Source organism: Lemur catta, chromosome 7 (genome assembly GCF_020740605.2).
Source record: "Lemur catta isolate mLemCat1 chromosome 7, mLemCat1.pri, whole genome shotgun sequence".
Lineage (NCBI taxonomy): Eukaryota > Metazoa > Chordata > Mammalia > Primates > Lemuridae > Lemur > Lemur catta.
Window position 1 is genome coordinate 41245196 of NC_059134.1, and position 113866 is coordinate 41359061.

General features: G+C 38.8%; 4 protein-coding genes, 1 non-coding gene and 1 pseudogene across 10 annotated transcripts; 4 read left to right on the plus strand and 2 right to left on the minus strand.

The window, feature by feature from the left end:
• Positions 1-3636: 3636 nt before the first annotated feature.
• ANKRD49 (ankyrin repeat domain 49) lies at positions 3637-9693 on the minus strand. 3 transcript variants are annotated; one of them, XM_045557102.1, is made up of 3 exons: positions 9627-9693; positions 6352-6706; positions 3637-5147 (listed from the first exon to the last, which is right to left on the minus strand). In XM_045557102.1, exons 2-3 carry the CDS (start codon positions 6607-6609, stop codon positions 4686-4688), a joined length of 720 nt encoding a protein of 239 aa, XP_045413058.1. In that variant the 5' UTR covers positions 6610-6706; positions 9627-9693; the 3' UTR covers positions 3637-4685. The 3 variants fall into 3 exon arrangements, with proteins under 3 accessions (XP_045413058.1, XP_045413059.1, XP_045413060.1); XM_045557103.1 differs by having other exon boundaries at positions 9589-9667; XM_045557104.1 differs by lacking the exon at positions 9627-9693 and adding an exon at positions 8097-9484.
• A 102-nt stretch (positions 9694-9795) lies between these two features.
• On the plus strand, positions 9796-67082 carry MRE11 (MRE11 homolog, double strand break repair nuclease). Of its 3 annotated transcripts, none has more exons than XM_045557105.1 (20): positions 9796-9874; positions 10772-10899; positions 12477-12609; positions 16648-16808; positions 17394-17481; positions 18266-18407; positions 20340-20454; positions 22196-22381; positions 23324-23495; positions 26524-26604; positions 30428-30554; positions 33082-33185; positions 34379-34552; positions 38344-38406; positions 45077-45296; positions 46593-46673; positions 53607-53665; positions 59263-59333; positions 63990-64065; positions 66116-67082. In XM_045557105.1, exons 2-20 carry the CDS (start codon positions 10880-10882, stop codon positions 66170-66172), a joined length of 2130 nt encoding a protein of 709 aa, XP_045413061.1. In that variant the 5' UTR covers positions 9796-9874; positions 10772-10879; the 3' UTR covers positions 66173-67082. The 3 variants fall into 3 exon arrangements, with proteins under 3 accessions (XP_045413061.1, XP_045413062.1, XP_045413063.1); XM_045557106.1 differs by having other exon boundaries at positions 9820-9860; XM_045557107.1 differs by lacking the exons at positions 9796-9874; positions 10772-10899 and having other exon boundaries at positions 12543-12609; positions 16667-16808.
• LOC123643144 lies at positions 28812-28948 on the minus strand. Its single transcript, XR_006736701.1, has one exon. It is a non-coding gene; the product is annotated as a small nucleolar RNA SNORA48 (small nucleolar RNA).
• Positions 48987-49097, plus strand: LOC123643139 (annotated as a pseudogene).
• LOC123642205 (U2 small nuclear ribonucleoprotein auxiliary factor 35 kDa subunit-related protein 2-like) lies at positions 54614-56156 on the plus strand. The gene is given in 2 exon segments (XM_045557108.1): positions 54614-56048; positions 56051-56156. Coding segments are annotated over 2 exon segments (1365 nt in total). The 5' UTR covers positions 54614-54769; the 3' UTR covers positions 56137-56156.
• Positions 67083-81449: 14367 nt separating the features above from the next.
• GPR83 (G protein-coupled receptor 83) lies at positions 81450-91640 on the plus strand. 2 transcript variants are annotated; one of them, XM_045557109.1, is made up of 4 exons: positions 81450-81836; positions 86121-86246; positions 88607-88740; positions 90576-91640. In XM_045557109.1, exons 1-4 carry the CDS (start codon positions 81450-81452, stop codon positions 91201-91203), a joined length of 1275 nt encoding a protein of 424 aa, XP_045413065.1. In that variant the 3' UTR covers positions 91204-91640. The 2 variants fall into 2 exon arrangements, with proteins under 2 accessions (XP_045413065.1, XP_045413066.1); XM_045557110.1 differs by lacking the exon at positions 86121-86246 and having other exon boundaries at positions 90576-91203.
• The last annotated feature ends 22226 nt before the right edge of the window (positions 91641-113866 follow it).

A 113866-nucleotide genomic window follows, 5' to 3' on the forward strand; every position in this document is an offset into this window, starting at 1 on the left:
AAAGCACATAAAAGCTATTATAATCTGAATTCTAGTGCTTTTTTTCTGGTACATACACTGAAGCATCTGATTGTTGTATCAGGTCTTCATATGATTCTCACAGCAGAGCTACGTCTTACTCCTAGAGTTGATCCCTGCAATCGGTATACATTTTCTTCATGAGTTATTAAATTGGAGTTTGGAAAAACCTAATAGACGCCTGTTTTTTTTTGTGTGTTTTTTTTTTGTTTTTTTTTTTAATGATGGCAGGCTCACTTTCTGGCCTCTCTCTCTTTCTCTCTTTTTTGATTGCTAAAACTTGACTGTTTAAGGCAGCTGTATCTGAAAACAGAACTCTAATGACTGCTCAGGAGACAGTGCCCTTTCTGAACTCACATTATTTATTTCTCTAATCATGTTTTCCTAATTGTCAAGTACTGTATATCTAGTAGAGATGAAATGCTGAACATATTGCAATAGAAAGGGAAGGAAAAAAACAAAGTGTGGAGCAGTTTGTGTTTAGATTTTACAAGCTATTTCTTTCATTAAGCTGATTTTCTGGCCTACAAATTCTGCTACCGTGAGATCCACTGGAGGATGTGGCCATGTCATTAAATTCATAGTGAGGACTATTAGATGTACCTGAGTTTTGAATTGACCCGATGAACCAAAAATGAATATTTTTATGTTTTTATTCCTTTTTCTCAGCATTAACAAAAACCTGGTGTTGAGAAGATGCACAGAGCATAAGAAATAAGCTATTCTTAGTTTCAAGGCCCTGGATCCACTGTGGAAATACATTTTCTCTCTGAATCTCATTTCCTTCTAGTCCTTGTAATTAGTAATATTTGCTGCATTTTTTTGCTTTATTTATTTATTCCTTGAGTTTTTCTTCTGTTGGAGCAAGACCTTTGATTCGTGGCAGGAACCTTTGGAAATGGGGTAGGCATTTTTTCTAGGAGTGGAGTTGCTCAGATTCTTGAAAGAAGTTCTATATTGCATATTTTACTGGAAGGTCATGAGACACTTATAGGCATATAAAGGAAAAGCTACATATGGGATCTTTAAGGACCCAAATACCTAAAGCAGGAGGGCATTTCTGCTTGAAATGCCAGGGAACAGAACCACTCAATACCATTTTTTGATTACCTTCATGTAATAGGTTCTTTACCTATGCCATTTAGTCCTTACAACACTACAAGATAGATATTATGCCCATTTTACATATGAGAAAACCAAAGCTATTTGCCCAAAGTCACACTTACATGGCACTCAAGATTTGAACCCAGATTTGTCTGACTTAAAGTTTAATGATCCTCATAACCATCGTTCTGTCTCCAGGGAATGATCAGGCATCTAGACCTACACTGTTTGATGGAGTAGCCACTAGTCAAATGTGGCTATTGAGAACTTAAGATGTAGTTACTCTGAACTGAGATGTGCTATAAAATACACACTATATTTTGAAGACTTACTACAAAAATAGAACATATAGTATCTCAATAATTTTGTAATATATATCCCATGTTGAAATCTATTTTGGATGTTTAGACTAATATATATTAATTTCATCCATTTTTGTTTCAATATGGCTATTAGAAAAAACTTAAAATTACATATGTAGCTCACATTATGATTCTATGTGATAGCTCCAGTTTAGATTGTCTCCACTGAGGTCCCCAGAAGTGAAATTTTGGGGTTTCAAAGGGAAAATTTCAGGAATTTTAAATATCAATCAGCTATACTCAATCTTTATTAGTTTACTGTCTTCTGAATTTAATAAACATAGATCCTAAATTCCCTTTAGAGAAAGCACTTCATATTGAACAAGTAGAATGGTCATCTATTAATAGTAATCTTATAGAAGAACTGGAGCATCCTATGATAAACCACCATGGAAAAGGCATAATCAATGATTTGATGATCTTATTTTGTAGGCAGCTGCATAGATTCCTAGAGCCATTGCAGGTAGGTAGGGTGAAGAGGGTATATGTGTTGATCAGGAATTGAGAATTGATCCAGGGATTTCACTTTGGTATGGGATGTGTCTCAGAGTAGTCTCTGGGCTTCTTTTGATCATGATCTTCTAGAATAGTGATGGATACCACAACAGATGTTAAAGAATAGAAATAAATGCATGTCTTCATTGTAGAATAAAGACTCTAAATCCCATCGCTGTGGAAAGTTGTGGGCCAGAAGGCTCCCTGAAAAAGTATATTTAAGATTCATAAAAGCACAGCTAACTGGTTTTACCGTGGGCCTAAGAATTATGTGTCCCTTGAACAATGACAAAAGTCACCTTTTCCTCAAGCATTTAAGTTAATCAAAATTAAGCCCTTAGTTAGGAAAAACTTAGTTTTTATTTTTATTTTTTTAGTGACAGCATCTTACTCTGTCGCCTAGGTTGGTGTGTAGTGGTGGAGTCACAGCTCACTGTAACTTCAAACTCTTGGGCTCAAGTGATCCTCCTGCCTCAGCCTCCCTAGTAGCTGGGACTACAGGTCCATGCTACCATGCCTGGCTATTTTTTCTTCTTTTTTTTGTAGAGACAGGGTCTCATTATGTTGCCCAGGCTGGTGTCAAACTTCTGGCCTCAAGCAATCCTTCTGCCTCAGCCTCCCAAAGTACTGGGATTACAGGTGTGAGCCACTGTGTCTGGCCTAGATTTTATTTTTTAAGAAGTCTTTGTATAAATTTCCAAGATTCGAGAAGATTGTTTGCAAACTTGGCTACTTAGCCTGCTTAAACTGGAAAGTACAGGTAAGTGATACCATCAAAAGCATGATTAGTGAATGCCTTGTGCGGACAGAGCAGTCTAATAAATACTAAGGAAAGTATATAAAGGAAGCAAACAATACATATTCTGCCCTCAGGGATGGGATTTCTCTTCTATCTAGAGTTTGCTGTCTAGCACTGGTGAGTTAAGGCCTGAAAACAAATTTAGGCCCACACTTAGATGGAAAGTTTACCTAGAATCAGGGATGCAACCCAATCTCAAGTGAGAAAGAAGCCATGGGCTCTGTGACTTTAAGACTAGGCAGCCTTGCTCAGCTGGCTACTTGGACAGATGGGGTCCTATTCTACCACTGTCAGTTGCACCTGTTAGTATCATTAACTTAGGCCAGATTACACAGAAAGCAACCTCTTACTTTCTACCACAACCCCTGTTAGAGATACTAATACTGTGAAATCAAGGTATCTCCTAGCCATACACTACAAAATAAATGAAACTCTCCGAACTCTTGGGATCCCATTTGTTGCAATGATTCAGTTCATATCTTATCTTTAACTTTTTGAGATGATCTAATTTGTTCTAACTACATATATTTGATTAAATAACATTATTACTTAGTCTAGGGTGATTGAGTCACATGGGCTAGCTTAAAAGAGGTAAGCCTTGATGAACATTTAAAATATATAATCGAAGAAAAGGGCAATTGTTTTAGTTCCCTTCCCCTTGGGTGTTAGTTCTGGTGTTGAGAAGTTGAGAGAAAACTCTTCGGGATTAGTCACAGGGCGCTAGATGGTCAATGGGAAATTGCTGCTGGAGAGATTGAGAGAGTAGATATTAAATAAATATATGCATGCTGGATGAATAATTATGTTCTGGATCCAAGATAGAGATAAACAGGTAAAAAAAAAAAAAGATAATTCATGTTTTTGTTGTTCAAAACTTACACTTTATTTTTCTGAAATATTTATATTTATGCTTTTTGTCACTATCCAGTTTTTTTTTTTTAAAGCCTGAGCCACTTTGTGATTTTAGCCCCATTATAATAATCATCCCTTCAGTCTTAGAATTCCTTTGCCCTTGTGACTTTGCCTTTGTATGGTTTGTATAAAATGAAGATTTTGGAAAATCACTATTTCCTGTCAACTTGAGTCTATATGAGCAATACTCAAACCAGCAGGTTTAGGCAGGTAAAGCCAGTTGGATAGCAGATACATTATGATCTCTTGGACCAAGGTACAGTTGTGTGCATATCTAAAAGGTCATACTGATTCACCATTAGAATGAGTATCACGTAGGCTGAACAGGGTGAGGTAGGACTGTCCACAGGATCGTGTCAATTGTGATAGGGGAGGCAGTATACAACATTCATGGATTAAACACTTAGCTAACTGCTTCCTGAAAATGGTCTATGTTCTAAAGGACAAAGATCTAGGTTTTTTGATGTTTTTTTCTTTAACTTATTAAGATTCAAGTCACTAACATGTTAGTTCTTCTGGTTTAAAATGAAAACAACTGGCTATGGTAATATAGAGAACACAGCTGAACTGCACCAGAATATTTAAGACCTTAAAGTTAATTCTGAGTTATCTCACCTTATAAAAATATACATCAATATACTAAATACTCAACAAACATCTGGGTTGTGGGATATTTAAAAATACATTTCTCTTGGATCAGCACCAAAAATATCATTAGTTTCTGTACAACACTTTTCATGTTTCTAAGTATAGGCAGGTTAAAATTATTTCTGATAAAAATCACAAACTTCACAGAAATCATTAAAGATATATCTCAACAACTTTCAAATACATTTTGACATCAAGGTCAGGCAATTCACTTAGAAGAGCATTATAATTAGTGCCACTGAGTTTCCGAAGTAAGACATTTGATGTCAACTTTGCATTATGGGAATATTTTACGTCTTACACAAGAGGCACTGATACTTAGAAACTTAAGAAAATTACTAGAACCATTAAGACTGAGGTGAAGAATTTGTACAGCCTTCCACAATTTCAAAGAGGTAGTGATAGATACTGGTCTTCCTGGCAATATCAAATGCAGTTTCTTCCAAGTTGTTTTTCAGACCTGGTTTGATGTAACGGTTCATCAGGAGGAGTTCGAGGGTATCTTTGCTGTCTCTGTTCCCAGCGGCAAGATGCAAGGGGGTCAAGAGGCCTTTTGTTTGGGCATTGATGTCTGCGTCATGCTGAAGTAAGAAAGAAGCCACTCTGGTTTTATTCCACCTACAAGCACTGTGCAGGGGGGTCCAGCCATCTACAGTCACTGCGTGAACATCTGCTCCTTGTGCAATCAGCTCACGGACAATATCTAAGTGTCCACTGTAGGCTGCTCGATGAAGAGGGGTATACTCATCTTCATCCCTAGTGTTCACATCAGTGGCCTTTTCAGAAAGTAATCTCCGCACTGTAGTAAGCTGAGAAGAAAAAAAAAGAAATTTTTTAAAAACTGAAACCAAAACAAAAAAGAAAATTTAACTGTCTTGTGGTGTTAGATTTAACTAAGTTAAATAAAAACTTGTTAGCAAATGATTTTAAAACGAAAATAATTTAAGATTTCTTTTTTGGAAAGAGAGGACAACTGATGTACAAATGAACAAATTAGTGTTAACTGTACTCCGTGGCTTCTAAGAATGGGATTCTCTGAATATCAAACCATACGTTTACTCTTGGTCCAATTAAGGTTTATTGCACAAAAGCTACAGTCCTAGATGAATATAGGTTGTAACTGTATTTGATATTTTATATTTTATCTGTGAAAAAAACATAACTGATTTTTCTTGTAGTAGGATTATCACACCAATATGCATAGTGTGTAAAACCTTTAAAAATAAAACTTTTAGCAGAAGAATAAAGTAGTGACAAGGAAATCTAGGGATTCAAGAGTTCAATCCTTCTAAATACAACCTTAGAAACATGCCCTCAGGTCATGATTTTCAGTTTGTTCTATGGACCTTCGGTGGGCTGCAGCATGCTCTTGGGTTAAAAAGTGATCTAAAATGCAAGACCCTTTTAGTTATTAGTTTACTAACACAGACATGGGGAAACTGAGTGGAATTGGCTGAGCATAAAGAACAGGCTTTGATGTTAATTCTACTTGGATGATCCTAAGCAAATTAATATTCCTCAATCTCAATTTCTTACTCTGTAAAAGAGAAGAATATTACCTTTCTTGTGGGGATATGTGGGGATTAAATGTAGTAAGGCACCTAGTATAGTTGGTATTCAGTAAGTGTTAATTCCCATATTCTCTTTCCTAAATAATACATATCTCTCTAGGATGATCCCAAGGACTTAATACAAATGATTTCAAAATATAGATGACTGCTTGCAATCTTTGTAGAGTTAATTACCGTTAAACCTCCAAACAGTACCTAATATGACACTTTGTAGCTTAATATGTACTTTCATGTAATATTTCCTCATTTGATCCCCACAATCCTGTATAGAAAACATAGGTATTATCATGGCCATTCTTATACATGAGAAAATAGAGGTTCAACAGCAGTAGGGTTTGCCCAAAGTTACAAACCAAGTAGAGATTCAGGGACAGGTCTGATGGCTCCAACCCAATGCTTTTCTTACTGTTATGGTTCCCTCTGGTTTTTGTTTTTTTTTTACCCGATTTTTTTCAGCAGCCCAAAGAAGCAATTTGCCTGGATCTTTTTCCATTTTTTTTTCTTGCAATTGATACCATTCTTCATTATTTTCATCTTGTTCCTCATCTTCATCAGAATTGCCTACCCAGAGACTTTGAGTACCAGTGGGAATAAGGTGTCCATGTGTCTCCAACAATTCAAGTTGGTTAAACTGTTCATAAAACTCCAAACAATTCTCTGAGTCTCGTTTTCCATCATCATTTACTTTTTCTTTTTCCATTCTTACTATTATTCTAAATAAAAAGCATTTCAAATTCCAGGGTATGAATAATCTTTCTCGAGATGAATTATGTCTATCTTATTTTGTTCATCAAGATCTGAAATCATAAACACAAAAAGTTATTAGCAAAATAGTAATTGAGGCTTCATCAACAGCATAGGCAACAGTCTTGCAAACATACACAAATAAACCCCATCTAAACTCTTTGGTGTTTTCTCATGATACCCATTGCATATACTAAATACTGGAGCTGACAGATTTCAGTTAACCTTTAATGGTCTAACTCTTCTTTTTGTTTTCTTCTAAGTCAACCATATTATCATAACTGTTTTATTATTATAACTATTGTTTCAAATCTATTGATTTAGGTATTATCCTAAGAATGATGAATGCTTGAAATTTTTAAAGTTTAATATAATAAAGACAAGTACATTTAAGATTTTTATAAACTAGACACACAGATAATATTCAGTATAAAACAAAAACTTCTAGCTCCTAAAAAAACACTTCAAAGAATCATGGATTCGTAAAGATAGACTTGGCCAGGCGTGTGGCTCACTCCTGTAATCCTAGCACTCTGGGATGCCGAGGCAGGTGGATCACTCGAGGTCGGGAGTTCGAGACAAGCCTGAGCAAGAGCGAGACCCCGTCTCTACTAAAAAGAAAAATAGAAAGAAATTAGCTGGAAAACTAAAAATATATAGAAAAAATTAGCCGGGCATGGTGGCGCATGCCTGTAGTCCCAGCTACTCGGGAGGCTGAGGCAGAGGGATTGCTTGAGCCCAGGAGTTTGAGGTTGCTGTGAGCTAGGTTGATGCCACAGCACTCTAGCCCGGGCAACAGAGTGTCTCTGTCTCAAAAAAAAAAAAAAAAAAAGACAGACTAGCCCCCAAAAGAAAGGACATCTGTCCCGATCTCTCATCAATGCAGACATCTTCATGAAAACATCTGTAATAATGATCAATTTCTACTTTAATAATTTCAGGCCTAGGAAAATTCACTGCTTTAAAGAGTAGTCTTATTCATTGATAGACAACTATTTCTTAGTTGGCTCCTTGTTTTGAACTGAATTTGGCTGTCAATTCACTCCTTCATTCAACAAATATGAAAAGAATGTCTGGTATGTGCCAGTCTCTGGGTACTAGGATTCAATAATGAACCAGATCCATGTGTTGACCTCGAGAAGCTTGCTGTTTAATGGAAGTGATTTGCAAAAACAACACACTAAGTTCTAGGATGGGATCATGTCCTGATACCATGAGTATACAGGAGGGTTAAAATTCATCTAATCCTAAGGAATCAAAGAAGGCTTCCTGGAGGAAGTGATATTTATTCCACTAGCCTGCCATATTAATTTATAAACCAATATCAGCTTAAAGAGTTACATAGCATATAAGCCTTCATCAGTTAAAGAAAATGATAATAACTAATAGATAATTTAAAAATACCACTTGTCACCCTCCCAACTATATTTTTTGAAATCTTACCAGTCTTTCAAGGTTCTTCTCAGATATTATCTCTTTCATTCTTTCTTGATCCTCCCAATTAGATCTCTGCTTTCTACCTTTTTTGGTGCTACATTTTGTCTTATTTCACTGTTAACTTTGTTTTTATTTTAGCCCCTTAAAAGATTATAAACTTAGGGATAGGGACCACCTTTAACTTACATTTATGTCCCAATTGTATATAGCAAACATTAAGAAATATTTGTAGCATTAAATTAAAGTCCCCTCACTTGATTTTGCCTGGAATGGATTGTGAGAAGTTCCAGAATTAGGTATATCCCTAAGATACTGATTCTTTCTACCTAATTTCATAAGTTTAATAGCATACAATCATAATGTGGTATTACATTTTATTACAAAGGGCAGAAGGACTAAACTCAAGTTTAAATCTATCAATCATGACCAGTAACTTCGCTGGGCCTGTTACTTCATTATAAAATGTAAGGATTGTGCTAAAGGATTTCTGAAACCCATTTAGCTTTTCGGTCTACTGAGAGACCTCATCAGAATTGCTTTGTGTTTTATTAGTCCTCTTAGAGTTACCACTTTTTCCTTTATTCTCAAACTAGTCCCTGAACCTTGCAACACAAAAGTGATCATGCATCAGTTCATTAAACACTTAATCGATGCCAATAAATAATGTAAATTTCATGTGTAATTATATCAAATATAGTAACATTATAGGCCAGATTTTATTCCCCTCCCCCAACATAACTTTCCTTTTTGTAAAAACTCCCCTCTCTTTATACAAATTCTGAATTTATAGATCCAGATACAATAAATTATATATAAAATTTTCTTGGCATATTTAATTTAAAAAGTCAAACCCAGGTGTAACTACCTGATTCAGAATTAAAAAAAAAATTGATCAAGGTTCTTACGTGATGATATTCCTGATATTCCACAGGAAATGATAGGGTATGTTTCCTAACTTAAAGGGCACATTCCATTTTGAAAGAGATCCTAACTATATGTCAACTCCTCAAAAACAACTCAGTGACAGGCGGAGCTACAACCCCCTTTTACAAGTAAAGGTCCTGAGGTTCACATCTATTAAAACAACTTGCCTTAGATCAAAGGCTCTTCAGGGGAACTGAAAGGCCAGATAATCTAATTCAAAAGTTCCACATTATTTTTCACTGCCCTACATTTTACCGTTCTCAGCACAAAGCAATACAGATGTGCTCGAGGACACAGGGGCGACAATAAGGGGAAGCAGAGAATAAAGGCCCGTGAACCAGAGGGTCTAGAGAGTGAGGGTAAGGTAGAGGGCTGCCAGTTCTGGCCCTCTGGCAGCCGCTGGTCACTCACAGGCCCAGGAGTTCCGCCTGCGGCCTTCCAACAGCCAAGAGCGGAGAAGCAGCTTTCGGCCTACCCGTGGGACCCAAGACGCGGCCTGACCTGCGGGGCTCGGCTGGGTTGACTGATCCCCCACCCGTACGAGCCCAAGAGTTCTCAGATGGCGCGAGTTTACCAGGAAGCGAGGTCCGGGACTAGGCTGGAGAGACCCACCTTAAAGCACAGAAAATCGCCGCCGCCGATCTCGCTTCCGGGTTCCTCCTCTCGGCTGCTTCGGATTGGCTCCTGTGCGAGGGCGGGGCCTCGCTGCCACTTTCCCCGCCCCTCATTGCATTCGGCAGCCAATGAAAGCCAAACTGGGCTTGAAGCGTGTACGACATCCAGAAAGCATCGCGAGAGAAACAGATCCCGCCTAATTCGGCTTTATGGCCCCGTGGGCTCTTAGAGGCAAGTTTCGGCAGGTTAGTTTGGTTTTCTTCGCAAGAATTCCGCCGTTTCTTGCTGGGTAGAAGACAGCCTTGGGTCCCGACGGTGGGGTTTTGAAGAGTCCTGGTGTGGGGTAATTTAGGAATCATATACGTCTCCTATTGTTGCAGGTTCCCGGGCGGGAGGCCAGAGTGAATTGGCCTCTCTGGGAAGAATGGGCGAGTCAGCTGGGGAGGGCTTCTAGAGGGCTCCTCGTTCTGACTTCAGAGGCCCGTGTCGAGGGCCTGGGGAGGCTGCTTAGCCCGACAGAGTCTGGAACTCAGGACGTGGAAGGGGTTGTTCCGCGGTGGCGGCCCTTTCTCTCCAAGTCTGTTGGCCATTTTCGGTTGTCTTGCTCGAGTCTAAAGATGTTTTTCCGCAGACCACGTGTTTGTTTATTTACACTGGCTTTAAACACTAGCTTTTTGTTTATTTATACTACCTTCTCTTCAAAAACAAGCCCAGTCCTTTGAAAAAATATTGTGTCTGAGCACGAAATACAGGATTGCCTCCATGCTCCAGAGTAAACCATGCATGCAACTTAAACATTTCTGCACATACGGAGTTGTTTGTGTGCTAAACGAGAACTATATGTGACCCTTTTTGCCCATTCATTTAACATACATTAATTTTCCATAAGAGTGTGGAAAGGGAAAATAGGAGATAAGTTTAATCCTAATGGTGAAACTAGAATGGCACTGGAGATGGGTTATGTTCTATTCTTAGCACATTAAAACAATAAAGGTATAGTGAGTGCTTAGATGAAAATGAGACTTCCAAAATTGCCAACTACCTATGTAAGACATCTGTATCGTGTGCGGTTTCTATTATGTTGGTTAAATACATGTACCCTTTTTAAAAAATTGTGTTTTATGATGTAATTTTGTTTTCAGAATTTGCTAGAATTTGGAATCGAGTGTACTTTCTGACATATTTGAACACAGGACCCAGGGGCTCTTGGAGAGGAACCTGGTCCCAGAGGATCTGGACTGCCTGTAAAAATGAGTCCTGCAGATGCACTGTAAGCATGTGACTTCTAGAATCCTCTGTTACTTTGGGTTTCTCAAGCCCAGCAACTAGGATCACCATAAAAGAAAACTTTTAAAATAAATTAGCAGTTTAAAAAATTAGCAGTAAAGAACCTGCCTATGAAAAGGAATGTGAATCATCAAAAAAGATATTTGTAATGTTTAAAAATCCATACCATGTGTTTATTAAGTAAAAGATACTATTCAGCTATAGATTGGAGTCTTGCAGTAATTTGGTATAGTGCTATAGTATGTAAGTTTTGTTCTTAGGCTTTATCTTAAATTATCGAAGCTATAACTTGAATTTTCGTGATGAAATCTTAGTGTAGTTCTCTTTAAGCAGATTTTTAGAATACGTTGCTCTAGTATTGAATAAACTGTAAATGAATTTGAGTAAAATTGAAATAAACGAATTGTGAATGTTATGTGGAAAAACTTCTCTGAGCCTTACCTCAGTTTCTCCATTTGTATAATTGGAATAATAATGCCTTTCTCAAATTAATTTTGAGGTTTAAGTGAGAGAATTCATGTGAAAACACATTATAAATTGCTGTGGAAGCATGTAATCAGGTGATCTCAAAAATTTTCTGACCTACCTGCTTGTATATGGCAATTAGAACTGTGTACATATCATTTTTGAAGTTTTTGAAGAGAGATCTTTTCTGGAAATATCTTTTGTGTATTAAAGTTTGAATTTTGCAGATATATACAATATATTTTTAAAAGTTTATTATGGTTTAGAGAAAATAGCCTGAGTTTTCATTGTGGGTTTTAGTCTTGTTTCTGCCACTAATTGTGTGATAAATCAATTAATTTCTCTGTGTTTAGACTTATTATTTTTCAGGGATAATAATGCCTGCCTCTTTACTTGTGGGAGTTGAGATGAGCTCAGATATACAAATATTTTAAAGAATTAAAAGTTATATTAAGTTTAAAAGAATATTAATAACTATTACATTGTTGCTTCACATGAAAATACCTTTGAATACTAGCACATTTAATTTAGATTGAAACAATTCTGTTTTGTTACTTGGCAAATTTATTAATGAAAAACTAACTTTCTATAGACAGTAATGTCAAGGAAGTATCTTCAGGGACCTGAATGTAAGTTACTAGCATATTGGTATAAAATCTACTTATAAACTTAGAAGAAGGCTTTTTAAATTAATTCTGATTTTCCTGGAAAAGTACAAAATTAGATAAATAGCAATTTTAGATATACAGGTCAAAACCTCTTGGGTTTTTGCTGTGAAACAAAAGGGGAAAACAAGCAAACTTTTGGGCCCACGTTACATGTGAGTGTATAAAACTGGATATAACAAGGTTATAAATTTTTAAAGCAGTTAGAGAACTTTATAAAATTCACATACATTTGTTTTATATTGAATTAGTGGTTAGGAAAACAATGTGATGTTAATTAGCTGTTGAATATTTCAAATTTTCAGACAAAGTCTAAGACTAGCAAAATGACTTTACTCTAACTGCTATTATTTATTTTATAAGTTTAGGTCTCAATTTGTTTGAATATCCTTTCAGTGAATTATATTGAAATGTTTCTTCTTTAATACAGTGATGATGAAAATACATTTAAAATCTTAGTTGCAACGGATATTCATCTTGGCTTTATGGAGAAAGATGCAGTCAGAGGAAATGATACATTTGTAACACTTGATGAAATTTTAAGACTTGCCCAGGAAAATGAAGTGAGTTTGGTTTATATTTGTGCAATTTCTACTGTATTTCCTTAGTCAACAGGTTCTTTTCCTTTCTGAAGTCAGAGATTTGTGTGATGAGCTCAGGTGCACACATTGCCTACTTGAATAGCACACATTGCCTACTTGAATATCAATGTACTGAAAGCCTGAAGCAGACTTCGTATGCTTTGTGTCCTTAATTCAAGTAGGAGCTACTTTTGTAAGTAGTAAAATTTACAAATGTCTGTTAAAATTTATAAATGTCTATGGGGTGTTCAGTGAGTGCACGATCCTGTGGCAGTTTTTATTTGAAATGTAAAGATGACTGTCATAAGTTTCTGCTTTCAGAGAACATACATGCAAACCAGTATGTTTGTGGATAAGACAAATATCCACAATCCTCAGATGCAAGGCGTGTGGTAAGAGCCATAAGAAAATTATAAACAGCATTTCCTGAGAGTGTAGAGGTGGAAGAGACCACATTTAAATGAGGATAACAAGGTGAACTTAAGGAGGTGGCATTTAATGTGGACTTTTGAGGAGGGGTAGACTTATGACAGGTGATGAGCATAGAGAGTGTACATCCATTTGAAGCAGGAGTGAGGGCACAGAAGTGAGACAACATGAGGTATGTTGGAGGACCGGCAGGTCAGTTTGGCTTACCAGCAGGCCATGTGTTAGCAAGCATGCTGAAAGACTAGAAATGAGGGTTCGAGATGCATTAAGGAGGGCTTCAAATGCCAGATTGAGGAGTTTGTACCCAATTTGATCAAAAGTCTTTTGGCAGCAGGGTATTATGACATGAATTAGACATCAGTTTGATGTTTTTTTAAAAGTGCTGGCATTAGGGGTGGAAAAGGAAGTGAATGCAGGAGATATTACAAAGATAGAATTTGTGTACCTTGGTTGTAGGAGGTGGGGATGAGGGAAAAGGGGGTGATGTTGACTCTGAAGTGTGTTGAGTCTGAGTAAGTGGCGGTACCAGTAATAGAAATAAGTAAATAAGGAAGAGGTACTTTATGTGGGAAGGTGATGAATTCCGATTTAGGTAAATTTAGAGTTAGAGATTCCAATAGGACATTCAGGGCAGTTCTAGCAGGCAGTTGAAATGTCAGTCTAGAGCCCAGGAGAGAGTTGGAGAATAAACATAAATGCCGGTGACTTGCAAATTAACGTTTCCAACCTTGACTTTTCTGCAGTTTATCTGCAAGGCCTTTAGTTCTTCTTCTTAAATATATATGGAACCTCTCTACTACTCTCCATCTTGCCAATAACCTTAGTCCAAAACTTTCATCATATTTTGCTTGGACTGCAGTAGCTCCCCATTGGTCTTTCTACTTCCATTCTTTTCCCCTACATCTATTTAGTGTAGCAGCCAAAGTGAACTTTTAAAATAATAAATCAGATCTTGTCACTGTGCTGCTTAAAATTTTCCAAATGGCCTTCCATTGACTCTAGAATAAAATGCACGCTACAAGGTTCAACTTGATCTGGGCCCCTACCGGGAGACTTCATTTCCTACAGCTCTCTGCCTGATTTACAGTCTGCATCCACATTGGCTTGTTCTACTTTGGGGACTTTGCATGTTTGATTCTCTCTGCTTGGAGCACCTTGATCTTAGCAGGGTTGACTTCTCAGTTCAAGTTTTACCTTTTTGAAGAGGTCTTCCTTGATACCTCCAGGTACTCTTTTTCATGTTACTCTGCTTTATTTTTTTCTCATGGCAACATCTGAAATAATTCATTGAATTGTTTATTTATTATCTGTCTTCTTCACTAGAAGTGAAAAATCACCACCAGAGTGAAAAATCATGTTATATCCTAGTACCTAGAAAGGATCTAGAGAGCAGTAGGTACTCTTTTACATTTTTTAATTGAATGGAGGGAATGGCTAGTATTGTCTCCTTTTAAGATGGATTCTTCTTACCTGAGGGCAGAGAAACTTATGGCCAAAGGAGGTCTGTTTCCTGCCAGAGAATCCTGCATGTACTCTTTATTTTTTAATTCTTAGGCCCTAAAACATTTTTTTTCCCTGAGTGTAAGCTTTCCTCTACTTTGTCCTTTCCTTCCCTTCTGTTTTCTCTGTTTCCCTCTCCTGCATCCCTTAATCTTAACTGCTCCACCCCTAACAGTTGACTGACTTACTACTTTCATTCTTTCCCTTTATTTGTATTTTGTGTTTTTTATTATCGAATTCTAAATTCTTCCTGACTTTTAAGTCTCATGTTATATGGGCCCAGTGCCCTCTAACCAGTCTTATTTCTGTTGCCTAGTTCCTTGGACTCTTTTTGAAAACTTTTAATTTGAAATAATATCAGTCTTAGAGAAAAGTTGCAAGAGTAGCACAAAGACTTCCTTACCCTTCACCCAGATTTTCTAACATTTTATCACATTTGCTTTATCTTCTCTTTCTTTACACACACACAATTGTTTTTTCCTAAACCATTTGGAAGTAATTTGCATGTATAACAACAGTACACATATCAAAACTAGGAAATTCATATTGATTCATTACTATTATAGAATCTTAAGATGTTGCCAGTTGTTCCAGTATTGTCTGATATAGCAATTTGGGGGCAAGTTGGTAATGTCCAGGTTCTAATCCAGTATTACATGTTGCATTTAGTTGTCATGTCTCTTTCGTCTCCTTTAATCTGGTACATTTCCTGAATCTGCCTTTGTCTTTCATGACCCTGATGTTTTGAAGAGTACACAGGCCAGTTATTTTGTAGAATGTTCCTCAAACTGTATGTATAAGGTATTTCCTCATGATTAGATTCAAGTTTTGCACTTTTGGCAGGAATACCGCAGAAGCAAGTTGAGTTCTTCTCAATGTTTCCTGGAGTTGCTAAAGGCCAGTTTTTAATAATATTTTTTTAAAATGGTTTAATAGTGGCAAAATATATATAACATAAAATTTACCATCTTAACCATTTTTAAATGTGCAGTTCAGTAGTATTAGGTACATTCATATTGCTGTGCAACCAATCTCCGGAACTCTTTTCGTCTTGTAAAAGTGATAACCTATTAAGCAACAACTCCTCATTCCCCCAATATATTTTTTGTTTGTTTTGTTGATTACATGCCTTTGATTATGATCATTTTCTTTCTTAAATCATGTTTGTTCTTGAAGTCCTATCTTAAATTCCACATTTTTATTAAAGTTCCCCTAGCTATTAATACTATAGCCACAGTGATCTGTATTTCAGTGTTCCTTTGTATAATTAAGAACTTAAGTTTCTTTAGGTAGATTGTGTACTTCTTAAAAGCGTGTGTTAGACTTTTTTCCCCTGTGATTTCCCTCCTTCACTGTTCCTCAAAATCTCATTTATCTTTCATAGTACAACTCATATGCCCCATGTTAGCACATCCCTCCTGGACTCTATCCTTAGATGAATTGTGCTCCCCTGAGTTGGAATTCACTGTAATGTCATGTCTATTGCTGGTTGTTTATATACCCATGCCAGTTTATGTCAGAGACTGACTTACGTTTAGGTGCATAACAGTTTGTCTCTTCCTTTAGAGTGTGAACATATTTAGGATAGGGATCATATTTTATTCATCATTGTATCCTCAGGGCCCAGTACAGGGTCTTGCACCTTGTCAATGCTTAATGAGACAGGGACATCATCTATTTTGTAGATTGTTATTTCTTTACCTACCAGTACCTGTAGGAACTCTATGAATAATTGTTGAATGAATTGAGTAAATAATTTGAATTGAATTTGGTATCTCTTTCCTATACTTTCTATTAAAGTGCTAAATTTATGTTTGATTTGAATAACAAAAAAAGAAATATGATCACCTTGGGTGGCCTGAGGCAGGTACTAATTTGAAGATGGCTTTTTTGAAGATGGCTTGGTAAAATAAATTGGAGTGCGATTAATCGCCAGATTGGAAGGCCCTTTGGATAAATAAAATGTAAAATTTTAAATCATCTTACTTAATAGTGTCTTTTGTGAGATTTTTTTCTACCTCTCTCATTTATAGTTTACAAAAATTTTACCTGTAAAACCTACTAATTTTAACACCATTTTCTGTTGATTAGGTGGATTTTATTTTGTTAGGTGGTGATCTTTTTCATGAAAATAAGCCTTCAAGGAAAACATTACATACCTGCCTTGAGCTATTAAGAAAATACTGTATGGGTGATCGTCCTGTCCAGTTTGAAATTATCAGTGATCAGTCGGTCAACTTCGGTTTTAGTAAGTAAGTATATTTATGTGCTCGAGTGAATGATTACTTGTGTATAATACTTTCCATATAAGACACACAAACACATAAACTTACATAAGTATAAGATCTTTTTGAAAGATGCGCTAGAAATTGCTAACATTCTTTGGCTCTGAGAAGAGGAGCTGGGGGCAGGAGCTGGCAGGAGACTTGAAGTTCCGCAAGTAGAGTAGTAAGTGATAGAGCTGAGGGTTTTAATCTAGGTCTTTGGATTCTAAAGTACATGGGTTTTCTCCTCTCCTTGCACTACAAATAAAAACTTTACACAAAGGTTTTCATTAATCACATGTACCATTCTTTCATACAATTCACAAGCACCATTTATTGTTGTTGGGTTTTCTTTAAAATGTAGTATGTCAAGATATTTTCAAACTTTAGTTGAAATGTATTGTTGACTATGTTTTCTTTTTTTCTCTTTTTCTTTTTTAACTCTCTGAACTAGTGGTTGTTTGCCAATTTAGAGCATACAGTTTGCCTATGATTGCATTAATATTTTGGAGGAGAATCTTAGGGAAAACAGCTTTTGTCCCTTATAGAAACTTTAATTTTTATTTTTTTAAGGTTTCCATGGGTGAACTACCAAGATGGCAATCTCAACATTTCAATTCCAGTGTTTAGTATTCATGGCAATCATGATGATCCCACGGGGGTAATTATTGTTTTCTTATGGTTTGTTCAAATTTTAGAAATATTTAGTTTAGTCCGTGGAAAGTATTCCTCCCCCTTTTCCCAGCAATTTATAGTCAAATTAAATCAAAAAGTCAAACTGACTTTTTAATCATTCTTATAAGCTTTTATACTGCTTTTTAGATTTTTTTTTTTAAGCTGTAGGAGCTGTTTTTACTTCATGAGTGCTAAGGTTAACAATAAGTAGCCAGGAGTAGGAATAAATACCTAATATTTGTAAAGTGCTTTACAGTTTACTATTGCTTTTTTGTTTATCTTATAAAATCTCACTTATAGGAAATGATTGTTTCACTAATATCTTTAAATCTAAATTAGATTATTTTATTACCTATTTGATGTGGCAGTAAAATTAGAGATCCTAAACTCACAGTATCTTTTTGTTTTATCTGGTTATTAATATTATGAATCACTAATTATTTATAGTCTTCCTTCCCTGGGATTTAAGAGGTCTGCTTAATATTGCAAAGCATTTATTTCATGGCTGATGTTTATTTTTTAGTGGCCAAGGCATCATGATAAGCTTTGATGAGATGTTAACTTTGTATTTAGTATGCAATTCCAGTTGCTGATTTGAAATAGAAAAAAGGTAGCAAATACTTTTACTTTGGTAATTTTGTTTTGAGAAGACATTATCCTCCTCTGTGTTTTTGTAACTAGAATATGAAGTATGCTTTTAACAGGTGATATCCATACAGATCACTTATTTTTATATACACATTAATATTCTTTGAAATTATTTTGCATAGGCAGATGCACTCTGTGCCCTGGATATTTTAAGTTGTGCTGGATTTGTAAATCACTTTGGACGTTCAATGTCTGTGGAGAAGATAGACATTAGTCCAGTTTTGCTTCAAAAAGGAAGCACAAAAATTGCACTATATGGTTTAGGTAAGATGGTTTTACTTTATTATTTATGTCAATAAGTGATTGTTTAAACAATTAGGAAATAAAATTTTGGAGATAACTTCAGAAAAAGTGGGGCAAATCTGATTATTCCTTATTGGTGAGTGTAAAAAATGATGAAAGGTTTTGGTAAAAATATTTTTGTATATAATAAGGACCAATAGCTGTTAAAACTTGTTTTTAATAGCAGTTTGGGTGAAAAATATTTTTCCTTTACTATCTGTTTGTTCTTTTTTTTTTCCCCTTTTAGACACAGATACAGAATCCTGAATGTTAGAATTATAGCATAATTAGCAAAAGTGCATTTTGATTTCTTGAAAGTCTTTGACAGGTCTAAAGCTTCACTTTCCAATACAGTAACCACTAGTTTGTAGCCTTTGTCCAGCTTTCATAATCTCTGGCAAGTAGAAAAGCATCATGGGTATTTATATTTTAGAGATATGGAAAGTGAGATCTGGGTATTATGTCTGATTTTGCAACTGATAGAGCAGGAAGTGAAATATACTTTTTTAAAAGAAAGTTTATAACAGTTGTTTTAATCACTGCAATGTTAGGGATCAAGTCTCCAGAAAAAGGTTTCTCCTACATTCAGACTAAGGACAGATCCCTTATGCCTCAGTCAGCACCAGAAACACATCTCTTCAGTCATCCATTTTCTGCAAACACTTATCTCATCCTGTTCTTTCCTTAAGTGAACTCTGTCTCCACCCTCCACCCCTACCCTCACCCCAACCCTTCCCTGTAAACTCTAGAAGTCTTTCTGTAATTGGCATAGTCCTCGGTGTTGTCATTCTCTTCTCTGAATGTTGCCTCCACTTTCTGACCTTCGGTGAAGCCCGGCTGGGCCCTGAGGTTCCTGTGTCTCATGCAGTTTTCTACCCCTGGTTTTGGGGCAGAGGAGGGGATCACTGTTCTCCTTGCTACCCACCACCACTTCCCTTGCTGCCTGCAAACAGCCTGCTCCCTTGAAGCTTATGCCATCTGGCTAAACTGCCTTCCCCTTTCCCTCAGACTTTTTACCTACCTTTGATTTAGTCGGTGTTTTCAGTGCTTCGACACCTAAGTGGATTAACTTCCTAATGTCCTGGGCTTCGAATGCCTTGATTTTTTTGTCTCAGTTATATGTTCTGCGTTCTACCTCAGCCATCAATCCATTGGCCACACCTGAGGAATCCTCTTTGGGAGCTGGGCCACTTCTAGTTCCTATACTTCAACATTATTGGCTTTTCCTCTAAGACCTTTTCTAATCAGTGTACAAAGTAGCAACTTTGTCCCGTCCACCCCTGCCCTGTGTTGTTATTCTCCATCTTAGTACCCTGGCTTTTCCCCCTTTTATAATATTTACAATTTATAATTATTTTGTTGACTTGTTTTTGTTGGTCTCCTTCCTTAGACCAAGATGAGCCTATTGAGTATGGAAAGAATTATTTGAAAGTCATTGAATTATTAAAAGGCACAATATTTCTATTTATTTTTTTATTTTTATGATATAAATAAGAATACTGTGTTTTTAAATACTTTCTTAATCTCATCCCTTTCAATATCTATTTCTGTGCATATTATGTATATGTCACATCAAAAGTATGTATACTTACAATTTATAATAAAAGGATAGTGGAAAACAGTATTACTGGAAGTTTTAATAAGAATTTAAGCATAGGCAACTCACATTTTTATTCCACATTTTGCTGATTTTAAAGGTATATACTCCTGAAATGGAAAACATTTTTTGAATGCAATTAACTGCTGTTGAGAACCTGGAACATATTCATTAATGAATGATTCTGGGATTCAAATATATCTCTAAACAGTAAAATGAAATACTTTCAGACAACACATAAGTTAGAAGCAAAATATATTCATTTTTTTAAACCAAAGTAAGAAAACAATTTAAAAATAATGTAATGTCCATTTCAGGCTCCATTCCAGATGAAAGGCTCTATCGAATGTTTGTCAATAAAAAAGTAACAATGTTGAGACCAAAAGAAGATGAGAACTCTTGGTTTAACTTATTTGTGATTCATCAGAACAGGTAAAAGTATTCTCTGAAAATTTTTGAGCCAAGTACTGAGATTTCCCAAATCTCTGTTTCTGAACTCATCAATTTAAATCAGTTAAATGCCCTTAATCTTTCAAGGTTGTTAGTGCAGGATCCAGCAAAACTTAGCTTTGTGTGAATTCATTTTGAAAATTTTCTTAGTGTATGTTAATACCTATAAAAGAATATTTGTACCATATGGATAAGCCATAATAATACCCATAGAATTAATATTCCTAAATTCAGCAAAAATGTAGAATCTTATCAGTATTATCCCATCCCCTTCCTTGATCCTATCTGCCTCCTCATTATTCTTAATTTTGGATTAATCATTCCGTTACTTTTCTTTATTGTTTAATCACATATATATCCATAATTTATCATACTGTATATTTAACAGTTAACTTAATGCTCAACATTACATTACTGAGATTCATCCATTTTGCTGCTTAGAAATGTAATTCATTTTTACTGATGTGAAGTTAATGAACATCTCATTCCCAAATTTTTGCTTTTATACACTTTGCTGTTATAAACATTCTTATACACATCTCTCAGTGCATATGTGCAGGTGTTTTTCCAGAATATGTAAATATATAACTAGATTAGCTTTCTTTTGTTAGTATTAAGAAATCTAATCTGTTGTTAAGGTACATGATTGATTGAAAGGAAGAGAGACTTAAAGAAGCAAGAGTTATTATGTAATCACTGCAGTAAAAAATGTGAGATTGGGACAGTGATGGCAATGATATGGGAAGGACAAACCTGAGAAGTTGTAGAGAATGAATCTGAGGGATTTGAGGCCTGATTATATAATGTATTATAGTCATCCCTCTGTATCCAAGGGGGGATTGGTTCCAGGATGCTGTGTGGATTTCAAAATCCTCAGATGCTCAAATCCCTTATGTAAAATGGAGTAGTATTTGCATATAACCTATACACATCCTCCTGTATACTTTAACTCTAGATTACTTATGCTACCTAGTACAATGTAAATGCTATGCAAATATTTGTCATACTGTATTATTTTTAAAGTTTGTGTTATTTTTTATTGTTGTATTGGTATTTTGGGTTTTTTTTTTTTAATATCTTTGATTCATGATTCATTGAATCCAAGAAATGGTGGCTATAGAGGGCCAGCTGTATTTTTTGAACACATTTATTGGATGCTGACTATCTGTGCATTGCTTGAATGCAAACTTATGCTAAGTGTTGGGTCAAAGGAAGGGTTTAGGAGGCCGACTTGTACTGCCCTATGTGTTGAGTTCACGAATGAACAGTGTGAGTTACAAAGAAGAATCAGGCCAGAGTTTTGACATGTGTGGTCTCCATGTACCTTTTCACCACTGGGAGTTTTTCCTTCTCTTGCTTAGGGCTTCCCAGTTCTATCACACTTCGTACTATGCTAAAGTAGGGATAAGTTGGAAGGGAAAATCATAAGAAATTCCAAGAATTTAAGCCAGGATGAAAGGTAGAATGGCAGCATTGGTAAGGGGAAGGGGCAGTCAACATAGGTTCCTACTTCTCTGTGTTCTGCAAGTTCGTAAACCTGGTAAGGTCAAGAATTAGATATTAGTTATCTTTGCATTTCTAATCCCTTGCACAATTTCTGGCACATAGAATGATGTAATAAATCTTTAATGAATAGATAAAAAGACCTTTATAGACTTACTTAATATGAAATTTTTCTATATGACTGAATTTACATTATTTATTTTTCAAAATCTTGGTATAGGAGTAAACATGGAAGCACTAACTTTATTCCAGAACAATTTTTGGATGACTTCATTGATCTTGTTATTTGGGGCCATGAGCATGAGTGTAAAATAGCTCCAACCAAAAATGAACAACAACTATTTTATATATCACAACCTGGAAGTTCAGTGGTTACTTCTCTTTCCCCAGGAGAAGCTGTAAAGAAGTGAGTAATTGTTACATATTTCAAATCAATTTTTAAGAAATCGTTGCTATAATAATCTAATCATCGCATAAGTTCAGGGTACTGGCAGTATTATTTCTGTGACAGATTTATTTATAAAGATTGATCATTCTATACAGTCTTAATTGTTTTCCCAGATTTTAAGCCATTTTCAATAACAGGGCATGCAGTTGGTGTTAATGATTTTGCTACTCATTAGGCATGCTGAAGACTAAAATTTTTATTTATTACATTTAAGTTAGATGCTATAGGTGATGACTATTAATTTCACAAAGTCCATAGATAAACTCCCTTAAATTGAGATTTAAGGGAATTTAATTGAGATGTTTTTCTGGTTACAAATGCAGTGTCATAGCATATTTCATTTCTTTTAATTCTTTGGGAGGAATGATGTGATAAAAAAAGAGTACTTAATAGTGATTGAACTTAATATTTATAATGGGTTTTACCCTTTGAATCTACTCAAGCTCTGATTGCTGTGATGATAATAATAGGTTTAAAGAATATGGTAATAAGATATATATTGGGTTTTTTTCCATGATTCTGCTAAATCATTTTATGTATCTATGTACATATATACATAATACATCTATACATAATGTAGTCTATATATACTGCTTTCATGGCCTTGGTAGCATTTTACTGTACTTATTGTTATGTCTGTCTTTCCGTATGAGACTGTGTATTTGTTCAAGCAGGAAGAATAATGGATGAGTAGATTTTATTCTGGGGAAGGAGAATGTTTACCATTTTTTCCTTTGATGATAACATTAAGATTAAATTGCCAAAAACATTTATTTTTAAGGGTATGATTTTATCGAAAAATATTTTTAGAAAATAAGTGGGAAATATGATAGCTTTTATGTGCACATTTTCCTGAGGAAATTTACATGGTGACTAGATTTTCATTTCTCTCCATTTTAGACATGTTGGTTTGTTGCGTATTAAAGGGAGGAAGATGAATATGCAGAAAATTCCTCTTCAGACAGTGCGGCAGTTTTTTATGGAAGATGTTGTTCTGGCTGATCATCTGGACATTTTTAACCCAGATAATCCTAAAGTAACCCAAGCCATACAAAGCTTCTGTTCGGAGAAGGTAATTCTTTTAAAGAAAGTTGTTGAGACCTACTTTAGTTGAGGAATTATTTACCTTCTAGCAAATAATTTAATAGAGGAGAGGGAGGCCTTTATATTGGTTGCATTCTCATGAAGCCTGTAAGGAACCACTCACTGTTCAGTAAATGAGTTTAGTTGTGTCAAAGATCTTTTTTTTTTTTTTTTTAAGTCATTGAGATGGAGGAATGCTGGGTATAGAAAAAACTTTAATTAAATCCTTCTCCCAGGTCCTTTCCTTCTTTTCAGAAACATACGCATAATCTTTTCTCCTTTTTAATCCTGATTTGATAATTTGTTGATTTTATTTATGAAAGCAGGCAGTGGCTTTGATTGGGGTAAGAGAATACTGTAGTGCATGGGGAAGGCTTTAGCCTCTCTAATAATCTCTATTAAATGTCCCTTTCGCCCTGAAAGATGCTTCAAATAAAATCTTAAGATGTGTTTGCTCTTTACCCTGTAGCTTGAGCAGAATTCCCATACCTCCCTTTCCATGCAGATTGCCACCCCTAAACCTCTGTAGAAATTCCAGAGGCACTACTGAAATCAAGTGAATGCATTTAGTAATATGTAGGTGGACAGCTTAATAACACTAATAACTCACACTCAGTTCTTACTCTGTGCCAGTTTTTCTGCTTTATATTTTATTCTCATAAATTTCATATAAAGTAGTAAGAATGATAATAATTATGATCAATATTTACTGACTATATGTGCTGTGCACTGTTGACAGCATTTAATCCAGTCAACAATGCTGTTAGTAGGTATGTTCTACCATCTGCATTTTACGTACAAGGAACTGAACCTTAGGTAAAGTAAGTCATCATAGTCACACAGCTTTACAAGCAACGTGTAGCTCACATAACTAGAAAGTTTAAGAATATGCTGGTTTCAAGGTGACTGACTCCAGAAACTCAATTTAGGATTGCTGTTTTCTCTCTTTCTGTTATGTCCAGCCCCTTACTCTGATGATTTCTGTGTTAAGCTTCTCTGTAAGGAAGACATTTTCACATGGTGGTCCACAGACTTGTATTACCTTTACAGCTGAATTATTTTTCTTAGTGTTTCCAGACAAACCCCTAGCATTGAGTTTCACTGAGGGCTGAGGTCATGTGTGCATCCCCAAGCTCAATCTCTGAAGCCAGAAAGGTGCTATATGATTGATTGATTTTGCATTGATTGCATCCAGGCATGAGTCATATGCCCTTCCCTGGATTCAGCCCAAGGTTTCTCAGCCTTGGCTCAATTGACATTTTGGACTAGATAATTCTTTGTTGTGGGAGGTTGTTCTGTGCGTTGTAGGATGTTTAGCAGCATCCTCCCTGGCCTGTACCTACTAGATGCCAGTAGTACCCTTTATTCCCAATTATGACAACCAAAACTGTTTCCACTTTCCCAAATGTCCCCTGGAGGGCAAAATTCCTCTGGTTGAGATCCGCTGGATCAACTCCCTAAATCCTTTGGACTTTGAGTGGTGGCATGAATCCAGAGAGGAGAGTAGATGCCGGTGACACAAAAGCAGTAAAGGTCCATTTTGAACACCTAGGTGTTTGACCTAGTACCTGGCAAAAAGGTGCTCTGTCAATTCTTGTTGCATTTAAAGAATTGACCTACAAGATCCTATTAGAGATCTGTGCTGTCCAATATGATAATCACTAGAATGTGTGGCTGTATACATGTAATTAATTAAAATTAAATAAATTCAGCTCCTCACTTGTACTAGCCATATTTCAAGTGCTCTGAATCCACAGGTGGCTCAAGGCAACTCTACTGAATACTGCAGATTCAAAACATCATCACAGAAAGTTCTGTTAGACTGCTTTGTTAAGTTTAAAGGAAGGACAATCTAAGATCTAAAAACCTTATACTTGGAAGAGATCCGAGGACAAAAACACTTGTTCTATGTTGTTCCTAAGGCAAGAACCAAGTTATAAGGAGGAAGATTTTAATTCCAGCTCAGGAACTTTCTGACAACTAGAGTTGTTCAACTGTGAAATTGATGATCTGAAGATACCTCATCACTGTGCACACAACCACTTGTGAAAAGGCTTCTATTATTGCCTCCTTGTAACTTGGTTTTCTTCATAAGAACCAGTGTTTTTGTTCTCAGATCTCTTCAAGTCTAAAATTTTATAATCTTGTCCTCTTATGGTATAAGATAACTTAGTTGAAAACATTGGTCTTATTTTCTTTTAACTTGAACTCTTCCAAGATAATATAACCCAAGATCCTTTGTTTATAGGTAGATTTCTAAATATTCTGGTCAGTCTCCTATGGATGATATGATGGAGAAAGCTAGACTTATTTGGTTTTAAGTTGGTGAGATGAGAGAAGCTTTATTGAAACATGAGTAGAAAATTAGAGCAGGAGAAATGTTTTAAATTTTCTTTTAAAAGAATTACTTTAGAGATTGAAAAATTATCTTATTTAGAATTTCCATAAAGAAAAACTTTAAGGAATGGTATTAGTGGGAGCATTACAAGAAAGTATATTTTATTTATTTATTTATTTTTTTTTTTTATTTTTTTTGAGACAGAGTGTCGCTTTATTGCCCTGGCTAGAGTGAGTGCTGTGGCGTCAGCCTAGCTCACAGCAACCTCACACTCCTGGGCTTAAGCAATCCTACTGCCTCAGCCTCCCGAGTAGCTGGGACTACAGGCATGTGCCACCATGCCCGGCTATTTTTTTTTTTTATATATATATTTTAGTTGGCCAGATAATTTCTTTCTATTTTTAGTAGAGACGGGGGTCTCACTCTTGCTCAGGCTGGTCTCGAACTCCTGACCTCGAGCGATCCACCCGCCTCGGCCTCCCAAAGTGCTAGGATTACAGGTGTGAGCCACTGCACCCGGCCAAGAAAGTATATTTTAAAAAGGTGTTATAAATGACCGAGGAAATAAAGATGATTATGTAGTTCGGAGAGATTCCTATGGTAGGAATATAAGCTGCTATTCAGCTTATATTTAAATCTAATTTAATATGTTGATTTTAATCTTTATTTTTATTTTAAGATTACAGTAATGCTTGAAAATGCAGAACGGGAACGTCTGGGGAATTCGCGACAGCCAGAGAAGCCTCTTATACGACTGCGAGTAAGTCCTATTTATATAAGTTAAACTATTAATTTTCAAAGTATAGTAGTGTACAATTTATACGGATTTTTTGAAAAGTAGTAAGAAGAGCACTTATTGTAATAAAGAGCAATCACCACTGGAGACAAAAACAATAAAGCTGTAAGGATTTGACAGTGCAATTGATAGGTTTGATATTTTCTTCTTTTTCTCATTTTCTGAATAATTTGTTGTTCTGTTTAATAGAGTAGCTGTGATCTCTGACTTCACCTTTAACTACTCTCCTTCTCTCACTCCGTTCCCTGTACCTTGGCCTTACTGAGGTTTCTCAGGCATGTCAGATGCGCTCTTACCTCCCTCAGTCTGCTCACGTGTCTCACTGGGGCCCCACGTCATTAACATTACCCTCCCCAAACCTTCTCTACAAACCTCCCGATTTCACTTACCTTCTTCTCCTTCCTCTTTTCCTTTTTTTCTCCATAACACATGCAGTTTATTTGTTTTTGTTATTGTTTGAATTATTTTCTGTGCCTTAATAAACCTGCTTATCTTTTCCATAGTGATATAAACAAAGATATGACCACAGAGCTCTTCTTAGCCACTGTGCTTCTCCCTTCTCCTAGCTCCTACCCTGTCTTTCTTATTCTCTTCCAAGCCCCTAAAAATATATAACCTCTTCCAAGCCCCTAAAAATATATAACCTATACTCCTCATCTAACATTCTCTCCCCCAGTTCACTAAAATCAAGGCTGTGACCTTACCATATCAAGTAGAAAAGGTTACCCTCAGTTGTCGAATGCAATAGATGTTTTTTTTCATCTTGCTGAATCACTCTTTGGCATTCTCTGAGTTATCTGTATCCCTTCTTAACCCTTAGTTAGCCCTTTTTTCAGTCTAGGCATATGGCTTTAACAACCACCTACAGAGTGATGACTCCCAAATTTTTACTTAGACCTTCTTGTTTTTGTTTCTGGTTTTTTTTTTCCTTTCTTTTTTTGTTTTTTTGAGACAGAGTCTCACTCTGTTGCCTAGGCTAGAGTGCTGTGGTGTCATCACCCTAGCTCACAGCAACTTCAAACTCCTCGGCTCAGGTGATCCTCCTGCTTCAGCCTCCTGAGTAGCTGGGACTACAGGCATGTGCCATGGCACCTGGCTAATTTTTCTATTTTTAGTAGGGACGGGGTCTTGCCCTTCCTCAGGCTGGTCTCGAACTCCTGAGCTCAAGCAATCCTCCCGCCTTGGCCTCCCAGAGCACTAGGGTTACAGGTGTGAGCCACCACGCCTGGCCAGACTTTCTTGTGATCTGTACATTTGGGGGGCCCCTAAAGCCTGGTACTCAAGAAGTGTGGTCCTTATACCAGCAGCATTGACATCACCTCAGAAATCATTAAAAATGCAGAATCTCAGGCACTTCAGACTCAACTGCATTTTAACAAAATCCCCAGGAAATTTGTGTGCATATTATAATTCAAGAAGTCCTGGGATTCTGGTGGTAAAGGGGATAAAGAGTCCAGTCTAGAGCCAGACTGCTTGAGTTTGCTTCTGGCCGTACCACTAGGTGTATGACCTTGAGCAACTGGATTGCTTGTCCCTGGGTTTGTACATCGTAGATTTATGAGATCCAAATGAATTAAATTATGCACGGTAAGTGGTGTGGTCCATTTTCTGTATCCCACTGTCATTGCTGTAGTCGAGCGCTTATTATTGCTTACTGTCCTACCAGGACTCTGCCTCGTTTCCTTGTCTCCCCACCACTAGCTTTTTCTCTACACTAATGTCAAAATCATCTTTGTAAAACACAATCTTGCATGTCTTACCAGCTGAAAACATCTTAATGATCCCATAGCACTAATAGGAAAAAGTCTAAACTTTTTAGAATAGTACTCAGGGGTCTGTATGATTTGGTCTAAACCAAACTCTTTGATTTCTTCCTCCTCGTCCTGCAAGCACATCCTAAGCTCCACTCTTATTGAACCACAAGTTGTTTCCTTGACCCAGTGGAGTTTATTTCACTGGAACCTTTGCTCATGTTGATCCTGCTGCAGGGAACACACTTCCCTCTTCTTTTCTGTACACCTCCTTTAGCACCCACCTAAGCCTGCAAGCCTCCCTCTTTCTTGACCTCCCATCAAAGTTGATGCCGCTTCCTCTGTGTCCTCATTCTACTCTGTAGATATCTCTTACAGCACCAATCCCATTCTTTTTTTTTTTAATTGTTTTTTTTAAACTAATGTTTCCAAGGCACGGACCAGATATGGGCACAGACTAAAAGCCAAGCTGGGACAAACAAGGGGTTGCTTTGTCCCTTGCTGATAGGCTATGGGCACCGCCAACCTGATGCCACTCTGCTCAGCTCGGGCGAGCACCTGTCGCGTTCTGCGTACTGTTATCTGTGTATTTGCCTTCCCAGTCAGCTTGTGTCTTTCTGGACCGTCAAGATTGGTTTTCTTTATGGTTATGTCCCTAGCCCTTAGCAGAGTGCCTAGAACATTGAGGACACCCAATAAAGTTTGTTTAATGAATGAGTTTTATAACTCTTAGGAGCAGAAAATTACAAATAAAAAGCTAGGCTAGAGTGTAGTTGTTAAAATGTCTGAGGAGTTTTGGGGAGACCCAACAGCTTTTGCATTTAGCAGTTTCTCTTTATAACATGGCAGCCGTAGAGATGGTCTGGGACTGTGGGTGATACAAAAACAGCTACTTTAAGGGAACCACATAGTCTTCATCAGAGCAAAAGATCCCATTTTTCTCACCTATGTATGTTTGACACCATTAGAACTAACCAGACCTAAATAGAAAACTGGCATTTCTTTCCCTAAACATAGTAAATTATTAATTCATTCATGAAACAGAAGAGCAGCTATTGTCATGTAAGTATTAATAATATTACAAAACTACATTGTGTTGAGTAAAGGACCCTCATTAATTCATTATTTCATTGAACAAATTTTATTGAGTACCTTTTGTTATGGATGCTGGGGGACACAGTGATGCCAAAACAGATGATGTTTTAAATTTATTGAGCTTACAGGAGGTAGAGGTGTGAGGAGAGGCATAATAAACAAATATCAGGTAAATGAACAGAAAATGTAGCAGAAAGCGCTGTATGTAATGAAGAGTGTACGTGGGTGGTAGCTGGGCTGGGAGCATTCTGGATAAGCTGGCGATGGGGGGCATGCTGCTTCCCAGAGCATACTTTGAGAACATCTGGTGTAGGAAAATGAGCATATCTCTTAGAAGGAAAGGTGGAATTTCTCTTTGTAAGGCCTATTTACCATTATAGACTTCTTTAGAAAGAACCTGCCTTGAAAGAAATTGTTAGTTACAGCAGGATAGCATGTTTTGAAGGTAATCATTCTCTAAGCTCACAGATTTGATGCTTTGCTATCTGGATTTCCCCAGCGTTCATCTTTGTCTAGTGTGAAGGCACATCCCTAAAATGATAGACCAATTAACTAATGCATCTAGGGCTGGTGTTTCATTTTGACGGTTTTTGTTGTTTTGATGTGACAGTTCAGAAATTTGTTTAGAAGTTTCACCTTTTCAGATGGTGTACCTGGTATGTACTTAGACTATTAGTGTTGTCACAGGGAGATGTAATCATTACAACACTGAAAATTATTGTTATATCTTGATTCCATTGAACAAAGTGTTTTGCTTATGCTTATAAATCTTCCTCAATAGGATAAATGGTACACCATCATGATCTTTAAAATGTAGAAAATTAATTTATAGATTTAAAAGTATTGAGCATAAACCCTATAAATACTGAAGGATGAATATGTTTCTTGAAAATTGGGAAATTGTTAAACCGAGCCTTCATGCAGTTATTCTGTATTTCCAGGTGGACTATAGTGGAGGTTTTGAACCTTTCAGTGTTCTTCGCTTTAGCCAGAAATTTGTGGATCGGGTAGCCAATCCAAAAGACATTATCCATTTTTTCAGGCATAGAGAACAAAAGGAAAAAACAGGTAAGGTAGTTATTTTTACAAGTTAAAAAATGCTCTTAAAGGGTTGTATAATCAATCTTTAGTAAAAGAAATATAAAATAATGATGAAAGATGTTTGAGTATGATTATAATATCTTAGACAAATAAACTGACTGATATTTGGAATAATTAAACCTCTTATCATCTAAAAATTAGATAGCAATCATTTTTAAACCTATTGATACCAGTAAAGAAATGGAAGGCTTTCTCTGCAAACATTATTTTTTTAAGCAGTCCTGCTAAGTAATAACACACACAGACTTTAGAGATTTATTGCTCAAAATGAATATTATTACATATTATTAATTTTCAGAGAATATACTCTCAATTTTTACATTATTATATATTTTTAAAGTGTGTAGTGATCTAGGAAGACTTCGGACTTTTGAAATAAGGTGTTCCATAGTTTGATATTTCTGATGATCCAGGTAATTAATTTTCAGTTAAATTTCATAAAAAACTAATTGCCCTTTTTTTGCATTTATAAAATAAAGTCATCTGACTGAAATAGTGCTTTTTCATAGGACATATTGATCATGTAAAATATAGAGACTCTTCCTTAGTGCTGTTGAGTCAGAGAATTTTCATAGACATCGACGGCCCTTGTTTATAAGTAAGCTACCTGAGTTTTTATTAACCTACATTTAATGGGCTTCTATTTTCATTGTCAAATTGTGATCAGAAATTGGGTATGCTGTGAATTCAACCTGAAACAATCATTTGTATATTTAAGTAGAGCTCACATAATACTGTTTTAGGGGGAAAAACCCATGTCAGAGAATTGTATTTTTATGTTATGAATTTTAATTAGTTGTTTCTTGATAATGGTTTACTTTAATTGCATGTCTTTATCAATTCCTTTAAATGTTATTGGTGTAGCATTCGTAAGAAAACAGAATATACAATTAATGCTTTATCTTACTTGAGTTTCATTCATACTGAGTTTTGTTCTAGTGATTTTTTTGTTTGTTTACACATAAATTGCTCAGTGGAAACAATGACACTTTTATATGTTTTATTGAAAGAACTTTCTGTTTTGGCCAGCTCTGCCACTTAACTGTATGCATGATACTGTACAAATTACCAAACTTCTGCTTTTTCTCATCTATAAAAAACAAGATATTAACTGTGCTTGGCCTTACAACATTATTGTGAGGATTAGATGATAATACACTGTGTAAATGGTCTTAACATAGTGTCTGGCATATTAAAATGTGGTAATATTTATGAAGTAATAATAATATTAACCCTCCTGCCTTGAAATTCAAAAAAGATTTTTGTTCACTTGTCCCTACCACCTGCCAAGAGAAACATTGAACTTGTGTCTCTTTCGTTTCCAGGCCTTTTTCTCTGCCTGAAATGTTTTTTCCCCCTTTTTTCCCCCTTTTTTGCTCAGTGAATCTTATTTGTTCTGGAACTTTTGATTCAAATGATAGCTGCCTTTGATACCTGCACATGATTTTCAGCCTTCTTTGAGAAGAATAATTGCTTTCTTCTCTACGTGTCATATTCTCTGTACCACTTACCACCTTGGATTGTAATAATTTATTGTTAAGGGCAAGGATCCTGTCTTTTTCATGTTTGTATTTTGGGTTTTCCTTTTTTTCTTTTTTCTTTTTAGAGACTGAGTCTCATTATGTTGCCCAGGCTGGTCTCGAACTCCTGGGCTCAAGTGATCCTCCTGTCCCTGCCTCCTGAGTAGCTGGGACTATAGGTGTACACCTTTGTGCCCGGCTTCCTTGTTGTGTTTTTAACACCAGGTCCCATACCTGCTAGACATTTAACATCCATTTACGCGGTAAAGGTTACTGGTAAAGCCAATACCGTACCTGATGTTTCTTGACTTCCTGCCTAGCACTCTTTCCAGTCTGTACCCATAGTTTTTGAGACAATTATCTTGCTTAGAATGCAGCAAAAGTGCTTTCAGCATTCTTCCCATTTGTCTTACAGAATGTTAAAAAGATGTGCTCAAGGGCCAAGATTTAATTAAATTAATAATTTTAGCTGTTAGGGACATTCTTAAGTGAAACTGGCTTATTGTGTTTTGAATTGTGAGAATGTCATGGTGACTGCTGGTGGAATTTTATGCCACTACCTTGACTCATCTCAAGGCACTAGCAATTTTACCCACGATTGCTTTTGTATCATCAGTGCAAATGTCCAGACAGTGAAAAGGCAAATAACATCTTAGTATTATTATGAAAGTATTCTGACCATGTGTACCCTCTGAAAGGGTCTTAGGGACCTCCAGAGGTTTGTGATCTACCTGGTGAGTACACAGCTGCAAGAGACACATCACTTGGAGATATGGAAAAGGAATACTGACTACGGGGAAAAGACTGTGGCTAGTAGCAAAAGTGGCTTGTTTTGCCTCAAATTTTACCATGTTGAGCAAGCTGGCAGTTGATAAAGTTTAGTGTTACCTTCCCCACTGACAACAACCTATAATGAGTTTGACCACTTATCATCGTCATAAAAGCTTATTTTTTTGATGGCTTTCTTTTTCTAGAAGAAGAGATCAACTTTGGGAAGCTTATCACAAAACCTTCTTCAGAAGGAACAACTCTAAGGGTAGAAGACCTTGTAAAACAGTATTTTCAAACTGCAGAGAAGGTAATTTCTTACAGTTCACATTTTGAACAATGGCTGTCTTATAATAGCAGATTTTAATTTAGGATATGTTTAATTGATAGTTTAAACAAAATGAATCCTCAGAATATTTCTGTGAAGTAAGTAGACTAACAGTTACATTTATTTGTAGTTGCTGCACATCAAGAAAAATTAGTGTTTAATGTTATTAATATCATTAACATGGCTATTGTTGATGTTGTTATTCTCTATCTTTTTATCTCTACTGCAAAAGCCTTAATCCATTATCTAATTTTCTCACATTTGGTTGCAATTTCAGAATTACGTTACAAAGACAGCCACATGGTGGTGAAAACACTCAAACTTATTATCATGTGTATTTGCCACTCTAAGATCCTCTGGTTGTATTAGTTTCCTATTGTTGCTGAAACAAATTTCTACAAACTTAGTGGTTTAAAAGAACACAAAGGTGTTACCTTAAAGTTCTGTGGGTCAGAAATCTTACACAGGTCTCACTGTACTGAAATCAAGGAGTTGGCATTGCTGTGTTCCTTTTTGGAGTCTCTAAGGGGAAATCCATTTCCTCCCCTTTTTCAGCTTGTAGAGGTGCCTACATTTCTTGGCTCTTGGTTCCCTTCTTTTATCTTCAAACCTAGCAATGTTTTGTCTCTCTGACCATTTTCTCACAGGTATTTCTCCCTCAGACTCCCTTCTGTCTCTCTCTTCTACTTTTCAGGACCCTGTGATTACACCAGCTTCACCTGGGTAGTCAGTCTCTGCTGATCTCTCTATTTTACAGACAGCTAATTAGCGCCTGAATTCTCTTTTGCTGTGTGGTCACAGGTCCCAAAGATTAAGATGGAGACATCTTTAGGGCGCCATTATTCTGCGTTACACACTGGTTAACCTAATCTCTCGTAATCATCAGCTGCCATTTTGGGACTGTCTATCCTAGCCACTCAGGCCCTTTGCATTGTCACCTGTCCTGCACTTCCCTCCCTTTCCTGGTTTTGACTTTGCTTTTTCTGGCCCTTAATATTTACCAGTAGGCTTAACTACTGTTCACTGTTTTGGGTTTTTTTCCCTTCAATAACTAGGTAGCTTTTTTGTATTTTTCCCTGGTAACATTATTCTGTAATTTTTCTTGCTCATATATAACTGTTTTGTAAGGAATAGATACCATTTCTGTATCGAGTGATTTGTTATCTGTCTTACAGAATGTCCAGCTCTCACTGCTCACAGAAAGAGGGATGGGTGAAGCAGTACAAGAATTCGTGGACAAGGAGGAGAAAGATGCCATCGAAGAATTAGTGAAATACCAGTTGGAAAAAACACAGCAATTTCTTAAAAAACGTCATATTGATGCCCTAGAAGATAAAATTGATGAAGAAGTGAGTAATTAATTTGGGTGTCTAGATCTGTTTAGACAGTCTCTCTTTAAGAGTAGCTCTGAGTTTTTTTCTCATAAATTACTGTTTAACCTGTCTGATTAGTTTCCTTATCTATAAAATTGAGATAATAAAATGAGGATTAAATTAGAAAATGTCTAGAAAGTGCCTAGAATAGAGTCTTACGTATAATTGTACTGAATAAATGTTAGTTGTGTTCCCCATAGATAGTAACCTTCTCTAGAAGATCCTGAAAGGACTTTCAGATGAACCTTGTAGGATGAAAATTTCTGCTCATTTCAGTTTTTTAGTAAGCTTTGATTGAGATTTTGAATCTTATCTATAAAATTTATTCTCTCTAAGCATAAAAGCAGTGGAAGAACTACACAGGAAAAGCTCTTTAGATTTGACTACATAGAAATTTTAAATATTTGCACATCAAATTGTTAGAAAACTAAATTAAAAGTGTTGACATGGGAAAATATTTTTATGTGGACAGAACTCTTATAAATCTTTAAAAAAAAACAAACATTTTAATAGAATAATGAACAAAGGACACGAATAGGTGGTTTATGAAAGAAATATAAATGGCTAATAAGCATATGAAAATTTTGTTTAGCCTATGATAACCAAAGAAACTCATATTTTTTATTTCTCAAATTGGCAGTGATTTGATAAAAGTAGTATGTAATACACTGTTGAGTATAGTATTAATATTATGTTTGAACAGTGATTTGAGAAAATAATGTCTGGTACACTATTGTTATAGTATTATGTTTGAACACCTTTACTAAAAAGCAGTTTGGCAATGTATATCAGGAGATTTAAGAAGATTTACCCTTTAACTCAGCCCCAGAAATTTTCCTACAAAAATAATGAGAGATTTATATATGGAATTATTTACCTTTGTTTTATCTGTGGCAGGGAATAATTGCAAATGTTTTGGTACAATAAATGTTGGCACACCTACTATATAGAATTCTGTACAGCCCTTAAAAATTACATTTTTAAAGAAGAACATGGAAAAATATTTCCAACATAATGTTAAGTGGGAAAAGAATTCCAAAGACGCAAAACTATGCACAATATAATTCATTTGTTTTTTTTTATATGTGTGTATGTACACCACCTGTGTTCAAAATCAGAACGCTGATTGCCATCAGTGAGTTATCTAACCTCTCTGTGCCTCTAAAAAGTGGGGATAACAATGGGACCTCCTTCAAGGTTGTCATGAGGATTAAAAGAATGAAGCCATGTAAAGTCCTTAGAATACTGCCTGACACATAGTGCTTGCCTGGTATTTTACTCTGACTCTGTTTCCTCTGTGAGTGACTTAGCACTTTTAGTATGCTGCTTACCACCTAGAGCACTATTGCATATGATGCCATCTTTTTAAAAAGTATTATTCCTGTATTTCCCTCCTCTACTGAATCATAAACATGTTGTTATGTCTTTGAGCTTAAAAAACAAGCAAAACTCTGGATCCCATTTCCGTTTAGCTACTACTCTGTTTCTTTATTCCTCTTTGATGGCAGAATTGCTTCAAAGAGTTTCTGTATTTTCTGCCCTAATTCTTCTCCCTCCTTTTTCTCTTTGACCCATCCATTCAGGCTTTTGGCTCCATCATTCCAGTGAAGCTGATCTTGTCAAGGTCACCTGTGACTTCCATTGCTAAATGTGCTGTTTTTGCTATCTTAAATCTCACTTGACCTCTTCTGGAACCATTTTTTTCATTGACTTTCAGGACTATATGCTCTTCTGGTTTTCTTCCTACATCACTGCTTGCATATTCTTAGTCTCTATTCTTGATTCTCCTCAGTCCTTGGATACCTTTTCATCGACACATGCCCTTTATGATTTCATCCAGCTTCCTGGGTTTAAATGCCATCTGTTTGGTGGTAACTTTTAAAGGTCTAGCCCTAATTCCTCCTATAACTCAGGACTTCCATAGCCAACAGCCTGCTAGACATTTCCATTTGAGTGCTTAATAGACATTTCAGAGTTTTAACAGTTCTACTCTGAGTTGCTGTTCCTCATCCCCTGCTCTCAAACCTGCTCTCCTGTAGATTTCTAGTGGAAGCACCCTTCTTCCACTTGCTCAGGCAAAAACCTTGACGTTATCCTTGGCTCCTTTCTTTCTGTCACCTGTATGCTGTCTAGAATTTCTTTTATTTCTACCATTAGAATGTATATGCTATCTGACTGCTTCTTACCACCTTCATCATTACCATTGGTGCAGGGCATCGTCATTTCTCACCTGGATTACTCTTCTTCCACACCTAATTCTATCTTCAATTCAGCTGACTGAATCCTCACATATTTGGGACCTAGTTACTCCTGCCTACAAAAAAGGTCTCACAAGGCTTTCTTCAGGCTGGACTTGTGTCTTTACCTTCATATCTGCTGCAGCTACAGCAACCTCCTTGCTGTTTCCTAAACATACCAAGCATACTTTTGTCCCACTGCCTTTGGATGTGTTCTTTCCTTTGATTGGAATGATTTCTCCTAGTTTTCTCCATGATTTATTCTCTACCTCTCAAAATCTTTGCTCGTATATTACCTTTTCAAAGATCCTTTTGTGGTCATCTTATTGAGATGACCTCTCCTCAGCACTTCCTGTCCGTCTTCCTGATTTATTTTATTTTTCTCTGAGTACTTACCTTTTTGCAAAGATTTCAGAGGTTCAGATATTTGAATGGACTTGCAAAACTCTTCTGAGCATACTCACTTAAGATTTTTATTTATAGGCAGTGGATATAGTGCAGTGAGAAAAAGAGTACAGGCAGGCATTAAGGATCTGAGAGACACCCAGGCATAAGCTCCTGATGTCCTTATTTGTACAGCTGGATTGTCACTGAATTGAACACCAAGATTTTGCAGTATTCCCAAGGATTATGCTCTCGGGTAACGTAGCAAGGTTGTGCAGGTTGAAAACCATCAATGAAAAACCATCCCAGAGGTTCCCCGGGGATAAATTTTCTGAGTCTAGCTGTAAATTAACTTGATCCTTGATGCCTTCTGAAATATAATATAACTTCTTATTTGCTACCCCTCTCCAACATATACACTAGATTGTAAACTCTATGAGGGCAGAATTTTTGACTTCTGTTAATTGCTGTATTCTCAGTTCCTACAATAGTGCCTGGCACATAGTAGGTGCTCAGTAAATATGTGCTATAGATTATTAAATAAATGGGGCTTTTTCTCTAACTACATAACTGTATTATAAGAGCCTTGTGAGCAGGAACTATTACAAAAGAAAGCTATAGTATCCTTCTCGGTACCAGGACCACAGTCAGCAAACATTCATTCACTAGTTGACTGTTGATAAAAGTGGATCTTTCAGGGTCCCACCCACCTAAGATACATTTTAGAGAGCCTCCTGGATGTCTTGCAGCCAGATGTGTTAGATTTGAGTGATGTAATAAATATTCAAGCCTCATCAAGGAGAGATTTTTGTTTTTATATGTTGTACTGATAACACCCATAGGATATTAGGATTTTTTTCCTCTGCAGTCTGACAGACTGTTTTTCAGTGACATGTAACATTTTGGCAGCAGGTAATGCAATTTTGCTTTGGGGCAATATATTTCTTTAGAGTACATTTCTGAAATTTTAATGTATAAGTAACTGGAAAAATAATGATTTCTTTAGTCAGTCCTCTGTGAGACAAATTGTAGTTAAATTTCCAAGTTTTATGTTATAATGTAAAGCATTTCTTAATCAATTGTAGCCCATTACTTTATTTTTATATAACTGGAATAAACATGTTTGTGATAACTCTTATGATCTAGGTACGTCGTTTCAGAGAAAGCAGACAAAAAAATACTAATGAAGAAGATGATGAAGTTCGAGAGGTAACTTTTCTGCCCTAAATTCCTATGCTTATATATCAGTTTATTAAACTAGAATAACTAATAAGTTTATTTAGAATAGTAGGTCCGTTGGTATGGTGGGTAGGAGTGAGCAGGGGTTGGCTGAGGATAGCTGCCTTTGATTGATTTCAGTTCAGCCTGCAAATATTCTGCCTGTTGACATTGTTTTTTTTTTTTTTTATTTTCCTTTTGCTCTTGTCTAAAACTTATTTAATTGTATGTGGGGGGGGCATATGCAACAAGAGCCCTTATTAATCAAAATAATATCTAATTGCTAACAAAGCATCTTACAGATACAAGATAAAATCTTACCCTACGGAGCTGATACTGTTTTGGACCAAAAAGAAACTTAGTATTTTGGTTAGCAATGTTACCATGGATAAATAGTTTCTATCATCTGTTCTAAGCTATTAAAATTGGTTTGAGGACCATCATCACTGTCTTCTCAGTCTCTTTGCAGGTTAGGAACTATAAATTAGAGATCATTTACTTGAAAGTTGGGCCTTTGTCTGGTACTTGGTGAATTCATGACTTAAATGTATTTTCTTATTTTCTAATTGACCCAACTAAGTGTTTTATGATTGCTATCTAGTATTTAAAAGTTATTTTGTAAATTATTTACTGTTGGTTTTGATTTGATTGCTTTCATTCAGCAGACATTTTGCACAGTATCTGTTATATTAGGAATACAAGTATGAAAAAGGTATGGTCTATGTCCGTAAGATTTTTTCAGTTTAGTAGGTAAGAGACATTCATGAAGAAAATATTTATTGAATCCTTTTTGCTAGGCACCTTACACTATCTTGGTTCCCATTTTATAAATGAGAAGACTGACACCAAACTCAAGGTCTAGGAAGAAATGATTCTTGGTTCTTAGATCATCTGGCTTCAACTTGATTAACTCTTTCAATTTATTAGTAACACTTTACAGAAATATTTATGTTTGAATGGGTCCTTTGTGTTTGAAGCCACTAATTTGAGTTTTTCATTAATCTTTTAAAAGAGAAAGAGTAAACATTTTATATAAGGAAAGAATTACGAGTTTAGAGTCCCAGCTATGTTTTAAGACTTTTGCAGGTAATTGAGGTTTCCTAGGTAATTTTTCAGCAAGCCATAGGATGTTATAAATTTTTTCATCCTCTGTATACTATTTAGAGCTTAGGTAATGGAGTTTGACACTTTGCCAAATATAATATAATTCACAGCTTTGCAGAATCATTTAGCTCAGAATATGAATCTCAGTACCATGCTTAAATTATTGAAATAAACAGACAAAATTATTAGCCCTTTCATTTAGAGAAAGAACATTATGCTTTAAAGTCTCTTGTTCACATGGAAAAACTCTCAAGTCTCTTCCTTAAGTTCACATTTAAATAAAGGACCAAACCATAAATATTAGGCTTTGCAGGCATATATGGTTTCTATCACATATTCTTGGGTTTTTTTAATAGCCCTTTAAAAACTATTCTTAGTCTGACCCATAGTCCTTAGTTTACCTGGCCTCTGATTTCTTATATTCTATCTGAATTTGAGGCAGGGTCGATATCCTCTTTCAAAATGTATTGTAATACCATGCACAGTCAGCAGAGTGAAAAGGTTACCCACAGAATGGGAGATAATATTTATAAATTGTATATCCAATAACAAATTAATATCCAGGATATATTTTTAAAACTTCTAAAACTCAACAGTAGCCAAAAAAAACCCAATTTAAAAAATGAGTAAAGGACTTAAACAGACATTTCTCCAAAGAAGATTTACAAATGATCAATAAGTGCATGAAAAGATACTCAACATCACTAATCATTAGAGAAATGCAAGTCACAATGATATATCACTTCATACCCATTAGGATGGCTATTACTTTTAAAAAAAGGAAAATAAGTTTTGGCAAGAATGGAGAAATTGGAACCCTTGAATATTGATGGTAGGAATGACAAATGGGACAGCTTCTGTGGAAAACAGTATGATGGTTCCTCAAAAAATTAAACATAATATTACCTATAATCTAGCAATTGTCCTTCTAGGTATATAACCAAAAGAATTGAAAGCAGGGACTTACAGATATTTATATACCAGTGTTTATAGCAGCATGATACACAACAGCCAAAAGATAGAAACAACCCAAATGCCTATCAGCACATGAATGGATAAACAAAAATGTGCTATATACATGCAATGGAATGTTATTCAGTCTTAAAAAGGAATGAAATTCTGATATATGCCACAATGTGAATGAAACTTGAAAATGTTACGTTCAGTGAAAAAAGCCAGATGCAAAAGGACAAATGTTGTATAATCCTACTTATATGAGATACCTGGAGTAGTCAAATTTATAGAGACAAAGTAGAGTAGTGGTTACCAGGGACTGGGGGAGGGAAGAACGGGAAGTTACTGTTGATATGGTGTTTCAGTTTGGGATGATAAAAAAGTTCTAGAGGTGGGTGATGGTGATGGTTGCATAACAGTGTGAATGTTCTCAATGCCGCCCGCTGTATTACATTTAAAAATGGTTAAAAGAATAAATTTATGTATTTCACCACAGTAAAAAAAAAAAAAAAGCATAATACTAAGATAGTATGATTTCAGATCTCCCAAAAAGTGTATGGAAACATCCTTGTGATTGGCTCTAGATCTGCACTCATGAGGTGAATGAAATCTTAGAAGTAATATACTTCAAAGATAGCAATGAACTCCAAAGTCTTTCATGTGGAAAAAAGTAGAGTTAAAATATTTGAAATGTAGTGTTTGAGATGATAAAAATGAAGATACAGTATTTAGACAAAGGGAAAAATACAAAATTTAGAGATGATGGTTGGTAATTCATTTCAAGAAAAAGTCATAATAGAGCATATGCATTTTAAATTTTGCTAGATACTGCCAAATTGCTCCAAAGATGTATAGTTTACATTCCAACCCAGTGGTATTTGGGGTTGTTTATTTCCCCACATCCTTGCCTTCATGATGTATTAGTATATCTTTTGATCTTTACAAATTTAAGGGAGAAGAATTATTTCCTACTGTTGTTTTTAACTCATACATCATTTTTTACTAGTGAGTCTGAGTAATTTTTATGTTTATAAATTATTTATATAGTTATATAAAACACATGGTCATTCTCTTTGCCCAAATTTTCTTTTTTGGGTAGGGCTTTCTTTCTCTACTTGGTTTGTAAAAGTGCTCCTTTGAACACACTAGTGTGTTCTCTGTGTACACATACATATGATAGTATAGCATATATAGGGTTTTTGCCATGTAAAGAAAGTATGCACTTATTCCTGAGGCTTGTTTAAATCAGGAATGGTTGGTGAATTACATGCCTTTTTGTGGAGATAAGTATTTGGGTTTTTTCTTCCTTCTGTTAATATAGTGAATTATATTAACATATATCCTATTATTGACCCATCCTTGTATCACTTTCTAAACCCTTGGTAATGGATATTCTGATCTTTCCATATGCTCCTGTATTCTCTTTGTTTACTTTCATATTTGTAAATAAGATACTGTAATTTTCTTTTTGGGCATGCAGTCCTTTGTTAGTATCATGTCATTATGGATTTGTAACAATATTAATAGCTTTTTTCTTTATGCTCTGGCACTATTGAAATAGCAATAAGATTATCTGTTCTTTGCAGATTTGGTAGAATTTACCAAAGAAACTTTCTGGTGGTGGTCCTTTTTGGGAATATATTTCTTTTAAAAATTTTCTCAAAATTTTCTTTGATAATTGGTCTGTTGAGACCATCTGGGTTTTTTTTTTTTTTTCTTGTTTCAGTTTAGGTTATTCATTTTCCAAATTATAGAATTGAGCATTCTGTCATAAGTCTTAATTTTCTTTGGATCTCACCCCCATTCTTATTTCTAATTATGTATATTTGTATTTTCTTCCTTTCTGTTAAGCTGTCTAGTGATTTTTATCAATATTGTTTTGTCCCAAAGGGCCAGTTCTTGCATTTATTAATTCTAATATGTTTTTGTTTGAAATTTATTAATATATGGTTTTATCTTTATTCTTTCTAAAACTTTCCTTGGATAGGCATTATTTTATTTTTCCTGACTTTTTGAATACAGAATTATCTTATTTACATTCATCCTTATTTAGCAGGCTATATTCTTTTTTATAAGCACTGCTTTAGCTCTCTCATGTGATATGCAACATTTTTGTTATTTTCTAGATATTCTATAATTTTAGTCTTGTTTTATAGTTTGCAGAGTTTTTGCTTTATTATTATTAGTATCTTATTTTATTGCATGATGATTAGACAGTATGATAATTCTGTTTCTACTGTCTAGCATTTATTGAGATTTTCCTTTGTACCCTATTATACATCTATTAAGTTTCATAGGATCTTAAAAAGGAGTATATTACTTAATTTCAGAGTACAGAATTCAATATGTATCAATTAGATCTATCTTATCAATTATGTAATTTAGGTCACCTTTTTAAAGTCTGCTTTAAAAAATGTATAGCTGCTTCTTGTTATTTGTGGTAGTTATGTTGTATAAAGTTACTTCTAGCACTGAATTAGCAAATACTGAACCATTGCTCATTGGGGAAGTACAGGGTTAGGTTCCTATGAGCCACTGGTGACACCATTTTTGTCAACCAATCAATACATAATCTTTTTTATGTGTTTCTATTTAAAGACACTATTTAAGATATGTTGTTCATTCATTAACATTGAACTAACAGCAAACAGCGCTATAATTCATACCTGAATGAAGCTTATCTAACATATTTTCTCTATAAGGCACATCATGGTCTTGACTAAACAGCATTCTAGCACTATGCTGGAAGACCATTTTAAACACCAAATTACCAAGCAAAAGCACACAAATGCAAAAAATGGCAATAAATATATAGTCATGTGCAGTGGTCCTATAAGATAATAATATTTTTACTGTATCTTTTCTATGTTTAGGTATACAAATACCATTGTGTTGCAGTTGCCTGCAGTATTCAGTACAGTGACATGTTGTACGGGTTCGTAGCCTATGAGCAATAGGCTATACCATATAGCCTTGGTATGTAGTAGGCTATACCATCTAAGTTTGCTTAAGTACATGCTATCTTGTTTGTACAAAGATGAAATCACCTAACACATTTCCCAGAATGTATCTCTGTTGTTAGGCGACACATGACTATACCATAGAAAGAACACTTGTCTAAAGGACAAAAGCTAAAACCAAAAGGCAGAATGACTCATTGTTTGACCTCAGCTGGGAATTGTGTGTCAGGCAACCCAAAATTTTCACCACTCTGCACATGTCCGCAGATGACCACAGAAGTACCACAAGTATTGATTTTTGTGATCACAGATAAATATTGGCAAGTAGGTGAATTTGTAAATATGGAATTTATGAATAATTAGGATTGATGGTACTTCATTTGGGACAGGAAAGTTGAACCGAAATCTTTCTACCATTGTTTCTTTTTATTTTTTGTTGTATTCCTTAAAGTCTTTTTTCTTTGCATTGTAAGGCCATTGAGCTCTTAGTGCAGTGATTTAGCTGTTATTTCACCTCAGCTAAGATCGTCATCATAGGTTATATCACCTCTTACCTTCAACCCCACTTCACTCCTACTTCTATCCTGCCTGGCTTCTTGACATCTGCTCATTTATCACTGTTTTTCCTTACTTTATGGTATCACAGAGCTTAAAAATTACGTGGTCATCTATTCTTAGACCCAGAACTTGCCATTGCAACCAAGAGAGACTGTTGTCATGGCCTCTTGTGTTATATACATCAATTTTGGAGAGCTCTACAATGCCTGAAACTCAGCTTTCTCCCTTAGCCAGGTCAAATATTCATTATACTCATTAATTCTTCTTCATAGCTTGTGTGTTTGTGATAGGAGCTATTTTCTAATTTTTTTGAGAATGTTTTATTTTTGTTCTTGTTACATTTTGATTGGTTGAAGGGAAAATCAGGGCAGAATTGCTTTTATTCTATTTTTAATCCAAAAATCTGTGTTCATTTTAGAGTTAGTCAGAATATGTGGCTAATTCTCAAACTTGTCTTTCTAGATGGTTTCTTATAAAAAATGTATGACGTATTGGTTTTTATCCTTTCTTGCTGTCAGTTGATATATTCTACTTAATTCTTATATATTTATAAGATTATTATTCATATTTTTGTGATTACAAAAGTAATATTTTAGGAAAAGTACTAATATATTATAGAAAACTTGTAATATTCGGGAATAAAAAAACAAAAGTACCCATTTTATCACTCAGAGATAACAGCTATTTATTTTTTTTTTCTTGTTATTTATTAAGAGCTATTCTAAAAAGTAGCTCAAATGATGACAATCTCTTATAAATGATATGCAAAATTAGGGATGATTGCCAATATTTCTTCTAGTTCTGAAAGTTTTGAATCTGAAATTTTTATTTTTCTTGGTAAACCTTTTCAAAAGGTCTCATTTTACAGGTATTATAGTATTATAAATTGATCTGACAGATAATAAGCATTAAAAAACATTAAATTTGATTGGTGGGGAAGTTCTTTATATTTTTATAGCATAATTAGTGAAAAATAATATAGACAATTTGACAATGTTAAATGTTTATCTGTACGACTACATTAACGACTTTGAGGATGCTGCATTGTCTCCATATGTGTACTTTCTCCTTGTTATCCCTCTCAGGCCATGAATAGGGCCAGAGCTCTCAGATCTCAGTCAGAGGACTCTGCTTCTGCCTTCAGTGCTGATGACCTTATGAGTATAGACTTAGCAGAACAGATGGCCAATGACTCTGATGATAGCATCTCAGCACCAGTGAACAAAGGAAGAGGCCGAGGAAGAGGTCGAAGAGGAGGAAGAGGGCAGAATTCAGCATCGAGAGGAGAGTCTCAAAGAGGAAGAGGTTAGCACTGAGTAGTCTGTTGCACATTCAGACTTGGCAGTTGAGTGGGAAATACAGAATTTTATCTTTTCAGAATTGAGTTATAAGTTTTTAATTCTGAAACACAATTTTTTTTTTTTTTTTTTTTTTTGAGACAGTCTCAGTTTGTCGCCCCAGCTAGAGTGCAGTAGCATCAATCATAACTCACTGCAACCTTAAACTCTGGGCTCAAGTGATCCTTCTGCCTCAGCCTCCCAAGTAGCTGGGACTACAGGCATGTGCCATCACAGCCTAATTTTTCTATTTTTTTGTAGAGACAGGGTCTCACTCAGCCTGGCCTCAAACTCCTGACCTCAAGTGATCCTTCTGCATTGGTCAACCAAAGTGCTAGGATTGTAGGCATGAGCTACCATGCCTGGCCTAAAACACAATTTTTAAAAAATTTATTTTTATAATGCACGAAGACAGTCTTTAATGCAGTTCTGACATATACCTTTTACTTAAATGAATGGCCACATGCCCGTAGAGTTTTAATTGTTCTTAACACATTTTTTTAAAAGCTTCACTGTTCTGTTCTCACAGAACCTTCTGGGTACATTCAATGTCATGTTCACATGTAAAGGTAATAGGCAAATATGAGTTGTTAAGGAAAATGGCTAGCTGATGGCCATTGGCAAGAGGAGGAAAATTCCAGATCCATCAAAATTATTATTTTTGTTGCTGTCATAAGATACATATAGCCACATGCTTATAAAGTAGGCATCATAAAATTTGTTTAAAAGAAAAAACTACCCCCAGACAATTTGATTCCTAAAAGTAATTATTAATATTATTTTTCATCATTGTATTTAATGTAACACTATTGTCATTGAATAGTTCAAACAAACAGAAAATGGTAATCCAGTGACTTCATGACACATTATATAAATCCATCTCCAGGGATGTTTTAAAATTGTTTCCATTAAATATTTATCCATAGGAATTTTATGCCGGTAAAATAAATAGGTATTTAGTTTAAAATTTCCAGGGAGAGAAATCCCCATCTTCTAATGATGATTTTCATCATCCTTACATTTACAAAATTTTTTCTTAAATTTTAATTGGACAAATATGAACCAAATATAGTCTAAAAGAATAGTCTCTGAAAATTGGTCAGACTCTGAATGTTCTTCTTGTATGTGTCTTTGGGTTTTTATAAATAAACTATTTTATACAACTTTATTTAGCTTTCATTTTGGTATTGTGTTTTTTTAAAAAAAAAAAAAACCTTAGCTACTGATAGGATTATATATTGACTTCTTATTATTCTAACATCAGGCCCTGGTCTGGATACTACTACCCGTGGCAGGAGTTCAAAGGCCACTGTGTCAACATCTAGAAATATGTCTATTTTAGATGGTAAGTATAGACTGCAAGTTATTTATCAATTCCAACATAGGGGGACCAAGGTAATCCCCATTAGGAACCCTCATTTATTTGTGTCACCATCATTGGGAGACTTAAAAGGGCAATTAGGATCACCAGATAAATTATTCCTTAAAATATCTTTGCCATGCATCAGAGCTATTAAAATGGGTAAGCTTCAAAAATTATGTTTGTAATTCCTTACTTTTACAGACAAGTTTTATTATCACCCTTTGACAGAGAGATCACAACAGCATAGAAAAGGGAGGCAGTTAGTCACTATACTGACAGTGGTCGAAAGAGATGGGAACTGCTGCTTAATGTGCTGTTTTTCTTGCTTTCCCTGTGCTGCTTCTGTCAGTCTCTTCTGTCCATAGAGACAAGTCAGGTGAGCTGCCCTTGAGAAAAATGATGGCTAAGATCTTGGAATTAATTTGTGTATGTTCTATGGTCTAAAAATCGGCTTCAACTTTAGGGGATCTATTAAAATATTTTTAATATTACAGTTTATGAGATCAGCCTAAGTTGTTAGTCATATTTATTACAAAAAGTATATGTTAAGATAGGTGGTGATGTTTTTTTCTACCTAGCATTTAGAATATATTCTTATGTATTTTATTTATATTATCTATTATTTGAGGTTAATTGTTTTCTCACTTCTTTAGCTAGGATTCATTTTTGACACACTGGGGAGTTGAACCATTAATAATTCTCCCAAGATGAAATTTATCAAGGGTAAAAAGTATAAACTGCATTTATGTCCAAAAGGACAGCTGCACAAATAGAGTTGTGAGAGGTATGTGAGTTTAACAGAACCCAGGTGAAAAAGACTTAGGTCAGTAAGAGTTGCGCAGGTCAACCTAACTGTCCAAATCTATTGATGTCTTAAGCAGTATTCATAGAAGTAGTGAGCCTCCACAGCAAGGAAGTTCTCCTGGGTGCTGAATTGGACGTACTATGCAAAGAATACTGTACTTAACTTTGGAACTATATTTCAAGAAGGACATCAACTATATATGATCATTCAGAAGAGAAATCAAGTAATATAAAAAATGGTTGAAGGAACTTGGGATATCTACCCTGAGAAAGATTCAGATCTTTACATAGATTATGTTCTATCATGTGAAAAGTGAAATAGTTTTGATTGTTTAGTCCCAAAGATAGTGGTGGTTTTAAATCTATTTTGGCTTATGGATTCTCTAAGAATCTGAAAGATACGTCTTCTCTCCCTAAATAAGTACTCACATGCAGTTGCACTCAATTTCAAAGGGTTCAAGGATGCCTGTGAAGCCCATTCATGTTCTCCAGATTGAGAACTCACAGCTCAATGAGGATGGATGGGAAAAACTAGAAGCATGCTCACTTAAGTTTATCGTCTGATAGAATGGACCTAAAAGACTTAAGAACAGCTTTCTGCTTCCTCATTTTATAGATGAGGGAACTGAGCTAAGCAATTTTGTCCTGGGTTGATAAAACTACTAATAGTAACAATAATAGCTAATATTTATGAAATTGCATGCCTTTTAACAAGTCTGTGGGGTAGGTACTTATTATATTATCCCTGTTTTACAGCAAAGGAAACTCAGACTTCGAAAACATAGGTAACTTACCCAAGGTCTCATAACTAGTCAGTACTAGAGCTTGAAATGATCTCATGTTCTTTGGACTCCAGAACCAGTAGTTGACCACTGTGCTCTTTTCCAGAGCAAGATAAGATTAGAAACCTAGCTATGGGTTCTCAGTAGGAGGAGTCTTTGCATTATACAGAATAACCTATCTAATTAATATAAAGATGGAGTAAGCTACCTTGGAAGGAATTGAGTTGTCACTCCCTTAAAGTTTTCAACATTTATTGGATGACAGCTGACATTGGAGAAAGGATACAAACATCAGATTGATTAAATGACTCTTAAGGAACCTCATCAAAAATTCTATTGGTGTACTTTTACTCAAATATTCAGTGCTTCAGGAAAGCCAGCTAAGATTCTTCACTTTTGACTTCAGAAACATGTTTTTATTGCCATTTAGGAAATGGCATCCAGAAAAATGCTACTCCATTCTTGGTAAGTCTCATACAAAAGCAGAGAAGACAGAGAAGGCAGCCTGGTAAATTGAAAAGGATCCAGGCCGAGTTGAACTCCAAGTTCAACACATGGCAGCCTTGTGACTTGAGACAAGTCACTCACTCTCCTAGTTTGTTTACATGTGAATTGGGAATAATAATCTGTACTGTACTGGGTTATTCTGAAGAGTAAATGAGCAAAATGGCTGGTACACAGTAGGCATTTATGAAATGTTATCGTTATTGGTCTCCTGGTGCTTACCACAGGCTACGTTCTTACACTGAGGCAGAGTAAACCTCCCCAACTTGCACCCCAGCCCTGTGCCTGGTCTGTATTGTGAATGGGGGGGACATGGAGTTAAAGTAAATGAATGAATGTTTGTTATAAAAAATGAGAAAACAGAGGAACATAGGAAAAGAGAGTGAATAAAATATGAATACTTCCATGTTAAACCACGAACAGTTGGATAGCATGCAACCGACAAAGTCATAGATGATGTCGATTACCCACCTTTACCTGAGCCCAAATTGCCTTTTTTTGTCCTGGCTTGATTGTTTCATATGAAGCTTTCCTTGACACATGGGTAGAATTAGTCACTTAAAGTGAGTCTTTGGGTTTCCATTGTTGTTAAGAAATCAGATACTAGTTAAGCTTATTGCTTTTTTTTCCCTAAGTAATCTATTTTTCCCTCAGCTTGCTAGCAAGTCTTTGGTGTTCTTTAGTTTCACTATGATGAATCGAAATATGGTATTCTTTGTTATCCTCCTTAGGATTTATTGGGCTTCATGAATCTGTGAATTGGTATCTTTTATCATTTCTAGAAAATCCTTAGCTATTATCCTTTCAGATATGGTGGTATTCTTTTTCTCCTTCCTTCTGGGTCTTCAGTTAAATAAATACAAGTCTTTTACTCTGTCCTCCCATGACTCATAACCTCTCTTGTATTTTCTGTTGTTTTCTCTTCCTGTGCTACAGTCTTAGTAATTTGTTCTGATCAGTCATCCAATCCACTCATCTATTCTTTCAACTGTCCCTTGAATTTTTAATTTTTATCATTTGTTGGGGGATGGTGTAGAAATTCTATTTGGTTCTTTTTAAATATGCTCTGTCACTTTTAATAGTTTTTAAAAATTCCCTGCAGATATATTTAGGTCTGTCTTTAATTTTTTTGTGTGTGCATAATAAGGATATTTGTCTTGTATTTTGTGTCTAATAACCTAGTGTCTGAATGTCTTTGGTCTCTTTCTGTTATCTCTGATTTCTGTTTCTGTTGGTTCTTATTTATGGCGACTTCCTTCTTTCCATATGTCGTTATCTATCATCCCTAGAAAATTATCAGTAACAATAATCTGACACCTCAGATGAAACTATCTTACTCCAGAGAAGATTCATTTTTGCTTCTCCAAGCTTGTAGGGCACCACAAGTCTTAGACCACTTTGAACTAAATTTATAATTTGAGGGTTGTTTGGATCAGTCAGGTGGTATGTGCTGATGAAATCCTGTTTACCTCTGCTTCTTTCTTTAACCATTGGGGTCCCATCCTAGGGAAAGGGGGAAATGCATCAGGATTCCCACCTGGGGCAAGTCTTGGTTTATAGTATCTCACCCTTCCCCTCCAGGACTCTCAAAACTAATGTTAACATTTTCGCAGATTGAAGGTGAACTCAGGGAAAGGACTCTGCTTGCCTCTGTGAATCTAGCTTTTCTTCAGTTTTGGCCTAGTAATTCCTCACTATGTGATCATCTATTCAATGGCATTAAGAAGTTGTTTGGGTTTTTTTGTTTTCTAAATATTTGAGGTAGCCTTTTGGGTAGTCAGCGGAAGTGTTTGGATAACAGCCTATGGTGAACAGATGCAGAGGTTTTATGTTTATTTTCTTTATTTAAAACACATGTGTGGCTGCCTTCTTTGCATCTAGGACTCTATGTCTCATAGGGGTTTTCATGAGCATTTTTTTTACTTTTCAACATCAGCTCCTTTTGGAACCACTATGTCAATGAGACTTTCAAAGACACTCCTCAGTGAATGCTGCTGTTACTCATTAATAGCACGGACTAAAGTTTCTATTTGTGTAGCGAGACTAGAGACCAGTTATGGTGCTTTAAAAGTTTTAGAAATTGGCCCAATTTTTTAAAAATAATCATATTCATCTGTGAAGAGGCCATGTAAGCCAAATTAATATAAAACTTCAGATTTCTGAATTATGTTCCAGGCAGCATAGCATTGTGGCTAAGAACCTGGGCTCTGGAGTCAGGCCTGGTTTTGTCGCTCAGCCAGCTCTTCACTCACTGGCTCGGCACCCTTGCACTGTAGGGGCCATGAGAACAGGGACTGTGTCATTATTATTCATCATTGTATCCACAGCGCTTGACACATAGTAGGTGCTCATTAAATTTTAATATCTGAGAATGGACTCAATAAAAATTAGAGATCATATAGCATAAAGGTTAAGAGCATAGTTCCAAAGTCAGAAAGATCTTGGTTTGAATCCTGTTTCCTTTGATTTACTGCCTGTTTGTCCTCCAGTAGATTAGTGAAGTTTTACATCTTTAAGTTTCAGTGTTCTCATCTGTAAGATTGAGTAATGATTGATTGTATCTATTTCATTGGTTTATTATGAGGATTAATGAGAAAATGCAATGTGAAGGACCTGCACAGTCTCTGTGCATACTAAGCCCCCAGTAAGTGTAGACTGTTGTTATTCCTTAGCTATAAAATTGGTGATGTTGTGCTGACTTCACAGAGTAATTATATTAAATGAGCTTAAGTATATGCAGTACTGATCATAACAAAAATTCAGTAAATTTAGTAAATTTAGTAAATTTACTGATCTAGTAAAAATTCAGTAGATGCTTGCTGCTAATAGTATCAGTGCCAGTGTTTTGCAATAAGTTATGAAGATGTATGTTATATAAATCATTGGTCTAAATGTGTCTTTTATCTAACTGATTTGATCTAACAGTTTTGCTAATTTAACTGATTACTTCCAATATTGGGCTTTTTTAAAAAAAAATGAACTGGTTTTTTAATGTGAATTCGTGAAACATTTTTATCAGGTTAGATGTGGTGTTTTATAAGCCTCTGGCAAAATAACCATGGGGTACTAACTATACTTGCCATCACTTTGGGACAGAAACAACAAATTAGACTACAAATTCTAGATCCCTATTATAAATGGAGGAGTGAAGAAATAAATAAAGTCAAATTCTATTATAACAAGCTCCATGGAGTATGGAGATTTATTGTTGTGCTGAAATTTTACTGGGAAAGGTAGAAATTACACTTATATAAGAATTGACAGCCCAGATTTTTCCACTGAAGTTAGTCAGTAAAGGATGGCGACTAAGCAAATAAAAGCCACTATCTTCACATTTAATTTACCACTGTGAATACCACTGCTGCTACTACATTTACTACTACTAACCGCCACATATATTTGAATGCTTTCTACCTGCTAGGTACTTGCCAAAGTTATTTATATTAACTACCTCTTTTCCTGTCAACAGTTATCTGCATGAAGTATTTTGGTATTAATATTAACACTATTTTACAGGTGGGGAAATTGAGATTTAAAGAAGCCAAGGAACTTGGCCATAGTCAAGCTACTAAGTCAAAATGAGTCAACTCCAAAACCAGAGCTCTTAATCATCACACTGTATTGCCTTCCTAACAAAACATGGTGCTTATTTTTCTGATAAAGTTTATTTATTTCAGAGATATTTATTCACCTTTTGCTATCTACTGGGGATAAAAAGAAAGGTGTCCAATTTTCAAGAATCTCCAGAGTTTGAGGAGTCAGTGAATAAATATTGAGCAGAAATATTCTTTGAAAGTGTTATGATCACTGGCTTTTATTCAGTTGCCCTGTCTAGCCTTTTGGGTAGAGTGGGGTGTGACAGTAGTAATTGAGTAGCTCAGATAAGAACTCTGCTTCTGCCCCTCATCTCTCTGCTCAAGTATCACAAGATTGGGGATAGAACCTGGAATAGGAAACATGAGCAAATAATAAACTTAGGCTAGGTAAAAAAATTCCTAACATTTTCTGACTTGGAGAATTTTAGACTTTGTGGAATTCTTTTGAGTGTTTGGCTTTTTAAAATCCTCTTTCTTCCTTTCTTTCTTTTCTTTCTTGTCCTGTTATTTAGTTTGTAGGTCAACTTGGAGGAGATTTTTTTTGATACTAGCAAACTGGTAAGGCTAAGAAGAAAATAAACCTCAATTAGGTGTTTGAAATTTATTATAGGTTTGGATCTCGAGGGAAAAGAAGGAGAAAGATAAAGGATTAGTTAAATTTTAAGTATCTAACTAAGTTTATAAAGCAAAAACAGTATGGATTCAAAGGAATTTTTATCATGGAGTGAAAGATACGCTGTTTTGTAGGATTCTCCTCTGGTGTATTTCTTAGGTAGTCAGTATGGCTGCCAAGGTAGAGGAGAATGAGAAAGCTCTTCTGGGACCACATGGCTCCTGATATAGCCACAGGGAAGGGCATCCTGACTACAAAGAAGAAAGGGATTAGGAGGTTTGCCTTCAGTGTATTTGTAGTTCAGTTGGTTAGGTGATCAGAGTTTATCCTTGAGGAATTTTTCTATAAAATATTTTTAGTGTGGGTATATTTATGAGCACTGCTTATTACTATATTTGAATAAGCTGGGAAGTCATGAGACTGACAGCTAAGCATTGAGTTATTTGAACATCCAATTTCACCCCCCTTTAGATTTTACAAAACATAAATGGTTTTATAATTTGTCATCATGGGTTTTGCAGATAGGACTTAGAAAACCTTCAGGTAAAGAAATGTGCAAGTCTTTCCAAGTTATTTTAAAAATAACACAACTCATGTTTCATCTCTTTCATCCTAGTTTTTAAATCTACCAGACAGCAGCCTTCCCGAAATGTTGCTACTAAGAATTATTCAGAGGTAAGGAAAAAACGTTTTCTAGTTATGTTTTAGTAATTTATGTTTCCTACATTATGAATTGTCAACTCTTTGTTTTACAAAGTAAACTAAAGAAGAAAATTATGGAATATTAAAGCTGGAGAGAACTTTACTGGTTATCTTTTTTTTTAAACATGCCAATATCACCAAAATGGTTTCATTATTGTCACTGACAACAAGGGCAACACTACAATTGTATCATTATTTTGTTTGGTTTCTTAAACATTACTTAAGTATGCATTAAAAATGTTTACATTTAAGAAATATGACACATTAAATAAGTCCTCTAAAAATATTCCCTTCTCAATGTATTTTCATGCTTTGTTTCATACATAAATAACTTAATCTACAAAATCGTAAGTAAAACTATCAATTCTTATGGCCTAGAAGTATATATAAATTTTGGAGGTTAACAAAAGTGTTGTCTTTATGATTTTACAAATAACAACATGCTGTATTTGCAGTGTTTATTATCAAATATAATATCAAATATATTTTAAAAAAATCAAATATGATGCTATCAAATATCATAAGTTCTTATTATCTCTCAACCTGTTCTGCCAATAATAGACCTTGCAGTGCACTTGGTAAAAATGACATGCATTTAAAAAATCAAAATGTTCAAAAGCCTAGATTTTTAAAAATAGCAGAGAAGGTTTTATTTCACTATCACTGAGTCTTTTTTTGAGACAAAGTGTCACTCTCTTACCCTGGCTAGAGTGCCGTCGGGTCAGCCTGGCTCACAGCAACCTCAGACTCCTGGGCTCAAGCGATCCTTCCGCCTCAGCCTCCCGAGTAGCTGGGACTACAGGCATGCGCCACCATGCCCGGCTAATTTTTTTCTATGTATATTTTTAGCTGTCATCTCAGATCATTTCTTTCTATTTTTAGTAGAGATGGGGGTCTCGCTCTTGCTCAGGCTGGTCTCGAACTCCTGACCTCGAGCGATCCTTCCGCCGCGGCCTCCCAGAGTGCTAGGATTGCAGGCGTGAGCCACGGCGCCGGGCCTATCACCCAGTCTTATTAAAACCACTTCAGGGATACCGAGGGGAGGGGAGCGGGGGAGAGTAGAGCAGCGCCGCTGAGATGGCGGCGCCCGGGCGTGTGGTGTTTCGTGAGAAACCGAGCCACAAAAAGTACCGGGCCGCCCTGAAGAAGGAGAAACGAAAGAAATGCCGTCAGGAACTCGCTCGATTGAGAGACTCAGTACTCTCACAGGAGGAGGAGGAGGAGGAGGCTTTCACTGAAGAACAACAACCGGAAGAAGAGAAATTGTTGGCGAGAGAGAGGCAAAAGTTGCATGAGGAGTGGTTGCTGCGGGAGCAGAAGGCACAGGAAGAATTCAGAATAAAGAAGGAAAAGGAAGAGGCAGCCCAGAAATGGCAGGAAGAGCAAGAGAGAAAGTTAAAGGAAGAATGGGAAGAACAGCAGAGAAAAAAGAGAGAAGAGGAGCAGCAGAAACTGCAGGAGAAGAAAGAAAGAGAGCTGGAAAATGGTGCTGCATGGCAAAACCCAGAACCACCCATGGATTTAAGAGTAATGGAGAAGGATCGAGCTAATTGTCCGTTCTACAGCAAAACAGGAGCTTGCAGATTTGGAAATAGGTGTTCACGCAAACACAATTTCCCGGCATCGAGTCCCACGCTTCTTATTAAAAGCATGTTTACGACATTTGGAATGGAGCAGTGCAGGAGAGACGACTACGACCCCGACGCAAGCCTGGAGTACAGCGAAGAGGAAACCTACCAGCAGTTCCTGGATTTCTACGACGATGTGCTCCCCGAGTTTAAGCATGTGGGGAAAGTGATTCAGTTCAAGGTCTGCCGCAACTTGGAGCCTCACCTGAGGGGTAACGTGTATGTGCAGTACGAGTCGGAAGAGGAATGCCAGGCAGCCCTGTCTCTGTTTAACGGGCGCTGGTATGCAGGGCGGCAGCTTCAGTGCGAATTCTGCCCGGTGACCCGCTGGAAAATGGCAATCTGTGGTTTATTTGAGATACAACGGTGTCCGAGAGGAAGACACTGCAACTTTCTTCATGTGTTCAGAAATCCCCATAATGAGTTTTGGGAAGCTAGTAGAGACAAGTACCCGTCTCCAGATCGGACTAGCTGCTCGTTTGGTCAGAACTTGGAGAGGAGAGAGAGGATGGGCCACCATGGCGACTACCACGGCAGGCTGAGGAGGAGGAGAAGGAGCCCCAGTCCTGACCACCGCGACACGAGAAATGGGGACTCTGAGAGGAAAAGGAGTAGTCGTCACAGGGGGAAGAAATCTCACAAACACATGTCAAAGAGTCCTGAGAGGCGCAGTTCACGAAGTAGAGGAAGAAAAAGGAGCCGCAGCCGCAGCCGCAGCCGCGGGAGCCGTGCCGGAGCTCATCTAGGGCCAGGAGTCGTGGCAAGAGGAGGTCAGACAGTAGAGACGGAACTACTCAGAGACCCAAATGTAAGTAAACCTGTTTTGTTCTTTTTTTTTTTTTTTTTTTTTTTTGAGACAGAGTCTCGCTTTGTTGCCCAGGCTAGAATGAGTGCTGTGGCGTCTGCCTAGCTCACAGCAACCTCAAACTCCTGGGCTCAAGCAATCCTCCTGCCTCAGCCTCCCGAGTAGCTGGGACTACAGGCATGTGCCACCATGCCTGGCTAATTTTTTCTATACATATTTTTAGTTGTCCAGATAATTTCTTTCTATTTTTTAGTAGAGATGGGGGTCTCGCTCTTGTTCAGGCTGGCCTCGAACTCCTGAGCTCAAACAATCCACCCGCCTCGGCCTCCCAGAGTGCTAGGATTACAGGCGTGAGCCACCGCGCCCGGCCTGTTTTGTTCTTAAAAAACAAAACAAACGAAAAAAAACCCCACTTCAACTTGTCTGACTAACGAGTGAATGCATATACCATCGTTTAAATGGTATCTAACAAAATCTAAAATTTAAGAAACAATAAAATCATATTAAATCCGTAGCCTTGCCAAAAAAACTTCATTGAGATTCTGTTATAGAACAGCATCAGTATTATCTTAAATTTTCTAAAATTTATCTTTGAATCATCACTTTGATGAGTTAAAGCTTTAAGGGTAAAAATAATGACACAAAATGATTTCAAAAAGCCATATTTATAATTCCTGATACAGAACTTTAGATTAGTTTTTGTTTAATGACTGGAAATCCTTATTTCTTCAGAAAATATTAAATATCTGTTGATACATACTACCTGTCTAGTGATTTATTGAATAACCACTCAAGATTTATTAGGTAAGCACTCAAATTACTTTTATGTAATAAAAGTAAACAGGAGTTTTGCATGTTGGCTAGTTTCATTTTATACGTTTTTTTTTTTTTTTTAGTTCTTCATTTGTAAGGTATAAAACTTAAAAAAATTCTCAGCTAACATTTTCATTAGATTTAAATTATTCAAACTATAAATAATGCGAAGCTAAGCACTGTCATTTCCTTTAAAATCTAAGTTTGTAAAAGTTTTTCAATCAATACAAAAATGCTCTGGTTCATATTATTAACTGCCCGACAAAGTGTTTAAAAAGGTAAATATTCTTTGTTAAAGAGCAGATTACTAGAAATGTTTTCCATGTTCTTATTTAAAAAAAAATAAGATTCTGATATACATAATGAATCTAAATCAAAATTCACAAATGGTAGCCAAAATCCTGTCAACTTCCATCCTAATACAACATAAATGCACAGATTTTATGCCCAAACAACTCAAAATTTAAGTATATAATGGAAATGCGAACAAGTCATAACTACTACACATCACTACTGATGGATTCCACCATACTTCAACCAACCTCAGCAGATGTGCACATCTGATAGACTGCTTAGAAAATTAAAGTTATCAGAGCCATAAATAAGGAGTACCTAAATATGAACATAATTCCAAAGCTGGTAGAAAAAAGTAAGATGTGATGTAAACACATCTGATAGTTCTCTCTGTAAGTCACTTTCCACACTGATTTATAAAGCTATGGTTTTATAATTCTTTTAAAAAGGAAAATTTTTCTACATTGATGCATGCAGTAATTTCATTGTACATTCTTGACTACAAAGCAATCTTCAAATCCTCTTGCAGAGCTTGACACATCTCATCAGAATTTCTCCAGAAAGTCAGCTTGTCATATTTTCAGCAACCTTTAGTGCTTCAGTAGCCTTGTGAAGCTCCTTAATAACCGATGATAAAGCTTCTGGGTTAATTCCTTGTTCACAAAGCCATACACAAATAGACCAAGTTTCCATATCTAAGCTAGTATTCAAAATTCTGGAATTCTCGAGCAGAATGGCATTCAGGATCGCCTCTGCGGTCCTCCCTCCCCACCCCACTATACTGCTACTGCTGCTGCTTGCCATACCAGAGGCTGAGGGAGGCTTTACCAGTTACCTTTACTCAAGATTTCTAGGATTTGATTTTGTTTTGTTTTGTTTTTCTCTCTTTTTAAAAATAATGATTCACATTATTAGAAATCCATAATTGTTAAATATGCAGTAATATTTTTAAGGATAACAGTGTTGAACCAAAAGGGCCCATGCATGGAATGCTAATATTGAGGGTGAGTTCAGTGCATATAAGAGGTTTTATTTATACCTGAGTTCGTTTTGTTACTTACACTCTCATAGTACTGATTTGTGCCTTAACATCTGATGCTAGACTCAAGACAGACTAAAAGGTTGGAGTCTAAAGATCTCTGTGTTCTGTTCTAGATTTAACATAGGCTTTCTGCTCTTCCTTTGGATTCCAAAAAAAGTCTAGTATCAGCTTGGCTCTCCTGTTACCTCATTTTCAAAACCTATGTGTCTTAACGCCCCAGCCAATACAATTTCCTCTCTATCAGGGTTTCTCAGTAGTGGCGCTGTTGATATTTTGGACCAAGTAATTCTTTGTTGTGAAGGACTGTCCTGTGCATTGTGAGATATTTAGCAGCATCCTTGGCCCCAGGTGCTGTTTGTTCAGTGTTTTGTCCTTGGCTTCATCCTCATCTGCACTTTAGTTAGATGAAAACTTAGGAAATGTGCTTATCAAGTATCAAGTAACACACAATGTGGAGGAATAGTTAGTATTTTGAATGATGGAATTGAAGAATCAGAAATATCTTTATTGAGTCTTAACACTAACAAACAATATTTAACAGGGATAAATGTAACAGAAAGATATTCAGTATGTCCCACACATTCTGATACCTCATTTAAAGTTGGAGGTGGAACACTGATAGTCTGATAACTCATCAGAACTTAAGAAGAAAATCACAGGTATGGTCTGCACACAAGCCTGTGGGAGTCATTCACTAATGTGTGTGGTCCTTTGGGTACTACACTCTAGTGATGGCCAGGAGAGAAGTGTGCTAAGACATGTAATAGAGAATAGCATTTATGAGTGAAGGGAGACGCTGGATGGAGCTCAGGCTGAGCTTCAGTTTAAATATAATAGTTGCTGCTGACTTTGTTTCTGCTTCCTTTTTTTGGCTTTTTTGTATGTTTAAAAAAAACGCTTTGAGATTCAGTCATTTAAACCATTTTTATTTGGGTGTTCCATTTCCACAAAAACTATTTGTTGCTTTGTGCCCCACTCCCCATCTTAGGTGATTGAGGTGGATGAATCCGATGTGGAAGAAGATGACATTTTTCCTGCCACTTCAAAGACAGATCAAAGGTAGGTGGCATGGACTTCCTGCAGAAAGAAACATCTGGAAAAAATTAAAATTATGCAGAATTCTACAGTTATACATTTTTCTATGCCACTGAAATTTAACAGACTTACGTTCAGCAGTAAAGTATGTAGAGGAGTGAAAACAGACCAAGGGCTAGTTTGTAGAGTTGTTGCAGCATTATTACAAGTATTTTCATTGAAAATTTAAATAACCTATATTTCATTTCCTTTTACATTTATTAGCCAGTGATTTTCCTAATGGAACATTATTCTCTTCAATTAATAGAAAATAATTTGTATTATGCTAATATGTGATTTCAGCTTTTTGTCATTATCATATTTTTATATACTTAATTACACATGGTGCTGTGCTAAACACTAAAAAGAATCACATAAACTCATTCTGCCTTCAGAGTATTTACATGCTTTTCCTCCTGCTTTTTACCTATTGCTGTTAAGCTTGACTTGATTCACTGTTACCATTTTCTTTTATATGTTAACATTTTGGGTGAATACTACTTAACCTAAAGCTCAATTAATGAGAATTTCTACTTAAGAAAAAGCCTGTTTTATACTTATTTTCTGTTTGAGTATTATATTATGTCTGATGGGGGACATAAATGTTTAATATGGTTTCTGCTTTTGGGCAACTTAAATTTAGTGGAAAAGAAAAATGAACACACTTTTGAATTCTTTAAAGAATGATTGAGTCAGTACATAATTATGTGTGAAGTTTTATGATACAGACCCATAAATATGAGTGCTTATGGGCAGGTGGAAAAAGGAGCAGGAAGCATGGGTTAGTGTGGGCTATGGAAGAAGAAAAAGCTTCACCAAGGGAGTAAAATTTACTTGAAGTTTCAAAGATGGGAATTATTTGGCTTAGTAGGGTGGAAAGTGATGATCCCAGCTGAGATTATGACATGAACAGGAGCAATGAAAGGAGAGGGAGATTGAGGGAGATTTACGTCAGTGTTCCTCAGGCTTTTTTCCCACGATCTTAACCATTTCTTCATTACCTAAGGAGAAAAAAATAATTTAGATTAATTCAATTTCTCCCTAAACAGAGAAATTAAATACTAAAGAATGAAATTATGTTGGATAAGGTTGAGCTTGAGAGGGCCAAAAACCATTGTAGTACCTACGATTTTTTACACACACACACACACACACACACACACACACACACACACACACACGTGGCTATGATGTTGACCCCTTTGAGAATATATGCTTTATGTGAATTAAGGGTCAATATTGGAAAAGTTGGTAAATATAGTTCCACATTCGCTTGTTAGATCCTTAAACATATGCTAGGTGCTGGGGATAGAAAGATGAAAGAAATACCCCTTTAAGGAATTTACACTTTAGTGGTATGTTAATTACAGGGCACTACTAATCCACCAAGATAAATTTTATTCAGGGGTAATGAAATCTAAAGGACGTGCCAACCTCTTTCTGCGATAGATCATTGAGGGTTTTACAAAGAAAGTAGATAGTGTTTGAGCTGGTGCTCACCAGATGTGTTAGAAACGAACAATAGACATGGTCTTGGAAAGTATAGTCCTAGCAGATGTGTTAGAATGCATTGAAGGACATGATCCAGGTGCAGCAAGAACAAGCAATGGCACAGAACACAGACATCCACTTTGAAGGGGTCAGGGAAAGCCTCTGAAGAGGCTATATTTAAGCTGAAATTTTAAGAAGAGAGACTTGGCTTTGCAAAAAGCAGAGGGAAAAGCACATGCAAAGTCTCTTCAAGAAGAAACAGTGGAGAAGGAGGTGGTTTGACATAAGAATAGAAACGAGAGGCAGGAGTAAATCGTGCTGCAGGAACAGGTGAGCATGGTGAGGATTTTGAACTTTTTATGTATTATAAATGCATTGGGAAGTCAGGGAAGGATTCTGAGAGAAGTGGTGATGTCTGACTTACATTTATAAAGGATCCTTGTGGTTGCAGAAGGACGTGGGGGTGCATACAGGCTGACCTGAAAGGAGGGTACTGTAGCAGAGTCCAGCTAAGAGATGATGGAGGCTTGCATAGGCTGGTGGCAGGGGAAATGGAGAGAATAGATGGTTTGGGGGTATATTTTGAGAATAGACATAACAGAACTTGGGGATGGATTGAATTATTTGGAGTAAGGGAGAATAAGGAATCAAGATTGATTTTCAGGTTTTTTGCTTGAGCATTTAGGTTGTGCCATACATTGAGAAGGGCATAAAAGAGGAAAGGAATAGATGTTTATAGGGGATGATAGGCATATAATCAGAAGTTCTGCTTTAGATGTGAAAAGTTTGAGATGCCTGCGAAACATACATTGAAGGGAGGTTATAGGTGATGGGATATATGAGTCTGGAGCTCACCTGAGGGGTTAGGAATGATACCTAGATTTACTGCTGGACAGCATACAGATAGTACCTAAAGCCACTGGGGTGGGTGGGATGACTTTGAAAGAGAAGGCAGAGAGAGCAGAAGCTTGTGTTCCTATCCTGGAGTTACAACCTTTAAAGCTTGGGTAAAGTAGAAAAAGCAACAAGAAAGACATGAGAAAAATCCAGTAGAATATAGAGTTACATAAACCCATACTGGCCTTTATAGGAGTAAAAATACCAAGATAGGCACAGATGCAAGTAGGTTTATATATATTGTGGTAGATAGCTGAGGGAGTTCTTTTAGCTCGTGAAGATTTACTGGAATTCTTCAGGCTCATTTATGTGTATTAAACAGGACTCCTTTGGTTCCAGCTGCTAGAAACCTAACTCAAATTTGCTTAGGGAAAAGCAGATTTATTGGAAGAATATCAGGATACCTTAGGTTGTGGAAGGAAGTGAAAGCCCCTTTCCAGGTCCTTTTTGGTTGTTCTTGCCTTTGTAAATTAAAGCACAAACAAACAAATCTGGTCTAGCTTTTTGGGTTTTCTTTCCGGAGTGGATCAAGGAACTAATGAAAAATACTATTTTAGTATGTTTGACATATGTTTAAGGATATTAAAGAAAAATATTTTGTTATTATTTTGGGTTGTTTACTTTTCAGCAATATAAATGTCTATTGACTTCTTATTTAGACATGAGGTAGTAATAATAACTGACAGTAGTTTAGCACTTCTTATGTGCCAGGCGCTGTTCTGAGCACTTTACATATGAATTAGCGTGTGTGGTGCTCACAAAAACCCCAGGAAATAGAAATAATCATAACTCTATCATCCCATTTTACAGATGAACAAAGTGAGGCACAGTGGGCTAAGTAACTTACCTAAGGTCACCCAATTAGTCACACAAACCAAGCATTCTCCCAAACCTGTCACTGTTGTTGCTTTTTGACATGGTAATTAAGCTCTCAAACTATTGTGCAAGCAATATGAATCATTTAAATTTTGAGAGGCTACTTAGAAATGGACATTTTAGAAACAATTCTGAAATCAGGCTTGCAGACTTGTGTTTCTCATGACAGCAACTGAATGACAATTTAGACTTATTTTTGCAGAATTTTTTCATAATTTCAGGGTATGTATGGTATTTCATTTATAGTTAAAGCAGCAGTACCCAACCTTTTTGGTATCAGGGATCGGTTTCTTGGAAGACAATTTTTTCCACAGATGGGGGTGGGGGGTCCGGGGTGGTGAGTGGTGAGGCGGAGCTCAGGTGGTGATTCACACAAACAATGCTGCTCAAACTACAGAAGCTGGATTGGAAACTCTGTCATCCACCGTGTTCACCAGACCTTGTGCCAACTGACTACCACTTCTTCCAGGCTTTGGACCACTTCTTGCAAGAAAAAATACTCAGTTCTCAACAAGCTGTGGAAAATGCCTTTCATGATTTCATTGCCACTCGCCCACTAGGCTTCTTTGCTGCTGGCTTGAACAAGCTACCATTAAGAAGGCAAAACCGTGTTGATAGTTTAGGCATATACTTTGATTAATTGTACTGCTTCTTGTTTGAGATATAATAAACTAAACTTTTTTTTAGGCTTTGTAGGCCAAGAGGCAAAATTGAGGATACTATGTAGGTAGGTACTTGAATAATCATTTAAAAGGTGACCACTTCAAAATGTGAAAACCATGCTTACCTCACAGGTGGCAGGCTAGATCTGGCCTGCTGGCCACAGTTTACAGGCTCCTGATCCAAGATGACTTAAAATTCTTATTATAATCATAAAGAGTTAGAAATTTACTACAAGTCAAGCCTTATAAGAGTAGGAATCATGATTTTCTTGTTAACTGAGATTTGAATGGAAAGTATTTCAGTGTTCTCACAATTTTTAGAAGAGTTGGTAGTAGATACATTTTAATAAGAACTGTAAGTAATTTTGTAGTGCTTAATATGTGTCAGGCACTGTTCTAAGTGTTTAAGCATATTAGCACATTTAATCTTTAAAAGACTATTATCCTCATTTTACAGATGAGGAAATTGAGGCAAAGAGAAGCTAAATAACTTGCCCAAAGTCACATAGTAAGTAAATGGCAAAACTTTAATTCAAACCTTGGCCCCAAGCCCTTTTTCTCCCCATTACATTTTGACAGCCTCTAATGTAGATTGAAGGGAATTGTGTGTTATTTTTATTCATGGCTGCAACTAGATTGAAAAATTTAGCTAGAAAGGCACATTTGATAGATCCTGTAGTTCATTGTCTTTGTTTGTTTGTTTGTTTTGCCTCAGGTGGTCAGGCGCATCCTCCAGCAAACGCATGTCCCAGAGCCAAACAGCCAAAGGGGTTGATTTTGAATCAGACGAGGTAATAAAGTAATATTGTTAAATTTCAATTAAGTTTTAACCTTATAAAGTTTAAATAGGGACTACTAGCTGGTTGCTAAAAATTATTTTAAAAAATAGTTCATTGATGACCTTACTTTGAACTATAGTTAAGGTTAAGAGTCAACAAGTAACATCTGTTGAGTGCCTGTCGAGGTAATTATCTCAGATATAAAAAGTCTGCAGGTTTTTAAAATATGGTATTCACTCAACTCTAATTTGCCCAGTTAACAGTACAATCAGAATATTTTTTTAGCTTCTGCCATTCATATTTGGAGGAATGATGATGGTGATATCCCAAGAGATTTTGACAGTACTGTAATGGAATATTTGTTAAGTACTCACTGTATGCTTTACATGTGTCATATATGAGATGGTACATGGTGGTGATTTTCATGTCATGGAGGTATTTGGGCATTGACTGAAATGCCTTCTGGCAGGATGTGTGGAAGAAACTCCAAGATGATTATCTGATCTCCTTTAGCTTGAATGAGGAGGAATAGGAAGAGGTCTAATCAGAACTTGCCTCTTGCCTTTTTCATTTGTTGTTTCAATTAAGTTGAATTAAAGTTGCACAACTGAAGGGTGCTGGCCTTTCCCTTTCCTCCGTGGCTGCCATTTGAAGGGCCTTTGCTAGTTTTTACCGAATTGCTTGAAGCTGTTTCTCTTAGGCCTATCACCTCACGGAAGTGGGATCATACAAGATGTATCTTTTTGTGACAAGCTTATTTGACATAGCACAGTGTCCTCAAGGTTTATCCATGTTGCAACACATGACTTACCCCTTTCATTTTGAGCTTTGACTGCTGCTGTTGTCTTCCTTAAATCTCACCTGTGGTTTTAAACAGCTTGAGAGGGCTCCCCACAACTCAGGCTGTGAAAAAAAATGGCAGCAAGAGCTCAATCTGCTATTAACACTAACACATTGCTTCTAGGAGGAAAGTGAGCAGTTACTGACTCCTTTGTTTATTCCAAACCATATAGATATACATACAGTTTATATGTTACAGTTAAAAATTTGTATGCTAGTTTATGTGGACTCCAGCAAATTCTCTATTAGACTTCAACTTGGACTTATCTCTGGTTTATTAAAGTTCTGCCTTTTATAATAGCAGAAGATGAATCAATAAAGTAAATTTGTATTTCTCAAGAGATGGTTAACTTAGCTAACATTTGAATGTGTTAATATCAACAAAGCCTAACATCAAATGATAGTTTCTTTTATTAATGTCTTAAAAGAAACATAAATCAAAAAATTTTAAACAAATTTGCTATATCTTCTGAATATTTAGTTGTAGAATACATAAAAATCAGTTTTGTTATCCTCATCAAAATATATACCTTGTGCTTATCTGAGGTTTGTTAGTTTTCATTCTCTTTCACTAAATTCTTAGTTAATATTTGATATTTGTTTATTCTTACCATGTGTATAATCTGTAGCCAGCAGCATGGTAACTCTTGACATACTCCATCTACTTCTTTTTCCAAAAAAACTGTTTGAAAGATTGCTTTGCTAGGCTGTTTTTTTGCATCAGTCTGAGAGGCTATTTCTAGCATTAAATGAGTAATGGGAAATAAGAATTACAGCTATTTCTGAGGTAGATCTTCTCCATGTGGCTTCATGATTTTTTGGCTGTGAATTTCCAGAATAGCAGATATACCTACCTATAATGTAAATGAAAAAAAAAGTCTTCAAAACCCACATATAAATGACTTGAGGAATATTTTTTTCTGGCATACCCACACCTCATTTGCTTCATTAAGGTTAATAATTGAAGGAAATGTATATGGTATGTATTGTAGACATATAAATGTACACATACACAGCAGGATAAATTTTTATTTTTAATGCTTCCTAAGAATTTAATTGGACTTATGTATTTTGCATTTATAAAGGAAATGAAAAAATGGAGTCTACCCCATGTGAAAGGAGAAAGTGACTCTTACTGATATTGTTTTGCCCATAAGAACTTCTATCTTATTTCAGTGACGCGTGGAACAATCACTAATATAACATTTATATATCATTTCAGGATGACGATGATGATCCTTTTATGAACATCAGTTCTTTAAGAAGAAACAGAAGATAATATATTTAATGGCACTTAGAAATTTTCAAGATACAAGAGGAAGCAAAACATTGCAAGCTAAGAGTTTATAGTTGAAAATGTTTGAAGTATTGCTGTTAACTGAAGAAGTTGAAAAAGACTTAACAGAAAAAAACTAATGTTTAAGAATCTATATTTTTGAATATCATTTCATGAACATTACTCCATTACTGGGAGAAATTTCCCAGCTCAAGAACATATATAATAGCATTGGTTCTCTTTATTTTTAAATCTGGTATAGTAACAGCTTTATTTAAATATCATTTTCGAGTAAGGATTAAAATAAATTTGCCATTATACATTTCTGCTTCATGATTGTAGACTATGTCAGTATTTTAATGTGGTTACATTTAGCCAAAGTTGAGGGAAAGAGCTTAAAAAATGTAACTTCTTGTTAATCTTAATGATTTCCTAGAGGCTCTTGACTTCTTGAAAGTAAAACAATCTATGTAAAACTGTGCCTAAGCTCACTATTTGTTATTAAGTATGTGGTTTTTTCTGTGCTTATTATAAGACTTTGAATGATAGAAGTACCTTTTAGTTTGAATAGATATGTTTTTATTAAAGAGAACGTTCTGTTAGAATTATTGAGTTTTTTATTCCAGTTGTAGCAAAGATTTCAAAAGATTATATTCACACTGAGTTGTAGTAGTTTTCTCTATTATTCTCTACCGTTAATGGTTCTTTCTTTCTCATGCATGCACCTATTTCTAGGAGAAAAAGGGTTAAAAAATTTTAAACTATATGTTCTTGAAAATATTAAAGGTCTTTTTTAGATAGAATGGTCAGTTGAACCTTGTAGTTATATTATATTAAAATATTGAAATATAACTAATGTGGAATATCAATACCAAGACTTTTCATTAATATTTTATCTTTTTTTTTTTTGGAGACAGAGTCTCACTCTGTGTCTGGGGCTAGAATGCTGTGGCGTCAGCGTAGCTCATAGCAACCTCAAACCCCTGGGCTTAAGCAATCCTTCTGCCTCAGCCTCCCAAGTAGCTGGGACTACAGGCATGCGCCACCATGCCCAGCTAGTTTTTTCTATATATTTTTAGTTGTCCAGATAATTTCTTTCTGTTTTTTTAGCAGAGACGGGGTCTTGCTCTTGCTCAGGCTGGTCCCGAACTCCTGACCTCGAGCAATCCTCCAGCCTCGGCCTCCCAGAGTGCTGGCATTACAGGCGTGAGCCACCGTGCCCGGCCAATAATATTTTATTTTAACTTTGGTTTCTGTGAAATATTTCTGAATGGACAATTCCAGAAATCTTAGGAGATCATGTTAAGTTTATATTTTCTTACTTGTTTTAAGGGGGAAGTAAGAATTTGGCCTCTTCAGATTTAAGTTAAATAATCCCACTGTCCTCTTTAACACTCTGTAAAAAGACCCCTGAGAGTATTCTTCCTTTTAATCTTATGAGGCAGATATATTTAAAGACTTCTTAAGGAAGTTATAGGTCTTGGCAGTGCAGCAGCCTGACATTTCTTCATGGGTAGAAACAAACACTTGACTGAATGGTACTCATGACCATTAGAATAGTCATACCTGGAATGTGTCAAATTATAGGAGACAGACACTTGGCTAGTGGCTTTGAAATGGCCTAAGTCAAAAGTAGCTATATAACATTCTAATGACTTTCTTAAAAAATATTTTCTGTACCTAATTTTAGCATAAGGGTTATTTTAGCAGGTAGCGTTAACTCAGTGAAAGGCATTGTCCTGTGAAGTATTCTCAGGCGGACATGCCCACATTTTTATTGCACATTAAATCTCATACTCCCAGTATTTGAACAAAGCAGAGGTTAAATCAGGAGTGAGCATTGCTGGGCATGATGGGATGGAAGCTACGAGGGGAGGCAGGTCTGGATGGTGCAGTGTTGCTTCTGCACAGGGCACGCTGGCTCAGACCGAGCTACGGGCTGCATCACCTACGAGGTCTTCTCATTTATCTGTTAGATGGGCCTAGGTGAGGGTAAGAGTGAGGAGACGGTCACTAAAGTATCCTAACAGCTTCCTGGGAAAAAGGAATAAGGCTTTCTCCCTTTAAAAAATGGCTCTATGTATGAAAAGAGGTACTAAATGTGATGTAGTTAGGGAGGCCAAGGAAGGTGATTCCACAGCAGTCACAGAGGGTGAAAATCTCTCCAGTTAATTCATTTTGTGAATAGTGGGTATCAAGCCCTGGAAATGATAAACATGAAAGGAAAACTTTTTTGATTAAATGTTATTACATAGTTAAATGTGTCACATATCTTTGATATTCGATATTGATGCAGCAAAATCTGTTGTTTTTTTTCCTTTTGAAGATTTTCTGACCTGTTGGTATAGGTATGTACAGGTCTTTAGGTGATTGCAAAGCACCTGCATTTGCTCGTGGAGGCTGTGAGAGAGCAGGGATGAAAACATTCTAAGGAAAACATCTGTAGGGAATCCAAAGAATAAATCTCTTTCTGGTGTTTTGTTTCCGATCCTAAAAATACAACAGTGCATTTACAAGGTTAAGAATGCATTGTATTTCTAGGAAATTCTAGGAAATATAACTAGTGCTTGGAAAAATCAAGCATTGAGACATGTGGCCTTTAATTCAGGTACATACGGAACTTTTTTTCCTAAACATTTAAAATTGCGAAATACAGAAATGTCATATAGTTTAACAGATTACAAAGTGAGCACTTGTGGCATCACTATACAGGTCAAGAAATAAAATATTGCTGTGCCTCAGAAACCCAGAGAATTTTTCCCTCTGGTTAACCAGCCTTGACTTCTGTAATTTAAAAGCTCTTAATTTTGCCACAAGGTGGTGCTTCTACCATTAGATGCAGTTAGGATGATGTAACTACAAGTCAAAAACTAAGGAGTCAGTGCATTTGCAATAGATTTAGAACCTATGCAGTAATATTAATACTAAACCTATGCAGTAATACCATAATTAGCCTTCCAATCATATAAATTGCTTTACATATGTATTTACAGGTTCAGCCTGTTACTATGGAAATTACCCTATAAACTTTTACATAAAAAAGTTGAACAAGAAAAAAATGTTTTATATCTTAATAAAGAGAAAAATTCTTACTAGAAAAATTGAGTGGAAAAAAAGTCTCCCAATGTCAAATTTTTCTTTGAAAATGTACAATATTTAAAAGCAACTTTCCCCTAAAGTAATCTGATGTCCTTTGTGTATCTGTTGTACATTTAATTCATAGTATTTTGTGGTTTTTTTTAAGCTAACTACCATTAATATTATTATAAAAGTTTTATATAATAAAGATTCGGTGTTTTGAGTCCAGTGAGCTTCCATATTCTTGAAGGAAAAATGTCCACATTTTATCATTTGCTTATCTCATTTCCTTTTAATAATTTTGAACTTAATGTTTATTAGTTAGGTCTGAAAACACTAGAATTTTAGTTTGATCTCTGTAAAGCCAGTTCACACAGCCTGCTGTTGACATGTACGTTTGTATATCTTTACCATGTCAGATCACTCCATCCAACTGTAGCTTTTTTGAAATTGTAAAAGCAATGCATATTTACTCTTCAAAATTCAGGCATTGAAATATGTATCAAAGTACATGTGCTTACCTGTCATCCTGTCCCCAGATACAGCCTGTCAACAAGTAATGTTTCTCCAATTACTGTTTTCATGACTACTAAGAAAAATTTTTGAATTAGAACCGCCAGTTATATAGCCACATATTTTGGTCCCCATATCAAGGTATATGTTCTCCTTGGTACTTTACATCCTGATTTTTCCACATCTGCTTTGTCAGCCTCTTAATTGCACCTATTAATTAATCATTGCCTATTTTGAGGGATAACTACACTGCTCTCCAATGTGTGTTTTAAATGTTATTGCTCAGTTTGGGTCAAATAAAAGGATATTTAATCTGTGGTACCTTCACATTAAAAGTGATGAAGTAATTTTTAAAGGGCTCTTGGCTGGTGATTCCTCCGATTAATGAAAGAGGTACAATGGATATTAGGCTGATTGGCCTGTGCCCCTTTTCTGCCTCAGAGCCACTGTGCGGTTATGATGGTTCATGCACAAATACTCAGAACTAGTGGGTAAGTACACTTGATCACATTGTCTGTTTAATTTCAAGTGTTTCATGTTTGTCATATTTTATGTAAAATATGACAGAGAGTATTTTCTACACTCTGAGCCTAAAATATAACTCCAGTCTACCTATTAGTGCATTTGAACTGATTAGGCAGCATATCTAACTGAGCAAATTTTGCTAGAAGCAAATAGCATTGCTTAACAGGATGAGAGGCACAACTGCATTTCTGTTGCTCCTTCAGTAGTCTGGAAATGAAGGCATGTGAAACCGAAGGGATCCATTTTACATTGACTAAAATCTTCTACCATAGAGGCTGGGCAAAATGTCACATGGCTGTAATCCTAGCACTTTGGGAAGCTGAAGCAAGGAGGATCACTTGAGCCCAGAAGTTTGAGGTTGCAGTGAGCTATGATGATGCCACTGCACTCCAGCCAGGGCACAGAACAAGACCCTATCTCAAAAAAAAAAAAGTGTTTTACTATAAACAATGAAATAAGTAAATGAATCCATCATAGGTATACATGAAAACCCTCAGGGGTTTATCATTGCAATATTGATTTCTTTTTTTTTTTTTTTTTTTTGAGACAGAATCTCACTCTGTTGCCCAGGCTAGAGTGCTGTGGCGTCATCCCAGCTCACAGCAACCTCAAACTCCTGGGCTCAAGCAATCCTTCTGCCTCAGCCTCCCAAGTAGCTGGGGCTACAGGCACGTGCCACCATACCCGGCTAATTTTTTTCTATATATATTTTTAGCTGTCCAAATCATTTCTTTCTATTTTTTAGTAGAGACGGGGTCTCACTCTTGCTCAGGCTGTGCAATATTGATTTCTGAGTTTTTAAGTAAGTTAGATCGTGTTTTTAAAATCTTTAATTTTGAAATAGTATTGGCTTTATAGAAATTTGCAAGAATAATGGAGAACTTTTAATCCTTTATTCAGATTCACCAATTTTTAACATTTTGTCATTTAAAAAATTTTATATACATATATGTATGTTATATACATACATATATATTCATATCAAACATGTGAACACATAATTTATTTTTCAGTCTTTTGAGAGTAGGTTGCAATGTCATGTTCTTTTATTCTTTAATACTTCAGTATACATTCCCCAGGAACAAGGACATTCTCTTCCATAACCACGGTACAATTTACAGTCCATTTTCCAATTTTGTTAATTGTCCCAATAGTTTCCTTACATAGCATGATTTTTCCCTCTAGTCCAGGATCAAGTCCAGAATTTAATTTTATTTTTTGAATGTGTAGATTAACATGCTTCCTAAAGTCTAAACCATTCAAATGTGCTCTCAACTATTATTTCCTTCTCTATCTATCCCTTTCATCTGTTTCTGCCCCACCCATTCTGAGTAACCAATTGCATTTTTGTTTATCCTTTCTGAATTTCTTTTTGCCAAAATCAGCAGATTTGTATTTTTTTCATTTCCCCTTCTGTCTTACATAAAAGGTATTTTCCTATCTATCTATCTATCTATATCTACATATATATATGTATGTGTGTGTGTGTATATATATACACACACACTCTGTTTTGTCTGAGCATTATGTCCTGGAAATGACTTCATGTCATTTTATAGAGATCTTCCTTACTTTATTCTATCTTCATGGTACTTCCTTGAGTTTAAATACCATACTTTATTCTACCATTTGTGCATCTTGGTAATTTCAGTATTTATAATTACAAGTAATACTGCAATACTAACCTTGTGTGTTAGTATTTTCATATTTTTGGAAGTCTTAACCTTCAGAGTAAATTCCTAGAAGTGTGATTGTTGCGTAAAAGAGTAAGTGCACATGTAGTTTTGTTAATATTGCCAAATTCTTTTGAGGTTGTGCCATTTTGTATACCCACCAACAGTGTATGAAACTGCCTATTCCTCCATAGCCTCACCATCAGAATTAAACTTTTGATTCTTTGCTGAACTGATGGATAAGAAATGGTATCTTAGTGTAGTTTTATTATGAATGAAGTTGAGCTTGTAAGATGTTGAAGGGCCATTTTTACATCCATTTTTGGTTAATTGTTTGTTCGTGTATTTCACTTTTCTAGGATGTTTGGTCCCTTTTTTCTCTCTCCATATAAAAAACAATTTTTTAATATGGATATTAGCCCTTTGTCTACAATATATTGCAATTTTTTTCCAATTTGGTTTGTTTCTTTCTTAAAGTGTTTTTTGCAATGCAAGTTTGTTTTTAGTGTAGTAAAATTTATCTTTTTTTTAAATCTGGACTTAGTTTTTGTTATGTAAATGGTGTCCTATTGAACAGAAGTTCTGTTGGTGAAGAGAACTTTTTTGATTTTTATGATTTCATAATTGGATTTGATGAAGTCCAATTTATCAGTGATTAAGGCTTAATGGTTTTGTGTCCTGTTTGAGAAAACTATTCCCTACCCTAAGGCCGTGAAAATCTTCCTATTATCTTTCAGAACTGCATGTTTTGCCTTTCACCGTTTAACTCTACAGTCCAGCTAGAAATTGATTTCTATGCTCCTAATTGCTACTGGGCTATTTTTTTTCTACGTTTCTTTTGTTTTTGCTGTGTGCTTTGTTTCAAATCAGATCCTCAGACCATGAAAGGATAATTAACTATGATATTTAAGCCATTTGATTAATATTGCATCTTTCAGAGGGGGAATGATGATTAAAGTGTTATTCGTTTTTTTTTTTAACAATACCAGGTAAAAATTTTGTTAAGGATATTTCTAGAAAACATCACTGGATCTGCAACTCATTTTCACAGGATGTAAGCAATAGCTATCATTGATCTTACACTCTTGAAAAATGCTTTTAATAAGATTTTTTTAAATTGCCGTTTGAGTCCATTAATTTTGAGCACCAGAAAAAGAAAAGTTATCTTTTTTCATATTAATTTTACATTGACTTCTGTTTCATAAGGTGCTATGAAATGCACATGCTATGATAAAGACAAATTCCAGCAATTACAGTTGAAATTTTAGCTTGCTGGCAATGGAACCATGGAAGGTTGTGGTGTTTGAAATATAGTGATCGTACCTTTCAGAGGAAAAATCTGTACACAAACAAGTAAACATGTAGGATCTGAAAGTAAGAGTCAGATCTTGACCCACCAGTTAACACTATTCCCCAAAATCTCATAAGGATATTATAAAATTAAGAGCAGAGTATTAAAATTGTGTGAGGAAAATGGACCACACCATATATACTATACCTAGAAGTTTAATTGCTAAATAAAAATTCTTAACAGCAAGTGACTTCTGGCAAGCCCGTGGACTCCCAGCCTGGGTTTATCCTGGGCTCACCTCTACCACACAGCCTTTTATTACACGATGCCGTAACTCTTGACATTGCCTTTCCCATTAGACTGAGTTTCCTTAAGTGCAAGAGCGACCCCCCCACACACTTTTTTTCTTTTCCAACGACTCCAGTTGCTTTTAATCTTTTCCTTTTTTAAACCAAGCCTAGCATGGTACCTGACACAGAGTATCTTACTAAATACTTAATGCATGAATATGAGAAGACATAGATTTCATTAAAAAAATTCCAGAGCGCTCACAGAAATAAAACAGAGTTATTAATTTCACCATCACTCCTTAACAATGGAAATACCTCTCATAAACACAAATGGCTGTGTTCTGCAGTAGAGTTATAGAGTCTAAATTACAAAGCCAACAATCCGATTTCCTCTGCCAGAGATCTTACATGTAACCAAAATTGCCACCTGGGTCAGATTGGCTCAGTTGGCTGGTCAGATCAGTGACCCATCTCTTACAGTGACAATAATAAGGAACCTGTTATAGGTAAAGATTGACTGTTCTCCTCTGTCAACTACTGGCTTTTTTTTTTTTTTCTGAGTATAAATGGTATTTGTGAAAAAATTGAAAATATAAAAGAACATGAAAAGTCACAATCTTATTAACATTTTAGTTTGCTTCTTTTAATTCTTTTTATATAGTTAAAATGAACTCTTATCCATTTCATGTCCTGCTTGTATTATTCTGAGAGCATTTTCTATGTTACTAAATTTTTCTCAAAAATATCCATTTTAATGGCTTCATAATATTTTGTCCTCTTGGAATATCATAGTATGTTTTTCACTAAAGTAATACATGACGAAATCTTTTTATGTAAGTATTTTTAGACTTTTTATATGGAGATATGGCATAATAAAGATACATGTATCCATCACCCAGCTTCAATCTATTTAAAATAACCTGGTCCAGATTATTTTGAAGCAAAGGCCAGACATTGTATCATTTAATTTTTATGTATGTATTATATGCAGCAAGGACTTTTTAAAAATCAAATATCCTGTCAGTTACACATACATTAATCTTTGTCCACATTTCTGACTACCTCCTTAGGCTAGGATACAGTCCAAAGAATGGGATTTCAGATAAAGCAGACAAAAATGTTTTGAGAATATGACAATTTTGCCAGATTTCTTTGCAGAAAGGATATATCCATTTATACGCCCACCAGCAACATGATAGCACCTCTTTCAATGCACCCTAACCAACACCTAGTCATTTTATTTGATTTTGTGAAATGCATTGTAAAAGGTTTCTTCCATTGATTCTTGGTTTTAACAATCTTCTTCATCCAGAAGTAAGATAAGATTGTTGGTCAGTCAGACTTGGGCTTCAATCCTTATTGCTGTGTGATTTATGCAAATCAGTTTCTGAATATCTGCTTCCTCATTCAGTGGATAAAAATATGTACCTTATAGAGTTTTGTGGTGATTAGATGCGATGATGTTTATAAAGTGATTAGCATAGTCCTGGCACATAAAATCTCCCTTGGTTCCATTGCCAGCAAGCTAAAATTGCAACTAATTGCTAGAATTTGTCTTTATCATAGCATGAACTTTGAAATAGAAGTCAGTGTAAAATTAATATGAAAAAAGACAACATTTTCTGGTGCTCAAAATTAATAGCCTCAAATTGATAATTAAAAAAAAAATCTTACTAAAGCATTTTCAAAAGAGTGTAAGGTCAATGACAGCTATTGCTTATATACTGTAAAAATTAGTTGCAGATCTGGTGATGTTTTCTAGAAATAGTGTTAATAAAATTTTTACTTGGTATTGTTGCTATTTAAAAAACCCCACTTTCATCATCACTTCCCCTCTATAAAATATAGTATTAATTAAATGGCTTAAATATCAGGATTAGTTATCCTTTTTTACATTCTGAGGATCTGATTTGAAACAAAGCACACAGCAGAAATAAAAAAGTAGGGGGGGAAAAGCCCAATAGCAATCAAGAGCATAGAATTAGAACTGTTGCTAAGAATTGTGACTCAACTTATAGAATTACAGAAGATCTCCTTGAAACAATTTCATGGCTGTACCTATTAGAGGAACTGTATTTTCTTCCTTTTGCCTCCTCCTAGATCTAATGAATAAATTCTCATTTTGAGTGGTTAACCAGCAATAGAACCAGAAAATGGTTATTTTCACAGAATGTAGGTTTTACATTGTGTCTAGAAGATGGATGTTTATACAATTTTAAATGATATGTCTCAGGAACTTACTAGACAGATAAAGGGCTATTCAGTGAAATGAAGATTTGCACCCCAAGTTGTGTGATTCCAAAGTCAGCATCTCTACCACAATACTGCCCATTTTCCCTGGCTGGGTACTATTCTAGGCTGTCGGTGATCACCTTAGGAATTAGGTGATTCCTGGCCTGGAAGAGCTGACAGTTTCATGGGAAAGACATGTGCAGCAAATAGACTACAACAAGGGAGATACAGCCTCCAAGAATGAACCACATGTCATGGGGGCACTTTTGAAAGAGTAGACTTGGAGACACCGACTCTACTTGTTCTGGAGCTGTGGCAGTCAGTCTCCAGAGAGGGGACATTTGAGGTGGATCTTGAAGAATTATTAGGCGTTTTTCTGGCCCTAGGGTGGTAGAGATGATTCTAGGCAGAGAAACAGTATCTTCAAATACTTGGTGTCATGAAATTGGTGAGGTGAGAGATGATCCCAAGATTCTAACCGTGGTAGACAAGTGAACAGGAAAAAGAGCAAGTCTAAGAAAGGGAAGAGCGGGATATGATGAGTTGATTTGGAGCTGATTGAATTTTAAGTGTGTGGGGATATTCCAGATGAAAATATTCGTTCAACAGTGAATATATAATATAGGTCTGGAGCTTTCAACAGAGATGGTAAGTAGAGATACAGATCTTGGAGTCATTGGTGAGCCATGGCTGGTTAAACTACTGGAGGTGGCTAAGATCACCCAGAGGGACATTTAATTCAAGAGGAGCAGATAATGGAGGCTAGTACCCTGGAGCCTCGCACTTTACCTAGCAATCGTATGGCACAACTAATGCTACCATTCATATTATGGGTTAAATGGGTTGTTATGAGTTGGCTCTAGCCACCTAGCCACCATCGTAAAACTTTCTAGGTCAAAGTGCAGAATTAATTCAAGCAATTTAATTTGGGGCCACAGACTGTAAGTTGGAGTTTGGTTATACTTCTTTTTACTTATCCTAAATATATCTTTTTATTCTATGACTCCAGTGACTCCAGTGTACCGGAACTTGGAGAGCAGTTCCTAGCTTAGCCTGCTCACACACTTTGTGTTTTTATTGCATTTGAACATATCTTCAGCCGTACTTGATATTTCAGGCCTACTTGATTCACTTGTAATTCAAGTATAACATCCAACTCATGCAATTAAAACAAACTTCGAATGACTGTTGTGTGCCTGGCACTGTGCTAATTGTCCTTTCTTCCCTTCTGCCCCCATGATTAGTACCAGAAGGGAATTGTGAGTGTGGTGACTGTTTAACTCAGTAGGGCCTTTACAGGAAACAAGATTGATGTTAAAGGAGCATCGTTTGCGGTGTCAGGAATATTGATGTGGTGGGGTTCTCACATCCTCTTTCCAAGTCCTCTGTGTGATATTATTGCAGTAGTCTCCCCTTATCTGTGGTTTCCCGTCCCACATTTTCACTTATCTGCGGTCAACTGCAATTCAAAAATATTAAATGGAAAATTCCAGAAATAAACAATTCATAAGTTTTAAAATATGCACAGAGTAGCATCATGAAATCTCATGCCAGCCTGTTCCACCGGCCTGGCATGCGAATCATCATTTTGTCCAGCATATCTGTGCTGTAGACACTAAGCGCCCATTAATCACTCAGTAGCCATATAGGTTAGCAGATCGACTGTCGCAGTATTGCAGTCCTTTGTTCAAGTCACCTTTACTGTACTTAAAAATGGGCTCAAAGCTGAAGAGTGGTGATGCTGGCTATTCAGATAAGCCAATGAGAAGCCGTAAAGTGCTTCCTTTAAATGAGAAGGTGAAAGTTCTCTACTTAATATGGAAAGCAAAAAAAAAAAAAATATGCTGAGGTTGCTAAGATCTGTGGTAAGAATGAATTTTCTATCTGTGAAATCATAAAGAAGGAAAAAGAAATTCACCCATAGTATACATAGGGTTTGGTACTATGCGCAATTTCAAGCATTCACAGGGGGTCTTGGAATGTATCCCCTGTGGATAAGGAGGGACTACTGTTTTCTATAATTCTTTGTTTTGTTGTTATTAAAGTACTTTTGAAATGGTTTACTATTTTTTTTTTTTTGTTTCAAGTCCATTTGAGAGAGTTAAACACTGAACTCTTTGCTCTTTGGTATGTTTCATACATTTGACTATTATTAGAGATGTCGAAATATAATTACTATTTGGCACATACTGACTACACAGTGTCCTTGGTTCTATTCAGAATGTGCAAAAGAAAGAGCTGGTTCATGCTGTAAGAGCTGCTTGTGTCTTCCCATAACTCCTTAGCAAGAGCAGTGGTAATTTACAAGACCGATGAAGCTTCAGAGGAAAGAATTTCGAGTGTGGGGTAAGGTGAGGGGATGTTCTAACAAATCATTAAAGACTGGGTTGTTCCAGAAGTTCAGGGTAAGTTGGGGCAGTGGTGCTCGGTTGGCTCAGTGGGCTCGGGAGGCCCAGGCCTGGCCAAGTAGAGAGCCAAATGCCTGGGAACGAGGACGAGGAAGTGACTCTAGACTTAATGCCTCGCCTTGGATTTTGTCAGGACCTGTACTCCTTCAGACCACAGCAGTTCAACTCCCATCTGCTGGCACCGGCATTTATTTGCCTGAGTGGGGCCTTCTTTTGCCTCTGGAGCTCCCTTTGGCTGCCTACTTGGCAGGCCTGAAGCTCAGGAGAATTAACATGCCCTGAGAAGAAACCTTCAACCAATGATTGGCAGGAGTTGGTGTATAGATACCCCAGCTCCGTCGCCCACTGGCTTGGCTGGCTCATGTGTATGCTTCACACTGGCCTTCCCAGCAGCATGAAGTCCCAGTAGCCCACAGTGGTAGGGGGCTTGACAGCACTCTTCAGTGGCTGCCTTCCCTTTCTTGTCTCACTTCTCCACTTCCCTATCAGAGTTTGCCTTCACTTCCCAAATAAACCCTTGCACTGGAATCTCTGTCTCAGGATACGCTTCTGGAGGAAGCTAAAAACTAAAACACCCCCCCTCCTGTTTCAAGAGAGAAGGTTTCAGCCACCTGGCATGGATGCCCTGACACCTACAAGGTGGGCATGATGAGCAAGGACCAAAGCAAAGGCATTAGTTAGATGGCCTAAGAAGACAGTGCTTGGAAGGACACTGCCTAGTTGTGGCTTATTTCTCTGTGCCTGAAGCTCACTAGTCCTCTTCTGCCCATACACTCTTTCTCAACACTGGGAACAATTTGATTGACTAAGATTCTGTTTTCTAAGGTACCATCATATCCAGCCTTGCCTCCTTGAGATGATGCCAAGCTGTCTTGATGGTAAATCAAGTCTGCTCAAGCTCCTGCCCAAGTTTGCAGGCAGGCTCTTGGTTTATATCCTGTAGCTAAATATCTGTTATTTCGTCTGCCTGGCACCCTGTCCCTTCTCCTGGTATCAATCACATAATCCCCTATTTCAGCCACTTAATCCTGTGGGCACTGCCAAGTCAGTCAGCAGAACTGAGGGGCATCTCGCCATCCTTTCCCGACGTGGTTGAAGAGTGAAATGTGGAATGAAAACATGCAGACAAGAGAATTTGCTGATCAAATAATAGAGAAAGAAAGATAAAAGTTCTAGGATGGGTTGCGGTCAAAGGAGAATTTTGTGCTTTTTGTTTGACTTCAATGCAGCTGAAAACTCGGCCATCATCCTTGATTCCTCCCTCCAATCTCTATCAACCTCGTTCCCCCTCCTGCCAGCACCTTGACTCAGGTCTCACCTCCACTCCTGGATCACTTGAGCAGCCTTCAAACCCCCTGCCTCAAGCTACAGCCTCTCTGTTCTCCACTCAGATGCTAGCATGTTCTTTCTAAAATGCAAACCTGATCATGTCAGTCTCTACCCAAAGCCCTTCCATGAATTCCCATTGCCCTCAGGAAATCATTCAAATCCTTGGCGTGACCTATGAGGCCCTCTTGTCCAGGGCCCTGGCTACCTCTCCAGCCTCTCCCGCCTCTTCTCTGCTTGTGTAACATACCCAAGCTACTCCACACTCCTGCAGTTGTTGAAGGTGCCATACTCACCTCCACGTCTGTGAATGTACTAGGACTCCATCCTTATGGAGTACTCCCTCTTCCTCCCTCTGCCGCCTCCTCCATGACCTGTCTCCTGCTGGTCCTTTAGGACTGAGTTGAAATGTCACCTACTCAAGAAGATTTTGAGTCTTTCCAATCTGGATAAGTGCACGTCATATTTTACTATGGTGACACTTATAAAACCACTTTCTAATTGTTTATCAATAGGAGAGCTTGACCTGTGTCCCTGGAGTTCAAGAGGGCACAGAAGCTGATGCCTAACGTTCGTGGAAAAGTTTTCAACTGGGAGGTGACCGGAGCTTCCCCTCACGCCCCAGTGAAAAAGAGGACTTTGGTAGAGGGGTGTGTCCTCCAGGGTTTGGGTGAGACAAAGATGCAGGCTCTGCCCTGGGCCAAGTGTCAGAAGATACCTGGGCTTCAGTCATGGTTTGGGTCCCAGCACAAGGACACTACTTTGCCCGGCGGGATGACGGGATAGAGTCTACGTGGGGTTTACCATTAGAATGGGAGTGAGGGGGTGCTTGCAAGTAGTCAACCAATTATTGCATCTCTTGCACCAGAGAGCAATGCAGTGGGAGATCTGTACGGGGGTCTCGGAAAACCCCATATTTAGGAAAAGAAAAGCTTTTAACCAAGGCCAAAGAAGTTAAATAGCTTTCCCAAGATTTCACGGCTAGGAAGTGACCGTGCTGGAATTAGACCCTGATTCCAGAGCCCGTGGTCCAACTGCAGGATCAGGCAGGTGAGTGGCAGAGGAGGGGTGGCTGGGGGAGTTTTCACAGTGGGGGTGAAAACAGGTGACCAAGATACCAAGGTTTCCTGGGGAGGTAGGTGGGGAAGGAAAAACAGCGTGGGCTTATAATATCCCTTAAAGATACAGCTTCACAAACTTCTTAGCCACATAGCTAAGCTCCTATTTCCTTTGTTTCTTTGATCCTGTCAGAGCTGCTCTGAAGAATTTCCTTGGAAGACAAAGCTCCCACATTGCGTTCCTGGGCGCTGTTAAAGAAATAGTAAGCCTTTAATAAGCCCGCCAGCACGTCGGAAATCTGGGTACCCCGGGGGCTTGGTGAACCCCTAACGTCTCTGTTCCACTGTTTGCCTTGTTCCCGGAACAGCCAGGGACTCAGTGATCCACCTCAATATTGAAATTGTGCCAAGGCTAGAGCTCAGATGGAAACAAATGGAATTTATCCTCGTCACTGAACAAGGAGACCCAGGCAGACGCAGTCTTGGCAGTGTGACCCCACACGGTCCCAACTGGCCCCCACGGGCATCTTCCACCTGCCTGCCGGCCTCTTCACAAGAGGCTAAGCTGTTCGCGCGTTGGAGGCGCCCCGGAGGCCCCGCCGGGGGAGTCCAAGCTGGAGCGGGAGCCGGCGGGGCGTGGGGGCAGCGGCCGCGCCGCCGGGCACTGCAGGGGGAGCTGGAGCGCGTCACCGTCGCCGCGCTGGCCAATGGCAGAGGCGCTCGCTAGCAGCCTGGTGGGAGCGGAGATATAAAAGTGCTCAAAGAAACGCGGAGCGAGTGCGCCGATCGAGGGCTGGTGGCGGCGCGCCGCGCTCGGCGGGTCCGGGGCTCCCCGCGCCCGCCCGCCCGCACCGCGCGCTCCCGGCGGAGCGGCGGCTCCTGCAAAATGGTCCCTCACTTCTGGCTGCTCTGCCTCCTGCACTTGGCCAGAGCCGCCGAGCGCCCCCAGGGCCGGGCGGACGAGCAGAGCCCCGAGGCGGCCCTGGCCGTGCCCAACGCCTCGCACTTCTTCTCCTGGAACAACTACAGCTTCTCCGACTGGCAGAACTTTGTGGGCAGGCGGCGCTACGGGGCCGAGTCCCAGAACCCCACGGTGAAAGCCCTGCTCATCGTGGCTTACTCCTTCATCATCATCTTCTCGCTCTTCGGCAACGTCCTGGTCTGTCATGTCATCTTCAAGAACCAGCGAATGCACTCGGCCACCAGCCTCTTCATCGTCAACCTGGCGGTCGCCGACATAATGATCACACTGCTCAACACTCCCTTCACCCTGGTAAGGTTGGCGGCCTCCCCCCGCCCCGCTGCCTCAGTCTCCCTCTCATCGCCCAATCCCCTCTGTCACTCTCCGTCTCTCTCCCTGGGTCCCCCCTTCTCTCGCCTCTCTCCGCAGCAGTTTCTCTTCCTCCTCCTCATTCTGTCTCCTCTGCCTCTGTCCTCCTCCCGCCATAGTCTCTTTTCTCTCTTGCTCTCTCATCTCCAGTTTCTCATCTCCCAACTCTCTCCTGTTTTTCTTAATCTTTCTGTCAGTCTCCCGTCTCTCTCTGAAGTCTTCCTCTTTCTTCTTTGTCTCTATTTCTTTTTCTGTCCTTGTGTTTCTCTGTTTGTCTGCCTCTATCTCCTCACCTCTCATCTCTTTTTCTTCTTGTCAGTGTCCCTGTGGTTCTGTTTTTCTGTCATCCGCCCTCCCTGCTTTCTCGCTTTCTCTCTCCTCACCTGTAAGCCAGAGCTTCTGCAGCCGATGGCATTGGGTCAACGATTTGAGAGTCTGCAGCCGGCTGTAAATAAATGCCCATTTCCTGTTTAATTTCAGCAGGCATGGGCTTGCTTGATAATTGAGCAGTAAATCGAAGTCCCTGAAATGTCAGCACAGATTATGAGGTCACCTCCCCACCCTCTGAAGTGCAGCCTATTAAATGCCCACCTCCTACCCGCGGGATGCTGCTTTGTGCTTCAACTGAAATGCCAAACAATCGCTAACTGTTAATGGAAGCTTAAGTGCATTTCCCTGACCGCTTATTTAAAGTGCATTTCCCTTCTGCGGTTTGACAGTGAGGCTGTGGGTGAGGTCTGTGTTGAGGAATGAATAAGGATGAGGTGGGCTTGGCCCCCAGATCTGGGGCAGGCCGGGGGCATTTGCAAATGCGTGATTAGCTGGCTTCCTTCTCAAGCTCTGGCCACTCGGCATTCATGGTCATTTCTCTCCACCTGGGACTCGAGAGTGTGGCTCTCATGGATGATTTGGGAGTGAGGGTGATTGATGACTGAGCAATCGTAATGGCAGTTATACTCCATGTTTCTGTAGGGTGTTATAGTTTTCAATTTATGGAATAACTACTATTATTTGGGTTATTACCAAAGCAGTTTCTGTTTATCTCTCTCAATCTCTGTATCTCTCTCTCTCTCTCTCTCTCTCTCTCTCTCACACACACACACACACACACACACACACACGTACATACACACAAAACCAGAAATAATGCACAAGCAAAAACAAGAGGATGAACCCTCACAAGTCCAAGAACTGATGTGAACATCCTTCCAAGCCTTACATTTAAAAAGTATTCTCACCTTCTCTCTCTTGTCCACACTTATGAGAACACTACTCACATTTTGCAGATGAGGAAACTAAGGCACAGAAAGGTTTGATCCCTTGTCCAAGGCCACCTGGCTAGTAATTGGCAGAGCCAGGATGAGAATTACATCCCCTAACTCCAACCCAGAGGTCTTTCCACTGGGAGTGGAGGGTATTCTTGCAGCATGTTTAGCTCCTACTGCTCCAAATCATGGACTTTTTCTTCTCTCCTTCCAGCCTCTGTCTAACCTATTGATGGCCACTCAGGGTCCCCTCGGCACTAGCCAATGCCAGGGGGCTTTCACATATTCCCCCTCCTCCCTGGCTGTCTTGAAGCACCAGGCAGAAGCCTCTCTGGCTCCCCTTGGCTCGTCTCTTGGTTTCTGACCCAAGAACCTACAATGGTGGATTGAGCTGGGCCACCCAGTTGGGTACCGGAAGGCCACAGAGCATGGTCTTTGCGCTGCTTCCCAGAGCCAGGATGCAAGGCTGGATGTACAGCCGACACGGGAAGAGGTGGGGAGGCCCCAGACCTCAGGCCAGCTAAGAGCCAGAGGATCTTCTGTGAGAGAGAGGATATCAAGGTCCTGAGAACCCAGCTCCCCTTCATCCCCTCCAGGATGAGGCAAAGCAACTTGGTCTTGAACCTGACCCATGGAATTGCCCCAATCCAAACTCCTATTAGAGCTTACAAGGTGTTGGCAACTAGGGGGAGGGAAAAAGATGGGGGGGGTCTCCCAATTGGGCAAAGTATTCTGCATTCGGCTGGTTGGTGACAGACTCCCTTCCTCCCTGTCTCCCTTCCAATCCACTTCACACACTACAGTCAGCATGAAGCCCAGCTCTGATCATTGAGAGAAAAGTACGCAATTGCCTAGAATTCCTATGACAAAAACATACCCAGAATGTGGTGGAGCCTGGAAGAGGAAGCCTTTCACTCTGACCTGCCAGAGTCCCATGAGAGGGTCAAAGGAAACTGTACAAAGAATATGACATTCTGATGGGACCTGGTTGAGTAGGAATTTCCCAGGTTGAGATGAACACTTAGTGCAGACAGAGGGACCAGGGAGAACAAAGGCAAGGGGCATCAAAGTTCACGGTGTGTTGCGGGAACTTTGAGTGGCTCAGTGTACCTGGGGCAACACAGCAGAGATGAGATGCCCAGTGGAGGAGCAGGCAGGGGAGAGAGAAGGGGAGTGGGCCAGAAAGGATGCTGGGCCATGTTGAGGATGGGCCTGGACACTCTTACTGCATGTGGCTCTGGCCTGTGAGCCATGATGTTTCTAAGCAGGAGGGTGATAATCTGATTTGGGTTAAGAAAAATGCTGTGAGTGGTTTGAAGGCTGAATTACAAGGGGACAAACCCGGAGAGCAGGGAAGGCTGTTAGGAGGCTGTAACAGCCCAGGTGGGAGATGATGGGGACCCCACAAGGGCTGTGGCCTTGGGACTGAAGAAGAGGAAATGGATTTGAAAACCATGAGAGAGGCAGAACTGGTTGTACTTGGTAATTCACTGAATGTGGGGGTTGAGAAGTAGGAGTAGCTGAAGATTTCTAGCTCTTTAATGTTCCAGGACTGCTCAAAAGCCTCCCTGCCTAGCCAAAAGAGAGTAAAGTCTCTGGGGTCTGCTGTCCCAGTTTGAAGACCTGGCTAGACTCCTCGTGACTCTTGTCCACACACTCCAGCCAAATCAATCCACTCCTTAGTCCCCAAGCAGGTCCTGGGATTTCTGATCCAATGCCCATATCTTATTCTCATCTCCGCACATGCACATCCTTCCTCGCTTCCAATGTCCCATTTGTTGTGATACTGGCAGTTTACAGTGTTAAGTACTTGCCATGTACTAGGCACTGTTGTACCTACTTTACATGTGTTATCTATCTTATTTGGTTTTCATAATAAACATGTGAAAAGTTTAGCCCCATTTTACAGATGAGGAAAGTGAGGCTCAGAGCTGTCCAAGGTGACAGCTATCAGTGGCAACAACTGTGCTGTCAATCACTACACTATACTCCTTCTGTTGGGCTGACTTGCCCTATTTCTATCTCAGTCACCTCTCTGCCTCTGCCCACTCCCGTCCCTACCTGGTGGCCACTTCACCCTTTGTCTGGCACTTGCTGTCTTGCATTCGAGTTATCTGAGTCCTCTTCTGCCCAGACTGGATGCTCCTTAATCAGAATGGGTGCTCAGTCTCTCTCGGTCATGGGACATTGCTCACAGGAGCTGCTCAAGTACTAATTGAACAAGCAAATAGCCCTGGATGAAGTGGGAGGAAGGCTACGCCTGCTTCCAGGCCCTACGCTGTTCTGGGAGCTTGTCATCTCCCCCTGCCACACCCCTCCCGGCCCCTGGCTCTCCTTCCCAGATGATGAGTTGCAAGGCCAGTTTAGCCAAGATGTGCTAGCACAACCCACACGCTTTTCAGATGTGACTTTTCAGATGTGTTTCCTCCATTAGACTGAACTTGTATGGGCCAAGAATGAATTGTATTATTACATGTAAAAATAGATATTATTTCTTTCTAATAATAGCTTTCTAACAATCTTCCAGACACTGTGTTCCACCCTTTATAGACTTAAAAAAATTTTTATCCTTACACTAAGTCAATAAAGTAGAGATTTTGAAGCACCCCGCCTTTTTTTTGTAAATGAGAAAACAGGTTCAGAGAGGTCACATATCTTGCCCAAGGCTGCACAGTAAGAAACTATTAGAGGTGGGAAGCCCAGCCCCACAGCTCACATCCTTCCCAAGCTTTCCTGGTACCTAACGGGGCCTGGCCCAGAAGCGTGATCAAGGTTTGTTGAATTGAATGAATGAGGATGAATTTTGCTGGAGAAAATCACGTTTGCCCCACAATTCAGCATTGTAGATGGAAAGAAGGAAGGCGCTGGGAGAGGCCTCCCAAAGGGTGTGCTCCTCAGAGACCCCTGGTCGGTGGGTGTCACAGCCAAGCCTGTCTCCTGACCTCTGTGGGCTCCTCTCCAGGTCCGCTTTGTGAACAGCACGTGGGTGTTCGGGAAGGGCATGTGCCACGTCAGCCGCTTTGCCCAGTACTGCTCCCTGCACGTCTCAGCACTGACGCTGACCGCCATTGCGGTGGACCGCCACCAGGTGAGCACGCCTGCCCCCAACGCTCTGTCCTCCCTCTCTGCCTTGCTTTCCAGGGCATTGGAGGGGCCCTCCAGACAGTGTTTTGGCCCAGTTTTCAATGAGTGTGTTTGTCTTCTTATTGATGAATACGAGCACATAGATTAGGAATTTAAACCATTTGTCTCAGTTGTTGCAGAAAGTTATTCCCAGTTTGTTGTTGCAATGAAGACTCATTTTCTGTCTCAGAAATTAACAAGCTTGCTTGTGGGGGTAGAAAAACAAACCTGGAAAATTACAGCTGAAAAGAGAGTGACAAATAATTGCAAATCAGAGACAAAGCTTCTGAGTGAGAGATAGAGATTCACTGGCCCTGGCTGTTGAGGAGGAAAACAAGCTAGGAAGTCTAGGTGGCAGGACCAGGCATTGGGGTAGGGCATGGTCCTGGATCAGGAAGGCCCTGCTTGCTGCCCTGGCCCCACCAGAATCACCTGGGCAGTTATGGTGAAGGGAACTGAACAGGACATAGAAGAGGACAGCCCTATGCCAGGCACCTCGCACCTGCTAACTCAGTGAACCCGTGTCATGTGCTTAGACCTCTGCTGAATCAAGGGATGGGAGCTTAGAAAAGTGTATACATGGCATGGCTTTCCCAAGATTATGTCCCTGTGAATGAAGCTAGGATTAGGACTGAGATCTGTCTGGCTCCAAACCCAAGCTCTGATCACTAGACCATCCTGTTCTGAGAAACCTCAAAGGAACCTATAAGGCCAGTATTGTAAGGGCCACCAGGACAAAGAGAAATGAGATGTAACTGAGTAGCACCAAGAGATGCAACAAGGACCAAGGAATAAGAGGCTTCAAACATGCAGATTCAAAGATACAGTTCAGTATGAGGGAGAATTTTCTCATAGAGGTGTCCAAGGCGGACAAACCTGCCTGGAAGTAATGAGTTTCGTGCCCCCAGCCGTATGTAAGCAAAGTCTGGAAGACAACTTGATATGGATGTTTTACAAGAGATTTGTGCATCTGATGAGGGATTAGACTAGCCAAATTTTGAGATCTCTTTATTGCTGAAATGCCATAATTTTATAAGAACCAACTCTTTATTTATATTGCAGATGCTTTAGTACAAAGTGTGAAAGGTTTGCATACGAATATATCCTGTCTTTTCTTAACCTTCTCCCCTAATTCAATGAGAGGGGCTTTGGTTCACCTTTACCTGGCCTCTGCTTACCCTGGGTAACACAGCTAACTGAGGGTTGACCTGTGGGCTGAGGGTGGGTATGAGGGATGCGGCGTAAGTCTTGTTGGCCACGTTGCTGTGACATGTACCCAAACATGGGGTTCTATCCCAAAGCCCACAGAGTCCATGAGTGGTGTTTAGGGCCTCTGCCCCAGGCTGCCACTCCCTTCAGCACTCTGAACACAGGAGTGTGAGGGGCAGACATGGCCAAGTTCAGAATGGAGATGCGCAGGTCAGCTCCTGAGGCCTTGTCACTTCCTCCCATAGAACCTTGAAAACATTGACAGAAAACAAAATCCTCAGGACGCAGGCAGAATGTACCGGGATGGGACCCTGAAGCAGTGGCAGCTTTCTGCCACTGACCCTTTCAGTCCCCCTGACCCTGGACTCACCTACCCAAAAATGTCTTTTTTAAAAAATAATGTTTCTCATCTTAAAAGGAGGATGGTTTTAAACAGCCAAATCTTTATTTAAATGTTTTAGGAGAATGGGTTGACATGCAGTAGCAATTTCAAGATGTGTTTCAGCCCGAAGCCCATAACATGGCTTTATTACAGGCCGTGAAAGCGGGGCCCCACTGCGGTTTTAGCAGCGGCTTCCACAAACAGTGCTGGGAGCAAACAAATAAGCGTCCATGCAGCTTCTCCTGATTAGTGATGAGAGTTTCCTCTAAAACTGTCAGCTCGGGCCCTCTCGGAGCTCTTCATAACCTCAGGGGTCCAGAATCATGGGAGGACGAGCTTAGGTCCTGAGGAGGTGGAAGCTGACCATGGGCTTGTTCCTGTGCCGGCTTTGGGGGGTTCTGCGCGAGCAGACCTCCTGGAACCCTCCCTGGTTCTCTCCCGGGGCCCTGGTTCTGCCTGGGTATGACCAGCCGGAGACATTTGAACTGCCAGGAGTCTGAGAGCCCGGGTGACCCCGTCTCTCCACCCCCGGAGGTGAGCTGTGGGGTGGGGCGTGGCTGGACCCCGGCCCAGAGCAGCTACCTGGTGCAGCTCAGGACCTCAGTAATGAATGTCAGGGGAGCTTGGCTTTATAAAATGGGACCTGCCTCATGTGACACGTGAGCTGCATCGTCCAGATTTCTCATTTGCCTCTAACCTTGTCCAGCTAGTGGAACACCTTGCCTGTCTTCCAGGTTATTATGCATCCGTTACAACCCCGGATCTCGATCACAAAGGGTGTCATCTACGTCGCTGTCATCTGGACCATGGCTACGTTCTTTTCACTCCCACATGCCATCTGTCAGAAGTTATTCACCTTCAAGTACAGGTGAGTTCGTAGAGAGCAGCCTGGGGACCCAGAGGAACGTGCGCTGCGCCTTCTCCCGAGCCAGGCAGAGACCCGGAGCTCAGCAGAGGGAAATCTGAGCCCCCAGCGAATTCACGGCGCTCAGAGCAACGAGCACCTGCCTCCCTGAGCTGTTCTTTTTGTCTCGCTCCGGTTGCCTCCCGGTGCGTGCGTTCCAGCTGGTCTGCAGGACGAGGCGGCAGTTACCGGCTCCTGTCACCAGGGGGCGTGCGCTCCCACAGCCCGAGATGGGACTCGCCAAGGCCTGAACGGGAGTTTAAATTCTCTCGCACAAGCTACAAACAAGATGTGGATGCATGCCTGTGTCTGAGGCAGGCTTCCCTACCTCCCCCTCCTCCCCTCAGGCTTCTTTATCATATGCTCTCACTGAATGAGATGTTTTTCTTTCAAACACTCCAGTTTTAGCAACTGAGAACTAGTGCATTAAAGGTGATCTCCCACTAGTTTGGGAAGAGCTGGCCCTGTGTCTGATTTTGCTACCTCGGTGATCTCAGCACTTCGCTTACTGTCTTCGCATGACAAGCCCTCAGCACACGTTTACTGAATGAATGAATGAATGATCTTAGAGTGATTTTTGTCATTTTATAGTTGTTTAGACGAGATCCTTAGAAGCAGGGTCTGAGATAAAAGCAGGTATAAGCGCAAGGGGCCTACTGAGGCAGTGCTCCCAGGAGTGATGGGTAAGGGAGTGGGGAGACAGGACAGGGAAGTGGGGGAGACCAAGGAAGGGAGGCAGGGGAGCTGGGCTTTTGTATCCCTCCATCTTCCAGTCACTGGTTCCAGGCCTTCCCGGAAAAACCAGAAACTCCTGGCCACTTATGGTTATTGGGGAATCTGCGGGAAAGGCCTTCAGTGGCCCTGGGGTAGTCCTAGGCACCTAGAAGGTCACAGATGCCAACCGTTTCTTGCTGAGTGGGTGGGCGCCGGGGCTGGCACTCTAGATTGGTAAAAGGGATCTGAGAGGACCCAGGCCGTGCATGCCCTGCATCTGCTACAGTAACCCCCAGTCCCCCAAACACCACTTCCACACACATTGCTGTGACAAAGGCAGGGTCAAAACAAACAAGCCCTGAGGTCCATATCAACTAATTCATGAAGGCTCCCTCCACTAATTGTAGGGTGTTGGAGAGAATCACACACCCAGACCCTTCAACATTCAGACTCCTCATCTGCCTTCACACATGGAGGACTTTTTATTGGCTAACAAAAGCAAAGGCAGTTTTCTGTCTATGATAGCCACCAGCACATATAACACGAGCAACAAGCCACATGGACATCCCTAAGAAAGGTGACGAGGACCAGGGTAATTCCATATGAAATAAATACGTGTTGTATGAGTGATCGAAGGTGTGTTAGTTCAGGCTTTACCACTCATATTCTCAAGACCCATCATTTCTTTTCTTTATTCCTTAGTTCCCTTAGGAATGAGTAAGGTAGTGCAATGGAGAATTCTAAGATTTCCTCAAGGATGAGTTAGTTTCGGACTAGGAATACGAGGGTGCCAGGGTTTCATTCATTTATTCAACAGATATTTATTGAGTATCTACTATGGGCTAGGACTAATACAAGATTAAGAGAGATTCAGGTGCATTCCTTACCTTTATAGAATTCCCAGTCTAGTGGGGGAAATAGAAATGTGGTCAGATAATGAGGCTACAGCATCAAAAGCGCTATATTAGATGGATGTACCAGGACCCAAGAGGAGGGGGAGCCCGGTGCTCCCGGGGATGAAGCCTTTGTGCACTAATATCCCCTGTCACCTTCTCTTCTCTCTCCCTCCCTTCCTCCTGCCCCAGTGAGGACACGGTGCGCTCGCTCTGCCTGCCCGACTTCCCCGAGCCAGCTGACCTCTTCTGGAAGTACCTGGACTTGGCCACCTTCATCCTGCTTTACATCCTGCCGCTGCTCATCATTTCTGTGGCCTACGCCCGGGTGGCCAAGAAGCTGTGGCTGTGCAACACTATCGGCGACGTGACCACGGAGCAGTACCTTGCTCTGCGGCGCAAAAAGAAGAAGACCATCAAGATGCTGATGCTGGTGGTGGTCCTCTTCGCCCTATGCTGGTTCCCCCTCAACTGCTACGTCCTCCTCCTGTCCAGCAAGGTCATCCGCACCAACAATGCCCTCTACTTCGCCTTCCACTGGTTTGCCATGAGCAGCACCTGCTACAACCCCTTCATCTACTGCTGGCTGAACGAGAACTTCAGGGTCGAGCTGAAGTCATTACTGAGCATGTGCCAAAGGCCGCCCAAGCCTCAGGAGGACAGGCCACCCTCCCCAGTCCCTTCCTTCAGGGTGGCTTGGACAGAGAAGAGCAATGGCCGGAGGGCTCCTCCACTAGCCAATAACCCCTTGCCCTCCTCCCAACTCCAGGCTGGGAAGACAGACCTGTCGTCTGTGGAACCCATTGTGGCCATGAGTTAGAGGAGGCTGGGAAGACACAGCAGGAGGAGTCTGTCCCCAGCTGAGCCTGAGAAAGAGCCTCTCCTCTCACACAGATCTTCACAGCGCTGGAAGCCGTAGGACTCGAGCTCCTAGGAAACCCTGCCCAGCCTCCTAGCCCCATGTATGTGAAAACTAAAAGGCAACTACCAACTAGACATGTATTTATAAATTCCCATCTAAGAAGTGCTGTGAGGCACGGCACCCTGGATCCCCGAGCAGGAGAACCAAGGACAACTTTGGCCCAGATGGACACTGAGCCAGTCAACTGCCTCCATCTGTCAGGCAGCTGCTGCCTTACAGCCCTTCCTGCCGTTGGGTGTCCCTAAAGGAAGCCTGAGTCACACTGTGGGTACGGCTGACCCAGGTGCACAGAGCTCTGCTCCAAGTAGGTTCATTGGCCAGTGAAACATTAGCAAGCCAGAGCTGCCATGGAGGTTTCATGCCTCGCTTTCTAAAGTCATTGGACTATGATGAGTAACAGGTCTTCAGTGGCCTGGTCCTACCCAGACAAGAAAAGACCAATTTGGATTCCTTAAAGCAAAGAGAAATTATTCTTGCCACTTTGAAAAAACTCAGAAAAGCACAAAGAAAAAAATTTAAAAATGACTCCCTTATCCCATCAATTTGTGATAACGTCTGTTAACATGCTGTGTATTTATTCGCAACGTTTTCCTTTGTGTGTCTGCACAGCTGTTTTTCGTTCTGATCTTCATTTCCCATCGGAATTGTAACGATCAACCAGAAACGGGGGCACAGTAGAGTATTTCCGAGACCCTCTCCCAGGAGTAGTGTCCACCAGCAGAGTTGGAGAAGAGGTGAGGGACTGTCACCAAAGTGAAAACTGTGGCCACACTGACAGAACTGGCCCTATCTCATAGCCAGTGGTGGGAAGGGCCTGGTGGAAGGGCCTTCTCCCCAGACAACGGCAGCCACCGTGATTTGCCAAGGAACAAACTCAGGCGGGAGGCATGGTTCCTTCTCTCTTGTAGTCACGCAGACACAAGGGGTGGTGAAACATTGTTCTGTTTTCACAGGAGATGAGGGAACAGGCTTTCCACCACGCTGGAAATAATTGTGCTTAGATGCCTCATGCTCCCAAGCTGTCTAGATAGGGCATTTCTCTGTGTCGTCTGAATAATGTTTTTTTTCACACCAGTTTCTGAAAGAAGACTCACTGCCAATATCATCCTAGTGGTTCAGGTGTTGCATACGGAATCCTTAAGGAACCTTGTTCCTTCAGGGCCCAGCTTGGTAGAGAAATCTCATTCCAGAGACAGATTATTTTCATCACCTTCCATCTGGTCCTGTGTGACTCACTGTGTCACCCAGATAATTGCTAGTATCACACTGGCTTTAGGTTTCCTTCTAGCCCCAGATAGATTCTGAACGCAAAGCCTGGCTGTGCAGCTGAGTAGGAAACTGAGATTTGGGGGAGACGGAGTCCTAGATTCACTTAAGATCTTTTGGTTGGTAATTGAAACTGAATTTGGTTCCATCATCTGCTTCCCTATAATGAACCAGAGAGATTCATTTAGGAAGATGTTTGAAATTTTTCAAGATACAAAATTTTAAAAACATACCTACTAAATAATGGGCAAAAAAAGTGACTTCCATTGGACTGAGAGAGTCTTCTAAGCCCATGGAGACTCCCAAGTGGGTTTTTCAGGCCAAACGGCTTGTGTGCATGTATTTATTGTCTCTGTGGTGTCAAGAAGTAGCTGATGCTGCCAAAGAAATTCTATGAACCAGCGTGAGAACAGGCAGCAGGGATACAGAAGCCTGCCCTGCTCTGGGACTCATGGGAAAGCTTCACTCCTCTCTGAGGATGTCTAGAAATACAGATGCTCCTTGACTTACATCTTGGTAAACCACTCCAAGCTGAAAATATTGTTAAGTCGAAATGCATTTAATACATCTAACCTACCAAACACTGTAGCTTAGCCTAACCTACCTTAGATGTGCTTAGAACACTTACCATTAGCCTACAGTGGGGCAAAAGTCATCTGACACAATGCTATTTTATAACAAAGTGTTGACTGTCTCATGTAATTTATTGAATACTGTACTGAAAATGAAAAACTGAGTGGTTGTGTGGGTTCTGGAAGTATAGTTTCTACCAAATGCCTATCACTTTCACACCATCGTAACGTCAAAAAATCATTAAGTCAAACCACCATTCGTTGGTGACCATATGTACTGCCAAGTCCCAGAGAAACCCTCTCTGGGGGGCATCCACCGATGGCCCATTAGGTCTGCCCCCTTCCCCCGTTCCCTGTATGCCCAGAGTAAAAAGTGATTTGTATTTGTGAATGTGAAATTTATGAAACTTGAGTTGTCCCAATGTGCAGTAAAGAGCTCTTTATCGTGATTGCTCCAGTCTCAATAAAATTTATTTTGGGTGTGTGGATTGTGCCTCTTGGACTTGTAACTATGTCACAGCTGGTAACCTTTATTTTTTGTTTATTTATTTATTTATTTATTTTTTGAGACAGAATCTTGCTCTGTTGCCCGGGCTAGAGTGAGTGCCATGGCGTCAGCCTAGCTCACAGCAACCTCAAACTCCTGGGCTCAAGCGATCCTCCTGCCTCAGCCTCCCAATTAGCTGGGACTACAGGCATGCGCCACCATGCCCGGCTAATTTTTTTCTATATATATTTTTTTAGTTGGCCAGATAATTTCTTTCTATTTTTAGTAGAGACGGGGTCTCGCTCTTGCTCAGGCTGGCCTCGAACTCCTGACCTCGAGCCATCCACCCGCCTCGGCCTCCCAGAGTGCTAGGATTACAGGCGTGAGCCACCGTACCCGGCCAGGTGGTAACCTTTAAAATGGCGACCAACACAGATTACACAAAGGGCGCATGAAGGCCATCTGCCAGCCCCCACGCCCTACAGATGAGGAAGCCCAGGCACTGACGGTGAGTAGCCAGTGAGGACCCTCTGCCTCTTCATCTAATGTTTCTTCCACTGAGTCTGCTGACAAGTTCCCTCTTTGTGGTCATGAATCTGTGCTTCGTGTCTTAACCCCGTGACTCCATCTGTTCCTCGGTGATTCAGGAGGAGGCAGAGCTGCCACTTGGGCCTCGAGAGCAATTCTGCTTAACAGCATGTGGTGGGCTCCACATTCCCTAGGTGGACAGTTATTTCTGTCCCCACTGGGCGTGGGGTCCCACTCAGCTACCAGGTAAGCTGGGTGGGAGCCTTCATTGCATATAGCATTACCCTGGTGCCATCCAGAGCCCAGAAAATCAGTTTTAAAGCAATTTCATGGAAGGTTGTAAAGGGGGGCAACTTGCTAAGCCTGGAGGAAAATTTGAAAGAAAAATGAAAGGCACAGAAGGGGAGGGAACTGAGATTTGCTGCCACTGTCTGTGTGTGGTACTAGGCTAAATGCTCCGAACTCATTGTCTCATTCACATCACAGCATCCTCCAAAGTGGATGTTATTATTTCCATATTGCAGATGAGGAAACTGAGGCTCAGTCAATGTAAGTAATGTGCTGAAGACCGTGCAGCTAAATTGGGAAAATGCTATCCTCTTGGGATTAGGTTCTGAGATGTGTAACAGAATCTTAATTTTTTAAAATCTAGTATTCTCCAGATTTCCTTGAGTATGAGACACTTTCGGGGGCAAACTCTGTTAACTATCCTAGAAACCAGTGCTTGAGTTACATACTTTGGAAAATGCTTGGCTAGATGAACCCAAGGGCCCTTGCAGCTCCGTGGTCAATGAAAACTTGGATCTAGTATAGGCAGGATCCATGGCTGCCTTGTGAGCTCAATTCTGGTAACAATCATCTTCCAAAAAAGCTTCTAAGTGACTCCCAAGTTGCTGATGTCTGTTTGACTGACCATTATAGGTTGCCAAGGCAAACAGCCATCCCATAGCCAGCCTAGGCCTCGAGTCTTCATGCAGCACAGGCAGAATGCAGCTAAACCCTCACTGTTCCCAAGCTTGCTGTGATGTGTCACCAGGGCCTCTATGGTGATAGGAGTCTTTCTGGGGTGTCTGGGGCTGGGGAGGAATCTGAGAAGCCTTGGGGTCTTGGAGCAGCCACTTGGAAAATCTCCATGTCTTAGAGTGTGGCCTGAAGATGGTAGCCAGATGCTACCGGCCTCCTAGTGCTATGGAACTGACTGTTAGCAACTTTCTTCGGCATCTCTGCCCCCGCCCCCCAATCTCTTTCATTTCAAGGAGCAGTTAGGGAAGGAAAAAATAAAATACATGTAATGATGGATGTATTTTGAACAAAAGACAAACAACAGTGGTACTTAATGTGAGAAAACCCTGGAGCTCTGTCTCCTTTCTGAGGTTTTGTAACCTCTCTTCCAGAGAATAAGCTATTTGCTATTTCATGGGGACACAGTGCTTGATTTTAACAGCTCCTTCTCTATTCCTGTTTCTAAACCATCAGGGACTCTGTCTTCAAACTGGTCCTGAATTTAAGATGCTCAGCTTGAATGTTAGGAAGGCAAAGGAATCATGAACACAGGATTCAGGATATTGGTGACCTCAGATGAGGGAGAGGTGTGGGTTGGTGTGGGCAAGGGGACAAGGTTAGATACAGATAATTGTGCAGGTTCTAGCTTTTGTTTTGGGCAGTGGGTTCATGGGTGCTTATTACATTATTAAAAATCAAATAACTAACCAGATAACTAAAAACAAGTCATACATGAGCCAACGTTAAGAGTTGAACCAAGGATTATGATTAATCCAATTCTGTGCCCCTGTGGTCTATAAACAAACTAACAGTAAAGCAATGGAAATGGAGGCCCCGAGGTCCAGGCCTTCACTTTTCCCCCCTACATCCTTCCAATGAAGTTATATCTATACCTGTATTAAAGTATGCAAACAAAGTCCACTGCCAAGACAGTCAGGATATGACAATTACATTTCCTTTACAAAACAGTCTTGTTTTTCTGGAATTCAAACGTATCTCTTTGTTTCTTTGCTTAGTTTTCTATATCACTGATTGTTCCCCAACTTTTAAAAATAGTTAAAATCTCTTTGTGACATGGTCACACACGTGAAGTGTCCTGGCAGGCACCCACAACCCTGCCCCCACCCACACAGACCTCCTGAGCTGTCTGAACTGCTCTGGGCGAGTTCCTCTTTTCCTCTACTCTCACCCGTGTTAGATCTAGTCCAGTTTCCTAGATCCCTGCCTTCCTCTTTGTCTACTCCCTTATTTTGGGAGACCACATCTTCCAGCAGTTTCCCAAGACAAGGTTCATAGGAACTCACTTCTTTTGAGATCTTGTGTGTCTGAAGATGTCCTTAAATTAAACTCATACTTAATTAGCAATAATTAGAATAATAGGTTGAAAAGCACTTTTTCATAGAATTTTGAAGGCATTTGTATTAGTTTTCTATTGCTGCCATAATGAATCACCACAGTCTTAGTGGCGTAATCAACACACATTTATTATCTTAACAGTTCTGTAGGTAGATCAGAAGTCTGACACAGGTGTCCGGGAGCTAAAATTAAGGCGTCAGCAGGGCTGCATTCCCTTCTGTTAGCTCTGGGTAGGATCCACATCCTTTCCTTTTTCAGCTTCTAGAGGCCACGCATATTCCATGGCCCTTGGCCCCTTCCTCCGGCCTCAAGGCCGGCCACACTGCATCCTTCCAGGCTCCTTCCACACTCCTGTCTCCCTCTGACTCTCCTCTTCCGTTCCTCCCCTACACTTTTCTGGACCTTTGTGATTATATTGGCCCCACCTGGGTAATCCAGGCTACTCTAAAAGTTGCTGATTAGCAACCTTAAATCCTTCTGCAAATTGTTAGTAATAAACTCCTTTGCCTGAACATACTCGCAGGTGGGGATTGCGATGGGAACAGCTCCGGGGGGCCATTATGCTGCCTACCAACATTGCTGCTTTGTCTTCTACTTTCCAGCACTTCTGTTGAGAAACTGGATGCTTCTCTAATTCCCAGTCCTATGCATGTGGCCTGAGACCCAGGTGTTGAAGGTAGAGGCCAAGCAGGTGAGAGGAATGGGCTTTAATAGGAATCACCATCTCCGCACCTTCCAAGCATTTAATGTTGGCACCAGCCTCTGTGATTCCTCCAGGATGTGACTGATACTGCTTTGGGTTTACTGCTTTTATTAGGAGGGGAAGCTTCAGGGGCTTCCAGTTAACATTACTGTAACTGTTCTCATGTGTAGATCCTGCCAGTTGTTAACTATTCCCACTCTACACTTAGAAACTCAGGAACTAACCACAGAATAGATTTGTGGTCCCCGTGCAACCCCCACTCCATGAGTAGGACACAGGCCAACCCCTTTATCACTTGACCTGCTCAAATCCACATGGTTGATGGGAACTTAAAATGGCCACTGCTTGGCCACTGCATGGTCTGGAACACCTGTGCCCCATGCTGTACTGCTAAGCCAATGCTCGCTGCCTTCAAACCTGATGAAATAAGACAACTAAATCCAGATTCCCAGTTCCTTGAAAGTCTGTAGCCTGCCACCATTTCTGGAACAGATTCTTTATTAATCAATGTTCTTTGTTGTAGAAAACAGAAGTCATTCTAGCTAGTTTACATCTAAGCGCAATTTATTACAGGACATCAGAGAGACTACAAGATTTTCAGGAACGGTAGGGAACGAAGTTTGGATGTTTTATGAACAGAATCCGAAAGAAATACCCAGTTATCCTATGGGACTATGCTAGAAGAAAACCCATTGCCGCAACTGACCATCAATCAACACTTAAGATAGCAGAATCTCTGCTACAGCGGCCACAGATGAATCAAATGCCTCCGACTCAGTGCTCACCAGAAGAGTGCACTGACCTTCACACAGCCTCTACTTCACATAGCTGACTCCCAAGTCCCTATGAGAGTGCCCCTGGCCAGAACCTGGGTCCCAAGCAGATCACTAACTGAAAAAGGGCCTGGAATATGTCTTCTTCTTCTTCTTCTTTTTTTATTTTTTTTATTTTTTGAGACAGAACCTCACTCTGTTGCCCAGGCTAGAGTGCCATGGCATCAAGCTCACAGCAACCTCAAACTCCTGGGCTTAAGCAATCCTTCTGCCTCAGCCTCCCGAGTAGCTGGGACTACAGGCATGTGCCACCATGCCTGACTAATTTTTTTGTATATATATATATTTTTAGCTGTCCAGATCATTTCTTTCTATTTTTAGTAGAGACGGGGTCTTGCTCTTGCTTAGGCTGGTCTCGAACTCCTGACTTCGAGCAATCCTCCCGCCTCAGCCTCCCGCCTCAGTGCTAGGATTACAGGCGTGAGCCACCGTGCCCGGCTTTCTTCTTTTTTTTTTTTGAGTTGGCTACACTACATTACTGTGTAGTTTAAAAAAACAGTTGGAATCAATATCAAAGGAACGAGTCTGATCTGTTATAGCAGAGATTCACAGGAAGTAATAGCTCTCAGTCTTTAAAAGTCTAAAAATTACTTTATTATTCCCTCACTCTGGAATAATAATTTAGCTGTGCAGAGACTAGCAGACCAACTATTATTTTCCCTTAACACTTTAAGGATATTATTCTATTGTTTCTGACATCTATTGTTAGTGATAAGGAGTCTGCTGTTTGAATATTTTTTCCTTTGTAGGTAGCCTTTTAATTTTACCTTATTTTTTATTTTTCAGCTTTATCAATGTATAATTGACAAATAAAAATTGTGTATATTTATGGTGCACAATGTGATGTTTACATATATATTTAGACACATTGTGAAATGATTAAAACAAGCTAATCAGCATACTCATCACCTCATATAATTATTATTTTATTTGTTGGGGAGGGAATATTTAAGATCTCCTAGCAATTTTCAAGTATAAAATACATTATTACTAACTGTAATCACCATGTTGTGACTCCAGAATTTATTCATCCTGCCTACCTAATGGAAGCTTTGTACCCTTTGACCAACTTCCTATACCCCGTACCTAATTTTTCCTATTATAAACATCTTGTATTGGCATGGTATATTTGTCACAATTAATAAACCAATATTGATACATTACTACTAACTAAAGTCCATACTTTCTTCAAATTTCCTTAGTTGTTTTACCTAAGGTCCTTTTCATGTTTCAGGATTTCATCCAGGACACCACATTTCATTTAGTCTTCGTGTCTCCTTAAGCTCTAGACTGTGATGGTTTCTCAGACTCTCCTTGTTTCTGATGAGCTCAACAGGTTTAAGGAGTACTGGTCAGGCTTTTTGGAGACTGTCCTTGACTGGGATTCATGTGGTGTTTTTCTCATGACTAGATGGGGTTTTGGATTTTGGAGAGAAAGACCATAGAAGTAAAGTGCTGTTCTCATCACATTATATCAAAACATGAATTATCAGCATTGATGTTAACCTTGATTGCCTGGCTGAGGTTCTGTTTCTCAGGTTTCTCCACTGTGAAGTTACTACCCTCCCCCTCGGCCCACTTTTAATACTGCACCTTTTGGAAAGAAATCTCTATGCACGACCCATACTTAAGGACCGGAGTTATGTTTACTTCCTTGAAGGTGAAGTAGCTACCTAAATTATTTGGAATCCTGCTGCACAGGACATTTGTCTTTTCTCCCATTTATTTATTTATTTATGCAATCATTTATTTATATCAGTATGGACTCAAGTATTTATTTTATACTTGGGTTATAATCCAATACTACTTGTTTTATTTTGCTAATTTTGTTCCAGGTTTGGCCATTAGATCTCTTTTAGTTGGCTCCTGTATCTTTTTGACATGCTCCCATCAATGTGGGTTTTTTTATTGTTTGGGAGGATTTTTAGTACTTTCTTACCTTCTGGAGGTACAATATGCTCCAGGCTCATCTTGTATATTTTCTGCACTTATCTTAGGATCAGCTATTTCCCCAAGCAGATTGGTTCCTTTTGTTGGAAAATGATTTTAGAAATCAAGATCTGGGGACTAAGTGTGCCCATTGCAACTGGGGTGTCAGTACTTCTAGGACCCCTCAGCTGGCAAAGCAGGGAAATATATACTTAATAGACTAATTTGTATATATACACATATCTGAAATATTTCTATATGTAACCATCTATGTCTATATTAAGCTAAACACAAGTTCATTCTGATGTCTTCAACTTTAATCCGTCGCCAGGTGGATCAGTGTAGCTTCCTCCTCTTGCTTATCTCGAAGCTCCCACACCAACAGCGAGAAACCTGGCTCCTACCATCTGCCATCCATTGACTACCCTAAACAAATCCTGTGCTTTAGCTATTCACCACTCACTTCACTCCCCCACTCGGAACCCCTTGCAACCACTGATGTATTTACTATCATTATGGTTTTGTCTTTTCCAGAATGTTATAGAGTTGGAATCATACAGTATGTAGCTTTTCAAATTGGCTTCCTTCACTTGCCATATGCATTTGAGATTCACCCATTAATGTATGGGTTAATAGCTCATTCCTTTTTCTTTCTTTTTGTTGAATAGTATTCTATTATATCAATGTACTAATGTGTTTATCCATTTACCTTTATTCCAGGACATAAGGGTTGCTTTCAATTTTTGTCATTTGTAAATAAAGTTTCTATAAACATTCATGTGTTGGGTTTTCTGTGGATATGTTTTTAAATCAGTTGGGTAGATACCTAGGGGCACAATTTCTGGATCATATGGTAAGACTATGTTTGGATTTATAAGAAACTGCCAAACTACCCTCCAAAGTGGTTGTACCATTTTGCATTCCACCAACAATGAATGAGTGTTCTTGTCGCCCTATATCCCATCAATTGCTATGACCAGTATTTTGAATTTAGCCATTCTAATAGGTATGTAGTATATCTCATTATTGTTTTAATTGACATTTTCTTAATGACAAATGACATTAAGCATCTTTTCATATGCTTATTTTCCATCTGCATATCTTCTTTGATAAGGCCTCTGTTTAGATCTTTTGCCCATTTAGTTAGGTTGTTTTCTAATTATTGAGTTGTAACAGTTCTTTGTATATGTTGGATAGAAGTCCTTTATCAGATATGTGTTTTGCAAATATTTTTTTTCAATTTGTGACGTGTCTTTTTATTCTCTTAGTAGTGTCTTTTGCAGAGCACAGGTTTTTACTTTTAATGAAGTCCGATTTATCAATTTTTTTCATGTACCATGCTTTTCATGTTATAAGCTCTATGACCATTTTGTTTGCTTAGTTTTAAATAAATAGACTTTTAAATCAAAAATTCAATTTCAAATTTTAATTTCAGAAATTAATTAAAATGTCAGGTACAAGAATCAGTACTTTAATCTTCATCCAAAGCCAAATCTCCCCTGTCTCCCCATCCCCCATCCCTGCCAATTAACACTTGTAGTGGCAATTTCCTACTCTGGGGATCAGGGGTATGATCTGCTTCTGCTCTGACATACTTCATCACAACCCTCATTCTTTAGCTCCTGTTTGAATCCCTGATTAGGGATAAGTCAAAGACAGGGAGGAGAGATAAGAGTTCTGACTCGGTGGAGTGACTTCATCCTCTCTGGTCGGGGCAGATAGTTAAGCCAACTCTGTTTTGTGGGTGCTTTCAATGGCTCTTCAGAGACTCCCTCTGGACCTCTTTAACTACAATCCTCAAAACAAAAGGGATGCATTTGCTTCCCTGGACACTCTGCCTCAGCCTCTGGTTTACTATTGGTCCATTCCACTGTGCTTCATATACCAGAGTCTATTTCCTCCCCTACTAGCTCCAGCTCCTCTCTCTCTCTGTCCATGTGATTGACATCTTGTCCACAGAGAACACTCAGGCATTCTTTCCCTAGATACACTAAAGCAATGCAGGCTATTCCGGCATGGCAGCCTTCTCTTTGCTAACACCAAACCGATGAGTCAGTCCTTATTCTACCTTCTGTGATCCCCTAGACCAGAATCAGACACGTGTCCACAGTATCCCACGACTCAAGGGGACACTTATCAGACTCTCAAGGGAGTTCCATTATTAGGCTTGAGATGAAGAAGATTGAAACTCACACTTCTCATCCGAAGGGTGGGGGCAGGGTATAAATAGGCAACAGCTCTCCACAAAAAATTTTTCCCATAAATTTCTCTCCTTCTCCAAATCTGAGTTGGTTTTTTTTTTTTTTTTGACAGAGTCTCGCTGTGTTGCCCTGGCTAGAGTGCCATGGCGTCAGCCTAGCTCACAGCAACCTCAAACTCCTGGGCTCAAGCAATCCTCCTGCCTCAGCCTCCCGAGTAGCTGGGACTGCAGGCATGTGCCACCATGCCCGGCTAATTTTTTCTATATATATTTTTAGTTGTCCAGATAACTTCTTTCTATTTTTAGTAGAGACGGGGTCTTGCTCTTGCTCAGGCTCGTCTTGAACTCCTGATCTCGAGCGATCCTCCCGCCTCGGCCTCCCAGAGTGCAAGGATTACAGGCATGAGCCACCGCACCCAGCCTTGAGTCATTTTTATACCTTGATTTGGCTGAGGAATTCAAGAAAAGAAGATAGAGTTTGAGGTCTATCTAACACTCACTTTGATGTCAAGCTGATAGCCAAAGAATTGGACCCTCAGTGAAAATAAAACCAGAAGAGTCTGACTTTCATTTCCTCTTTTAAGTCTGTAACATTTGCAGATCCCAGGGATCAGAAGCTTCTATCCTTGGCAGAGTGCAGGGAGTTAACCCAGACTGGTTACTTCAAAGGAAGAAGAGCTATGTAACTCCACCCCTCAGAAATGCTGTTTTAGATCTTATACATGCAAATCAATTTTATTAGCCAGAGATGATTTTCTTTCCGGGGGAAGCTGGAATCTCTTTCCTTCCTTATTATGTAAAGTTTTGCTGAATCTCTTTTTCTCATTTCAATTTCTATGTGATTAAATTTCCTTCCCTCTGTCAGCCCATAAAGGCATTTGTTAGGTCTCACTTCTGGCACTTCTCATTTATTCTTGTAGCTCCAAGATACAAAAAACATTTAAAAAAAAAATACTAAATTCTGATCCTGCAACCATATAAATTCAGTAGTTTATTTTAGAAGATTTTTCTTTTTTGTAGATTCCTTAGGATTTTCTATGTATATCATTATGTTACCTGCAAATACAGACGGTCTCACGATTTTTTTTTCCTATTTTTTGTAGAGATAGGGTCTCACTCTTGCTCAGGCTGGTCTCAAATTCTGGCCTCAGGCAGTCCTCCCACCTCAGCCTCCCAAAGTGCTAGGATTACAGGCGTGAGCCCCCAGGGTCTGGCCTTGGTTTTACTTCTTTTTTTTAATTTTTAATTTTTTATTTCAGCATATTACAGGGGTACAAATGTTTAGGTTACGTATATTGTCTTTGCTCCACCCAAGTCAGAGTTTCAAGCGTGTCCATCCCCCAGACGGTGCACACTGCACCCCTTAGTTGTGAACATACCCATCTCCTACTCCCCCCTCCCACCTGCCTGACACTGGATGAATGTTACTACTGTATGTGCACTTAACTATTGGTCAGTTAAGTCAGTTAATACCAATTAGATGGTGAGTACATATAGTGCTTGTTTTTCCATTCTTGGGATACTTCACTTAGTAAAATGGGCTCCAGCTCTATCCAGGATAATACAAGAGGTGCTAGATCACCATTGTTTTTTGTGGCTGAGTAGAACTCCATGGTATACATATACCACATTTTTATTAATCCACTCATGTTTTGATGGGCACTTGGGTTGTTTCTACATCTTTGCAATTGTGAATTGTGCTGCTATAAACATTCTAGTGCAGATGTCTTTTTTATGGAATGTCTTTTGTTCCTTTGGGTAGATGCCCAGTAATGGGATTGCTGGATCAAATGGTAGTTCTACTTGTAGCTCTTTGAGGTATCTCCATATTACTTCCCATAGAGGTTGTACTAGTTTGTAGTCCCACCAGCAGTGTATAAGTGTTCCTATCTCTCCACATCCACACCAACATTTATTGTGGTGGGCCTTTTTGATAAAGGCCATTCTCACTGGAGATAAGTGATATACCATTGTGGTTTTGATTTGCATTTCCCTGATGATTAGAGATATTGAGCATTTTTTTATATGTTTCTTGGCCATTAGTCTATCTTCTTTTGAAAAGTTTTTGTTCCTGTTCTTCGCCCACTTTTTGATAAGGTTGTTTGATTTTTTCTTGTTGATTTTCCTGAGTTCTATATAGATTCTAGTTGTTAGCCCTTTATCAGATGTGTAGCATGCTAATATTTTCTCCCATTCTGTAGGTTGTCTGTTTGCTCTTGTGATGGTTTCCTTGGCTGCACAGAAGCTTTTTAATTTGTTCAGGTCCCATTTATTTATTTTTGTTGTTGCTGTGATTGCCTTTGGGGTCTTCTTCATAAATTCTTTCCCTAGGCCAATGTCTATAAGAGTTTTTCCAACATTTTCTCCTAGAATTCTTATAGTTTCATGCCTTAGGTTTATGTCTATGAAAAGACCAACATCATTTTTTGTAGGTCTAGAAAAAATAATTCTATGCTTTGTATGGAACCAAAGAAGACCCTGTATAGCAAAAGCAATCTTAAGCAAAAGGAACAAATTGGGAGGCATTAATTTACCAGACTTCAAGCTATACTGCAGGGCTATAGTAACTAAAACAGCATGGTACTGGCACAAGGACAGATACATAGATCAATGGAATAGAACTGAGAACCCAGATATAAAACCATCCTCATATAGCCATCTAATCTTTGACAAAACAGACAAAAGCATATGCTGGGGAAAAGGATCGTTATTCAATAAATGGTGTTGGGAAAACTTGATAGCCACATGTAGAAGACTGAAACAGGATCCACACCTTTCATCTCTCACAAAAATCAACTCACAATGGACAATAGACTTAAACTTAAGGTTTTACTTCTTTCTAATGTATATGACATAATCTTTTCCTTGTCTTGTTCCACTAATTAGATTTTCCTGTACAATCGTGAATAGAAGTGGTGAACATGGATATGCTTGTCTTGCTTCTGTAGTTAGGTAGAAAGCATTCAGTCTTTCACCATTAAGTATGGTACTTGCCATAAGTTTTCTGTAGATAACTTCTATCATATTGAGAATATTCTCTTCTGTTCCTAGTGTGCTTAGAGTACTTATGAATTGATGCTGAATTTTGTCAAATGATTTTTTCCATATATTGAGATAATCACATAGGTTTTTTCCTCTAAGAGCATTGTAAATTATATTAATTAATTTTAAAATGTCAAAACAGCCCTGAATTATTGAGATAAATCCTGTTTGGTTATTTTGTGTGTTGTGTGTGCGTGCATGCATAATTTGTATCCTGCAACCATACTAAATTCAGGAGTTCTTTTTGGTAGAATGCACATAATTCTTGGTTAATAGTTCTTTTCTCTTAGAACTTTAAAAATGTCATGCTGCTATGTTCTGTTCTGACCTCCATGATTTTTAAAAGAAATTCTCACTCATTTGAATTGTTGTTTTTCTCTAACTACTTCAAGATTTTTTTGTTTTTCAGCAATTTGATTATGATATGTATAGGCTTGGTTTTCTTTGAATATATTCTGCCCGGGCTTCACTGAGCTTCTTGAAGCCCAAAATTGGTGTCTTGTTCCAAACTTAGGAAGTTTTCAGCTAGTTTTTCCTCTTTAAAATTTTTTTCTGTTCCATTTTCTTTTTTCTCTAACTTTTGGACTCCAATAACATATATGTTAGACCTTTTGATGTTGTCCTACAAATCCCCAAGTCTGTGTTTATTTTTTTGTTAAAGTTTTTCTTTTTGTTCTCCAAATTGGATTATTTGAAAAAAAAAATCTATCTTTAAGTTCATTAAGTCTTTATTCTGTCATAACCATTCTGATATTTAACCCATCCAGTGAATATTTTATTTCAGATGTTATATTTTTCAGTTTGAAAATTTTCAGTTGGCTCTTTTTTTCCAGTTTTTCTTTGATGAGAACTTCTACCTTTCCATTTACTTCAAGTGAGATGACTTTTATCTCGTGGAGCATAGTTATAATAGCTTATTTAAAGTCTGATAATTTTAATATCCAAGTTTTCTCACGATTGGCATCTGTTGATTGTTGTTTTTCCTTGAAAATTTGTCACATTTTCTTGGTTCCTTATATATTATATTGAAACCACCCTTTTCAATAAAGGGGTACAAGGTGGGAACTGGGGTAAGGGCCTAAAAACTCTGGGACAGGCACAGGCCTAGCTAAAAATAATGATAATAATCATATACTGGTCCCTCCTTTGCTTGAAAATAGTCACTGTCCCCTTGTTTGCTTCTCTATAATTGCTACTCTGGAGTCGTATAGCTGGTGGCCATAAAGATTCTTAGCTTTCTCCATAGATAACACCACCTTTTCAAAACCTAAAGGCAGTTTCTGAGATATCTTCCAGGTCCTGCATTCCAGTGGAACAGCTGACCCAGCCAGTGGCCCATAGCAAGAAACTGACTCAACTAGAATTGTGACCCCAGAAACTGAAGCAACACAAAAAAATAATCTCTACACCCTTATAATTTTGCCCCGAACCTAGCCAATTAGCAAAACCCAATTGCCTAATCCTTTGCCTGCCAAACTATCCTTAAAAACCCTGTCTCCCAAATTCTCAGGTGGACTTGAGAAATTCCTCCAGTCTCCCTGCTTAGAGCTCCGCAGAATTAATCCCTTTCTCTGCTGTAACACCTGCTGTCTCATTTCACTGGCTTCCTCTTGGGCAGTGAACACTGAACCTGGTTGTGCAGCAACAATATAATTTTGGATTGTATCCTAGCCATTTTGAATACTATGCTGTTTAGACTCAAGCCCTGTTACAATCCTCTAAAAGAATGTTAATTTGTTGTTTTAGTAGGCAATTGACCCACTTAGGTTCAGGTTACAAGTTCTGGCTTACCCATTTTGACCAAGGCTTTCAATCTCAGTTCAGTCTTCAAATCTACTGTTTTGTGTCTATCTCATGTATGCACCACTCAGTAGCTAGTCTGAGAATTGAGTGTCAGTTTAAATTTTTAATTCAGGTCTCAATGACTTTGCTGTGCTTCTACGGGTCTATTGCATGCATGTGAAGCTTAGGGATAAGGCCAAGACCTACGCTGGTTTACACACAGAATTAGGAGATCCCCTTCTCAGACTTCTCTCCTCATCAGACACCCCCCAACCACCACCACTGTACACATGTACTCTCCAGCTCACAGACACCCCTGGTCAGGTTCCCCTGGCCGGAATTATGGAGTTTCTATCGAAATGTGGGCTACGTACACTGCTCTACCATGCAGCTCTGCAACTAGGGCATAACTTGGAGGAAAAAAGAAAAAACAAAAAAACTGGGAAACTTACCCCTTGGAGTATCACTTCTCTACGTTTTGACTGACCTCCACAATCTGTATTTTTTTTACTATTATTATTAATATTTTTACTTTTGAGAGTCCTCAGGCAGTTGCTTTTAGAATTTTGTGTAGAGTTTTTAGTTGTAATCGATGGGAGAGAGAAGCTGTAGTGGGCTGGTGCTGCCATCCTGGTCAGACTTCTCTGCTTGGTATTTTTCAGCTGTCAGCTTCTGCCTTGTTAAGCCTGGCTCCCTGGAGGGCTCTCTTGTATTTGCATATTTTAGTGGTAAGCCAAGGATTTTAGCAAAATTTATACTCAGATTTTGGATCTCAGCCCTTCTGTAGTGTGCTAATTCCCAGAATTTCTCTCTTAAATTTTCAGCTGTTCTACTGCTCTGAAACCTGTCTGTGTCCCGGCCAGATGGCAAAGGCTGCCACAGTTCATCACCAGCGCTTGGCAAGTTTGGGAGCTCCTAGAGGACAGAAAGCCATAAACTCACATCTCTTCCTCGGTGCATAATTGGTCATTTATGAGTAAGCTCTTCTCAAGTTTCTGCCTTTTGTTTGGACTTTTTGTAGTATCTTCAAATAGTTGTTTTTCATAATTTTATACAGTTTTTATAATTGTTATCTTTACGAGGAATTGCCTGACTTTCTTATGCCACCATTATAGAAGTCTCATCCTTCCCCCATTTGATTGTTTGTTTCATAATTTCTATTTCTTTGCAGAGATTCTTTATTCATCCTTTTTTTTTTTTTTTTTTTTTTGAGACAGAGTCTCACTTTGTTTGTTGCCCAGGCTACAGTGAGTGCCGTGGCCTCAGCCTAGCTCACAGCAACCTCAAACTCCTGGGCTTAAGCGATCCTACCGCCTCAGACTCCCGAGTAGCTGGGACTACAGGCATGCGCCACCATGCCCAGCTAATTTTTTCTATATATATTTTAGTTGGCCAGATAATTTCTTTCTATTTTTAGTAGAGACAGGGTCTCGCTCTTGCTCAGGCTGGTCTCGAACTCCTGACCTTGAGCAATCCACCCGCCTCGGCCTCCCAGAGTGCTAGGATTACAGGCATGAGCCACTATGCCCGGCCTATTCATCCATTTTTAATATATTTTTCTTTAAAATGTTGGAACATTTATAATAGTGACTGCTTTAAAGTTTCTTGAGTGCTAATTGCAACATCTAGGTCATGTCAGGGTTGATGTCTATTGCTTGATTTTCCTCTAGAGTCAGGGTCATATTTTTCTGTTTCTTTGCATGTTTAGTGATTTTCGATTGATTGCATACTGGGCATTGGTGATATGTTAGAGAGACTCTGGATTTTCTGTTTCTCTAAAGAGTTTTATTTTCTTTTTTCAGTCCTGCAAGAGTTAACCTTGGTATCCCTGTGGTGGGCAGCAGCTGAAACCTCTACTCAGTTTCCTCTGCTTCCACCTGCTGCTACTCTGTGAGGCTCTCTGGGGCCTCCCCCAAAACATGCATAATTTAGTAGTCTGCCCAGGGTTTGGGCTCAGTGTATATTCCTATTTCGGGGTTCACCCCTTTTGCATCTCTCTATTCTGCAACGTTTCCTCTACCTTTCCAGCAACTCCATGAGCCCTGAACTTTGTCCCCTGAGCTTCATGTATATTGGGGATGTCTGCAGACAAAAAATCTCAAGCTTCCAAATCACACCAGTTGTAATTATTCTATGTTGAGGTTGGACTCCTAAACAATTTCTACATAATTTTTGTTCCTCTCTAGTGCCTTTGTATATTTGTTTTAAGATATTCTTCTGGATTTTTAGCTGTTACTACAGAATCTGATCAAGTTACTCTGCCATTACCACCATGATGAGTTTTAAAGTTCTTTTCTAGCTGAGGCTGTCCGTACTCCACGAGCATTGTGAATTTGGCTTTACAACCCAGCACAGCGTTGTCTTTGTTTTCCAGTTTCTTGTGGGCAACTCTGCTTTTCCATCCATGGTCCAGGATGGGTGGGAAGCTTCATATCATTACCCACGTCAGTAAGTATTCTAGTCCTGTTTCCATGGTTCACTCTCACGGCAACAGCCACTTACAGGCTTCCAGCTTTAGGCAGAGAGTTCCACTCCCGTTTCCCCACCAATGAATGTAGCCTCCATAGTCACAAAAGCAATATAACATCATCTAAAATGTATGTTCAATCCTGATATCACCATGATCAGTTCTGATATCAACTCCTTCTTACCAGTTTAGCGGTTAGTTTACTTCTTGTTTATGACATCAGGATTTTTCCATTTTCTAGTTTTAAATAACATTTCTATGTGTTTGTAGTAGGCATGGAGCATCTTGCATCAGCCTCATCATGCATCTTGAACAAAAGTCCAACAATTCACTTTGCATAAAGACTCTTTAAAGTATTTTTTAAAAATCCAGCTTCTCTTATACATTAACTATTTGAGAGATGGTATGCCATTTAGTCAACTTAAAAGTTTACTTAAGAGTCGCCATAAACTGAAAATCAAGCAGAAAAGATGTGCACATTTCAGGCATGATGAGAATTCCAAGGGAATTTACAATTTACTAGATAAATGAAAGCATTCAGAGAACAATAGAATGCCCACAATTCTGCACACTGACAACACCAAATGCTAGTAAGGATGTGGAGCAATAGGAACTCTGATCCATTGTTGGTGGGAATGCAAAATGGTATAGTCACTTTGGAGGATAGTTTGGCTGTTTCTTACCAAATTAAGCATAATCTTACCATACCATCCAGCAATTGTACTCCTTGATATTTTCCCAAAGGAACTGAAAATTTATGTCCACACAAAAACCTGCACATGGATGTTTATAACAGCTTTATTCATAATTGCCAAAACTTAGAAGCAACCAAAATGTCCTTAAGTAGGTTAATGGATAAACTGTGGTACATACAGGCAATGAAGTATTATTCAGTGCTAAAAAGAAATGAACTATCAAGCTGTGAAAAGACATAGAGGAAACTTAAATGCATATTACTAAATGAAAGAAGCCAATCTGAAAAGGCTACATACTGTAGGATTCCACCTTTATGACATTCTGAAAAAGATAAAACTATGGAGATAGTATAAAGACCAGTGATTGCCAGGGGTTAGGGGAGTAGGGGAGGACTAGGAGCTCACAGGATTTTTAGGGCAACAAAGCCACTGTGTATGATACTACAGTGGTGGATACATGTCTTTATACATCTGTCCAAACCCACAGAATATACATCAAGAATGAACTTGAATGCAAACTATGGATTTGGGATGATAATGATGTTCATCAGTTATAACAGATGTGCCACTCTGGTGGAGGCTGTGCATGTGGCAGGCAGAAGGTATATGGGATATCTGTACCTTCTATTTAATTTTGCTGTGAACCTAAAATTGTTCTAAAAAAGTAAACTCTATTAAAAACAACTGAAAACCCATGAGTAATTAGTTCGTTTGCAATCCCCTACTTCCTCATTTCTCTCAGGCTCTTTTCTCAAACCCTCACCACTTCCCGCTTTTGTTGGTTAAATCATCATTGTAGTCCATCTAGTGGTGTTATATTAGTCTGCTCAGGCAATAACAAAACCACAGGCTGGATGGCTTAGACAACAGAAGTTTATTTTCTTACAGCTCTGGGGGCTGGAAGTCCAGGATCAAGGTGACATTAGGGTTGGTGTCTAGGGAGAGCTCTTTTCCTGGCTTGTAGACATCTGCCTTCCTGTTGTGTCCTCTTGTAGCCTTTCTTCTGTGTGTGCACAGAGGGAGAGGCAGGGAGGGAGAGAGGAGGTACCTGGTATTTCTTCTTCTTGTTATGAGGATACTGGTTTCCCTGATTACGGCCTCACCCTATGACTTCATTTAACCTTAATTACTTCCCTAAAGGCCCTATCGCCAAATATGGTCACATTGGAGGTTAAGGCTTCAACATATGGATTTGGGGAGGACACAGTTCTGTCATAACAGACATCATTATAAATAATTTGCTTAAATTTTATTTCTTTTTTTATCACATTTATACCACTTATTTTGATTACCTACCACGAAAAATGACCAAAGTAACTTTTCTAAGAGGAAGTCATTGTGGTTGGCCTGAGATTCACAGTTCAAGTTACTTTAAAGAGGGGAATGTTAGGACTCGGGTCTGTAATGTGACCAGGATCTATGCAAACATACAAAAAGTTAAAATAGGACTTTACTGCACTTTCAGTGAGTGTCCAGTCAGTGCCAACTGCTAAATGACAATTGGATTGTGAGGTTGTAGTGTAAAACAGGACTGAAACAACATTTTAGTTAATTCTGTGATGGCTTGCTTAATTTATAGCTAATAGCCAAAGTCCGCTTTTGTATATAAGGCCTGCTTGCTTAATTTATAGCTAATAGCCAAAGTCCGCTTTTGTATACAAGGCTTGCTTGCTTAATTTATAGCTAATAGCCAAAGTCCGCTTTTGTATACAAGGCTTGCTTGCTTAATTTATAGCTAATAGCCAAAGTCCGCTTTTATATACAAGGCCTGCTTGCCTAACTTATAGCTAACAGCCAAAGTCTGCTTTTGTATACAAGGCTTGCTTGCTTAACGCTTGGTTGCGATAAAGAGCTAAAAAAAAAAATATATATATATATATAAAAGACCTGTACTCCCGCTGCGCGGGGTCCCTGCCCATAGAAAGAGACCACTGCGTTGGTGCTCGGGGCTTGGACCCTAGTTCGAACTAGTCAATAAACTCCTTTGCCTTTTACAGCCTCAGTGACTCTGTCATTCTGTTCCCGGGGCCGAGGGAATCTGACTCTAACATTTTGGGGGCTCGCCCGGGATCCCAAATCCCCCGGAACAGAATCCGGATCCGAGGAGGAGTTGGAACTCTTGAAATCCGTACGGTGTAGGTGATCGGGCCCTGGAAAGAGACCGGCAGAAGACTTAGGTGGACGCGCTGGTGGGTCGCTGGTCGGGAGTGACAGGAGACGTCCGTCACCCCCACAGATGGTTTTGCTTTTTTTTGGTTTCCAGTCAGTGGGAGGCACTCCCGAGAGGGGAGATAAGTCCGGGGCCACTTGATGGAAACGGTGTTTAGAAAGGCGAAACCAGGTGGATCCGTTTGACGAGGAATCCAAACGGTAGCCGGCTAAGTTGTGTGTTGCGGGAGGCACCCCCGAGCGGGGATAAGTCCGGGGCCGCTGTTTGTCATTCTGTCTTTGTTTGTTCCCCCGTTGTCGTTACTTTGTCGTCTCGTCTGTGTTTTTCGCTTCTATGACGCTCCTGGTCTTGGAAGGTGCAGTGTTCTGGGTGCAGCTCTTCCTCCTCTGTTCACTAGCCCTGGTGTTTGGTGTCGGTCTATACACTGTAACACCCCAGTCTTGGAGTACTCCACAGAAGTGTGCATTTACATTCTTCTACTGGGTCGTAGTGGGAGTCCTAGCGTGGCTCCGGATCGACCCTGCCTTCTAAGAGGTAAAGTCTGTCTGTCTGACTGAGTGAATGAAGTGTGACTGTATGAGGTTCCACGGCTACAGCTACGGAATCTGAGTGGGTCCTAACCTGCGTTTCTGTGGCGACGTCGTACGGCATAACGGTGATTCACTCCCCTAAAAAGGAGTGACCGGGCCCGGGCTTTATACGGGTACACCTTAGCCAAGACGCGCCTAAGTTCCCGCGAGGGACGCAGCCAGGTGGACACCTGAGTGGACTCCCTTCCCCAATACCCTTGTGAGCATGGGTCAGACTCAGACAACACCTCTGTCTATCCTCATTGATCATTTCAAAAATGTTAAGGAAAGGGCACACAGTCTTTCCTTGGATATAAAGAAAAATAAATTTATCACTTTGTGTGAGGCAGAGTGGCCAGCCTTCGGGGTAGGATGGCCACAGGAAGGAACATTTGATGCTGAGCTTATTGAAAAAATAAAAGGGATAGTCTTTGGTCATCACGGTCATCTGGACCAAGCCCCCTATATTATAGTCTGGCAAGACTTGGTCCAGGATCCGCCACCTTGGCTAAGGGCCCTCCTGCCAGCATCAAGGAAGAGGACACAAGCCCTAGTTACCAAAGAGATAAAAAAGAGTGGGGTGCAGGATCCTCAGCCCACAGGGTCACCTGTGCTGCCAGACTCTAATCTATATCCAGATTTAATAGACCTAGAGTGTCATACACCCCCACCTTATGATCCCAGGGTGGCCCAGTGGGCCCAGGCGGCTCCTGCGGCCCAGGGGAAGACGGGGCCTCCGACGGGGGGGGCCGGCGTACGGCACTAGACAACGGACTGGACAAACTCCAGATTTTGAACCAGTGAGGGCGCTTCCCTTGAGGGCCGTGGGACCCCCGGGAGTGGATGGGGAGCAGGCACATCAGTACTGGCCCTTCTCCACCAGTGATCTTTATAATTAGAAATCTCAAAATGCAAATTCCTCTGATAATCCGAGAGATCTAATTAACCTTTTAGATTCTG

Bases quoted from the DNA above. Each gene is read 5' to 3' on its own strand.
- GPR83 (XM_045557109.1), top strand. From the start codon at position 81,450: ATGGTCCCTCACTTCTGGCTGCTCTGCCTCCTGCACTTGGCCAGAGCC. The intron at 81,837-86,120 runs GTAAGGTTGGCG...GCTCCTCTCCAG, and splicing joins TCAACACTCCCTTCACCCTG to GTCCGCTTTGTGAACAGCAC. The intron at 86,247-88,606 runs GTGAGCACGCCT...CCTGTCTTCCAG, and splicing joins TTGCGGTGGACCGCCACCAG to GTTATTATGCATCCGTTACA.
- MRE11 (XM_045557105.1), top strand. From the start codon at position 10,880: ATGAGTCCTGCAGATGCACT. The intron at 12,610-16,647 runs GTGAGTTTGGTT...TCTGTTGATTAG, and splicing joins GACTTGCCCAGGAAAATGAA to GTGGATTTTATTTTGTTAGG. The intron at 46,674-53,606 runs GTAAGTATAGAC...CTTTCATCCTAG, and splicing joins AAATATGTCTATTTTAGATG to TTTTTAAATCTACCAGACAG.
- ANKRD49 (XM_045557102.1), bottom strand. From the start codon at position 6,609: ATGGAAAAAGAAAAAGTAAATGATGATGGAAAACGAGACTCAGAGAAT. The intron at 5,148-6,351 runs GTAAAAAAAAAA...TTTTCTTCTCAG, and splicing joins GGGCTGCTGAAAAAAATCGG to CTTACTACAGTGCGGAGATT.